Raw genomic sequence first — 139355 nt, 5'->3', positions numbered from 1 at the left:
TATACAGGCTCATTAGGTTAAACATACAGAGAGGTCTGCTGTAACGTGCCTCCTTGGATGGATTGTTTGCATTGCCACATTTCATGTTAAATATATCATAAAAACATAAACCGCTCAAAGAGATCCAAGGACAACAGCTCTCTCTTGTGAGGCCACAAAAACAGAACTCTTTCCCTACCCCCCATTTATTAAAATCATGATTCAAGTCAAACATATTTATGGTCAATTCTTCACTGCACGAACATGTCACAGATTTAATCCCATTCAAATACAATAATGTCACTTAAAACTATATATGAACTACATATGCTACTTTAAATCAACTAGAGAAATTATGAAGGCTAAAAAAGTGCAGAAACACTGTAACTATTTAAGTCCAGGTGTGAAAATGCACTCAAAAGAAAATTCAAAATAAGACACGAAAATGGATTATTGTTATATGATGGTGAAAAAAGAAAAAATTGGTAAGAATGTAGGAAACAAAATGTTACTTGCTAAAAACGGGAAAAAATTTCTGTGCTTAAAACATTTTTTTTATTGTTTAAAATTCAACATGGTGAAACACAAACATGCAGTTATGTTCATAATTATGGCAAGTTTAATTTTAAATGGTTAAAAAAATGTTGGCATATGAATAATTTGGCACAGAGAATACTGATATTTGTTCTTATTGTTAAAAAGAAGATTGTTTTTAATTCAAAGCAACAAATTGTAGGATTTCGGTTTGGTGCGCTTAGGCGCCGACCTATGGTCTTCTGAGTGCAACTGCACCGTCATAAGTCACATTGTGCTGTTGCCTCCCCACATAGACAATGTGCATCTGTCGACAAACAGAGGGCAACGATGTTGTGAGAAGCCAGAGAACCATGTCGACTGACAAGTTACAGTAATATTACCAGATTTTGAGCAAATATCACTCTGCAAGCATCTACAGCCTGTTGTTTGCAGACTGTTTAAATGTGGAGTAGGCTATGTGTATGTGTATCCAAATGTTAGCATGATGTCTATAGTAAGTGGCTGAATGCCTACATTGGAGAGGCTAACTTAAAACATGCTAGTTTGTAAGGCTTTAATACCTATATCTTACAGAGAGCTAATGTTTCCGACAAGGAAAGAGAACGTTTTTGGCGCAAATAGGATTAATTTATGTTTGAATGCAAGCCCGCAACCATGCATATTTAATATGATATGTTTAAGCATTCTATTTACACATTACTAACTGCTGATCCAAGAAGCTCTCTCCAACATGTACAGGCCTGTCCAATATTTCCTCTAGCCTGGCCGTTTAGCTTGGTCACTCTTTCTTTTTTTCTTCTTAGCTTCATTCATAACAGATCTATAAATCAGGCTTTAAGCATTCTGATAATCTTAGGGTGGCTAGAAACACCTCCTTAGCCCTTCCTGATGTTTCCATGTCACCCCTGCTTTTATGACATGGTTTGATATATACAGCAATGTGCACCATTGCAGAGGGGTGGAAGGCTCCCATCAATTGTAATTAATCCTTAATTAGTCAGGATTAGGCGCTCCGCTCTGAAACTCTCCCAACCCACTGCCACCAAACTAATGTAATCCATCTGAGACCACATTTACATATCTTTAATTAAGGAGATGCCGGCTTCCTTTAAAAGCCTAAAAGCAGTGCGAGAGGCATCAACATTATGAGAGGGAGGGCACATGAGATAAAGAGGCAGGAGTCTGCCCAGTGGGTGTTCCTCAACCAATACTGATGGGTCACTCAATATGTTCCGATTTCTTGTTGTTGGCCATAAACTAGTTGGACATATGTGGCTCCAAATAAACAGGTCAGTGTACAAATCATAGCAACTTGCCTATATTTTACAAGCAAATACAACTTAAGCTCTGCCTGACCCTATATGTGTGCCCACATTCTGAGTGTTATTTAGTCAAACTTGTCAAAACCAACCTCAGATAATATACCAATAATACATTTTCTATTAACTTCATATATTGCTCAGTTTTTTTGTGAAACTTCAGCTCCTACTAAGACAACCAACATGTGAGAGAGCATGTGATGCACGGATAACTATGAACTACATTCAAACCATCTTTGCTGTAAATGCATGTTAACAATTAGAAAATGATACCCAGTCTAACATATCAAACTACTCTTGTCCCACATTGATAGCAAAACACTACTCCATAAATCATGACCATCATTTTACAGCAAGTTGAACGACTCCGCTGAGCGTCACCCACTGAACTATATACTACAGAAAACAGTTTTCCTTGTCTACGTACAGAAGCCAAGTTCCTACAGGAATAATACCACATGGGGAAATCAGTTGGGCCACACACCATTAGGCCTAGGCTGAAGGTTGGGGTCCTCTGCCTCCCCAGTTTGAGTTGGGGGTGGGAGGCGTTGGTGTGTCTGTCAGGGCCAGGGGTCTGTGTGATATTAGCCGTCTGCCAATCTGGCTTGGGGAATGGACACCGAGTAATTACTCCTGCTCTTACTGCCTCATCAATCTCCCTGTATCACTCCTGCACCTCACACCCCACCCCCCTCACACACTATCTTTTTTTCCATTCTCCTCTGTAAAGGAGCATGGTAAAGAAAAAACAATTGAGTGGCAGGACACCACAAAACACCACTAGAAATTTCGTAAAAGCCAAAGAGAAAATCCAGCATGACCAGAAAGTGAGAGTATATAGAAAATATTTCAATGATAGAAAACCAAAGGATGTCAACACATGGCAAGCTGACTGATCTGACAAAGGTTCAAAGGTCAGTTCTTGTTTTAGACACAAGTTATGGTAAACCTGAAAATAGGTTTGGTAGCTTCACATAGATTACATTTCTGCAACAAACTATTTTTATCGTATTCACACTTTGGGCTTGAAAGGTATTATATGCCTTTCCTCATGTAAATATAATAGACCTCCAGAGGTACCTAACAACTCGTAACATTTTACAGCTCTCCTCTAAATTGGGCTCTTTGAAAACAAATAATAATTAAGTTTCTCAAATGGGCCATGTGAATCACTAGACTTAATGTTCTTTACCCTGTCCAATTTCTTGGTGTACACAAATCTAAATAGATCAATTGACACTAAAGGTGATATCCCTTTAAAAATAGAGGGGTCACAACTGACTTTGAATACGGACTGGAGTAAAACATTTTGTTGTCATCTCATATGTGACAACTGAAAAAATAAATGAGTTTCTAAAGGTGTTTATTGATATGTGAGGACTCACATCACATCTATGTGTGCCGTTTAAAAATATTATTTTTGTGTTTTTACATCAACACTTTAATTCAATTAACATGTTGCTAGAGCTGTTTGGTTGTTGAAATTGTGTTGTTTTGCATTTAGACAGCTTAAGTTCTGTGATTACTAAGGTTAAATTGTAATTTCATTGAAGAATTCACATGGTTTGCTTCTAAAGTTCTATTACACTGACTTTATGGAAAATAATACAAGGTTCTCTTTTCATAAAACTTGAACTACATAACAACAAAGGGCTGCACTTGTATGGGTGTGTTTGAACAGGTTACATTTCACAATATATATGAACCACCAAAGCATTATTACTTGGTCTTTAATATTCTTTTGAGGTTGGATTGTAAAACACAGTAGCAATATTTATATAATCATTTGTTTGGGCTAAGGAATTTGTTTATTCTGATTACATTCTTAATTGTTTGGATTTTGACAACATAAAAATCTTTGATTTTGTCTTCATTGTATCTATTGATAAGGTAAAAGCCAGGGATTCTTTATTTGTTAAATGTAGCCAGAAATTGTGATGGGAATGACAAACCAGAGAGTGAGTTCATTGAGTTTGCCATCTCACCAATCATCCACCTTTTCAAAACATTAATAAGATGTGATGATAGGTTGTCAGCAAACTGCTTCGCCAACAAACTAGTTAAGTGCTGTAAGCTCTGCTGACAGGCATTGAATCTAAGATGTTGGTGCTTGTAAAGGGAGTAAAACACTTTCATGCCACCTGATTGGATGATTACGGTCAAATTATTAAACAATATAGGCCTGCTATATACCAACACGGAATAAGCTATGTATCTGTTATGGCAAACTCTTAGGATGATGTGAATATATAAAAAGAGAAGAGAAGAGAATTAAAGAGCCAAAGACGAGTGCTCCAGACTCACTGCCACAATAGTTCATAATAAAATTGACAACCATAGACCTTTAATAGTAACAGACATCACAGGATAAGTCACCTCAGTCTCTGATGGGTAGGGTGCTGGCCAGCGTGCAACTATTTCTACATGTAATTCTAAAGCCGGGCGCACACTGCATGATTTCAGGCTGATTTAGAACCGATGTTTTAACCACACCACTGATTTTGAAGTCGGGGTCGTGCAGTGTACGTCATTGGTCGTGCAGTGTACATTAAGTCACAACAGCTGATCATGGCCCGGTCAGATGCTCCAAAACAGTTGGAAGATTTTCTAGCATGTTTGACATTTCAGTCATACAACTACACACGCTGGCACAGTGACGATTTCCTGGACTTTAGGTATTTATTTTACTGATCGTGCCTGCAAAAACAGACAGCATCCAAAATCACCATGGCAACAGCAGGCCGGCCTGTTTAATATGTTTTCGCCCTCCTATCATGATAGAAAAGCTGCCCCTTCTATTTTACTCGTAAAGTGTGAGCTCTCAGGTCGTGTGCGACAATCAGGTCGTACAGTGCGAGCACATATATCATGAGCTTTAGTCGTGTGTCCTAAACGTTTCAGTTGTACAGTGTGAGCTAACATTCCACGACAACTTTTATATAATGGTACAGTTTACGCTGTGATTATGCTGAAAATATTTTAACTCTAAAGCCAGTTGAAAATCTATTCTTATATTCATTTAAAACATGTCCAAAAATAAACAGGGAACATTCAGGCTGGAAAAAGAGGGACTCAAGAAGGGTGACAGAACAGAGTGAGTGACATATTCTTTGTTGTCAATGCATAAAAGTAAGGAGAACACCTCAAACATGTCCTAACTAAATAAAAAACTTCTGAGAGTAACTGCAGTGGCTTGTGAGAGATTTTGGCATAAGCTGTCCCATTGCACCAAGAGCTATTTTTACAGCAAATACCCATGAGAGTGAGGGAGAACAGAACTGAGTTGAAGCAAAGCCACTGGCTCTCAACTTTGATCATTTCCCGTCTCCCTCAACATGCTTAAATTTATTTTTTGGGTTGTATGTTGAGCATTAACAAGTTTCAAATTTCACATTGATGGAGGTCATGCTTAAAGTGAGAGCTCAGGACAGTGCAGGCAGTGTCTTACAAAGGGTTTGTTTTGGGGGTGGTGGTGGGAGAAGGGTACTGGTATTAGCGCAGAACATTTCCTTTACAATGAAAACAATCTAACGAACTGCAGCACTCAGAGGAATTCACCACCCATCCCCCATATCCCCACCTCCCCTCCTCCTCCTCCACCACCATTACATTACCATATCAAAGCCCTGAGTTCAGAGCAAGTCTTCTCTTTCAAGAATGGGAGCGAGGCACAGGGAGGGAGGGGGAGAGGACAAGACCGAAGGAGTAGGAGTAGACCCAAGACCGAGTTTGCTTTTATCCTTGTTCAGTGTGTGTATGTGTGCAAAGAAGACAGTGTGTGTATGTGGTTGTGCAGACACAAGTGCATGTTTGTTAGTTTAAAAAAAGACCACAGAAAATCCATGGAGATACAAGAGGACTACAGATTGGGTTTTCCAGAAGCTGCACTGTAGAGAAGTCAATTCAAATTCCAACGGCACATAATGGGGCCTGCAGGGGGTTGGAGGGAGAAGCAGAGAAAAATGCCAAAGCAGGTACACAGTGTAGTTAGGGGGCACTATGTGGCAGATGGCCAGCAGACTATAGGCAAAGATCTTTATATCACATGGTTAGCATGTTCACTTTAAGCATAAATGCATTGTGTAACTCAACGCCTCGTCTGTTTGTTTGTTTGCTCAGCCTACTGTCGGAGTACTTATAGACCCTCTCTCCAGTTTGCCAGAAGACTAAATGTGAAAATCAAAGTGAATGGCATTAGGGTAAATAAGACCACTGGTTGCCTGGGAAACAGTGTACCCTGCCCCACTCACTCAAGCCTAGCCTTTACTTTGGTCCAATCACTGGAGAGCAATAATACATTATTGACAGAGGGCCACAACAGGCAGCAGTGCAGCATTTTCAAATTGCATTTGAACAAGAGAGGTTTACTGTTAGAAGACACACACGGATAGTGAAAGAGAGAAAATCAAAGACGGACATGGGCACAGAAAGAACTGCAGAGGGAAAGGATTCAAAAATGCATCCCATTTCCAGCACCATAGCCATTAATCTACCATCCATCCCAGGCCTGCTCCTTTGAGTCGTGCTACAATATGTCAGATAGCTGATTCGAATAGCTATCAAGACGAGAAAACCAGCGTTTACTTAGTTATTCAATGTGTAACATCATTGAGATTTTTATATATATATATATATATATATATATTCAATCAGACCAATCATACAATTCATTTAGCTTCATTTGTTAAGTGGCAGAATAGTATATTTTCTTTGCATATTGTGTTTCGATGAAGATACTACTTGTAATATAACTCAATCACCCTACACTGTTTACTTGAATTTAAACAATGTGGGAGAAAAGAGCAGCTCACTGAACTGAAACAGCAAAGTAGTTTGGACTGTTAAGAGATTAAGCCCTATGAAGACAATGAATCTGCATGATGTCAGTTAGCTGTGCATGACATTTTTTTCAGGATCAGGTTATTTTTTTTTAGTTCCAATAACTTTCATACAATAAGTAGTCGATTTACGTTGTCATCAAAATACAAGCAATTGCCAACTACCCTTGTTTTTACAATAAATTAGCTGAGCTTAGCTTATTTACTTTGAGGACTTGCTTTCATCATCATTTTAGGTAGTATGTGGCAAGTTGCAACTTTTTTGTGGTTTTTACAGTTTGTTGGACAAAAACATCTTGAAGATATTAGTTTTTACTCTGGGAAATTGTAATTAAATGTTTCTTATTCATTGACTGATAGATTAATCCTTTATTAATGAAAAAACAACAGTTTATCATTTGTTAATGAATACATTTGTTCTGTTCAACATTCTGTTGAAGTGTTACTTGAAGCAATATGCTTTTATTCCCCTGCATTAGTTTGGTGATTGCACCAATAATGCCTCTTCTGTACATTTGTTCATCATTTTCAGGTGCAAAAGATTTAAACGTTTTCATTCAGGAACTTCAAGTCACACCAAAAAATTGGATGCAGAAGTAAATGAACTCAGAAGCTGTTGGCATGTTCTGCAGGAAGTTCTGCCATTAACCTCAAGTTCTAAAGCGATGCATCCAGTAAGATCGGTTTCTGCAGGTCAGTTTGAAGTCTGGACAGTGGCTAATATTTGTTTCATTTGCTGCAATGACTTTTCCAAGTCAAAAACATTGTAATGCCATTTTAGAAGAATCCCATACTGTAACATACACAATATTTTAGGCTAGATTAGTACTTTAATATAAACAATTCATATTCAATGCACAGATTTTTCTTTTGAGGCTGAAAAAATCCCCTTAGTGTCAGGGAAACTGGAGTAAAGGTGTACTACAACTTAACTCTTTGTGAGAACCTGTAAGAGCTAGGAGTACAAAGAACAAGTGAAGTAGAAACTCACCAGTTTTCTCTTTGATCTCACAGAGAACGCTGAAGAGGGCTGGCTTCATTCTGTGACAGTTCAGGGCATGTTTCCTGTAAAAGACGAGAGGGAATAAGAGAGGGAGAGAGCGAGGAGGATTACGATAAACAGACCTCCATTTCAAAATAAGATAGAAGAGCTGTATGTATTGTGCATACAGCATTTCAAAAGTTCAGTGCAACATAGCAGGTCAAAGCCATGTTGCTCAAAGGCATTGTCAATAGCTAACTGTCTTTGTTAGCGCAAAATATATCTGAAGTGTCAATCTAAACTAGCAAGAGTAATGCTGTCATTTGGTTGCTTTGCACTGTTGGAAAGGTAATGATGCCAAACCTCAAGGTCATTATTACGGAGGACCAGATTCCAAAGTTAATACGTTGTTATACTTTCCACAACTTACAGAGAGACTAGCTCTTTGAAAGCTGATTGGTTAAAATTATCAGAAAAATTATGATTAAATTGCAATTTGAATATGATCAGAGACGTTTATTTTATTGCCATGCAAATAGAAATTGATTGAGAAGAGTTCAAACTTCTACAGTTCACAATAAGAGACTAACATTTTAATTCAAATACACATCAATGTAATAATACAATTTAAGTGTGTATAAAACTGTACGAGAGGAATGCTGTAGCAAAGTTGGGACTATGAATTTACTCTCAAGTTGAGTACTGTACCAACACGAATATCGATTTCATCAAAGTGAGGGAATGGCTGAGAACAGATATTTTAAAATAATTTTGTCCACATTCAAACACATGCGTGAGGCTCACACAACAAAACATGTACCCAATCATGCAGTATTATATGCTTCACGCATAAAGCTCCTTTTGCTCCCTCATATTTCAGATAGTCAGGAAGGTCATACATGCTCCATAGTTCCTGCACCAGGCTTTGACGCAGAAGTTAAACACCGTAAATGCGTAGGATAAAAATGATAAGAAAACAAAAAGAAGGTATCAACATGGCGAGTACTAGAGCAAGAACCATGTGCTTTTGGACAGACGAGGAGACACACTATGATGTGTCGGCTGAAGGAGTTAAACAAATATAAGTACATCGATCTCAGGAAAAAACGCTTGCCACTTGCTAACTTGTTTTGTGGAATGCTTGGGAAGTGATGTAATAGGTCAACAGGAAGAAGGTCCAATAGTTATGGGCTAAAAGGGGGGAAATTTGTCACCTACTGAAGCATAATTGAACATACTAACGTAAAAAAAAAAAATCAGTCCTTCACTGGTACTTGTATACTGGGATAGGGACCGTAGTCCAATTAAATGGCCTAATCATGCTATAACTATATTTCGACTTAGCTGTATATGTAAACATACTGAGTGGCAACAACTTTAATATGGAAAAATCCTTTTGAAGTTTAGAGAAAAACTAAACTAAATTTGTATGAGGGCTCTGTTCTTTGATTTGCATTAATTGGAAGAATATGAAACAAGAATAACCTGAAGATCCTTCTGGAATAAGAAATGTTTTCCCAAAGACATTGCCAAATACACATTAAAAACAACCACAGATGAATATGATTTGGCTATACCTGACCTCAACACCAATTCCAGTTGTGAATGTCCACTGCAGAATTAAAAAAGGGAACTATCGAGACTAGCAAATAGTGCACAGACTTTCTCTATCCCAAAAGACTGCTTTTCTTTAAGAATATTTGGGAGAATTAAGTACAGATTAATGTGTAGAGCATTTAATTTGTAATTTTGTTCACCAATTCTGTCACTGCTGGATTTGAGTTGGGGAGGGCTGCCATCATGGAGGGTATGAGCAGGAGGGGGAGAGGGAGGTGCTCATGCGGTCCTGTACTGACCTGTGCTGGAAGTTGAGTGGCAGGCCACCCCCTGCCATGCCCCCCCCTGCTCTCCCTCCCTCTGTGGGGTCGTCTGATCCACCCCAATGCGCCGGCGATTCCTCTGGCCAGCATCTGAACATACGGCGACAGGGTGAGAGGATGAGGGAGGATGGTGCGCAGGAAGTGTACTCTGCAACACCGAGCTCTTGCGCTGCCCTGACCACTCCCCATCCCAACACACTGCCACCCTATACAACAGGGGTGTCATGCTTATGTGAAACACCTCACACATCAAGTTGTAGATAATAACCATCGATAGGGTTGATGTGTGGATGGCAAAGATGATCAGAGTTAGGAATGAAGTTGAGAAAGACTGTACATTTTAAGTCATACTAACTGCTCTCTGATTGCAAACCTATGTTATCAAGCCAACTGCATAGAAGTCCAGAAGTCTGGTCATTTTTTGGCTTTGACCTAAATTGAAACATTTGGCAATAAGCAAACAGTAACAATTCAAAACATAGAGAAAGTGAATCAGCTAATGCTATACACTTACTGTTCAAAAAACTAATATTTTATCAACAGAGTTGTTTTTATCTTTTATATGCAGACCATCAAGGATTCGATTAGCACATACCACATGATTTACATCCAGAACCAACCATGAGCTTGATTCCTTTCAGTATTTATATTTCACACGTAAACCTGGAAAGGACAGACCATACAGCTTGGACAACTCTGGCACTTCTGTTGTAGCCGCACCTTTATTAGTTTTTTTTTTTTTTTTAGAATAGCCTATTAACAGCAAGTATGAAGTATGCTACATTATTTATCATATCATTTGCCCTTTCAAATCAAATGATTTAGATTTATATTATTTAATTCATCAAAGTAAAACTGTTCCAGCACAAATCATGCAGGAAAAAATAGCCACGAAGAAGAAAGTATAAACAGCTACAGGGAATATTCCAAAGCAAAAATCTTTGCAATACTTTGTAAATGGAGACTGATTAAGTCTTCAAACTTGTAATGAACAAAAGGTAATATCCCAGTATTCATAGGCGGCTGGTATAGTATCATCCCTCCCCCTCACCACCATCTCATTAATAGAAACTCGATTTGCGGACAGCTGCACTCGCGTACACATTATAGGAGAATTGATTGCACCCAGCACACAATGAAAAGGATGAACACCAGGGAGGGAGGGAGTGAAAGAGGAGTGAATTAATTAAGAGAACCAGGTGGTCAAATGTTGGGTGGAAAATCACTAGCTAATGACACATCACACTGTGGCCACAGTCTTGCAGTGGACGGTTGTCTTTTGTTGAAATACTGACGCTTCTTCTGAAACTGACCTTATGCTCCTTAGCCACATGGCAAATGAGTGAGGGTCAGTTGCTCACTGCAGTGCGTGTTCCCTAAATAATTTTATGTAAAGATCCCTCTCACACGAATGATAATAGATAAGTCAAATAAATGAATGATTGCTGTCATCACAGACACACTTGGCTGATAAGTGGGACAATTGAGACATCCTTAGTCTTAGTTTAAATTAGGCCCTCATTTACATATCAATGGCTAATGTTACTGACACTCATTGAGGTGTAGCATCATATCGGATACATGTTACAATAGGACAAATCAAGTTGTGCATATGCTGTTAAGTAAAAGTGAAAAGCTTTTTAACGTGACTAGAGGACCTAATTTCTCCCAGATACCCCTGGCTAAAGAAAAGTAAAATGCAGTGTCTTTTTAAAGACAATTTTTAAGTCTTTGGGGCGCTTCTCCGTGGTTTTGGATAACAGCTTTATAGAAGTTTGCATTGCCTACTTTCTAAAGCACAAAGTGACATAGGGAGATGAGAAGAATTTGTTTATACGGCGGTCGAGGAAAGACCCAAACAAATAGCTCTAGCATCATGAAACTACTATTTATTTTTCAACAAAAATCAATGCTCCGCAAATACAGCTCTGGTTTCAGGCAAGTTGTCATATGCATATTAGAAAGGCTGGCGTCTCAGACTTAGTATGAAGTTTAACTTTGAAAATTAACCTTAAACAAAATTAACATAAACCGCGTATTTAAAAAGTGTACATGTTTTCCACCTAAAGTTTACGAAAAAAAAACAAAAAAAAAGGCTTTGTAGTAACAAAGAACCTCATTAGACACTAACATTACAACCCTTCATATGCGTTTGTTCAAGTTATTTTGTGAGAAAATGTATTGTTTTTAGAAGTGCATTATTATAGTTAGCTTACTGCATAAATGCTGCAGTTGCAGAGAATCACAAATGAGTTATTCTACGAAAGGCTTCAGTTCTTGAGAAGAAAATAAGACTAATACAACGCACTTTAGCTTAGCCTTCTTGTGTGGAAAATGGCTCTTCGCCTGTCTTACCTGGCCTGTGCTTCGTCCAGGCTTTCGTCGGTGATGGCCATTATTTGCTGTAGGATATCCCCTATGTCTTGTTGAGGTTGACCGAGGGACTGTTGTTTCCTAACCGAGTCTGGGTCGCCGACATCGCCTTGTGTTAGTCCACCGAGTCCGGTGAGACCAGTCATCATCCTGGTCTGGTCATCCATACTTTCAAAGAAAACTCGTCGTTTTCCTCAGTCGAAGAATACACACAAATAGCTAGCTTGTTAGCTAGCTGGCAAAGTATTTTCTGCGACAAATCATACAACACTTCTTTATGAACCCGACAACAATTATCCCAAATTAGTTTAGGACCACTGTCGTAAAACAGATCGGACACACACGCTTTTCATTCGTGTATGTTTTCCACTTCAAGTCAATAAACGCGGCCAGGCTAACGTTAGCTAACCAGCGAGTGAAAAGCAGCTAGGTTAGTAGCCCAGCAGAGAAGCAGCAGGGACACACATGCACAGACTGTGTGAGATGGCCAACAGCGCCTCGCACATTTTCAAAAAAAAAAAAATGTTGAATTGATACATATAACAATAGACGAACACTCTTGTCTATGTATAAAAGTCGGAAATTCACAAAAGAAATAAAACGACAATACAGCAACTAAGCTTTCGGTCCGTTTAGCTCCAGTCAGATCTCAGACTCCGGGTTACCATTGTTATTGATGTCGCCTGAGTGTGGGGGGACGAGCTGCGCGGAGAGGTGTGCGTCGAGCCTTAAACTCATACATAATGCTTTAGTGGAGTTCATCGACAGACTTCAGAAGAAGATACATGTGTCGATGTTCATATCAATTAGCTGACATTAAGGCTGATGATTAAGCACAGCAAAAATATGACTGTAACACAACTTCCCGGACTCCGTGAGTGCACTATTCCTCCAGGTGATATCTCCTTTTATTTGGCCTTTACAAAAAGAATGCCTCTGACGTCATCATCAGAATTTCTGTCACGATTGTAGTTGGTAAAATGCATTCCCCTTCATTAAAGGTTATATCCCATAATGCATTTCTAAAAACTTTGAATATATATATATATATATATATATATATATTCGTTTGAAAGGCCTATAAGGACTTGGATGGCGTGCTGTAGGTTATACGGTTATTTTAATACACAACTATTAACACCACAAAGTATTGTGTAATAATGCCCCTCATTATCTGATTTTTGATCTGCTAAAAATATGTTTGGACATATGCAGAGCTTAAAAAAACAACACAAAAAACCAACCCTAAACTCCATTCTCAAAAAGTAAGGACTGAAAATGATTTGGTCCCTTAAGTTATGTCTAGGCAATCCTCTAATATCCTTTAAGTCAATTTGAGTAAAATGTGGCAATTTCAACAGCAATATTCAATATCAAGGCAAAACGGATCAACCTAGAATATCATTCTGTCCTAAATCCCCAATGAATGAAACAGCCCATCAGTTTTCAGTATGAAAATGTTGACAGCACAGATTGAAAACAAGTGTCCTTGTTTTTTGCAAACTGGGCATTTCTGCTGTAGTTTATCACTCAGATCAGAGAGACAGCTTTCCAAGACGAATGGGTGACTGAATGGATGTGGAGGAGAGCTGCAGCCAGCCTTGCTGTACTGAGAAAAGATGATGGGTGTGCATGAGAGAGTAGGACCAAACTGGCAATGGTTTATGCTGACTCTCTACACATCCATCTACTGCAATCTGTAGCTAATCAATCTAAAGTTAGAGACAAAAAGTATAGAGAATACAATGAAGTTAAGCAGTAATGTTCTTTACATGTGCATGTAGTACAAGTCACAACTCGGCTTTCCTGTTGGTTATGTCAATCAGCGGATTTTACCCACAAGATAAGTCAACTCTCCCACAGCCAAGCTTATGCACAAAGACATATAACCCAACGTTTGAATTTATATAACAGACCATTACTATCTTTTTCTCCAATACTAGACTACTTCCAAAAAATCTAGTCACCTTTATTCAAATATGACCAGCTTTAAAATCAAACACACTATAACTTCTAACTTCGGTCACTAAGGTTTTTTTAAGCATCTGTGTATAATACAGTTTAAAGTGAGTAACTGCAGGGGTTACCATGTAACCCCAAAAAGCTTCCTCTTAAGTAAAAGACTGTCAGTGTCTTTGTTAACTTCTTTATATTTTTGTTGTTGGTGATTCAGTTGAGGATCATTGCTGTGAACCTTCTATTCATTTGGATGCAAAAGCTGCCCTCCTCTCACCTCACAAGCATCAAGCCTCATTTTCATCTAAATAAGAATCGATCTCTCCTGCTGTGCACCATCCTCCTTTACTCACAACTCTCACGGTCACAACCCCACTTGTCTTCTCTTTGCTTGATCCTGTGCTCTCTAGTGACTCCCTTGAATACAATAACAGGGAAAATTCTCCATACTCCATGTTCCAGATCCTAACAGTAAAGCACAGTAAGGTATTTTACTATTGTTGGCTATTTGTTAATATGTCTTTATGCTTTACTCATAACTGACAATTAACAAGTACCATTTATGAGTGGAGGGGTCTAACAGAGATATGAGTGATATGGAACAAAGCTTTGACTGACTGGTACAATGTCAAAGCTTCGTTCTGCATCAGTGACCCAGCCAAACGCAAGAGATGGGGGTGAGTCACTGTGGGGGAGGGGCCTGCTCCTGAATGGTCAGGGGACACTGATAAGTGAAATGGATGCAGCACCAAAAAGACTAACTGTGACTGAGGATGAGCATGTAAATTAGATTGTACATCTGGACTCTGAGCAAACTAGAGGATATTCCTTCTGTGCTTGAACAATTTATAATCCTAAAGCACTAATTATACTTTCCTTTTGTACACCTCAATCTCAACTGAACATTTTGAGATTTATTTACAGGTCTAATTGCAGAAGGTAAAAACACCATTCGTGTGATGATATGATTCTGATTTTTTTCAAAATAATTGTTGAAGAAATGAAAGAAAGAAACACTCAAAATGTAACTACATTAAATGACTTTAATATTATGTTTATTTTAAATGACCCTATGAATCAGACTTGGTTTGGGAAGTTATTACATTTGCTAGTTCTGACAGCTCCTCATACAGTTCAAGTTTAAGTCGAGCTTATTTTGTCAAAAGATTGATCTGTTCCTAGGATTGGAACAGCTACTAGTTTCAATCAGGGTTATACTGGCAAATATGTACTTAATGTTTTCTAGAAAAATCCTTGCTGGCCATTTATGGAGCTCTTAAACATTTATTTTTTTTACAGCTAGGCAGTGCCACCTTCTGGATCAAACATGAACTATCTGGCATTATTGCCATACCCGTTTATGATGTTGGTTTTATTTTTAGTAGACAAAGTATGAGACAAAAGACAAAGCAAAGAATAAAACATTATAATCACAAGAAAATACACTGAAGTGAGCTTTAAAAAGAGAGTCTTTAGATTGCTTGTGCTTGCCTCCTGTCAGGGTGACTACGTAGTTGTAGAGGAAAGAGGTGCTGTCATAAAGTTCTTTACAACGTCAGGTGAAAGATCCTGGAATCCTGCCTTTGCAGCTGTTAAAAAAAGTAACAAAATCAAATGTTAAATTGCTACTGTAAAGTTAATTCAATAGACCATTACATAAAAAGATAAATAAAATCTTTACCCAATCGTCCACTGGTCTCTTTCACCAACAACTGGGACTGCTCCTTGATGGACAGAAGCTGTCTAATCTTTTTACACTGAATGTCCATCTAAATAAAACACAAAACTGATTACCCGTATGTGGCATATAGCAGCATATTAGAAAGTCCTTTAATTCATACTATAATCCATCTCATAATGTAACAACATACTAGCAAAAATGTCAAAAACATGCAGTTACGATCAAGAGTAAACCTGTTACACAATTACTTCAATTTATCAGGGCAGTGTCTGTGATGTTGAATCTTAATTTGATTGACAGCGCTGCAACATAGGCAAGCAACCACAAAACATAAAACATTTTGTTTGTGGGCATACACTTTTTTTAACCAAGCTTTACCAAGGCTAAAACCTTTGAGTCCCAAAAAATAAATAAATAATTAAAATGACATTGGGAGAAATGTGTGTTCTTGGCTGCCTCGTATAATAAGGCTCAGCTTTCTTCTTTTGGAGGACAGCATTTAAGCAGTCAGTAAATCAGCAGCATCTGTTTTGTGTTTCATTACTCAAACAGCCAAGCAAAGCTTCCTTTCTTTTTCTGCCCTCAACCGCATTAGTGTTTTAACATACACAATCACACAAACTGTATGTAAGAGCCTGGAAAACCATACATAGCAGTGTTGGCAAAAAAATAACCATTTCTTCTATTGAGAGTTTTACTTTGCTTGTTAGTGATGTAAAAAAAAAAAAAGTATTTTCAACATACAATCATTGCCATAGTTTGAAACATGGGCTGTTGTCGACAGAGGAGGCCATGGTAGTCCGGTTTACTCTGTATGAATTGGTACTGTGAAGACCGGGCCACAGTTGAAGAGTCTAACAACAAGCCTTTCTCTTGACCCTGCTTCACTTTCCTGCAACGAATAAAGAACAGATTTTTGACCCAAAACTGAGAATAATGATAGACTAACACAGTATTCCTTGATGAACGTCCATGCGTTTACCTTTCCAACTCTTCTGCTTTCCTCTGGTGTTTGTTCAAGAGTGCCTCCCAAGATTCACTTTCTGTCTGGAGCCTAAAACACAACATAGGCTAGTAAAAAAAAAAAGAACCTAGGTGGCACACCAAATGATATATTCCTCTTTGTGTTATATGAATATTTAGAGTAACATGCCTACAGATGACTTTCTGGAATTTTTTCATAGCTGATTGCACAGCAGGATCACTGAAAGCAAATAACATATGAATACGGTATAAATCAAAGTTTTACGGGGGGGGGGGGGGGTAATTGGATACATTATTTAGTAATGTAAAACACAATATGCAGAGTACAACATAAACACAACAACTAAATGTATTACCTTGCTGCACTAGCTGGGAGTAAGTGATCCTGAGCCTCACTGCGTAGCTCTTCGGTGAGACAGCCAGACTCTTTCTTCATATGCTCAACTGCAACAAGTACAACATTTCTTTAATCATCATTACGTTCTTAAGGAGCAACATGAAAATATGAAACAAATGAAGCGCTGCGAAAAACTAACCTTGTTTTTGAAAATACTCCAGTGAGATGTTTGGTACTGACTGCAGGGAATTTTGAGTCCTTTCTATTGCCAGCTTAACACCAAGAAGAGGTGATTAGATAGAGCTCCATTAATAAAATGACCATTGTACCATGTAAAAGATCCTTAAAGTCTACACATAACGTAGGTGGCATAATGACTTTACACTTAGGACCACATTAAAATTAGTAAGAAGGTACCAATGAACAATCATAACATTTGATTCATCTCTATGATAGAGACTGTTACCAAGTCCTAGGTTTAATAAAAGTATTAAACACTGAAGTGTTTTCAGTACCCCTAAAAATGACAATTTGTTTGTTCATCAACTGATTTACTTAAAAAATATATATATTTTAAAATGGTAACAGTGTGTGAAAAGGTCTTCAACTTTTGAGATGGAAATACATGTAATATTATTTTTTTCCCATTTAGGCATCAATTAATTTACCAATACTTACAACTCTGCATCACTCACCTTCATTGAAGCCTCAATCAATTTCTCAAATCTCTCTTCCTGTGGTAAGGACGGATGTATGCTTCTGCACAACACTATGATAAACAAATAACAATAAACATTGTATCTATATGCATGTAAATAAAAAGATAACACAATGGCCAATATTCACTGATGGCAAGGTAAAAGAAAGTCAAACATGTCACCTTGATAGGGATTCTGAAGGGCAGGGAGAGAGCGTCGGGTTATATTGGCTCTCTTCCAGGACTTTCTCCGTGCAATGGGGCTGACGGTGGGGCTAGTGGGTCCCTCAATATTCTCTGAACTCTGAATTTCTTGTTGGTCCGTCTCTGAGGGTCCTTCCCCAGGAGCTGGCGTCTGAGAGGTGGGTGATGGGAAGTCGGTACGGGGAGATTTGTGTGGGGGAGCTGGAATACCGGGGCTTGTGGAGGAGCATCTTTTCGAGGTCTGCTCCACAGAGTTGGTCTAGGATTAAAGAAAATATAAAAATATAAAAAATCAGTGTGTAATGACATACATCGGTCACAAGATGAGGTGCTGTTAGTGAAGCTATTTAATAGGCAGCTGAGATTTATAAATGTTACCTCATTCTCGGTGTCAGCGACGGCGACACTTTTGCAACTGCAAGAGAAAGAGGAGGATTTTCAATGAAGTGCAAAATATTAGTAAAATAGCATAGTGGTACTTAGTGAAGCCATGACGAGTCATTACGTCCAACTTCTGTCAGCGCTGGTTTGATTTGGGGAAGACTCAGAGTAAGATAAATACTTAGCGATAATAAACACATTAAAAAAGCCAAACTACACAGTCACGATACACTGGCAACTTTCGATGCTAAATTGTTTCTTGCGACAATTGAAACAAATGGTACAAACCCGTCTTTATCTGCTTCCAAATGTTTTTCCGCCATTTTTGTTTGAAACGCCTTGCCCAGCGCGCGCCCAACACGCCAAACCCCTTGCACCGCATGAAGCACCATGGGAAATGTAGTGTTGTATTGTTGTAACGAGATTCCAAGCTTATAGATAAGAGTGATAGATAGGAGACCGATATATTGATATATAGAAGACCCTGCCTGAACTGTTTCAATATTTTTTTTTTTTATTATTTATTGTTTTTAATAAATTGCAATTTTGCACTGACAAAAATCTGCGTTTTGTTCCGAGTGTGCTCCCCAGTTGAACAAGTATAAAGAGTAGGCTACAAAACAGGGGTTTCACCCCTATTACATAGAGTACAAATACAAACGATAGAATCCATACATGGGATAAAACTGCACATCTGCAGGTTACACATAGGCCTACTGCCTAAGGGCCCAAAGACTTTTTTGAAGAGAAAGTGAACCTTGTTAAGAAGAAAAATCTTGGTCCTGATACTCTTTGTACACATTGGCTGGTACTGTGATATCCCAATGAGGTTTTATTACATTTTCGCTGACAAGGGTTCAAGTTGTTGTGGTTTTTATTTTTTCCAGTTTAGCAGTGTTATCTGCTTAGATTATAAATTCTGTCTTGACCCCTTAACCCTACACTATGTTCCCCTTACAATAGCTAACACTTTCCCCCAAAATGTCCCTGATTACTAGTTTTAAGTTAGCAGTTTGAACAGTTTCTGATGGGAAGCAACAATCAACTTTGCAGGAAATCAAATCACAACATCTTCACTAATATTTTTCTGAATAGCATATAACGATATACATTTGTATCTGTGTCCTTTGTCTGTTCGTCTTTACTTTATCTGTTTTTTGTATCACTGTAGATGTTACCAGGGGTTTCATTGTTCTATAAAGTATGTTTTTATTTTTGCACGATTATTTTACTTGACTGTGAAGCACTTTATGAAAAGTGTCTGTATAAACAAATGTTACTAGCTTGTTTGCACTGAGTATTCAGCCTCTATAGACCGGAATCACATTCTTCTTGTTTTGTACTTACCGCTTTGCATTTTATTTTACAAACAACCTACGTAATATTGATTGCATTTGTTATTGGTACTGTACTTAATTCAGAGTATAACCATTTTTTCTTATTTCCGGAAAGGTTCGAGTTCATTTCAAAGTAATAAAGCAAACTGCAATTTGCGACTGTCCTGACATCAGCATGTTTTTCTTCTAGATATACATAAACACAAAGTTAATCTCTGATCAATTGAGGCTCAATGACATGGCATGGTTGTTTTGCCAGTGTCACATGTATTCTTATACCCTGATCGTTATTTACTTACCTTTTTTAGGAACAGGATAGATCACGACCAGCTGGACATGAACATCCTTTCAAGTGCAGCTGTACTTGTAAAACACTTGACAGATTTCACAATTTGTTTCTGTAAGTCTTTATAAGTCTGTTAGAGTTTTTTTTTCCACTTTTTACAAAATCAAGGTGAGGAATCAAAAACATCAAAACACTTTTGCAATTCTCTTAGAGAATGTCCTCTTTGTGTGCCTCTATGTTTCAGTCTGGCTCGCACACAGTCTCGCACTCCAGTCAATACTGCTGTCTTCATGGCTGTGTGTATCAGGGGGGAGAGACGGATGAAGAAAGAGAGATTGGAAAGTAGAAAATAATGAGCTATAAAGAAAAAAAATCTGAAAACAGAGCAGAATCACAGATTGTTAAGGAGGGTTAGAGCAGGATGAAGGAAGGGATACACAGAGTGTAAAGTACTGCACGCCATGACTGTCTGAAGCTTTGAGTATGCCACAGCAGATTTAACCCTCTTCATCCGCCATAGTCTTCTCTCCCTTTAATGTTTGGTTGGTAAGGGCCGTGGTTCTTGTTGGCACTGAGTTCAAGAAGGCAGCCTGAGAGTTCCTTTTCCTAGCAAGAACTGAAGGACTCGGTCCACCAGCAGAGCGGAGACAAAGTCCACCACCAGAACTTGGGCAATGATCAGTTTGAACTGCAAGGAAGTAAACAGGACTCAGGTCACCATGTGGGGTACATCATTCTAATAAGGTTATTAAGACAAAAGAACACATGGCAAAAAAAATATATATCAGCTCACCTCTGTTGGAATATCTACGAGAGCAAACTGTTCGTTGAATTCTGGTGAGGAACCAGTAAGTAGTCCTACAATGGCTAAACCTGACAGAGCAATGCTCCATAGTAGAGGTCGATTCTCGCTGAGTGACTCCATGAAGGGATGACCCTATTGGACCCATAAAGAAATACTGTGAGTATATAATACTACAAGACAGAAACATCAACTACAAATGCTGTTAAAAATCATTACCTTGTAGTTAATTGCAAAGGTGGCCATCTGCATGGCCATGGACATAATATAGACCGTGCTGTTGATTAGACTGGGTTCAAAGTCTTTATATAGATCTGCAAACATTTCCTCTCTGAAAAATGATAGAAGAAGTGTAATGTTATAACTTATTGTGGATATTTGACTTATACAATATGCTGTTAACTCTCTTTTTCATCCTCTTTCCATCTTACTGGGATTTACCTTGGCGGACTTCTGCTTTGTGCTTCTTTGTAAAGGTAGACCAGACTGCAGAAGTGAACAGCAAACTGCAGCAGCACGGTCAAAACCGTATAAAGATTGAAGATGTTTGGTAAGGGCCGCTCTTGAGACAAAGTTTTCAGTGGCTGTGTAAAAATTAGGAAAAAGGTCAATCTGATTTCTTTTAAAAACTGTAGCCTAATGATATTAAGACAATTACTCATCAAAAATATAGAGCTTGTGTTTTCTAAAAGATTTTCACCTTTGATCTAGAGATGAAGAGGAAGCATCCTGCCAAGAGCAGTCCCTGCAAAGTCGCCTGGAAATCACTAAACTTTACCCCCTCGAGGTAGAGTACAGACTGGCTGTAGGCCAGCACCAGGGCATTGAGAGCGAGGATCTTAAACATCTGGAGTGTTGTCACCAGAGTGCAACGGCCTTGCTTTATTACATGGCAGACTGGAGAGAGAGAGACACACTTTTAGAATTTCGTCCATTTTTACGTTTAACAACTGTATAAAGAGTTGAAATGATAAACCATTTTTACTCACTGCACTGTATGGAGGAGAGTTTGGAGGTGAAAGGGGCAGCAATGGAGGCATCACCAAGTTTCACTACTTGTACCTGATCTTCTTCTAGTTCCCGTAATACTTGACTGATCCTCTCCTGTTACAGAATATAGTCCATCTCTCAGACCATTGTACTAAAACTCTATTTTATCAAGCATATTATTTCATTTTTTTAAGTTATACATTTATTTTTTCATGATTGTTGGTGACTGGGAAGTGGGCTTAATTTGGACTTGATACAGTCCTGTACAAATAAAAAAGTTTCAGGTACTGTAAAAGAAACACAAATGGGACAGAAGTTAAGTTTTAAGTAAACTATTAAGAGAAGACTTTACAGAGACACACACCTTTTGTGCTGCAAGCTGCTCCTCTCTCTGGGCCATAACCCTCTGCCTGGCTGCCCTTGAACTCAGTTTACCTCCAGAACTGACTGGTGGCAAGGGTCTGGGTTCTGGTATAGACACCTCTTTTTCCCTCCCACGTTTCTTTCTGTCAGGCATACGCTCAGGGGCGTTGGCTAACAAAGCAACACCTGAGGAAAAAAAGTTATCACTACTTTACGCGGCTGGGGTCATACACACAGAAACAGCTGATCTCAGTTTTACTGGTGTTGAATCTTACCTATGTGGGCATGTTTAAGAGCTCCAACATCATTTGTGCCATCACCACACATCAATGTCACATAACCAAGCCCTTTTAGACTTGTGATGACAGATTCCTGAAAGAGAATAGACAACGATCTTGTAGATATTTCTTCTCAAACACCTTTTAAAATCAAGTGTCATCAATCTGTCTAAACTCAAATAATGATTCCATAATCCATACATTTCCCGTAAAAGACTCCTAACAGCACCTTGTGTCCACTAGTTAAATCCATATATTTGCTGATTTATAGTAGACAAACTACTGTGACTAAAATCTATCTAAACTGTACCTCTGCAATGTACCTCTTTCTATTACTGCTAAATAAAGAAGTCCATGCCCTCCAACAAAAAGACACAACAACTGAAAGTGACTTGATGTTTGATATGAAATGTTTGAAGCTGTCCCTTAAAACCTCAAAATAATGTATTTTGTTTATGTTCAGCAAGTTACCCCTTTCTCTTGAAAAAAAAAAAACCATCATGATGCTAAATAGGACCAAACATTTTTTTTCTCTAATTGTTTATTGTTAGCAGCACTGTATGTTGAACAGTGGACATTACATTAGAAAGTTCTCAATAAATTGCATTAAGTGGCTGATTTGGAACCTACCTTCTGTTTAGGACTGACACGGGCAAACACTATTATGTGAGGTAAGAGGCTGCTGAGTAGCTGGGGATCGCAGCTCAGTCTGGCCAAACCCTCTCCTGTTACACACAGGTCAAACTGGTCCACAAATGAGGAAACACTCGGAGGGGGCAGTGGGACATGAACAGTGCCATCAATGGACTCCCATTGCCACTCAGCTGGGGGAAAAAATAACATCAAAGAGTATGGTAAAAAAAAAAACATACTCCCACTAGATTACCACAAGAATCTGTTGACATGAATCTCCATTGGCTTACTAGAGTGTTAAATGCTATCCTGTAAAGTGGTGACTTGTCTTACCCTGATTGGGACTTGGCTGTAAAATGAGAGTGTGCTCTTTCTGGATGAAGTGGAGCTCTCTTGCTACATGGCATGCTGTTAGAGGGTTATCCCCTGTGATCATCACCACCTGAAAACAGAGAGACAGGAATTATCCACCATGCTGTCTGTCTGTTTGTAAACAATTGTATGTCTGCAGTTTCTTTACATGATGAGACGCTTCCTGGATTTCTCTGATGACTGCCTTGCTGTCACTTTTGAGAGGACAGGACACAACCATGAACCCGGCAAAATGCAAATCACACTCCAGAGAATCTCGACTCATCTCCCGGACCTATGAAACCCAAAAAGATTCTAGCTGTAATTCTAATAATAATCTATCTAAATCAGACAAGATTACACAAACAGACCAGATAATCACACATAGTTCTGAGGGAAATGTAATAGGAACCTGTTGATGACTGAGGTGTCCAATCTCTTTGTAACCCAAGGCCAGCACTCTAGCCCCTTCCCGTGACATTTCTTTGTGGACTTCATCATAACTCGCCGGAAATTCTGAAAACTACATCACAGCCACATTAGAACATCAGTGAGTTTGTTTGATTAGGCTAGATAATTTACACATTAAGGGAGATGAACATATGTACCATTCCTCTGAGTGTCTCTGGAGCTCCCTTTACAGTTGAGATGTAGCAGAGTTCAGAGGAGCCGAGTTTCTCATAGGAAGCCAGGACAGACATCCTCTTCAGAGCACTGGCAAAATGGAAGCGCTGGTGGATCTTTAGTCCCGGGGTTTTGATGCCTCTTGGGAATACCTTTTCATCTTTAGAGACCAGAGACAAATATGCCCACACAAGAGCAAAGTTAAATACACTAATCATACCACACCACAGAGCTACAAAAGCTTGGTGCAACCTAAAAGACTGCTGCAAGTTGGGAACAAATGCATGTTGAAGCAAAAACAGAACACCAAGTATACATTATGTTCTCTTAAACACCTGCCTCTGTCCTACTGCATTTAGTAAAGGTTATTTGCCTCTACCTTTAGTAAGGGTCCAATCAGCAGCAGTCAGCATGGCCTTCTCCAAGGGATCTCCAACAAGCTGTCCATCATCCAGAGTGACCAGTGAGTGACAGGTGGCCACCACTCGATGTGTCTCAACCGGGATCTCAGTTACAGGCATCACCTCCTTTCCTTCTCTGTTATACACCCAAACATTAGTTGATATGTTCCACTTATTGCCTATGTATATAAATGATAACTTACTGAAAATACAAAATTCACTGGTTTAATGTAAAACAAATGGAATAGTTGGCAGGGTTTACCTGAGACCTGCCACTCCTCGTACCACCAAACTGTCACTGGTCAGTGTTCCTGTTTTGTCAAAACAGCAAACCTCAACTTTCCCTGCAAATGGTATCCTGAAGGGCTCTGTACAGAATACATCTGGGTAGGGGTAAAAAAAAAAGAAAAAAGGAGACCGAAATTTACAGCTGCATTACAAGTTTTGAATGATTAGCTGCTTTGTCAATGTATGTTCTTATTCATTTGACATGTGGGCAGGAAGGAAGAACAAAGCAACTTACATAGTTTAGCCAGGGCGATAAGAGATGTGTTAACTGCCAGAGAAAGCTCGATGGGGAGTTCTGGTGGAACCACCGAGGTGAGGATTAATGTGCACTCCAGAAACAACTTGTAGCGGTTCCTGCTAGCATCTTTGGTTCCTGAGTGAGTAATACAAAACACAAGTATTTAGCTTTTAATATTAGATATGACTTAAGCCTCTACAACCAGCTTTTAACTTGAGTTTAACTAAGAAATACATCTTAATGACTTGATTATGTGCTTCTCACCTTCAACCCAGACATAAACAGCTGCAGCAATGGCAAACACAAGGAGGAACAGGATGAAGATGAAAGTCTCCAGGTTGTTTGCCGTCACTCTCTTCACACCAAAGAGGATTGTCCGTAACAGCTTACCCTGAAGGTAAAGGCAGTCAGTCATTCAACACTTTGACAGCTCATCATGTTCTAAAATGAAAATGCATCACAAAAACAAGTGTATTGCATGTTTGTAAAACAGACAAAGAAAAATCATCACCTGAGAGGTGTAGAATCCTGTTCTCAGTACATAAGCCACACAGCCGTTGTCTACAGCTGCACATAAAGGAAAAGATTTATGAGCAGGCACCTTGTTTTTAATGATGAAGATGGGACATAGACTATTGAATACACTCATTAAGCAGTAACTACATTCCGTTAGAAACAAACAGGAATTGAGGAATTACGTTTGAGTCCAGCACTGGCCTTTAAAGGAGGACTATGTTGGACCACTTTTGTCCCCCCAGATATGATGTGGAGTCTAGAGTCTGTTTGAAGGTCCAGAATTCGATCTGAGTCCAAGTCCTCTACTGGCTCCTGCAGACCACACATTGACAGCAGTAAGTACATTACTGAAGTGTTATTCCATTCCATTTAAAGTAAGGGAGGACACCTCAAGTCTACACTCTCAGCTCTTCATTCCCTCATCATATTAGTATGCGACTTACCTTCATCTGGGGCACAGACTCTCCGGTGAGCATGGCCTCATCTACAATGCACCGGCCCCTGAGTAGCAGTACATCGCAAGGCACCAAATTGTCCTGGGGTGAACGTCCTGTGAAGCAGAAAACACAACACATTTTATACACAACACACATCCTACCAGAATCAATCGAAAGTCAGTAGTAAGTGGTCACAAAAATGTTGCCAGGGCATTTACCTATTGAGACGATGTCACCAGGGACAAGCTCATCACTTGAAATTGGTCTCCACTTCCTGTTGCGATATACCTTAAACAGAACACTTAAATTAAACTTGGGGTGCTTTTAATACATTGAAAACACAGCCTAGATGAAATGTTGAGAAGCAAGTCAATTGTTTGTTATAACTTAAAAATTAAAGATGCTGAAAGTAAAATTCGATTGAACCTACCTGGATCATGTAAGGCTTGTTTCCCATGCGTCGGATCTCAGACATATTCCTCATTTGCTGCTGGACGAGGGAAGCCTCGAATGCCACCAGCATGAAAAGTGTGAAAACGCTGTAGTACCAGTACTCGTCCAGACACCAAAGCCCCACACAGAACACCTAATGTATACATGGCAGACAATACACTTTTTCACTTGGATACAGATTCTATCATTTTTAAGCAATTCAATAATTAATAAAAAATTATACCAAATTTTAGACAGACAAAAATAACAAGTTAAACATGATCAAACATTCACATTAACACACAAATGGCACGCCTGAGCAAGTGTGAAGGCTGCATCACTTAGCCGCTCAGCTCAAACGGGCTGTGTGGCTGATTTATCCTTTTAACATTGTTCAAGACATAAATATGGTCGTGGACACTCAATACTCAGGCTCTACTTTTTTGACCAGGTAAACATACCTGGAAAACAAAAAAGGGAGCCGTGGCCCTCTCTCTGAAGAGCTCCAGGAAATCTGGCACCACCATCTCAGCACGATTGGTGCCGTAGCACTTTTCTGCAGCCCTGAGTTCAGCCTCCTCCTGATACCCACGGCAAGACTGAAAGTGGCCCATAGGGTGGTTTATGGGAAATGCTATTGGAAAGAAATGTTTCTTCTCTTTGTGGTCAAATATATAGCGTATCTTTTGAAACTCAAAAGATAGAATGCTTTCCCCGTTGTCATCCTGTTGATCAAAACAAGAGACAGTGAAAAATAAAATTACAGTATTCATTAAAAATAGGATGTTTGGTACATGATTATGTCTTACAACAGGTGCAATACAAAGTGTGAATAAAAATAACGTCAGTTATGGAGTTAAGTGGACAATACTACATTAAAACAAATGTGTATTTCAGTAAAGGAGTTAAATTATGGAATTCTGTCGATAATCATTTAAAATGCTGCTCAACTATCATTCAATTTAAAAGAATGTATAAAGAAAAGGTTCTGGGAAATGATGAATGTATTGAGTTAATCTAACTGATTGTATTTGATTGTTTCTATATTTTTGATCTATTTTTTGTTTTGTGAAAGAAAGAGAAAACAACAGGTTAGCCATCTTATTCTGTTAAACAGTATCTTATGTTATTAGGAAAGGGGGCAGGCATTATGACTTTTCTTCTTCCTGCTCCTGTTTGCTCATGAACAGTGTTTCAGCATTATGAGAAAATATTTTTTGTTGTGTAGTATGGTGTTGAAACCATACACTGAATTGAGCAAATAAATCAAATATGAAAATATGATATGAAATAAGTGGCAAAACCAAATGATGTGAGTCAAAATCGGAGCTTCAGTAAAGACAACATAAAGTGTAAACATGTGAACCCACCTGATCCCTCTGTAGTGCCACGAGCTCAGCAAAGCCATTGTTTGGGGTGGGTATGACCTTTGCCAACATAGCCTTTTTTGGGTCTGGTTCCTGAGATGTGAAATGATCAGATAACAAATTCAAACACTGTCATAGTTTATTTTTGGTATTTTAGTTCCTGGCGTGACCTTTCATCTCTGTGTACAACGAGTGGGAAAAGAGATGGTTGCCTACAGAAATCAGTAGATCATTGCACTATGTTATTATTTGTGTTTACCTTAGAACAAGTTAGCCAACAGTGCGCGTGTACCGACCAATATCCAGAAAGAGCTGTGAGGACGTGCGCGATCCCGATAGCAGCCAGCGCCAGGAGGCCTGCCTCCGGGTACTCCGAGGCACCGTACACCCCTAACCATACGTACAGCCAGCCTGGGTATAGGACAGTCAGGAACGGTAAGATAGTGCCGTGTAGCAGTCGGGGCCGTCGCCTGTACAGAGTCACCGAGCTCACCAGCTCGTCGCCGGTGCCGATGTCATGCTGGTCGTGGTTCACAGAGGGGGCCATTTGAAGCTCTCCCGGTTCTGTAGCCATTCTCCCCTCTTTCTCGGTGTCGTTCATTATACTTTCATCCCTCCTCCGTCCCCCTCTATCATCCATCACCACCCCGTCGTGCTGAAGACGGTAAAAAAATAATATTTTACACCCAGAGCTGTACTCAGTCCAGCCTTCAGATCCCCTTTACTGAATCGCTCGTTTTCCGACCGTAGCTTCCGCATACGTAAACACGTAAAGACACGTAATGTTCTCGTTGAACAGAACGGTTGAACCGTAAAAACTCCAATAATTGTAATCCTCCAAACTGTTAAATTGAGCTCTTTATGCTGGACGTCATCTTAGATTAGGACAAAGAGGTTTATATGACATATTTTGACTGTATTTGTCGTTTGATGTTACAAAAATATGGTTAGGTGCTTCCCCTTTAATAAATCCCTCGTCATCATAGAGGAGAGACCGGGTGGGAGATTGACGCTGATTTACACCAATGATATCAGAGAAAATGTTCACAATGTTTTTATCTCATCCAATCAGACAGTGATGGGCGTTTATGGTGTAGTTGCTGCTGCACAGACATGAAGCTACACATGGGGTAATAGTTCCTACTGCTGTAACCTTCATACATCAGCTTCTTCGTTGAGGCAAACGTAGAAGCGGACCATGTAAGACATTTAACGAAGGCTTTTTGCCTTTTTACCAACATTAAATGTTCAAGTTGATATAGAAGTATAGGCTACTCAGAGTGTAGATTAAGACATGCTACTTTAAAATCAAGTTATACCCAACTGCATTATTCCGTTTGCTTTAGGCTACAGTACACGTTTGACCCGGAGATGGTCATTTGACTTGTGTGTACCATCACTTAATGTTTGACAAAAATTACGTTACCTTTCAGGCAAGCTGCAATGGATATTACGGCAAAGTATTGCCATAAAGAAATGGAGGCGTACGGTTCTTGTGTGGCCTCCAATCCATCGACATGGCAAGAAAAGTGTTATGAGCTCAAGATGATGGTTGCACAGTGCACATCATCACAGTAAGGCAACACACCTGTACATTCACTTATTACTCTAACATCCTCATTTTATAGCCAAAAGTGATTGCTCCCATTATTTTCCCATAGCCCAGTGATACAGAAAATCAGACAGGACTGTTCCAAACAATTTGTGGAATTTGAGCGCTGTCTTAGAGAGAACCAGGACCAACCTACCTCCTGCTCACCACATGTGGCTCGCTTTCTGGGCTGTGCAGAGACAGTGGACCTCAGTGGAGTGGGTAAGTTCTTATTGGGGTTTGCGACAAACACAACACAGGGAGTTTTTCCTTTTTCATTTAACTGGAAAGTTAGTGCATTCACAGTGTTCAGACATACAAAGCTCATAGTAAAGCTCTGGCTGGAGCAAATCATACCAGCACTCATTGATCACTGGTCATGCTCTAGTTTGAACACATATATATATGCTCACAAAGATAGAGGAACAGACACTAATAGACAAAAATGAATACATATTCTTAACGATTATGTGCATATAACACACACACACACACACACACACACACACACACACACACACAGATTCACGCACAGATACATATTGCCATAAATAAGGGATAATACACACAAGTTCATTACACTGAAGGAATATATGAAATTATTTTGTTCCATTTTAGAATTAATATGCACAATTTTACTCGTGATGTGTTGGTAATAACTGTGTTACTATGAGCATTCATAGGAAAAAATGTCTGGGTTAAAAGTGTTATCCCTGACAAATGTAGTAATGAAATATTGAATGATTTTAAGAAAACCTTTGATTTATTACATTAAAAGAACAAGACTTACACTGGACTACGTCTTTGGGAGGTGTAATGGTCAACATACTAATGAACTCCTCTTCTTTTTTCCAGATACCAATCCGTTACCTCAGCCATCGTAGCGTTTAGACATCTTCCATCATCTGCGAGTTACTCCTGTAGCCCCAGCAGCACGGATGGGTGGTTTTTTAAATGAGCCCCTGCCTTCTTATGTACAATTACTGTTTGATTACTGCTGTGTAACTTAATGTGACCATTTGTCTTTCTTCAACAAAGATGTAGGAGATTAATGCAACAGCACTGTGAGTTAGGCTGGTAGTGAGCTAGGAATATTTAATAACTGCTCATAACAGTTTTATTGCCTGTATTCAAGGATCTCTTTTTTTACTGATGATTATTGAACAGTCTTATTAAAATTGGCATCAGGCTTGTACTACTTATCCAGTTTGGTCATCCTGTTGATTTTTCTATTGCATGTGTCTTTCCCTCCTGACCTTGCCTTCTCCAGGTCTGAGTCAGAGTCAGATATTAAATGTGAATGTATTGCTCCCACACAGACACTCCTGCCTAGTCAATGACCGATAAATAGGGGTTCTGGGAAGAAAAGTAGGAGGCACTCCACTTCTAATCAGCAAAACTAGTGAGAGAGACGGCGGGAGGATGTTGAGTTATGAGCCCTGTGACCACTAAGCAGAACAGACCTTTTCTGGTTCAGTTATTAAAGCTTTGATGGAGGTTACTGAAAGGAAAACCTTTCTTTCTTTCTTTCTTTCTTTCTTTCTAACCATGCGAGGAAATGAGAACTGTATCATAATAGGACAATAAGGAAAGTGCACTCCAAAGATGAAACTGCAAGTTGTATTGAAGATACATCAATATTACATTCAAAGCACATCACCTAGCAGTCACTGAACAAAAAACATAAGATAGGAACTTGCCTAATACCTCACAAATAAGTTACGTTCACAAAAATATCACTGTAAAAATACCATGAGTCAGGGAATAGAGTTCAACATAATGCCATGAAAGAATTTCACAAGCTGTAGCTGATCAATGGCACTTCATGAAACAAGTATCACCCTAATTCTAATTTATTCTGCACCGTATTATGAGTCAGTCTTCTCCTGATGCTTCTGCATCCAACGGCACTTGAGAGGCTGTTCCTTTAGATCTACCTTGTGACACATAAACATCATGCTACAGTTTAAATATTTGCAGATTATCACAGAAGAATGTACAAAATGTCTACCTAACATCTTACTTGAGATGCTTGATAAGGAAATTATTACAGAAAGTGACTACAATTAATTATACCACAGCCATACTCACATATACATTTTGAGTACATCATCATGTACCCAGTGTCCTAACTTTTGGGCATTTTATTTCTATTGGTCATCTTAACTGCAGTGCTCCTCTTTTATTTAGTTGTAAAAGAGAAAGAAGGCTTATGTTAGAATAACTTATACAACCCTGTGTCCACTTAAGGCTTTTCAAAAGACCCTGTATTGACTAAATGCTAAAAAAAGAAGACATTTTTGGTCCACATTATACATGTCATGCATTAACAAAAACTAAGCATGTAGTTCATCATTTTAAATAGAGAGATTTTCCCTTTTTGTGATCTATTATCATTGAGTCATTGGGTAAATTAAAGTATAATCCTATCCAGCACATTATCCTGAGAAAGCCCAGGTTACATTATACAAACTAACCTGAGAGCAAAAAAGTACTCCAATCCATATACATAATTGTATACGCTGCAGTCTTTCACACACAATAACTAATCACTAGTCCTGTCCCAAAAAAAAATGCAATTAACAGATTTAGGTTAGACCCTCAGCTTCTGTAAGACCTGCTGAGAAACCTAAATACACGTTACTTGATTTAGGAATTCACTTTCAACAATCAATTATCTTCTGTAATGCATGATATACATATAAGTGTTTGATAATTGTCTGTACTTGTTGGAAAGTGCTATGAAATTTGTTTAACATTACATAAATACAACAGGAGAAATCTAGGTCCTCTTACACATCTTTGACATTTACAGTGTCTGTATTTCCAGCACGTGATTCTCATCGAGGAATAGTAATGCAAACATTATGCTAATCTGCTTCAAAGTTTTATTGTGTCTATGCCTGACCTCGGATGATTTTGCCCTGTGATAAAAGCTCTGACGTGTGTTTGGGTGTAGGCATTCTCATGGAGAGTAGTCCCACAGACATGACGATGGACGGACTCCGTTAGCTGCATCTCTGAGGTGAAAGGTGGAACCGGAGGGGAAGGGTGGTAGTTTATAAGGGTCAGGAGGTGAAATAGGAGTTCTGCATGGAGTAGAGACGGTCAATGGGATTTCCCACCCGCCCTGCCAGGAGACTGCCATCTCCTGTTGCCAAAAGGCAGTCTCCAAGGTGACCAAGGCTGCCATCGCTGTCCAGGTCATGGAACACTGTCTCTGAGTCTGCGGCAAAACAAAACAATGTGAGAGTGGAAAAGTCTTTGATTAGTACAAAAAGCACAGAAGAGCATAAAAATCATGTTTTGACCGTAAACCCAGAAGCCATAGGACCTAACAAACCTCCCTCATTCTCTGTAGTATAATCCAAGCAATTTCCTTACAACTGGAAACTTCCTTCAAACATCTTCCTATGTGCTTAGCTACATGAAGCAACTCTTTTAAATCCAAGTATTACATTTCTCCCTTTCTACCCCCAACTGTACAATTCCGAAAGAAATAGGAAAGAATATAATGGACTGTGCAATAGTTTGACTATCGTGTAAAGGGCTTCAATCAACTCTACAGTTTGATTGACATTTACTGCTATTGTGAAGACTAACCTACCAAATATCTGCATCTTGAGAAGTGATACAATTATCATGAATATAGGGGAAGGTAATATCAAATTCTTAATTTTGAGGGGAGAGGTTTTAATTTTAAACTTGCAGCCTTGACCTCTTGTCTCACCATAGGAATGGAGCTGCTCGCCGTTCAGCTGTGGTGGTGTAAGTCCATGTCGAAAAGGCTCTCCACCATAGATGTTTGGGTCCAGAGCAAGTAGTTGCTGACGTGGCAGAGAGGGATACCCCAGTATCCCATCCATGCCATGGGTACTAGAGCCATCTTTGTAAAGATGAGAATCCCTTTAGTCATATTGTTTTTTTCTTCTAATCAGTACAATATTTTTATTCTGAACTTTAGTAAGCACTCTGTTATTACCCTCACTGTCATCGTTGCTCTGGCGGCCTCCTCGGCTGGGTCCTCTCCGGGTCCCTCCCAGCTGCTCTTGTTCCTGTTGCTGCTGCTGCTGTTGCTGCTGTCGGCGAGCTATCTTCTTCATCTGCAGCACAAAAACGCACACTGTCTGAATTAATTCTCTCTGGTAAAGTGTGAAACTGAACATTTCCCCAGAAAGTATGTAAGCTCTCACCTTGGCTCTTTGGTTTTGAAACCACACCTGCACAACTCGGACTGTCAGACCAGTCTCTGCAGCCAGTGTCTCCCTCACCTAGAGGTAAGAGTTTTTCATAATCAAAATAAAAAGTGTAAAGTTTATTTTATTTTATTTTATTTTATTTTATTTTATTTTTAAGCCCATTAACAATAATGTGTTTAAAGCAGGGATTTTTTGTTTGTTTTTGGATGACATCATAATTAGACAACAAATCCCACCCACCTTACGACAAGGCTTAGCGGACACTTCAAAGGAGGCCTTGAAAGCACGGCGCTGCTGCGTGGTCAAGATGGTACGTGGTCGTTTTGAACGCTTGTGCTCCTTGCCTTCATCACCAGCTTTCCCCCCACCGGAGCCTCCTCCACCGTCCTCATCCTCACTTTTTACTGAACAAGGTGAGCAGACAATAAAGCAGTCAGAGCAGCCTGCAGGAAAGGGTATGATTTTATTCCTCTTTAGCTAAAAAAGATGTGACAGTAAGTAAGTAAGAATCAGAATTGTTTTATTGTCATGTTTACACTTAATCAATTTGACTGGGTGTATTGGTGCAAAGAAAATTGCATAGAAGTAGAAAAAAGAAGTAAAGGGCTAGAGATAAACCTCTCAGAACCTCTGGATAACAGCTGTTTCAAGAGTTAAGATATCGTATTAGAAAATTGACTTATTATCACTGTTATCCAAAATGTAATTTTAATTTAATGTCAGCAATTTGCCTTTATGAAGCAGTTTTTTTGTATGTAATTGTCTCACTATTCAAGTATTTATTGAGCCAGCAAACTACTCGGCGTGCCTTATATTCAGTTAATCATAAATGAACTGAACTAAGGAGCAGCTTGAAAGGAAGTCCTTTCCTTAACCTACATTTGCCCTTCAGGATCTGCTCACTGGTCTGAAGTGGTGGAATGTCATTAAGAGTGGATTTGCTGAAAAATATGCTTAATGGATGAATGTAACAGAGTTTGCTTATAGAACTATGTCGAAGAACTTGACATTTTGAGTTCATTCATATGTTTCAGCCAAAGCAGCATTGTACCAACCTGCCTTACCTGATTCAGTCGGTGTGGGACTTATAGCGGCCAGCATCTCCCTCTCCTTCTCATAGTCCATACGGCAGAGCAGCTGGCCTTCTTTCAGCACAAACTCATCACCTCTTTGCAGCCGGCGTTCACACTCGCAGCAGGTAAAGCAGCCCAGGTGGTACACCTGGCCTTGCACACGCATTATCAGCTCCGAACGGCCAATCACTTGCAGGCAGGCACTGCACTTCCTTACAAACAGCCTGGAGGTGCACAGAAAGATTTATATGTGAGGGATACCTTGATAAAATGTGGAGCTATGGAGTCATGGAGTTCAGAGAAAGAATTGGGCATAGACGGTGAACGGTAATTAAAGATGAAGGCATAGACAAGGAGCTCTGATACATTAACCAGCTCAAATGATTCTACAGATTAGCATAGTCTCTTAATTAAAGGTCGTATAAACATCACCCAATTCACAGAGCAACAAGGTGAACATCTGCTGAGGGAAATAACAGTCGTCTGCATTTTTATAACATACTTTCTTTTCCCTTTCATTACAGTAGGTGGCAGTAGTAAGCTTATGAAAAAGGAGCTGCCTGGTATAAGTGTTTCACTTTTAAATCATTTTTTGCTTAATGGGATGAACTCCAGTATGCCCATATTACACCCACAATCTGTAAGTGCTTATTTAACACAATGAAATAATCTTAATATGGAGTCTTTGTTAGGTCCATTTCTTCCCCTTAACAACTTTCCTCCTTTTGTCCCTCAATCTCTCCTCCTGTGAGATGTTCTAACCCTTCAGCTTCTCTCCTGCCTTACCATCTCTTAACACCCCCATTTCCATTTGCAGGGCCTAAGACTCTGTCTTTAAATTCCTCTCAGATCCCTGCTCTTGCACTTGGTTTCCTCCCCCTCCCTCCCAAGTATTTTCTGCCAGCATTCCCAGTTCTCCCTCACGCCCTCCCAGCCTGCCTCCCCAGTTCACTGAAACTAATAAAGACAGGATTAATTAGATTGTTGTTTAAACAGTGCAATGGCCAGACAGACGCTGTAAACTCATAACCAGGGATTGGGGATAGCATGGGGTTAATCTCTCCTCTCACTTATGCACACTAAAACACACATACACACAAAAACACAGACTCTCCCACACACATGCATCCACACGCACAGGCATGTGCACAGACTCACCTAATATAAGTATATAGTCTGATATCAGTCAGTCAACCATCAAAAACATAGTGATGCAACCTATGATCAGCAGAAAGTTTTCCAGGAAGAGTTACCAAGTATTCATATACTAGGAGTAAGAAAGGGAAAGGTCAATGAATATTGAAATAAGGGAGAAAAAAACACAAACCTGGTTGAGAAGGAGGGGAGGATGAGAGGGGAGTGAGCAGGGGGAGGAAAGGACAAAGCAGAAGTGTTGGGTCCCTGACCGAGTGATAGGAAGGTGTTGTTGCCCAAATCTGGAGTGTAAAGAAGGAGCCAGGTCTGCACATTAGAGCTCCTAATCTGTGTTTCTGTCCCAAACGCAGCTGCTACAGCTAATCTTTCTCAATCCATCTGCCAAACACTTCCCAAATTCCCAAAATGACAGTGTCGCTAACTTGACACCATAAAGCAAACACAAACGTCCTCATTAACAGTCCTAAGCCGATCTATTGTGACAGGACCTTGTGTTTTACAAAAGGTTGCTCACCCTTTCTTTCCCGATTGAAACATTGTTAAATACCTTTTCAAAACTACACATCAACCACAGTACTTGCCATCTTACACATATTAAAACAGGAGAGAGCATCTCCTGCCTGCTCGGCTGGGCCTCACTCTCCATCAAAACACACACTTCAGCTTCTTCAATGCTTCCTTTCAATGTGAACAAAAAGGAAGAGAACAGAAATGTCACAGAATTGCTTGACATAAGACCGATGATGTTGGTGGTTAAGTCCCACACTCCCTAATCGGGGTGTACACAGCACGGTAGGAATTTACTCAACATGGCAAATGAAGGCAACTTGGGGCAACTGCCTCAGAGGGGGGTCTGTAAGTAGATCAATCTAATCCCTCTAATAGAAGCGTTATTCACACGGGCCCTGACCAGGGTGCAGCTTCCAATAAACCACAGAGACCTGATGGCTGTAGAGCAGGTAAACTAAGGTTCTACACCAATTTTAAAAATGGATTCAATCTTGACTGTATACACTCGTTTATTTTTGTGGATTGTGGGATTGATATGTGAATGCACACACACATACATTTGTATTCATTTTTCTCTCTACATGTAGGCACCCTTCTTGAAAAACTACACAAAACATTTATATGTATTTGCAATATTTTGCAGTATCTAATAGTAAATAAAGCAAGGATTATAGACACATGCAGTAACTATTAAAGCACATCAGTTGAAAAGTTGATGAAACCGATGTGCAAAACAGGTTATGTTTTTTTTAATTGCATTTTAATTCAGGTACAAACAAATAAAATGAAGTTTACATTAAACAGCTGAGGTATAGAATTTAGACAATTAATCAGAAAAGCTATTTTTGAAAGACATTTCTTGGATTCAGATGGCCTTCCTTTTATGAAGTGTGCAATATTCCTATGTACAGAATTACAAAGCCGACAGAAGAACCTCTGATTGTGAGCTTGTGTGCATGTTGTGCAAAATCTCGGGAACTTTGGCTGCAGGCACCTTTGAGTTTCCTGCTAAGGATTTCTGTGGGGTTACAGGGCAAAACTAATTACAAGCTCACCGATTATGAGATCAAATGTAAAGGCAGAAGAGCTGATGTTAAGTATTGGATGGATATAATCAACCCTTTCCCTTCTTGTTATATTGTACACGAACAGTAAAACTGAACTTCCTCATCTCCTTAAGCTATGTCATGTGGCATTGTTTAGCATCTGAGCTCTGACAAGAACAATATTGTGCAGACCAAAACACAATGGTTACATAAATAAAAAGTGTCTCAGAGCCAGTACAGTTGTTGTTTTTGCTTTGATAAATGATGAATATTTATATAGTTATAGATTTTCTAATACAGGGTTTCAGAGTGCCCCATTTCGCTGTATTAGTTAACAGTTGTGCTCCTGTTAACATTAAGTGAACGTGTGCAGCACTTGGAGTCGGAGACAAATGTTGCCAAGGCGACAGTAAAGTGTATAGTATCGTATTGTGAGTGTTAAGTTTGAGATGAATTCCTGTTTCGCAAACAACAAATCTGCAAGGAGGTGAAAACTTATGTTTCCAACAAATGTAACGTGTTCAAAATGACCATGAGTGTGCTTAAATGTTGCCTGAAAACAAAGGTGGATCCAAGGATTCATGTGATTGAAGCTAAAAGAACAAATGATATGTAACAATTTTACTTTTTAAGTTGTATTCTGTTCAGTATCCATTTCTTAGGTATGGATGTGTGTGGTGGTGTGAGTGCGTGTGCACGTTCAGCGGATATTGCTCTGTGAAGCAAAATGGCTCAGAGCCAGGGTTCAGTAATCACATCATCTCCTTTTATTAAATCTCCCTGCACTGCTTCTGTGTTATTAAAATCTCCCAGCATTCCCCACGATACTCACTACCCCTGCCACCACTCACTGACGCTCACTCACACAAATACACACATATACAAAATACTGTCACACACACACACACACACACACACACACACACACATGCACGGATATATGTAGCATCACATGCACACATAAACACAAATATGCACAGTTTGTGTAAATACAGATAAGGTGCCTGGGTACAAACATCAATAAAACACTGACAGATGCTCTCATTTGTGCACCATCCATGCATCAATACAGTAAAATCATAAACAGTCATATTGCTCAATGAAGCTGTGTAAAAGTTGTAATCGAATGGCTATGAGGGTCTGCAATGTGTAAAATACATCTTAAGAGGCATTGCTGCACAAACCCTCAGCCAATCTCACAGTTATACAGTTACATGTCATAACTCTGATTGTAAACTGTTCACACTGGTAATAAGATCGCAGCTCTACATGAGAGCAGCACTGATGTCTGTAATATTCAGGAACTACTGTAATGTACCTCTGAAAGTAACAACAAAAACCTGCATGGCGCACAAAGTCTGCATGATATGTGTCTCTGAGTGTGTGCGATTTACACCTGATGCTACCAAGAATGAATTCTATGTGTGAGGATATAGATGTGTGTTTGTGTGTGTGTGTTAGTTTAGATAAAACAGTTAATCCCCAGGCCACCAGAACGCAATATCCTGTCTGCCCGTTTCTCATTTCCTGTCTGTCTCTGGCGGAGTGGGAAGCAACGGGGAGGGGGGTGGCGGGGGACAGCGGGACCCGTTGCCCCAGAAACAGGAGATACAGCCGGTCGATTTGAGAAAAGTCTACGCCGATCTCCCTATCTCTCCCTCTCTGGTGCGACCCCCTATTCTCTCCCTCTTTTTCCTCCCTCTCTCTGCTTTTATTATCTCAGATTTAATAAAGCCAAGGCGAGCAGCTTGTTCTGCCATGAAACATTTATTAGCTGTCTGTTATAAAATTGTTGTGGGGGAGGAAAGATGATGGGGTCTCATCTCACATTATGCAAAAACAGTGGCAATATCACCCCCTCCTCACACACATACACTGAGACAAAAATCTGCCCTTCCCTGTGGCTCTTTTCTTTCCCAAAAACTCAGACACCTCATCTCTACCTTCCTTGTCCTATTTCAAACCAATCCTCCATCGATGAGATTTATCCCTAATGTGCTGTCATTTACACCATAAAATCTGAATATTTCTCAACGGCACAACCCAACATGAAAACTTCCAAATCCCCACTTTCCTTTCCTCTGGATCATTTCCAACCATCATCTGTTGAGTTCCATGTTGAGGTTACAAACTCTGGGCTAAGGAAGTAGTGTCTGACTGTTTCATCACCACATTCATGTGTAGCCTATCACTATGCAGCCATGTTTCACTTAAACACACATTGATCCACAAACGTTCTTATGGAAATGCACCATACTGACAGAAATGTTAAATTATTGAAGGAAAACTTCCTCAGTTCCAATTTAATTAAATATTTCTCGCAATGCAGGTGGATTGGTTTCATTTTGCAAGGTGATGGCATTTCCTGCTGCCTTCCAAATGACATTTTTCTTGAAAATAAAGTAAATCGTGAATGTAACATTTGATTTTTATGAGCACCACCAACAAAATTCCAAAATTAAGCACAAAAGTATTGATGTTTAAGTTCCAATAGAGTTATCACATATTGTGTCCTCTTTGTAGTTCACAAATCACTGATGAAGCAGTGAGAGTTTAAGCACTCAAAGTTATCACAGGAACTGAGTCATTCATCTTTAGGGACAGGGATAAGGGATTGCTGTCCTTCTGATATGTCATTGCATAATTCTCTCTAATAGTATGTCCCTGCAGCCCAGTGTCAGGCCTGTCATCACAGGACGGCCACAGAATGCTGGGTAATTAGCACCGTGCCCAATCAGCCTCCCCACCTCCTCCTCCCATTCCCATCCCGAGACACAAAGAGGCGCTGAGGGAAGGGAGGCGATTAAGAGAAAACAAGGGATAAACGGGGAGATAAACTGTTTGGTGTCATGGCTGTCATCAATCTCAACAAGAACGAAATGAGGTTTAGAATAGAGAAATATTATTACAAAGCAGACAGTGATGAACGAGGTAAAGAATAGAGAGACAGGGAGAGGAAGGGTGGGTGGGGTAGGGGTATGAAGGGGGGAAGAGGGGTAGAGGATGCAGTTTCCATTCTCAGTCTCAATATTTTAGTGCAGGAAGACTCTTACATAAATGCACTGTAACTTGAGAGTGTCAGTGTTAGTCTCACATATATCTACCTGGTCAGCAGAGGGAGATTCTAGAACTGTGGCGCCGGGGTCTGCCTCTCTCTGTCTGCAAAGACAGGGTTTGTAAACCTATGTAGACCTAGTGCCCTCCACCCCACAGAGGGAGGTATTAAACCTCAGGTTTAGTGAATATCCACCCTGGTGACCTGTTTTTCACAGGGGTGAAGCTGCCTTTATGTGGCTTACAAGGGAGCTTGCATGCAGGCTTCACACAGCCAGACTACCCTTCATTCTGTCCCAGTTCAGCACTATTGACCGGGGAACACTGGCCTTACACTGCTCAGATTTGCGAAAAAAACATTATCCATAACAAGTGTGAAGGTGTGAAAATGTGGCAGTAGGATGCTAAACATGGTAGGTAGTATTTACACATTTAAATAGGTAATGTCTTAAAATGAGCATGCAGGTATGATATTTACTTGTCCTAAAACTTTTATGCAGTACACTATTTATTTCTAATTCTAAAAATGCATTCACAGATTTCCTGTCCTTTTTTTTTTATTATTCTGCACCTTTAAAAAATATAAGTGATGGATTGCACCCGTGCAAAAAAACACCACGATGTAAACTTAGCATGGAAGGCGGTCTTGCCACAAATTTATTCTAAAGCTTCATTTTGAACATCTGGTCCATAACAAGACGGAGTTCCAGAGAATTTCTTGAGGTTTCAACACAGAAATAAATCCAAAAGAAAAAATCCACAAGATGCACTTCATTTAATTGTGTCTAAATCCCCTCATTACCATAACAGATTGAGACAGGGGAATCTCTAAACTGAAGGCATACCTCCTGTTTTATTACAAAGATAATGAGTGGCACAGAGTCCCTGCTTATTTATTTCACTAAGTTTCAACTACTTCCCTTAAATATGACTTACAACCCATATTCCATCAAATTCTAAAGTCCTTAAATAAAATGCCATTTGATAAGGATTATAAATTCAGAGCTACCATTATGATGCCTTTTGGATATTGTCTTTTTGAGCATCGGAGCGATCACCTCAGAATTATTTTGAGGAAAAATATCCTTTGACAACATTAAACATGCAAATGTTGAATAAACTTTTGCCTTAAAGGCAATTTATCCCAGAGGAATCAGATTGGGGGAGGGGTCACATTTCAAAATTAGATTTGTTCTCTCATTTGAATTGACAGACATTTACATTGGCTTATTTGTTTTCACCTCAACAGAATACAATAATTATGAAGAAGTTGAACATCTCCCAAAAACTATTCTTCATTTGTTTTTCAATTTCAACATTGTCTTTTAGGAATACCAAACACAAGAAATAAATACCAATCCTATACTGTGAGACCTTTATTGTATGCCAGGGACATGGAGGAGAGTTGTGCCTGTCTGATTGTGCTGGGTGATGAAATCAAAGCAAAGAATAAATTCAACATTTTTGGACAAGTCAGATATGCTGTATGGTGGTGATGTATATTTTATCCACATATTCTTCAAAACTCAAACAATAAGATGAATTACACCATCACCATAGAAATCATCAGTTAATCTTTCACTGTCTCTTAAATTCAACCAAGCTTCAAGTTAAAGATGGTTAAATCTTCCCCTTAAACTTTTTGCACGTTCCAGATTCTTGGACATGGTTATCTGTTACAATGCACACACCTGCTCTAGACGGGAGTGTGGGTGCGTGGTGTAAGGCACTGATGGACAGACTGCAGGGAAAACAAGGAGACATTGTTGCCGATCTGCTTGAAGGTCACAGTCAGTACTGCGTGCCAAGTCTGGCACAGACTCGCACTACAAGGCAACTATCCACATGCAATGTATAGGGGACTAAATCAACACCATAGTGAATGAACAGCTGACTGTTAATTTGGATCTACAATTACAGTCATTACACGAGGAGAGCAAATACGCGGGTTCATTCCATCACTAAAAATTCTCCCAGGGCTTCATTTCTGATAAACTATATCCTCTATGTTTCCCACTCATTTTTCAAGATAAACGTCACACAATGGGACTTTCTTTAGGCAGCTCCCCCCTCTCTCTCCCTGACTCTATCCTACTGTCTCTCTCTCTCTCTCCTCCAGATGTCAGGTACAGTGGGAGTGTCTGTGCTGCTGGATGCCGTCTGACACTTTTCAAAACAATGATAACAAGCTCGGAGCTCGTCCTTCAGATGTCTATGCCTGGAGCTCACACTGCAGGCATGCCCACTGACCGCACACCAAAACAACTACACAGGAGGAACAACACACACACACACGCACGCACGCACGCACACACACACACACACACACACACACACACACACACACACACACACACACACACACACAATTCTCATAAACTAATTATTTTTTTGCAGTAATTTGCAGAGTGGTCAAACTGAGACCATCCCATTACAAAGCAGCATGGAAGAGCAGGACAGCAGTGTTTAGAGCTTTTAATTCAAAGGTGGGAACATAAACTTGATGGATATGGCTCTTAATCACTCAATAATTTTATTTCTATATGCAGACAACACAATCTCCATCAGACAAATACAGATATTTGTCACTTGAGATGTATTAAGTTTAGAATAGGAATTTAAGAGGAAAGAAGCAACTAATAACGACTCTAAAGGTGGATGACGTGCTGACAACGTCTGATTTATCATTTGAAACCTCAATAATCTCTGCAATCCTCTTGATATGCCTCATGAATGTCTGAAAGACTTTTACACACAGTCTGTACCGTAGATTTTACATCAGTGTGTATAGCTATATATTCATACACAATTAGTCAAATATTTACCTGTAATATTTGTGTTGTGATGGTACAATGGAGCAGAAATGAAAGTAGAAATTATTAAACTATTTAAAAATGTTCAGTATCTTGATAAATTAAGTGTGCTATTAATTAAGTGTGAGGAATGCTCCTGTGCAAGCTCTTCTTGTTTACAATGATGAACTTATGGGATCTAATAGGCCTATTTACAATATACAATAATATATTAGAGAATAATTGTTAAAGCTAAGAAAAAATTTACTATTTCTATTTCTATCAGATTATTTTATTTTTGGAATTAATGTATTTGCTATTGTTAAATTAACTGTTGTAAGGCTCAGGTCTGACGCTGCATACTTTCTTGACCATTTGCTCTGTCATTGTCAAAACTGTGCCTGGTATTCGTTGGTGAGGCATTTAGTCCAAATAATGATGTTATTCATCATTCAATCTCATTTTAAGTGAGACAGACTTTCGCTCCCTTTTCCAGTATTTTTTCTGTTCTTTTCTTTTTTCTTTAGGCTACTTGACTAAGATAATTCAGTTGGACCTAATTGATGGGTATTCGTTTCTTTTACACAATCTAGCCAAAGTAGATCGCAAACTGCTAAACAGTGATAGCTTGTAAAATTACCTTAGGGGTCTAAGAAAAATATAATATAGCCTACATCTTGGAAATTCAAAAACTCTGAAAAACGAGGAGGACATGCATTTCATAAGAACTGTTTTCATCTTTGGGCCTGTGTGTGTGTGTGTGTGTGTGTGTGTGTGTGTGTGTGTTCTTACTTTTCATAGTCGTGCTTGCAGTACAGGAGTCGGTCCCTGCAGTAACAGGTCCCGGTGAGCGCACTCAAACACACGGCGCACTTGACGCAGGTCTCGTGCCAGGAGCGCTCGTTCACGCGCAGCAGGAAGCGGTCGGCGATGGGAGCCTCGCAGCCGGCACACAGCTCTCCCCCTCCCCTGAACTCCGGACCTGGGGGGCAGCATATCATCAGTGCGTGATATAGAGTCTAACAGAGGCAGGGACAGGATGTTTAAAATGGCTTTATGCGTCCAAGTCACTTAAATGTAACCCCTTCCCCAAAAGGAAGTAATGCCTCCCTCCAAGTTTACATCACGGCCATCTGTAAAACACTGGAGCAATATGTAGCATGCTGTTAACCTAATACTTTATTATTATTATTATTTTACAATAGATGACACATTTTAGTGTAAACAACATTTTGGCACAGTACACCTGCTGTCACCTCCAACACCACCCATATCAGGTGAAGGCCTACCCAAGAGGCCGTACCACACTAAATTAGTTACTGTTTTTAAATCTCTCTCGTACGTAGCTGTATTAAGTCCACAATAGGCTACATGTATTGAGTCTTATTTGATATTTTATACTGTAAATAAATTGTATTTTTCTAGACAGCGTAACAAACGCTTGTGGATTAGGCCGTTTTCTTTTCTGCATTATGATGTCCCTGGAATACTTCCGTAGCCTATGATGATGCTGAATTCATATGGATACGTAGTAAAGACTTAATATGATGCAGATGTTCTCCTAATATCCTACACATTTATACTTAAAGGGGTTTCTATTGCGTCAATATTCTGGAGTTATGCTATTTTGTGGATGATTATTGAAGTCTGACCTTTTCGTCTGATAAAAGTTTTTCAAATGTATCCTGATTACATTTTTCTATGTTGATTATTTTGGACGTTTTATTAGGATTTTTTTTTCCATTTAGGTCTAATTGTCCGCTGTTTAACACTCACCGAAAGGCGTTGAGGATGGAGGCTGCTGCAGACAGGACTGCTGGCTTTCCTCTGTTTTCATCCCTTCTCTCCTTCCCTCAGTGTGATCGCTTCAGGAACACACAAAACATGAATAAAGCACAATGCTTATCAAACATTTGTGCTGTACCATTGCAGTAAATCTACCAGGAAAAAAAGGAGTCAATGAGGCCAAATATAGGCTATAATCCGTCGGACATAAATTTCACAGAAAATGCAACAATACACAGGCGATGTTTTCATTTTGATCCAGTTAGACACTTCAACACATGAACAGCTTCTATTAAATTCAACATTTTAAAGGCAGAAATACTGATCATATGCCTTAAAAAAATATAAAATAATAATAATGTAAAAGAAATGACAAAGCTTTGCAGATTAATCTGTGCTACTTTGATATTTGGTTAATTGGTCTACAATTAACAGCCCTTAATTTGTCATTAACACATTGACACATTTTCAATTTGCATTTCTACCTTTGAAGCTTCCAGCTGCATTATCTCAGTATAGCATTTCATTTGAGTTACTTGGAATTATCTTGATTTATGTTTATAACATTCTCTAAAAAAAATACAACCAGTATCCTAGTGTATTTGTGCTCATTTCAGGTTATTATTTTAGTTTGTACAATTGTTTTATTAATGCGACCAAATTACCCTAAAAATCAAGAAGAAACTTCAAAACACGCAGACGTTTTTTGTTTGTAGTTCCAAAAATACACGTTTTGAGAAATATAGCCAAAATTGGATGAGAAAAAAACAAAACAAAAAACAAAAACAGAGACTTTATTTTTCTACCGGCATGTTTTCCTTGTGGTGGCCTTACATGACTCGTTTTACTAAATAGGCTGGCTAAATTATTACGTGTTTTATGATATTTACAGCATGGGGATGAATTAAAAGTTTTTGGAGTGGTATTTTTGGAAGAATATTAGGCTAACTATTACCATACGATTATTTGGAGACTGATTCTTTCAAATTTAATAAAATAAAAAAAATAAAGTCTTAACTGTACGGGAATGGCCGCTTTCAGTTGAAAATTAAAAAATAAATAAATAAATTATGTAAATGTGCCCTGATTGGATGATTTGCCTAATTGCGGGTTGAATGGATTACTGACGTATTCGTGTAATAACATGACGAGAGTAACAGCCTGACAGCCTGAAAATGATTACTGGAATAAAACTGTTTAAGTAGAAGTCATAAACTTTGGTTGAGGTCTCATTGACTAATAAAGGAAATATAATAGTAATATGAGGATGAATAAATTCTATTGATCAGTGAGAATCTCCGTATTGTAGGTGTCGGAGCTTTTCATAGTTTGAAGCCTCTCATGTTTAGGCATTTGTGTCATTTCTAATAATCATGCGTGTTATTTTAAATGAAGTTTAAAGGCTTGCCATCCTCTCCACCAAAACAAAGTAAAACGTATAAAGTTGAGCAGTGTGTTTTGGACTCAACTCAGAAAATACATAAATAATGTCCACGAGGACGATTTCCAAAGCAACGTGTTTGATAGGCTACTGAAGCACCGACTGAAACCTTACCTGTAATAAAATTAGTCATCCTCTTTATTATCTAAGATCATAACTTATCAAGTAGCAAGGTCACCGTGACTTCATCTTTTTTATTTATTTTTCCTGAGCATCTTCTGAAACCTGACAAATATTCTTAGACGTTTTCCAAGTCATGAGCAGGAAACACAAAGGCTTTTCGAGCAAAAAAATAAAATACTTTTTTAATAACATGTTTGCCTCCTCTGACAACCTGTTTTTGGGTCGCAGAGTCCTACCTTGAGGTGAAACACACTCCTCCAGAAATCTCAGTTGGCAACATGAAAACGTGCGGGAACTTTCGTCCAGTAGAAGAACAGCGGCGTTTTCAGATAGTTCACCTGTATCTCACAGTCCGGAGCGCATGCTGCTTACGGTAATAATCCAAATACCATGATGACCCAAACTATTCTCTATTGTCTCTCCTGTGTTTCTGTGCCAGCCGTGTGTGCGCCTTGACTGTTCTGTGCGTGAAGAGGGAGGAGATGGACAGACAGAGAGAGAGAGAGAGAGAGAGAGAGAGAGAGAGAGGGAGGGAGAAGGTGCGGAAGATGATGGGGGAAGATGAGCGATGATGCAGCCTATTGATAACTCACATGAAGATGAGCTTCTTCATTTGTGTTCGGAGACGGAGACTTCCAAGGGCGCACTTGATTGGGAAAAGACTTGAGGTGAGACGTAAATCCCGTCGTGTTGCTATCTGTGCTCAACTAGGCTACTATACTACTTAGCAAATGTAATAGAATCTATGAACACTCAAACTGTCTTATCCTGGTAACACATTATGAACGGGACAAAGATAAATGCAGATGAGAGCAGTTACTGTGAACCATAATTAGGCTTCATCAAAACATCTGAAAATTTTGGTTCACTTTATAAGCTGTCATAATCTTAGAAACACATGTCTCTGAATGAAAATAATTATTTCGAAGTAGGAAAAGTCAAATCTCAAAAACTACCCAATTAGAAATTAGAGGTTTATTTAGCCTACCTTTTACTATTGTGTGTGCAATGTTTACCCACATTGGGAAAAGACCGCCCCCTTGTGTCCAAACAGGAAAGGTGCATACAACAAAACAGTCAAGGTAACGACACTATGACAGCAATAAAGGCATAGTTTGTTTTATGTACTTTAAAATAATTTCTGCGCGACAAATAGATGACAGCGAGCATTTTCTGATATACATTTACAACATGTCATGGTATTTTTTTTATTGTGCAGCATGTCTGAAAAAGGGATATTCTGAACATAACTTCTGACACCTACTTTATGTGCTTGTAGCATTTTTTTACCTGATCTCGAAGAACCTGTTGATGCACTTCACTATACAAGAAATATTTAAAGGGATAAGTGAACCACTCTAGTCTGGTTTGGGTATAAGACAACCGGATGGTCAACAAACTCCTACAGAGGATTAGTTGTAATACAGCCTTGACTTTTTAACTGTGTCTCCTCAAACAGTGACTTGATTGTTAATGTGAATTATCTAACTTTTGGTACTTTCATATGATTCTTTTGCGTTACATTCTGTGTTGTGAGATATTTGTGTGAGCATTTATTCATGAGAACTGGATTAATATCGATAGCAGTAGAAGTTTATCCACATAATAAAGGTTATATCAGTGATTTTACATGATTCAGTGTATGTGCAGGTGTGTAAATGTAAATCCGTTTTTCCTCAGACAAAGAGCTGCTCTTCCTTCCCTGAGTGGCAGCGTCTCAGCTTCAGGCCCAACAGGATCTTGTGAGCTGGTGAGGTCAGTTTGTGCTCAGGAGGAAGTGTTTTTGATGTCTGACACAGAGTCTGACTCTGTCTAACACACTGCCTATTATTGGACTGATTAATGTTTAGATCAGCTTGACACCCAGTTGAAACCACCTGGGAAGAGTCCTGTGTTGAACTGGACGAGGTCACAGTTGAAGCTGATGTCAGAGTTGATTCCAGCCCCAGCATGTACTGCACAACTTGGCGGGGGTTCAGTGGCACGTCCACTTTACTCTCTGAGGCTCTGCTGGTCTGGTGAAGCTGGTGGATGCTCTCACTGTGGGCATCTAAACTTGGGGAAGGTCTCTGTGTCCCCGGTTCTGGAGAGGAGCTGCGGCTGCTGTCTGCGCTCCCCGGATGGTCGCTCGCTGGGGCCTCCTGCTGGCTGGTTGTGCGACATGGGTTAGGGAATCGGGTTCCTGGGTTATGATGCCGGTGATATTTCACTGGCTGTCTGGTGAAGCGATAGTATGGCTGGGTCCCCAAAACAGGGTCTGGCTCCCCCACTGGCTCACCCTGATGATGGCCTCTCATAGCCAGGACTGAGGCAGAGGAGGGAGAACAAGATGATAAATATAGACATCTAGGGATGAATATAACAAGCTTTGACTGCTTTTTGTTAAAGCAAATACAGAACCTTAGCTCTGGATGTTCTACAGTACAGGCTGGATCTATATGCTCATTTATTATTAATCTGTTTTATAGTGCATAGAAGCCTTGATGCTGCTTGCTGCTGTAGCCACAGAGAGAAAAGCACCACAGACCTTAAGCAAGAGCGAAGCAAGCTAAGAAGAAAAAAAGCATACAACTGACAAGGCAGGAAAAAAACAAAGGACTTGGCAGGATCTCCAACTAAAGTAAAATGATCACAATCAAAACATTGTTCTAATAATTCTTGTAAAATAATCCATCTCAATCGCTCAGTTTTTACAATAATCTACAGGAAAATAGAAAAGGAAGTCTTATTTCCAAAAATAGCTGGAGGAAACGTGTAGAGCTCGAAAGAAAAAGGAACTACAACAGACTCTTGATGTACTTTGCATCTACTTTATCTTCTTAGAAAGCTACTGAGTATAGCTGTTAACTGGAGCATTCAACTTTCTGCATGAGGGAAATTAAATAAATAAAAACTTAGGCCAGTTTGTTACCTTGTATCTGTAGCAACAACTCCAACAAATGTAATTTAAAACATTTCCTCATGCAAGTTGACAATTATCTTACTTAAAATATCAACAACTTCAAGACTCAACATCTATACACTACAGAGGAAATAAAAACATATGAATTCAATTCTATCATAATCTGGTTTGCCTATTCTTTCTACTCAGGAGGAACTGCTCTGTCACTAAGTCCCGCCTACCTGCTCTTTCATTGGCTTCGGGGCTGAGCTGGTCCACTGCCTCATTGGATGAAGACTTGTCAGATATATAACCCTCGCTTGACTCTCTCTTGATTGTTCGATTCTGTTGGAATGACACAAATTGAGTTGTGGGGTTTTCTACAAGTTTTAATAATCTGACATACTGTATTACTAAAGTATATGAGTGATTCATAAAGCAATGGTGATGAATTACTGTTGAATTTAGAATTTATCAAGGACTTTTTAACTTAACAGTAAACCCTTTTTATATCCCTCTGAAATAAATCTTATCTTACTTTTGTGGCTGGAGTTCATGTGGAACAGCTACTGTAAATGTTAACTAATTGTTTTTTATTTATCAGTGGAATGTCAACATAATAGAGATTGACAGGAGGCCATGCAGGTCATAGAGCGGTTGAGAAGCAGCAGCTGTCCAGCGTAAGCGTGAGGTGACAGGCGCTAAGAATCTTAAAACAGGTAAATAAATCAGCAGAAGTTTAGGTGAACTCACATGACCTATGTGTATGTCAATCAACTGCTCCAACTGAACTCATGAAGCACTAACATGCTACATACACCTTCAATGCTAGTCTGTGTTTGGACCGAGCGTTTCCTCACTGATGAACTTACTTCTACTGAGAGTGGCCGCTCTCTGGAGGAGCTTTCATGCTCTGAGTCAGCGTTAACGTCCCCATCCAGGTGACAGGAAGCTCTGGGAGGGGTGTCAGGAAGAGGTGCAGTGGGGGCTGGAGGAGTAGGCGTACGGCTTCTCGGCTGAAGGCCAAAAATTTCGTCATGGTGTGTGATGAGGAACTCAACTAGCACAGCCTGGTAACTGGTCTCCAGCAGTGCGATCATTGACATGTCCGTAGACACAAGAGGGCGCAGCAGTGTCGGCCCAAACACAATACCCAAATTGCTCGGGGACATCTTGTTTTCTTGGTTCTCTGAAACCCTGTGAAGGCAGAGAGCAAAATAAAGACAAGAAATCTAAAGGCAAATCTACTGGACGGTTTTAGTTAACTGTAACTACAGGGATTCTTAACACAGCTGCACGCTCACCTTTGCAGGTGACTCAACAGGTGCTGTAAGGTGCTGTGGCAATAAGAAGGAAGTCTCTGTAGTAGCTTTTGCAGGCTGTTAATGATGTCCATTATCTCATTAGTGTCTGGTGTAGGCTCTCTTTCACTCAGGTGCTGAATGTTTTTACCCACCGCGATGAAGTTATTGTACAGGTCAAAGGTTAGTAAGGGCTCTGGGAGCTGGGAGACAGTGAGGAATGGAGAGATTAATTGTTGGAGAACAGAGAGACAAGTCATGATATATCTTGAGTCTCAAACTTAAATCTGGTTTTATAAGCCTAAGGCATTCATTGAAGTTTTTAAAGGTTACTTTTATGCCTTTATTAAGATAAGGACAGGGGACCAGTTAGGTACTGGTGCCCCCAATTCAATGAAGCTTTTAAATGAAGTACCTCCTTGAAGAAGTGTTTAAGGATTGAAGTGATGTCATGTGGTGAGAGGTCGGAGAGGTCCACCTGGTCCTTTTGAATCTCAAAGGCCTGACAGAGCTTCTGGATTCGGGGCTTGGACCCACTCACACGATACACCCCCTTAGAGAAAAAACGAGTGATCAGACCAAGGATAAACTCAATATCTTGTTTTTCTGAACTTCAAGCACCGTGCTGGTAGATAATACCTGGACAGAGAGGGCGCGACTTTCAATCTCAGAAGTGCAGCGCAGCACCACAAAGGGCACCTCGTCCGGCCTGTCATGTGACATCAGAGACAGGTCCACTCCAAACACGGTCCCCTTCCTGTGTTCACACTCTGACTGACACACTTCCATACACTTCCTGTGCAAAGCCAGGCCGCACTGAAGGTTAAACAAGAACAAGTCAGAGGGTATTAGCACTCTCACTTAGCACCATGTGACTGTATTTCTCTTCAACTGGCCTCATACCTCCTCACATTCCACCCCGCTGACAACAATGTAGTTCTCACAATGTTTGCATTTCACCATCTTGCTCTTCATCTTTCTGAGTTGGTGTGTCAGTGCAGCTCGTGAAGGTTTACGCATCTTCACTGGCTGACCGTCAATGCACTCTTGAAGGAGACCATAGGGATAGAATAATACACTTTAAGTTCCAGTGGGGTTAGTTGAATCACTCTTTAGAAGTATTCTATAATAGAAGTATATACATTCAGTAACAAACCTGATTCTGAGACAATGTCCCTTTCGTCCAGGTCATCAGATGACACTGTCAGGGTGGATGCGTTTTTAGGCAGTCTCTTTGTGTGAGCTTCGGTTATACATTAGAGTAGTCCAGAGAAAGAGAAGAGGGGAAACTGATGGTGTCACTCTTTATAAGGTTAAAAGTGAAAGAATAATCACAGAAACAAATTCAGACTTGCGCGTACCGGGACTGGACAGAGATTCTAAACTGCCTCCCATACTCTCCCCGTCACTGTACCCTGCTTTCCCTGAAGTGCACAAAAAATACATGAGAAATAAGGAGATAAGTTAAAGAGGATCATTTGTCAGTTTATATAACCATGGTTTAATCATGGTGGAGTCCTTACTGCCATCGCTGTATCTTCTGTAAGGGCTTTCATCTGTCACCGGTGAACAGTGATCCTGCTGGGAGCTGGGAGGGTTGCTGGTTTTTCGTTTGTTCCTTTCAGATAAAAAGGATTATGAACGTAAGTTACTGAATAAAAAGTAAACATATGTGGGAAAAAAATGTCATAAATCAAACTCTATGAATTGAATGACCTAAACATCTATATAAATAAGGACAGAGTGAGATTGTTTTCATGAAGATGATCACACACTCATCCTGTTTTCTTTGCAAAATGTATCCATAACTACCAAATTTTTGTTTTCAAGTAATATTAATCTAACTGCTGGCATTAAACAAATACATTTCAATATTTTGATACTCGCAGCAAACACTCCAACTAAAGTAAAAGCAGAGGCAGTCATTGGTCAGTGTACCATACCCTTTGCCCTGAGGAAAATACTCCTGGAAGGTAAATGTTTCAAGAGGCTGTTCTGTGCGACGGTTGCTGAGGATGTAGAGCAGGTAAGGCTCGCCAGGCTCCAGAGACCTGCATGTCAACTCCAGGTTGTGGTAGCCCAGGGGAACCGGCTCTGTCTGCTGCCGCTGGTAGTAGAACATGTTGACTGTGGCCTTCAAGAAGGAGACAAAGTGATTTTACTCCGCTAATAAAACAAACAAATACATCTGCATTAGCCTCATATATAATGTCAGAAAACATATAGGTGCTTGTTGATTTTTTTTTTCAAATAAAAAAAACCATAACAATAAATATATATATTTTTAAAAAATGGATTTAAACATGAATGATGTGAAGAAATCCAAAGGAATCATTTCATTGTTTTTTCTTCCATCATGGAGATAAAACTCCAAAGCATTAAGTGCTGAGATGCTTCAGAAGTAATTACTTTGCTTCCTATAAACAATGACTTACTGCATCCTAATATATATAAAAAAATGGACCAGGTCATTTAGATTTAACATTTGATTAAAATAAGTTAATATGAAAACTACTACTACATGCTATTAATATTTTTTTAAACCAAGTTTAACCATGTAAGCTTCAACATTGCTTCACTGTTCAACCTTTTTGAAAGCATGCAGACTGGGAGACAGATGTTTAGGTTGGTGATTACAAACCTCTTTGAGCACAGTGTCTCCCTGACAGATGAGCTTGCGATTGTGGGAAATAATTCTCTCTTTGACCTTCACTAACTCATCTTGGTGGGTCTTGGCGTCATTCACACACTGCTTGTACAGAAGCTCCGCCTCCGTCACCTGGTGGATTTACAGAGAAGAGTAGAGAGCTAGCTGCTTAAAGGTGCACTCTGGAGTTTTGGTAGAGAAATGTGAACATTGGAGAAGTGTACAGTTTCTGTGGTATATGTTCATAACTCTATACACAAACTGTCTTCAGAGGAACATTTGGTCCCTGGAAATTTTTTGGAATGTAATATGCTACGGCAGAAGTTTTGGTGGTGGGCCCGCTTCAGTGACACTGTAACTCTCCTGGTAGCTTTGTAGCTCCAAACAGTGTTCTAGGAACCCATTTTTCCTTGAAATAAAGTTTATGTTTCAGTTCAGAATATATAGAACATAGAATTGTTTCACTTCTCCAACTTTCAAATTTCACAACTAAATCTGCATAGTGCACCTTTAAGTATCACAAATGTTAATCTTTCAAACACCATAATACCATAATCATTATATACAGTATTTATTGGGTACCAAACTGTACTAGCAGTTCATGTAGCACATAAAGGGGGACACTCACCTTAGTCTGGGCCTCATCCTTGGACTTCCTCCTCTTATCCAGTGTTTTGATTCCAGCAGTATCATCCACAGCTTTAGCAGATATAGCTTTGGCCTTTTCAAGCTCCTCACAGCGCTGGAAGTATTGCTGTCGAGCCTTTTTTAAAGCTGTCACTGAGTCATTCTAAAAACATGCAAGGAACACACACATGCACACGGGAAAATACAGACTGAGCCATATGCAGTTTGATAACTTGGGGAATTTTAGTTTTTTCTTCAGGCATCTACTTGTCTGAAGTTTCTCAAATTGGAATAAATTAGTTTTGACAGTGCAATAAAAACATGCTCAACTTCAACAAATAAACAAGATTCCTCATTCTTTACCATCCTCTTTTGTTCTCTTGCCCACTGATCCTTAAACTCTCTGCGCCATCTTTCAATCTCATTCCTCTTGGCAGCCAAAGCCTTTGGGACAAAAGTATTTGATTAAACACAAAGACGTGTAGCTGCCTGTAAAAGAAAATAATATTTAACACACTTCACTCTTTATATGTGCTGATTCTGTACCTGGTAACAGCGGTTTTGTAGAAGCTCTGAAATCTTTCTAGAGGTCAAACTGTTCTTGATGTCTTGCTCTAGTGCCATTGTGTAGATGTACTGCAGGGGCATTATTTCCTACCAAGACAAGAACAGCTTTAAACAGCTTTTTAATAGTAAATAAGGTGCAAACTATATTGTTCAGACAACACAACTCCATTGCAGGAATTAATTTCAATATGACTCAAGAGTCAAATTAAAAGGTAAACATTTAATAAACATCCAATGAATAAAGCCGTACCTGCTGTGCAACAATGACTTTTGCTCCTTCAGCTGTCTTTAACACATTTTTTGCAAATTCTTGTTCTGTCAACAAAAATGACAGTGTTACACGGAAGATACTGTACATAAATTAAAAAAAAACAAATGTTGCTATAATGCTTAGAGCCTCATTTTAGACCAACTCTGTTATATCCCCAAGTGTCTATGTCCCTTTAGGAAATGGACACTACGCTGTTGTTATTAGTAAACAGTGTTGCTCTGCTATGTGTAATCCATGGTGGTATGGAGCTAAGCTTCACCAAGCATTACTCATCTGTTGCCTTATATGTTCCTCACACAGCTGAGCAGGGTTACTCTTCTGTTGTTTTACATTCTCATTTCAGTCAACAGACATGTAAACCTTGGCAACCCCAGACTGGACACCTGTGCTTGATGATATCAGGATAATCAGTGTCTATGTACTCCAAATGGACCCATCTCCTTTATTACCCTCCTCTGCCCTGCTAATCTGCCTGCTAATCCTTCCCCTATGTGTGCTGTCAGTGAATAGCTCACATGGAGACTGACCCGAACGCTGAGTGCAACAAAACAACCGGTTAAATAACTGTGTTTTTCTTGTTCAACATGTGAAGCAAGGCTCTGATTTACTGTAGTCTGCAGACTACAATACTGTTTGTGACTTTTTTTTTAGGCAGTTACCCCCCAATCTGAACTCTAATCTACTTTTACAAAATGATTAATAGTCTCAACTTTTGACAAATACATGGAACTGCCTTTATAAAACAACCACTTCCACTTGGATAAGAGTATTTTCATGCACTGGGTTCTCAGTTATGAAGACAATACCTTTGCATTTTCTGATCTCCACATCTGCCAGTGTGTTTAGTTTATACCGTAATAGAGGCACGCAGCACAGGTATGTTTTGACAATATTTTGTATGCTACACTACTGTATGCATGTTCACTTACCCAAGCTGATTCTCTTCTCCATCCAGGCCAGGAGGTCTTTGGCATAACGGCACCACATCTTGGCATACTGCAGCGCCGTCTCCACTCCACCCTCGCAGCGACAGAGAGCCAGGTCTGCTTCCTGGGCTGAGAGGGAGTACATCAGCATCACTGCAGGCTACTCACACTTTCAGCTGAACCATCTAACGATTAGGCAGCGTGGGGTTACACCCAACTGCTATAGTCTCTCCTCAAACTCCAACTCAAAGAAACAGCAACTTGGGAAGATCAGGACTGAAAACCCCACCGACTACTGAAAATATTCAGCCAAGATAAATATGTTTAAAAAATCAGTCACTTTAAAAAAAGAGGTGTACACGAACCCAAAACAGGAAACAATGATTGCAAATTGCAGGCCATATCTGCTCCTCAGAACAAAGATCCGGTGGTTTCTAGATGAACTGATACTGTTCTCTTTAACAATCTGTAATCCCAAGTCCCCCCCACTTGGCACAAATGAGGAAGGGACCTTTAAGATGAGGTCTCCAATTGTCAAATCCAAACGGCTTTTAGCTGAATAACTTCCCTCCTCTCCCCTCTTCCTCTCTCTGCCTGGCCCCTCCCTCTAACACCTGTTCACCTCCAGTCAGCTACAGAGAGACAAACTGTGGTTAATGCAGTCACAAACACCACTTAGTGCCAGCGTGCATCAGACACCACCATGTCAGAGCTCTACTGTGCTTCTATGACAACCCTTCCGGCTCTTCCTCTTTGAATCATACCAAAGCAGAACAGATGATGTATGAGTTACAGTTGCTTGGCCTCTCAAACGCTCCCCACTTTATTTACTCTACTCGTCTTTTTCTCTGAGCTCCTTTTCAAGCAAATTGATCACAAAGAAATGTTTTAAAACACGTTTTAGTTTTCCTGGAGCACAGAAACACCTCTCAAACTTTCACTTCTTCTAACAGTCCTAAACACAGTTACAAGTATTCGGTTATATTTTTGACTGAGCAAGCACGCAGAGCCGAGAAGAGTGCAACAACTTCTCTTTTAAGTTCCTCACTGTGACATGCAGATTTAGTTCTGCTCTGTTCCTTTTCACAGACAACCAGTCCAGTTCAAGTTCAATAAAAATCCAAGCAGGATGAGGTTTACTTCTCTGTCATCACAATCCTCAAGAACCAAAGGCAATTCCACAACAATGACAGATTTGTGGCCAAATGATGTGCTAAGGTTAAACTTTATTAGCCTTTCCTTTCTGTGCTTTGTTTTAGAAAGCAGGCTCCACGCAGATTCCTTGCTGCCTCATGGCTATGGTCTTCTCTTCTTGGATTGGGGATTATCCTGGTCAGGTCCAGATTGTGGAGTGACAAGCTTTAAAGAAGCACCCAGTGAGCTTTACCTCCTGGTGTGTCACAGACTGGGGGGTGGGGGGGTTAGGGGATTGATGGGTATCGGATCTGAACTAATGGCAGGACATGATACCAGATTACCAAAGAGCATGTTAATGTGCTTGGCGTATATTTAATTGATTTTCTATGATGTGAAATGTATACCCAAATAAAAAATTTCTCTGTGAAGAGTGCATCAGAGATCATTGTAAGTCTTGGTCCTATGGCCAAAAGAAGACCCTCAAAAACCCACTCACAGACAGAGCTGTGTTTTTAATGTATACTCAGTTAACCCTGGCTAGCTTTCTCTGCATTTCTATTTCTAGTTCTCTAAACACTGTCTGTTCCTGTAATTGCTAATCTCTTACTCCTGTGCTGTGACCTGTGGTGTATGTCTGAGCGTTTGGCAAAGACTTCCTTTATAGACTGTAAGTAAGACTAGACTAATTTGTCTCCTTTATATTAGCAGTAAAAGCCAATTTAATACTAACGTCGCCTCTTTCTGCAGGACCCTTCTGTCACTTCTTGTATCTGAGGTAAAAACTGGGAGCAGCTGGCAGCTGCTTTTATCCATTCCCTTTATCCTAATCTTATTACCACAGGACAATTACAACTTGCAGCTAAATAGAGGAAAAATAGTGAAAAGCGAGTCCATTTAGGGTCACATGCAAGCAACAGCTCCTGAACGCCATTACTAATGATCTGTGGAGATGTCAGATGTCAGTCACAGGGTGGATTAGGGAAAATGAATCTAACAGTGATCTAATCATACCAAGATAGTGGAGACACACAGCACATATGAGCTTCACAGTTTACATAGACTAGACATGCACACAATTCACACATTCACACACAAGATCATACACACACCGCCATACTTCATTTGTTCTTTCTTCATCTCTTTGTCGCACTAATAATACCTGATTGTTTTCCATCGGCTTCACTGGGCTCACCACGTTTCAGTGTACAAAATGTATCGTCACCCTGTTGGAAAAAAAAAAAATCATACTATTACTTAAAAAAAAAGGCCTTATATCATCCTCTGAAGTCAAGTTTCTGTTGGTGGTTTTCTAAATTCAAACAAACAGACACACCTAGAAACAGAGATCTTTCATATTAATTGCATGAACTAGGTTTGAATTCCTTACAGTCACAGCTTGTTCCTCTTTGACCTCTCCACTTTCTGCAGAGTTGGATTCTGAGTTGGACTGTGACTCAGTGTCTGACAGCACATCCTCCCCTGCACTAAACACAGAAATACTTTATTGAGAGAGAATCACATAGTCAAATAGCAATGCCCAAGGCTCAAGGTTTATTACAAGTACGTCAGCATTCTTTTCCAAGAATGAACCTTCTGTCATGTTTCCAAGTGCACATCTGCCAGATAGATAAAGGCGACACACCAACATCACACGCTGTAGCATGAGCTGATCATTAAAACAAAAAAGACAAGAATATGAGACAATAAGTATGAATTATTCAGTCAAAGTGATTGGAATATGGCTCTAAAATGACAAATATATGTGAAAAGTATCATCCTGTGTGGTTTCCGACAATCAGCCGGGTAAACAGCATCAGTAAATGACGCCTCACTAACCACTGTCGTTCAGAATTCAGGTCAAACTGGAAAAAAAACATCAAAGTGATGCAGGAGACGAAATAGAAGGTTACATAGTTTGTAAATGTGTCGTACTTACGAAGATAATAAAGATAGATCGAGATTATCAAACTCTCTGAAGATCTCGCTGTATCGTTTGGTTTCAGATCTATGATGCACCTTCTTCACCTCTGCAATTAAAGGAAATGGAAAAGCTAATACTGATATCTCAATTGTCTGTTAGTTGTACCGTACATTAAACATAACTCAACATTGTATGGTTTGAGCACACAGACAAACTGACACTATCTCAAAATAACACAAATGTTCAAATAACTAACTGGAGTATGGACATGTATTGTGAAATTAAAAAAGTATGAAAACATTGCAGATTACTTCAAGAAATCACCAAATAATAAGATTTGTCGTTGTTGAGGTAATCGAATCTTGCAGTAAAATGCTTGTGCATGACTTAATAGATGTTTACTTAAGGAATCTGCTATATGCACAATGTACAACATGATATTAGAACATTAAAAACAAACACTGAGATGAATGATTCTGCTAATAAGACAAAATATAGAGTATAACTTATTTCTTCACTGAAGACACATGAACAGAATTTCTTTGAAATTTCTGAGAAAGAAAAGTGTTTGGCTGAACACAACTTACAGACAAATCTGTTGCATTTTGAAACAAAAGTTTAACCTTTAGAACTTATTCTACAATTCTTATTTAATAAGGATATAAACTAAAAGGGAAAAAAAGACCATTTGCAACAGTTGTGACATGTGAGAGAAAGCAATCTCTCTCTCTCTCCATTCTGGTCAACCACATCCTGGTTGCAGTTGGTGTCATTTCTCATAACGAACATAGACTCCTTGTTTTTCACGTCAGCAGTCTTTCAGTGTGTTCACTTTAAGAATAAGAAGCAATAAGACGTTTCAACAAAACTTGTTTCAATTCAAATTCTTATTCAGTCTTATTTTTTTAGTGTTTTTATTCTTTGCATCTTATACTTTTGAATCAGAGTCATTCTGAGAAGAGTTCCTGAACAGAGACTTAACAAACATTCTCCATGGATGTGAAGTTTTGACACAACAATCTGAAAGCATTTCCCTTCATTTTCTCTTTAGGCTACTGAAGAGACAAATGTAATGAGTTGAAGTACATTTAACGTGATGCCAAGCATTGCCTCTAAATGGTGATACTTCCTCGCTGTGGCCTCACATCACATTCTTTGTGCTCACCTGTAGCTTGAGAGGACTCCTCGTGTGGCACTTGATCTTCCATCTCTGCCATTTTCCCACAGGAGCAAGACCCTAGTTATGTCACTCATACATCATCTGCCCTAAAGGTTTACACTACAATACACCTATGTTTGTCAAACGTTAGGTCAACAGGAACTATGCAGTGATGTGTTGACACACATTGAAATCTAAATTATTAGAGTGCAGCTCTGACCTTGCTGCTGTTTGTGCTTTCAAAAGGAGCTTCTTCTGGCACAGTGGATGTTGGCCAAAGTTTTCACAGCCATGGGAAGAGGAAGTGAAGCTAGCTGTCACTGTAGGCCCCACCTACATTCTCACATCACCCATAGAGGAGGTGCCAGCATGTTTGAATTGTATTGCCGTCACAAAAACGATTTCAGAGCTCATTGAAGTAATCAGGGTAGTTTTTCAATTGCAAACCATTTTAAAGCATATCATTCAACTTATAAACAGATGTTTGACCTCAGAATGGGATGTTTGACCTCAGAATGGGCAGTATATTGGACTGACAACACAGTTAAAATTTCACAAGTAATGCATTATATGAATAGATACAATTCAATTCTTTACCTCACTTATAATAAGAGCACATTCCAAAAAAATATTGTATTTTGAATTAAGTTATTCTGAATGTTCTACATAAGGGTGACTTCAAAAATATCTACTTTTAGATCTGAATAAACCCATTGAACCTTATTTCAGTGAAACAACGGCCAACAAGATAAAAGAAGTAAAAGTCAGCTCAGTGCTACTTACCTGCAAGGCTTCTTGCCCAATGATTCAAAGTGAAAGTTAGAGATAGGTTTATATGCAGTCAGTGGTTCACTGACTTTTTAGAGGTCTATATGCAGTTCTCACATTACATGAAATCTAGATAACAGACTTAAAAAAATAACTGATAGGGGTAAGTGTTTCTTTGTAAATACAGGCTTTATATCTAGCCTTCTCTTTGCAGATGATTTCACTTTATTTAGATTGAACTGCTGAGGTTGATAAGTGATTGTAAGAAACTACATGTTTTTGAATGGACCAGGACATTCCATGGCAGCTATTACGGTGCATAATTTGAACATGATCATCATTTAATTCAAGCAATATCACATAAGAGGGAGTGATGTTCAAAAAATCAGAACTGCTGTATATTCACTGAACATGAGGCTGTAGGTGTGTTGAGGATAAACAAAGCAAATATCAGTTTCCAAATGAACAAATATGAGCGTCTAGTTTCATTAGATTCCATGAAGTTCCATAAACATAAAAATGTTGTCAACTTTTGTCAGCCATTTGATTTTCTATGACATGACTTGTAAATGTGTTTTTCAAAACAACAATTCATTTTTGGATGTTTCAAATCTGTTTACCTGGTATCTGGTGTTTTTTCCATCCCCCACTTTGTCCTCCATTTATCATTTAATCCAAGAAGAGGAGAGGAAAGGAGAAGAGGCGGCGGGTGGAAAACTCTTGCCGGCTCAAATACTAATTACTGTAACAGGCATCCCACACAAATAACAAAACTTTGTTCCACAGAAAAGAAATCTGTCATAAAGTACAGAATTGTTCTAAATAGAATTAATTAACAGTGTTGTTTATCTGTTCATCATCGTGTTACAGCTACAGCATTCAACTATTTTAATACAATTTTAACTACCAGAAGAAATGGTTCCACCAGAAACATTACAGCGACTACGAATTCAGCTTTTTCAAAAATAAAAACTTTTATTTCTTGTGACATTTCTAACATGTTTGTGTACAAGGCTGAATGTTCTCATTATTACCCTATAAACATCCACTTCCTGGGAGCTCAGCTTGAATTCAGATCCAAACAATTGGACTAAGAGGTGGAGAAACTCATGTAGGTTTAGATGTGGCTGGGTCGGTTCTTCCCCCCCCCACCCCCCGGGCCCCATACCACCAAGCTAGAGGCGTGTACAGCGGTTTGTCTCATCTATAACTCTGTCAACAGCTGGTTCACAGCATTAGTCTGGAAACAATCCTAAAGCTGTGACATGACAAGGAACCCAGAAGTGCATTAGTAAATACTCTACAGAAGAACTTTAAAACGATCAATTCTGAGACGACTGCAAGTGGTGCTTCTGTAATTTAATGCTTTGGTACCCAAAGCCATTCATTTTGTTTGATGCTCGGAGCATCTTTAGTGATGGCTAATGATTCATTAAAGCACAGAAATGAGACGTTTTAAAAGAAAAAAATACTGAAGATCAAAGAAAAGAGCATGCAGATGTTTCTCCTCACATATTTTTCAGAAGCTAATGATTTGACACATTTACACATCGGTTTAAGAAACGTTTTATGGAAGTGTACAACCCGGTGGTTATTGCATACTTCTTTTGCATACCTCAAAAGAGTTTCTTAAAAGGCCTTTCACAGTGTAATATCAAATAAAGACAAAGTTACTGCATGATAACTGAAAAGTTACAGTCTGAATGCATTTGTTTGCTTTGTGTAGATAATTTCTGTATGACAGACAGAAAGTAGGTACTGCAAATGCCATTTCAAACAGCAAGTCTAGCGCCTTTTATAAAATAAAAAACTACTAAATGAAAACATGAAAAATATAGGACAAAACGGATCCCTTTATAACTTGTAACACCTGGATAAATTAAAAATGTCTCCAAACTCTGATGCCACATCACTGCTACGCTGCAAAATCAAAAGAATCAAAGACATGGTTAAAGAACTGAGGGTGTTTGTCCTTTGGGATACTACATTTGGCTCTCCCTTTCAGTTCCTCTCATAGCTCGTCTCGTGCTGTACTGTCCAAAGGTGACTGGAGCACGTCTGAGTTCTGCGCCTCAGAGCTGATCTCTGCCTGCTCGTGAGTCTTTCCTGAGCGTGCTCTGTCCCAGTCTGTACGGACCTTGTCATTGTCCCACACGGTGGAGGTCTCAGTGTCGCTGATGTAGCCTTTGTCGCCTGTATAGTGTGTCGGATAAACCAGAAGAGGCTCGGCTGAGAAAGCCTTTAGGTCTCTGGTTTCAAACTGTTCCATATAATCAGACCTGTGGAGGAGACGAGAGAGTTCAGAAAAACAGAAAAAAAGCAGAACAGCTCAGCACAAGTACTTCTGTCAGTGTGTTTTGTACTAGAGAGGGTTTGAACACTTACACAGGGTGTTTATCAAACATTATAGGAAGAAACTCGTCCACTGGCAAAATCTTTTTTAGTGGTTCTACTTTTAAGAGCTTCTCTGCACCTTGTAATGACATCATATAGCCTAGTGTCCAATATGAATAGTCTGCTTCCACTAAGCTGTGTATATGAGGCACAGCTTTTTCTGGGTGATCCACTTGCATTCTCTTACGGCCAATGTAACTGAAAGAAAGAAATCAGGCAATGATTAAAAGAAATGTCACAGTACAAACGATTGAGGTTGAACTCATAACTGAGAAGGGAGCACAAACTCACATGAGATCCCAGTCTAGTCCTTCATCTTCCACCTCGCTCATCAAATTCATCAAGCGACGTTTGAAGAAGATCTCAAAGCGCAGGTCGTCTTCAATCACCAAGGAGGTTTCCAGACGTCGCTCCACAATCTAAGGCAATGCACAGATTAAAAAAATTTGCCACCAATCTGTCGGCTCCCCAGATGTTTAAACACTTGGCTCCTGAGGTTCACCTCTTTCCAGATATTATAGTGGGAAAGGAAGCATCCCAGTTCCCCCTTTGTCAGGGGGCGACCATGGTATGGATCACTGTATCCAGGGAGCATGTGGATGCCCAAAGCCTGAATTTCACTGGTATTCATGGCTCTGAAACAGAGAAAAAAAAATACATGTTAGTGAAGACAAGTGTGATTTCCAAGCTCAAAAATAGAGTGATGGATTTGTTGAACAGAGGGAACTTACTTTCCATCTACAGCTGCAATGACCTTACATTCTATCCCCTGCTCGTTTAATGCTCTTAGCATGCGCTCTCGTCGGTCTGTCCGCCTCTGCAGGTTTATCATGAACACCTGCACAAGTGCAACAGGAGCCAGGCTATGTAATTACAGGTTTCTAACAGCAGGGGGAGATATTGAGCATAGAAGCAGATAGAGGGCCATTTTTGCAGTCTCCATCTTCACATCACTCATACTCACCTCATCAAAGCCAAGTTTATCAGGTTGTTTTCTAGGAACAGGAATGTAATTGGAGGGCATCACTGGGGGATAACGCACTACACAATGAGAGGGAAGATGGATGCAGAAATGGTATAAATGATATATAGAAACCCATGCTGGGTGTTATCATTAGATAAAGCTGCAGTCAGTAGAATAAAGACTTCAAGCCAGAGGGAAGAAGGATTTGGAAGCAAAAGTGAAGGAATCCAAGTTACTCACCATTCACCTCTAGCAAGGTGTGAATGAAGCTGTCAGCTTCGTCTTGCAAAGTATTGTGGGATCGCAGTGGCACGGGGAAGTAACCATAGGTCTCTTTATTGCTTACAAACATTTGGACATCTGTAGAGAGCAGAGGATACAAACATTTTCTGAGTTTCACAACAGGTTGAGGCTGCACATTCAAGGTAAATGTGTTTATTCTTTGGATTTAAGCACCAAAATGTGAAATACCTGCCATCCGAGCCGAGTAGGCAAAAACAATAATGTCGTCAAAGGCCCAGCTGTATTCTGGATGTGGCGGGTGAAAGGCCAGCTGCCTGGATGCCTCTTTCCGGAGGTCAATGAGGAAGGTTGAGTGGACCATGGAGACCGCAAAGCAGCCCTTCCGTACCTGCTTCCTCATGGGTATGTAAGCAGGGGTGCGCTTATAGTAGCCCTGTGATTAAGAGATGAGTTCAGAGTTCAGAGATTCTTTGATTCAAACAAACATTATAAAAACACTTCACTTGTCTTTAAGCCAATCATCAGCACAGTACCTGTGAGGTCATTCCACACCAGAAGTTTGAATAGGCTGCACGGGATTCAAGCATTGGAGCAATGATGGTCTTATTCTCTTGCATCAGCTTCCAGACCACATCGGGATTGGTGAGGAGGTTATCACAGTCGGCCAACTACACAGGGGAGAGAAAACAAACAGTAAAGATAGTTTGCCAATATCAATTGATCAACTAATCTTTGTTTGCACAGCGGCAATTCATAACAAATGTGGTCTCAATACACTTTACAAAGGAGCAGGTAAAAGACCTTACTCTTTGTTATATCATCTTCAAAGACCCAACATTAATCCATCATGGAGCACTAAGCGACATTTAGCAAAGTAACAGTGGCAAAGAAAAATGTCCTTTCAGAGGCAAAAACCAGACTCATGCTGAACAGCCATCTGCTGTAACTGTGTTGGACTTGGAAAGTGGGATAGAGAGAGATGTAGGAGGAAAGAGAAGAGTATCAAAGAAGAGTAGCCTATGTGTGGTACAACGACGAAACAAACTTAGAAATCTACAGAATAAATGCTAACCAGTAAAGTTAAGGAGGGCTGACCTTTGGGTCAGTATAAACTGAGAAGGAAAAATACCCAAAGCCATTCATTTTGTTTCTGTTCTTTTTAATTGGAGAAAGCTGGGACAGTTTTCAAAAATTTTAGCACTAAATTATTGCATTTCTGGATGTACTGAGCTGCAAAATTATACCCCACTGAAACGAGACAATGTGGGCTGGGCTGGAGAATACAAATAGAAATGTGCTGAAATATGGTTCATGGGAAGTCAAGCTTTGTGTCAGGGAAAGAGCACAGCAGATAAGCTTTGACCATAAGACCAAGAAAAACAGAACTGTGTCCTTTTTGACACCCTTCCTGGTGCCTAAATTACAATCGTGCTTTGCACTAAACTTTGCACATACCCTCCTGCTGCTATAATTGAACAATAAAGATAGGGGAACAAATAGTGGCTCAGTGCTTAAAATGGAAAAAAAATATGTGTTATTATGCTTTCTTTCGTGTCTGTCAAGGTTTTTTGTTGTTGACCTACCATAAAGTAGTCTGCCCACATCTCCCGAGCTGAGTCCAGGGCTACCTGCCGGAGCTTCATGACATGCTCATAACGCTGGTCCGTCCACTGCTTTGGACCCTCTTCTTGCTCGTACCGGCTACAAGACACAGTTGGATACTTATAAGACTGAGTTTATTGTCCCTGTTAGCACTTTAAAACAAAACATTTCACTACAAACATTATTAAATCACCAACCTGGGCTGCTCTTTTGGCCTCCACTCCACATAATGGTAAAGGCTCTGCACCTTGACGAGCCAGTCACGCAAAATGACTGTAGTGTTGTCCTTGTTATGGTCAGTTGCTACCCTGTCAATGAGCCACAAATGTAGATGATTAGATGGGACAATGTTCACATTAACAACAGCTGAGGCCGATAAAAACCGGACAGCATTAATGGTTAAATGGAGCACCAGTAACCAAACTGGATTCAAGCTGAGACAAGAGGTGAAAGAAGACACCTCGACTCAAATAACAATGGCCTTGTGTTCACTTTTTGTTAGCTCAGTGTCTGCAGCTGTGAGAACACACACACAGGTGTTAATGATACCAGCCTCACAAAACAAATACACTGAACATCTACTTCATGTCTGTAATGGTATTGTATCAGATTTAAGTTTTGTTTTATTGAGGTGACCTAATACAGCACATCAAAAAACAGCATTACAGAAGTGAAATGTAGCCTGAAGAATCTCAGAACAGAAGGAAATGATTCAAACTGACGGATGCCACGTGTGGCACCTGGTTAGACAGCTTTGCTCTATTTCTGTGAAGGAATGTAATCTTAGCCTCAGTGCATCTGCCTGAATAGCTTTATGAAGACAGTGAGAAAGCAATCCACGGGCTTCCTTTTTTTTTTCAGCCATGTAGCGTATTGTAGGTCAACAGTCTTTGTTGTTTTTGCAGGAACAGCTGCACATAAATCAGCTGAGATTGTATTTTGTTCAGGACTGCAGCCAAGCTGGGTCGTCTTGACAGTTTTCACATGGATCTGTGAGAACACTGCAGCTCCTTGCTAAACCTTTCCTTCCCTCACTCCTGCTGTCCGTCCTCCTCTCATACTTTGAATAACACTGATGTGACTGCCTCTTCATGTTTAGCTCAAATAAATATTTGTTGAAAGCGTAGATTTGAAACCCTGGAATTCTGGTGCTCTAAACATACTGTACATCTGCAGTGGGTGTTTGACTAAACATCTGGTCTACTGTTGCTAGTGAAGCAGCAACACAGTGCTAATTGCTTATACCAAAAGGATTCAAATGACTGTTTGGTGGCCTTTTCAGAATTTGAGGCTTTGGCAGACGGACAAGAAGCAACAGAAAGCTTACAGCACGCAGAGTTTAAAGCATGAAACAGCAGTTTGCATTTTCCAGATGCAGCTTAATGTTCTTGCAAAACATGTCAAAACAAAACTGCACTTTCCTCAAACACATAAACAGAAGACTTATAAGACCACCGGCTGAAAAAGGAGAAATGAACCCATCTCATTCCCATAAAGCCACTCAATAAAGTGAAACTTGTTTATGGAGGTGGTGAGCGAAGAGCATACCTTTTAAACCCTCCGGGCAGTCACTCAAACTGCTCAGAGCCCCGAGGCCGACTGCAAGAGGGGCTGTTGGAGCATGTCGTTAAGTTATTATGTTAGAAACACCTCCCTTTCACTTCCCTCAACATATGCCTGGGCATGGCAGACAGATCTTTAAATGGTCTATAACATCCATTTGCACTTCCCACTAGATAACTGCCTTCAGAATTTAAGTTGGTCTCAATGACAGACAGGGTGTGAGTCTATAGGTTAGGTATGTGGCTGACAGAAACACATGTGGAGTGAGCTCTACTTTACAATACAAGGCTTTAGATTCCTGAATAATTAAGCATGCAAATCAACATGTTCAACTTGTCACCACAAAAAAATCAGCAGGCAAAATGTGCTGTTTTGCCTGCCTTCAAACATTTGCTTAAAGGACTAAAACTGGATTTTAAGTAAAGCAGCATTAGGGACATCAGGGCAAGATAAAACTTTCTTTATGTTCAAAATGCGTCTCTTCTCTGAGAGGATTATCAAGAGTCAATCACTGCACTAGTTGAACATATTCAGGTATGCCTGCTGATATTGACTCAATATTGACGCAATGGGTGTTAATGGCCAATGCGGAGATCACAAAGTCTTTCTTTGTTACAGCTAATTCATACAGCTCCCCTCGTGGACACTTGAGTCGTGTCCCCTCCCCTCTCCTCCACGTATACAGATCAATGCATGATGAGCACAGTGACCAGATGTGCAAACCTCTGGTCACACTTAAAATCAACGCCGAAAGTCACGTTAAGTTGTCACTCGATTAGCGCTCTCAATTCGGAGTAAGTTGGAGATGCTTGTATTTAAAAGACATTTTCAACCCTCGCCTCAACTATGGCTTCAATGTTCGACTATTCGAGTATTAGCCCGTCATCCTTTGCGGGTCCGCCCCATTTTTACTTTTCTCAAACCTCAGCCGACAGTAAAGCATGCACCGTCTGTATGGAATTAAAAATGAAGACACTGTAGCAAAAAACAACAAAAAAAACCAACAACAACTTTTGACCCCCGACAAGCAACGGAGAGGTTAACTCCATTTCTTAGTAAGACCTAAAACGTAGGCTATTCAGAGAATAACTCACCACAGAGCCATTCGTTCCTTGGGATAGTTGAGACGCTCAATAGTTCCGAGGAAATAGGGCAGCGAGTGTTCGGAGTTTCTGCAGATGAGAGCGAGTAGCAGCCGGGGAGCGAGCAGCGGAGACTCGGGGCTCCAGCGCTCCTCCGCAAAATATCCCCGGACAGCACCGCAGCAGGACAGGAGCCAGATGAGCAGGGTGGCGGGGAGGCACGCAAGCCCGAGCATTGCGACTATCAATTAGGAAACAACTAACGGAAGAAGTTCCGAGGTAGTGGCTCACGAAGAGACACTGCTATGTTAGAGTTGAATCTTCACTTTCTGTGCATCACAGAAAAGAAAATCTGTGCAGCAGCAGAAGCAGCTCCTGATGTGACAACACTGCGAAGTACAGCTTTAAAGGGGTGGGATGTGTGTCATGGATCTTAAAGGGGATGGACCACTTACCATTAATGGACAGGCGACAGAGAAGTAGATGTTATCAACATTTTTTTTTTTTAATTTCTATTGAAAACATGAGAAATTACCAAAGAAACATGATTTTCAGAGGTGAGGAGCAAAAACAACACATTTACAGTCTATTGATGTAACTTTGGTCTTGTTAAGGGTAAGAATGCTTAAAAATATGTTGGTTTTTTTTACATTTTATCTGTCTGATTTTCTCAATTTTGCTAAAAATATTTGAAAGCATTTTCTTCAACTTGCTCTTGTATGAAGGCAGACCTCTGACATACTCACAAACTTAATACAATAAGTGCTAAATGTAATGCTGGAAATTACACAGATGTCCCTTGTGATTTTTGTTTGTCATGGAACCTATCTATTTATCTCAACTAAAAAAAACAACAACAGCACTTTCAAGTGAAAGTAGGAATGCAGTCTACTATTTCCAGTCCCCTTATTTAAGTTTGTAGACTCTCTGTCTTTATTCAACAGATAGAGAGGCCTACAGTTTGGCTCCTGAGCCCGGCCTCTCTAACTGTATAGTCAAGGAGGCAGCTGCAGGGTCATCAACAAGCCAGAACAGCTCGCCGTTGGTTGGCACAACACGGGCTGCAGGGAAAGCTGGTCCTTCTCTACCCTCCAGGACTTCCTGCAAGAAAATGTAATTTGTTAGAATATGACAGCAATGCTCCATGAAACTCAGTTCAGCTGGGCCTGTGGGCCTTTAAAAGGGCTGATCTAGACATTTTCAGGTAAGATATTTGTCCTCATTTTATTCATGTTAGTTTTAGTCCCAGCACAGTTTCAACTGTTCAATCCGTCAAGTTTGACTACTGAATTCTCCAATTTAACCTACTTCAATCATCTTTTGCATTGTTCTGATTTGTGTCCTTCAACTGTCTGGGTTTGTGTCTGCCCTAAGTAAAAGTTGATTTAGCATGTCAAGACACAAAAACGATTCAAATGTTACCTTCAAAACTGGTGCTTTGCTTCCTCCTGTAGATACAAAAGCCACACAGCGTGCAGAGTTCACCATTGGGAAGGTCATAGTAACGCGCTGTGGCGGCGGTTTGGGAGAGTCACTGATGGGGGCCACAATCTTCTCTGTTTCCTGAGTGTGGGGTAAACCAAAAGTCATCTTTTCTATGTTGTGAAAAAAGTCACCAAAAGTGTGGCAATGTGAGAGCCACAACCCTATAAATGGATAAATGGACTTGAGCTTATATAACGCTTTTCTAGTCTTCCGGCTACTCAAAGTGCTTTTACACCACATGTCACACCTACACATTCACACCCTTTCACACACTGATGGTAGTGATCACTATGTAGTATCATCCATCAGAAGTAAATAATGTCATTCATACACCGCCACCGAAGCAGCGGGAGCAATTCAGGGTTAAGTGTCTTGTCCAAGGACACATCGGACATGTTGCCCAGCTGGGGATCGAACCCTCGACCTTCCGGTTGAGGGCGGCGACTCTAACAACTGAGCCACAGCCGCCCAGTTACTATAGAGTATAGTAACTGTCAAAACATATGATGTAACATGAGCCAGATTGCTTCAAGGTAGCAAGGACTAAGAGTCAAGACCACAAAATCTTAGTAGCACTTAAATCAAAACTTGTCATTGAGCCATACATACAGCTAAGGGTGTGTCCTGACATGTAAAACACATATTGCTCTTTTAGAGTTGTAAATCAGGAATCCCATCAAAGAGTAAATACTGACATGCCTCGTGACCTTAATTAGTAGGCCAGGTGGAATTTGTTTAAATAAAGGGTTAGCAAAAAAGTGGTACAGTAATGTGACTTAAAAAAAAAAAAAATGAAATAAAGTACAATAGTCAAAGATTTTTCTAAATAATAGTTTGCAGTGGTGTTTTACTATTATAACAATGTGTATTTATTATATAGGAACCTAGTTTAAACAAATCCCTTAGCAGGTTAATCAACTGATCAATTTCTAAAGTCTGAGATGTGTTTGGAGGAAACTGCATCAGGAACACATCTGCAATTAATCATCATAATGATTGTGTAACATATATAGGTTAACATAATGTCTATATTGTCCAGTTCACTAAAGCACAACCCTAACCTCCAGTAGAGGGTGGTCTGGGAAGAGGGAACAGGTGTGTCCATCAGGGCCCATACCCAGCAGTAACAGATCAAATACTGGGAGCTTCTCACCTGGGAAGGCCTGAGGGTTTGAAATAAGAAAAAACAATCCTGTAAATATTCAGCCCAACATTAACATAGAAAAGAAAAGTGAGCGGTCACAGATATTGCACCTCCTTTAATTTCCGGGTATAGTCCTCAGCACACTGGTCCACGGGCAGAGAGGGGTCTATGGTTAAGATCCCACTTTCAGGGATGTTGATCTTGGAAAATAACTCGCCCTGAGACAGAAACAGAGGTTATATTTGACTGCATGTCCTAATGTATCCACAACACATGCACACTCCTGACAAAATACCTCGTACAGCCCATAGGTGCTCTCTGGATCATCAAATGGAACCAGTCGCTCATCACAGAAACCAACCAACCACTTGCTGCAGTCCAAATCTGGCAGGGCGAGCAGCTCTTTGCCAAGCATGGACACCAGGCTTCCTCCAGAAAGCCCCAGGGTGAACCTGCCACGGGAGGTGATTGCCTTCTCAGCCCGGGATGTCACCAGACTGACCAGCACTGGACCAAGCTCCGCTGAGGAGGGGAAGACCAAGATTCTTCTAGCAGCCATGAGACAGTCGTTTGAATGAAGGAGGTAACTGGGTAGAAGAAAAGAAAGGAGGAAAGGCTGGGTTTGAGAAATGTATAAGGAAGTTAAAAAAAAGACTACAGTTTGCAAGTCATCATGATTTGCCCGTTTTAGTCTAACCCACATAGTTCATAGTGGTAGAGCTATTGTTTTTCTATTAATATTTTGTTTTACCTTAGCACTAGCAACTTTAGTACTGCAGTGTTATCAGTTGTTGGCTATGCAAAACTGATAACAAATAGAGGATTTAATGCAAAAGCTACAAATCCCAGCTCTTTCTTGATTGCATTGTAAGCAGCCTGTCGTCTATCGATGTGCTTTTCTTGACAACTTCCGAGGAGCTAGAACACCGTGGATTAAAAATCATACTTTACCTGCTAATCTCAAGAGTACAGTATCATGAGGAGGATTTTCAGTCGGCAAAGTAATTTTTCTCAATACTTCCTGAAACGCGTTTTCACCGGCCAATGATTGTCTTCCTTTGGACCGCATTGCATGCTGGCCAATGCAGTCATTGACGAAGTAGTTAAACTGACAAAAACAAAAAAAGTCAACAGATGAAGAAACAGATTAGAAACAAGCATTAACAATACACCTCAGTTAAAGTGCATATATTTCAGACGACAAAGGATTACGTTTGAGCCGTGTTATTATGAATTTTGTAGTTTTTTAAGATGTGGCGATACTTCCTCCTAGCCGGTATGTGGTGACACCCTTTCCTTTTCCCCCACTTGAGTTTTGCAGAGACTCACGCGTATCTTGTGAACATGCACAGTGCGCTTTTGTCGCATTATATGCTGTAACTTAATTTAGGCTAAGATTACATTCAATTAATTCGACTGCAACAAGTCGTCCGCATAAATTTAGACTCTGACAGAAACCTCAGAACCATGTCGACGGTCTTCTCTTTCCAGACACAGCTCGTCTCCATCATGGATGCTTTATCCAAAACAGCTGTAATTGAAATAAGCAAACTGGTCGAGATTGAGTCTAAGATGCTGAAAATAGAGATAACCCGAGGGCGGAATGAAATAGCGTCGCTCACTGAGAAACTACAGCTGGTGGAGAAATTGCTGTACATGGCACAGGGGGGCAGACAGGACGCAGCCAGCTCAGCATGCATGGTGAGGGACGGGATGTTTGAGCCTGACAGGACAGGACCTGCAATGAAAAGGTAGGCCAGTTTAGTCCCGTAGACTACTGTGTCTGAGTTGCACTATAACTTCAAATCCATCATGACCTTTGCTGTAAACTAAACCCTGCCAGGGGTGTTCATTTTTTTTGTGTGGCATCCTAGTGAGAGCAGATGGTTAAACATAACTTCCTCCAACGAAATGAGCACTTTACATCAAGATGAAGAGCCTGCTGCAGCTGAAGTAAGTCCAGCATAGATCACACGACTTTAAGGTAGTGTGTTAACTTTTTAACAAGTTCAGTTCCCATTGTTTTCTTATTAGCCCCCAAGTCCACCCAATCAACATCCTGATTTGATAATGGTTAAGCAAGAGCCACCAGAGTTGGACAAAGGAGACACAGAACAAGAAAGAACAGGTGAAAACAGTGAGTATAAAATTAAGGTTAATATCAAACATGTATGTACAAATCTTTGTAATGTAAAATTGGATTCTATAAAACCTTACATTGACTTTGAGGTACTGTTATAAACATAACACTATGTGGTTTTGAAATAGTATTGGGTTCAAACTCATGAAACGTGTGTAGTATGAAGCTTATTGTGTATGTTTTGGTTTGTAGCCAACATGTAATCAAGCTCAATAATTTTTACAATTTTAACTCTCATATGCTGCCAATAGGACAGGATTTGCTCACAGACACCCAGAAGAGTCCAGAGGAGATGTATCATCCAAAAGCTGTTGCAGAAAATCAACAGCCTTTGTTTTCTTGCTCTGTGAACCTGGGTACCCAATCACCTCCCACTGGACAAGGAAGAAGAGAGACACAGTGGAATCAACAGCTTAGATCTGCAACCACAAACAATGAGGCTGGAAAATACACTGTTCAAAATGTTGCCTCCCAAAGCTCAAACATGCTCAGGAATATGAAGCTTCACAACCTGAGGAACTCAGCTGCTAAGAGGTTTGGCTGTTTGCATTGTGGCAAAGGTTTCAGATGCTTTAGCCAGCTTGAAATACATCAGAGAAGTCACACTGGAGAGAAACCGTTTAGGTGCACCCTGTGCGGAAAGAGATATGCACAAAAAGGGCATCTGTACACACACCAGCGCACACACACTGGAGAGAAGCCATATCGCTGTCCTATTTGTGGAAAAGGCTTTATTCAGAAATGCACTCTGGATATGCATCAGCGCACACACACCGGAGAAAAACCTTTTGTTTGTATCAAATGTGGTAAGGGGTTTACAAAAAACTGTAATCTGAAAAAACACTTTGCTGTACATCTGGATCCTAGTTTGAACATGTTTGGTAATGAATCTGTACCTTCATTTAGTGCCACATTCATAAGTGGACCGACTTAAAACTCTACACATGTCTTTTCTCCAGTGTGGTTAAAATATTTGTCAACAATAAAGTTATTTTCAATAGATGTGTGTGCATCATCTTCATCAGTTATAATGGGAAAATATATATGTTTGAAATGAAAGCATTTCTTTTGAAAGCCTCTGCAGTGTCTCCCTGTAGTCACAGTGATGGAAAAGAACGACACTGCTGCATCTTTGAATGTCTCATTTCACTTTAACAACCTCCTGGACAGCTCAGCTGACAAGTCGAAGTAAAGTCCACCTTATGACATAAACCTTTTCACTTTTTTTTACTGTTTCTTTTAGCTGTTTTCATTTAGTTTATCCTTCGGTGTACCAGAAAGTCCTTAGTTCATTATTTTATTAATTTGTTATAATTCAAACGGCAACTACAGTATTTGATCTTAAGACAGGCTACAAAATTCAAAACAAAAGCCTAACAATTTTTATTTTGAATGCGAAACTGGAATTGCAAATAAATATGTAATTATTGTAAACACAAGTAGGCCTATATATATATATATATATATATATATATATATATATAATATATGTAAATGTATAGAATATAGAGGCCTGTATGTATATATATGTAAATGTATAGAATATAGAGGCCTATATGTATATATATATATATAATATATGTAAATGTATAGAATATAGAGGCCTATATGTATATCTATAGGTCGTAATATTGCTCTTAGCTTTCCGTAGGCAAGCACACCATTTTCCCACAATCCCTTGCGGCACAGCTCTTTACCATACAGTAGGCTATAGGAAGAAAGAGTAGCGTCGCTACGCCGTGATTCTTGCCAAATATTCGTTAAACTAACCTCCTTACCGAAAAGATGTGCGACGTTACTAGCCGAAATTTTCAGACGCACTTAGCTGCTATTCTGGATAAGCTAACGAAAGCAGCTTTGGTTGAAATAGGCAACCTTGCAGATGAATGCTCCTCCGTCCTTCACACCGAGATATCTCTGCATAAGACGGAAAATGAGGCGTTAAAAAAGAGGTGTTATTCTCTGGAGGTCCAGCTGAGAGCCGCGAGGGAGGCACAGACCTATCCTGTTCATGCCAACAATGTCAGCCGCCGACACCCCACAGGTCAGGATCATACAGTCTGCTCAGAAATACTAACATACGGTCATTTTTATGATTTTCAACCGTGAGCTGGCGACGTCTGTCAGTATCAATTTGCGTGTAGTGCTCGTATCTCTTCATATGTCCATTTTAACTATCTATATAGAGGGTCACAATTTCAAACTTGATCTTCCAGGACAGCAGCAGCATGCTCCAGCTATTGATGGAGTGTTCGGTAAGGATTGGTGCATGGATCTGTGGAGAGAAGAACCAAAACTGCCCTCTCAAAGGAAAGAGACAGTGGTGCCCGCTGCTATGACTAGTATAGGACCACAGGTCTGTAAATCAATTACCTATTGGTTGAATACGTTCTAATTGTTAATTGTCAGGTGCACAACAATGAGGAAGGCAATCAGAGACAGTCACTGACAATACAATTCAGAAATGTCTTGCCTGAAACTCTAACGATGTGTCTAAAAAAAAATCTAAAGTAGAAAAGTTCTGAGGATTAATTATCAGTAGTTCAAAGTTGCTTTGCATATTTCTCTATTGGCAGGCCTTAGACTTAATGGAGAGAGATCCTGATCTCATCTTTGTCAAGGAGGAATTGTATGATGATCACCCCATTGGTCAGCAGATGATGCTCACAGATAATAGAAAAGGTAAGTATAGACTAAAAAGAAGAAAAGTAAATCATAAACCTGACTGTTTCTGTGATTTAACTGCATTTCCCCCTCTCATTTTACAGTTGTTGGACTTTTTGAGGAGGACAGCATGATTCATAGAGCTGTTGACGAGCTGCAGCTTCACTCAGTAGAATTAAATAACTTCCCTGTTACAGTGGACAGTCAAACACATCGCATGCAGCCAACAATTATGGACAAGTTAATAGATGATGCCACGATGAACAGCCTGGTGGACAACCCAAATCTTCCTGCATCTACGGGCGAATACTCCGACTATGCAAACAATATCCACTTCAATGCAACCAAAGAACTCATCATTCAACCAAAACCTATGAAGCCAACCAAACGGTTTGAGTGCTTATTCTGTGGGAAAATATTCAACTATTTGAGCAGTTTAAAAGTCCACATCAGACGACACTCTGGTGAGAAGCCGTTCAGCTGCTCAGTTTGTGGGAGGCGCTTTGCACAGAAAACATACCTGAAACTTCACCAACGCGTCCACTCTGGGGAGAAGCCTTACAGCTGTCCGGACTGTGGCAAAAGTTTCTCCCAGAAAAGCTCTTTGAACATACATCTCCGAACACACACCGGTGAAAAGCCTTATAGCTGTGTGGATTGTGGAAAATGTTATGCATACAAGTATGGCTTAAATCATCATCAGTGTTTCAATTAAATCATGAAGCCAAAGGTTTTTTTTTTTTTTTAAATCTGAATGCCCCTAGTTCTAAAGTATTTCTCAGAGTGGCTCAACACGTGCCAAAATGCTAATATGAAAATCAAATGAGGATGAAAAGGTTAGAATGAAGATACTCTAATCTCAAAGAAAGCTAATGTTACAAGCCAATAATCTGATAGAGTTTGGTGTGCTTCAAGCTGTAACGCTTCGTAAAGTAGCCAAACAATGCCAAAGGAAGTATATTTTCCTTCTAGTGTACCACTCCAATGCATAGGATGAGTTATCACATTGGTTAGACAGTTCATTACCAAACTTTTGATGACCTCACCAAGCCTTTAAGTTATTTCTACCATGTGAAAAATATTTGTGATGTTTGATGACATATGCAGTAAGCATTTTTTAAACTTACTTTCATTTATAGCATGTTTTTCATATGGTTGGTTTAACATCTACATACCTCAGTGTCATATTTTAGACCACACGTCTTCTGTCAAATAATGGTAAAAGGATTACTTTGACAAAGCGCTCTTTTGATTGCACACAAGTAGCATAAACCTTTGAAACTACCTCTTCACAACAGTATGGAAGTAAAACAAATCACTGTTTTCTTCATTTCTAAAATGTTTCTCTTGCTGCTCTATATATCTCATGTAATACCTCAGTACAGAAAGTAAGAAGGCCTCTCTTCAATAAACTGTGGAGGATGGATGTAGACGGATTGTGATCTGTGGTGTTCACATGTAAGTCAAGTGAGTGTCAGATATGGTTCAGGTTTAAATTAAGTTCTTATATGTATTGTTGTTGGACACATTGTGTTGTTGGCGTGCAGCCAGAGCAAACTCTTGCATCATTTAAATGTTAACCATTTCCCTTTAAGCTTTCACCCTTTTTTATTATGTACTGAACTGTTCTGCCAACTAAAAAGAGCAATCACCTGTACAAAGAACATCTTCTGACCTGTAAATATATTTTCCTGAATCAACCATCCCGATTAAGTAAATTATGCCTGGTTGAGAAAGAAATCTGGTGCTGTGGATATTTTCCCCCTTTTTTAATAACACATGCATGTTCCTTGCAAAGCAACATTAGATATTTCACAGAGTCAACGTTTAATTCATTAACAGTCAACTGAGTATGATAATTAAATTCAGGGCAATTTGAGTTTATAGTGAAAAGTACTGCATATATAATATGTCCTATTGAATAAAGTTTTACAACCCAACATGAACATTTTTAATGTTTTATTGTAAAAACTGAAAAAAAACTACTGCGAAGTCATTTTTTTCATAAATAAACACTGACAAAAGGACACATACATATAGGCAACACTACTCATTTTCCTAAAACACAACAGACTACAAATACGCAAACATAACTGTCTTAACATCAATGCGAGGACAAGGATACAGGAAACATTGCAACTGCTCATCCATCAGAGTCAACCGCTATGAGGCTCCAGTGATTCATTCATTATCTGTGTGAATTCATGTGATATTTGAGGTTGACCTTTTGCGTGAAGGCCTTTCCACATTTCACACACCAGAAAGGTCTCTCTCCAGTATGGATCCGTAGGTGACAGTTCAGATTGCCTTTCTGGCTGAACCCTTTCCCACAGTATCTGCATGTGTAGGGTTTCTCTCCTGTGTGGACCAAATAATGAAGCCGTAGAGATGATGGGTTTGCAAAAACCTTTCCGCACAGCTCGCACGACGAGTTCTTAGAAGGATATGGATGCACACAGGTGTGCGTAATTAACTTGTGCCTGTAAATGAAAAACTGCCCACAAATGCTGCAGTAGTTCTCCTTGTGTGTCTTCATGTGAAATGTGAAAGTGGAACTATGGATGAAGTTCAGGTTACATATATCACATGTGTATATGTCCCTGTATGTACAAGTGTTTTTTTCAAAGTCAACCATATTTAAGTCTACATTTAGGTCTGTATCAAGAGCCATGCCGTTTTTAAAGTTTTGCTGCCTGTTGTAGATGAGCCCATCTGCAGAATTCATCATTAGCTCCTGCTGACTGTCATCAATGAATTGCACATCTTCATCATCATCATCATCATTTTTGTCATCAATTGGAATGATAGTGGTGCTGAGGGCCTCCCCTGTGTCATCAATAGATATCAGCTTCATAGCCGGTTCTCCAATACCACCTGAAGACACAACCTTCTCTCCATCTTGATCTAATGGCAGGTTGAAAGAGCTGCTTCCTCCCGACAGTTGCTCTGGTTCCTCAGCCATGCCCTCTCTGTGGTCTGTTGTAATCAGCATCATTATACAAAGTCAAACACTTAAAAAAGGTATTTAAAGGGCATTATTCTGCTGTATATATTCCTGCATTGTGCCAGACATTGCCCATTCACTCTCTTACCTTCTGTACTAAGTGTTTCCTGCTGGCAACTGCTCAAAGCATCCTCCACACAATCCTCCTCTTTGAGGGCAGTCACAGTAATTTGTTCGGATTGTGCTTCCATGGACTGAAAAGTGGGACAAGTCCAGATGTTTATGTGTAGTTCAAATCAGAAATATAATCAAATCAAATGAATACTTAGCAGTGCTGGAGCAGAAATGATGAAGTGTCTCAATCTTTAGAAAACAATGTATTGGCCTTTATTTGATTCTTTAAAAAAGCAAATGGTTATTTATAACTTTTGTTTCTGTTTGAGATGCTTTTTTTAAAAAATGTACTGTTGAGCTGTGAGGAATGAGATCTTTCATGACTACTGACTTTTTGGATTACTTCAATGATTTATTCACAAGTTCAAAAACTCATAATGAGTAGAAGGGTTATATGCAAGCCATGTTTGTGTTAACACATATTCCAATCATATTAATGCATGTAGCATACTGTTTAAAAGTTGGCAGCAACATGAACAGAGCTTCACTACATGGATAGAGCTTCAGTACATTACTTGTCAATGCGCATGCGCAAATGATTAAGATTCCTTATTGTGGATTACGTAACATCTTGTTGTATTTTATGGTTGTTGTTAATTTGCACATAACCGACTCTCCATCGACACAAACAAAGCTGTTAATCATCATGAAGGGTAAAAAAAACATTCTGACCTTATCAAAGAGCTTTGGTGGGTCATTCATGACTCTTTCAGACCTGGATGGGTCTCTGGATGGGTCTCTGTCTTTCCACAGATTCATACACCAATCTTTTCCAAAGACTGCCGCTATAGCAGGAGATTCCGACACTGGAGGGCAGTGAAAACATCAGTTCAGACACAATCAGCGTTCATGAGTTTGATCAAATATCTGAATTATTGTTACTGTAAAACTTTCGCACCGTTTGTCTCGCCGTCTGTGTCGCTGACAGTTTGCACACCTACACTGCGAGAACTTAAATTACACACTTTGTGGCCATCACTTCTCACAACTGTAAGCTCACACTGGAGACTGCTCACTTTCCCTTCCAGGGCTGAATTAGCAGCTAGAAGACGAGTCAACTGTGACCGCAGCTCACAAGAATCTTCATCCACAAGTTTGCAGACCTGACTCAGGGCAGACCTTGCCATTGTCTCCATGATGGAGGAGAGCTGTGAGTTCAAAGAAAGACGGCTGGACATCGCTAACAATTCTTTCACCAGCTGAAGAAAATATACGACTTTAATTTAAGAAGCGACGCGACAATAAAGTGAAACAATGAAAACAGACATTCGCTATGTACAAAGCTAATGAAGCTACATTGTATCCGAAAAGTGGGACACAAATAACTGTAGCAACCATGAGGTGTTTCCGGCGGATGTAACCGGTCAGCTGCTATGTATTAAGAGACTTCCTGGTTTGTGTTTTCACGAATAAATGGTCATTCATGCAGACTGTTTTTTTTTTCCGCTATTCAAACTAAAAAAAACATAGCAAAGAGGACACGCTACAACCACAGGCACGAACATGAATACGGAGAAGGACTTTTCCCCGCTGACGCCCAACATTGTCCGGGCTCTGAATGACAAACTGTACGAGAAGAGGAAAGTCGCGGCTCTCGAAATTGAGAAGCTGGTGCGGGAGTTTGTGGCTCAGAACAACTCCACTCAGATCAGACATGTTATCCAGATCCTTGCCTCGGAGTTTGCGCTTTCTCAGCATCCCCACAGTCGGAAAGGGGGCCTCATTGGACTGGCAGCCTGCTCCATTGCCCTGGGTAAAGACTCCGGTCTGTATCTGAAGGAGCTTATTGAGCCCGTACTCACATGTTTTAATGATTCAGACAGCCGTTTGCGATACTATGCCTGTGAGGCCCTCTATAACATAGTTAAGGTGGCCAGGGGAGCAGTGCTTCCCCACTTCAACTTGCTTTTTGACGGTCTCAGCAAGCTTGCAGCAGACCCAGACCCCAATGTGAAGAGCGGATCTGAACTTTTGGACAGACTGCTGAAAGACATTGTGACTGAAAGTAACAAGTTTGACTTAGTGGCATTTGTCCCTCTGCTCAGGGAGAGAATCTACTCAAATAATCAATATGCTCGCCAGTTCATCATTTCTTGGATCCATGTTCTGGAGTCTGTGCCAGACATCAACTTGCTGGATTACCTCCCCGAGATCCTGGATGGGCTCTTTCAGATCCTGGGAGACAACAGCAAGGAGATCCGTAAGATGTGTGAGGTGGTGCTGGGAGAGTTTTTGAAAGAGATTAAGAAGACACCCTCCAGTGTGAAATTTGCTGAGATGGCCAACATCCTTGTCATTCACTGCCAAGTTGCAGATGAAACCAAACTAACAAACGACCTGATCCAGTTAACAGCTATGACCTGGATGAGAGAGTTTATCCAGCTTGCAGGTAGAGCAGTGCTCCCCTACTCCTCTGGAATCCTCACTGCTGTGCTGCCTTGCCTTTCCTACGATGACAGAAAGAAGAATACTAAAGAGGCAGCCAGTGCCTGTAATCACAGTCTTATGAAGCTGGTGACCTCTGAGGATGATGAGGAGGAGGATGAGGAGAAGAGTGGTGGTGCCGGGTCCCCGTCTAAGGAAGATGGTCAGCCTAAGATGGAGTCGGACAGTAATGATATGCTGAATGCATCACAAGAATCTGTTGGTTTTAGTAATATCAGCTTCTTCACTCCAGCCAGCGCTGACAGGCCTCAGGTGACTCTGGACCTGGATGGTATTGTTCAGGTGCTGGACCGGCACCTGCATGACTCCTCCACTGGCATGATGACCCGTATAGCTGTTCTGAAATGGCTCTACCACCTCTACATCAAGACACCTCGCAAAATGTTCCGCCACACAGACAGCCTGTTTCCTATGCTGCTGAAAACGCTGTCTGATGAGTCTGATGAAGTGATTCTTAAAGACCTGGAGGTGTTAGCTGAGATAGCATCATCCCCTGCCGGACAAACTGACCAAGTCGGCTCCTGTGACAGCACTGACAACAAACTGGAGCTCAAGGTCCCAGAGAGTGTGAAGCCAGGTCAGCAGCCAAGCACAGGCTCCAAACCAGCCGACTCATCCCCCTCCACTCCAAGTATGAACTCCTATTTTTACAAGTTCATGATCAACCTGCTGAAACGTTTCAGTCTGGAGAGGAAGCTCCTGGAGAACAGAGGAGCGTTCATCATAAGGCAGCTCTGCCTGTTGCTTCATGCAGAGAACATCTTCCACTCCATGGCCGACATCTTGCTGAAGGAGGAGGACCTCAAATTTGCTTCAACAATGGTTCAGACGCTCAACACCATCCTGCTCACCTCTGCTGAGCTTTTCCAGCTACGCAACCAGCTGAAAGATCTGCACACTCAGGAGAGCTGTGTTTTGTTTTGCTGCCTGTATCGTTCTTGGTGTCACAACCCCGTGGCCACTGTGTCGCTTTGTTTCCTCACCCAGAAGTACAAACATGCCTATGATCTCATTCAGAAGTTTGGAGATCTTGAGGTGACCGTGGATTTCCTGATGGAGGTTGACAAGCTGGTACAGCTCATTGAAAGCCCCATTTTCACCTATCTGCGCCTGCAGCTCCTAGATGTGGAGAACAACCCATACCTGATAAAAGCTCTGTATGGCCTGCTAATGCTGCTGCCGCAGAGCCAGGCCTTCCAACTGCTTTCCCATCGCTTGCGGTGTGTCCCAAACCCAGAGCTCATGAGGACTGTGGATGAGTCCAAATACATGGACTCTAAACATGAAGTGGTCTCCAAGCGCGCCTCACACATTCAGATAGATTACAGTGAGCTGCTCCAGCATTTTGACCTCGTTCAGAGCAAACACCTAGAGGTGAGACACCAACGCTCTGGACGTGCCTCTGATCACCCAGACAGGAAGCTGATGTGAGGGCATTTTGCATGGAGTGAGGGTAAAGGAAAAATGCTAAAAAAAATAATTAAATTGAACAATTAAGAAGTAGTAGTGGAAGGATTATGACAATGCCAAAAAGTATTAATCAAGTATGATTCAAACCTCTTAGAAAAGCACTGGGTAGTCATTGTCTAAAAAGCATATCTTTGTTTATTTCTCAGCTTTCATTTCAAACAGAAAATGTATTTAATTCAATCCAGACTATATACAGAATGGCTTTATATACTGGTTACTGTGAATATTTCAGTCAAGAATGTATTTAAAATCTCATACATCATAAATTGTGATAATATGTCCATATCCTCAGTTTCCATCATGCCCTGTCAGTGGTTCAGATTATTTCCAGCTAAATGAAATGTTCACGGTGTTTGAAGTGAATCTAACAAGCATGTCACTGTTAATAACACACTTCTGTCACTTCATGTCCATGTGAACCACTGTATTTTCACGTCGTATCCTGATGAGTAATATGAGAAGAGCATGCGTTCTGGATTGCCTTAATCTCTTGTCAGCCAGAAAAGACATTTCACGTGTAGAGCATTGACCCAGGTCAGCAGAGATTTGAAACATTGGTTGACTGAACTCTGGCATACATTCTTGGTAGGCCTATATTGTTCCACCTCTTGTCATGTCTTTGTTTGTGCAGCTGATCAGTAACTTAAACGTTAACATTTCCATCTTTAAATTCCTTTTCTTTGTTTTTTATATATATTCCTTTAACAAATATGTATTTCTCTTACATATATTCTGTTTTTAAAATATATACACATTTGTCATTACTGTGTGAAAATCAATAAAGTGGACCATGTGATCAAAAAGGCTTTTTCTTTCCATATAATCCATAGTCTGAACAAAATCTAAGAAAAACCTGGAGGAGAAGAAAGAAGCGGACACATTAGTGCTAAAACTAAATAACATCTCCTTTGCTGTGTGCATCACCAGTAACTTGCAGCTTTTTAACAACTATCTTTTCCATATTTTTGATTTATGATAGTCATCAGGCTCATTATGCATCAAGTTACAAATGTGCATTGTAACACTTGACTCAACTTTTCAGATTATGTAAATACATTCTGTTAAATTTGCATAGAGGTTTCTATTGTGAAGATGGATTTATATAACAGCCAAGTGTTCTTTAGGGGATGGACTTTGATTTCTTATTCACTGATGAAATAAAAGTTTAAATGTTTTCAAAAAGTTCAAAACTTCAGTATAAATCATGTCAAACTGGAAAAGTAACAAAATGTATGTAGGACTTTTTCACCCTCTAAGAAATAACTGAGAACAGCCCCCTCTCTAGGACAAGAAATCTTAATCATTTGTGACTACATTTAAAAGCTATACAAATTGAACACGGTCACCGTAATGAAGCTCTTTGCTCAAAAACATGGTAGGTCATTGTATAGGCCCAATGCCGCTTTCCAAAAAATATTTCAACACATTTTTAAGAGTCCAGTTTTATTAGCCTGGAACTGAAAAACTTCCTTTAATGTGCATGTTTATTTTTGGAGAAACTGGAGGAGCTGGATCTCTCTCCACTGCTGCATGATGTATTCACATGCAGTTATTCATGCATGATACATACTGTACACACATGCTGAGGTAATATATGTCTTGGTGTCTGGTAGACACCCATCAGTGCTGCATTGAGTTTCACAGATGGAGGTTGACATCTCATGTCTGGGTGCGGACGAGTCCTGCTGCGTTGTGTGTAGTGAATACTTTCTGGCTCCAGTGGTTCTCTGCTGCATCTCATGTGACTTAAGCTTTTGTAATTATTGTTTGGAGCAGTTCTGGTTCAAACATGGCACTAAAGAGTGTCCTCTCTGCTTTAAAGAGAACCTTGGACTTCCACAAAGATTTTGTGGAGCACATGGAGAGAGATTGTTTCTCCTCTGTGCAACTGATCTGGAGCCTGTGTGTTCTTTATGCCTGGGATCAGGCCTGCACAACCATCACAGAGTGTATCCCTTAAAGAAGGCTTTCAAGGATCATAAGGTAAGCTGAGTAGGGATAAATCATTTATTTTAAAGGTGTTGAGAATATATTTAGAATACTGTGTAGATGTTTACAGCTATGGGAAAATCCCAGAAGTACCAGAAAAAATGTCTGTAACTTTGAGTCAAGTGTTAAGAAAATTCTCTAACATGAAGATTGAACTTTACACCCTGATAATTTGATAACCTTTGATGAAGGAATAATGGATAATTACACTTTACTAACCGATTGAGGCGTAAATAAAACTCACTGCTCCTTCTTGTGGACACAGTCGTCTCTGCATTGTAGTGACTGTAAAGCTCTCTGTGTTTGCATTGTGATGATTCCTGCATGCAAACATAGACAGAAATGTGTTAACACAGCATGCAAACAACCCATCTCTCCCAGTCCCAGTAAACTTCACCTTCATCATTTAGAGAGTATTTTATGTTTAATAAATATTCAGTTCAACAAATCCTTCATCTGAAGATTGAAACAGTTGAAACATTCAATTTGAAATAACAATTCCAGAGGCTACATTTGGTTTAATTAAACCTGATTTTAAAACTTTAATTTATGACATTTCCAAACATACATGTTGTGAAATACAGAAAACACAGGCAAATATATTAACATGTAAAACAAAATGCATCATAAAATAAATCTCTGCTTAATGTCTAACAGCATGCAGCAGTCACCTAAAATCTGGCATGGCTTTAGTGTGTGGCAGCGTGTGTTGACTGTTATTTTGAATGACTTTGAACTACTGCACTGGCACAGCCACAAATCAAATTCTCAATTTGGCATCTCAACAACAACCTCACTTATTTGGTTAAGGATCTCTCAGTGTGAGAGTGAAAGTAAGCTTTCAATCACTACAAACATCTGCAACAATGTCATAGTTAGCACTTACACTGAGCTGTTATAAGGCGTTAAGTAGACTGTTGACATGCGGATACATATTTACCCAACTTTAGATTCTCTAAGACTACGCTTCATAATACTGGTGGTAATGTCATTATGAAGTATAAAGACCGGAGTAGCTAATAAACTGACCGCTTGCTTTAAAATAACGTGTTGCAAGTAGAGCACTCACTGACAACTGGCCTGCCTGCATAGTTTATAGCCTACTGCTAACCCAGATCGCATGTATGAAATGTAAGGGCAAATAATGTAGTATACATACAAGTTGAAGCAGCACTAGTTTACATTAGGGTTTCTAATTGCAGGATCATATTCAATGTTTGTCTCTATGCTCACACTCTTGTTCTATTTTTGGTGCAGCACTGATTCAAGAAAACTAACCCTGACAACAAAGTACTGGATTACAGTACAAACAAGGTCAGCGTGCTGTGAAATACTTTCAAAATTAACCTGTTAACCTTAAAGACATACATAAATCTGTGTGTGTGTTGCTTTTAAATACCATCTAATGGCCATAGAAAATTCACAGTTTTGGGTTATACTCCAGAAGGGGAAGTGGCTTTATGATACTTTAAAACAACAATCTGTCAATACAATTCAATTCAAAGCTGTTGCCAAAAACTAAAACTGAACATGACTTAAAAAAAAAGCTTTTGCTAGTGATCAGCAAGAGGGTGATTCATTTCCCACATAACTTCAGTCTAAACTGGTTACTCCTGTCTATTAATATCTCCACCCTGTGACTTATTTGGACATTGTTCCTCCATAAGCTCTTTCATTACTCTGTGACAGGTTGTTTCAACAGACTACTCAAATAGTCTACACAGTATGGTCCCAGTGTAAATGCAATCAAAAGACCATCTTGAGACCAACATATTTCATCATCACTGATGATGAAAGCTCCTTTTAGTAACCATTGGGTCCTTCAGGCTAACTCTGCTCTGCACAGATACAGACTCTTAAGTCTAAATTAATTTAGTTTATTCTGAGGTGTGGTGTTTATTTGAGAATCAGCGATGTGCATGCTCAACACAAGACAAAGTTACACGGGATATGCCTTTGGGAGCTGAGGTATTAACACTTATTTCTGAGGTCAAGATGAGGTAGCCTTCCAGAAACATGGGAGGGGCCTAGGATCCTGCCTTGTCATCAAAGCCCTGTGAAGAATAATGGCCACCAGACGTGTTCATCTTGAGGATGACCTTTCCTGTCCAATTTGTGGACATATTCTTAGTCAGCCTGTGGTGCTCACGTGCAGGCATAGATTTTGTAAATCCTGTCTGAATGACAGCTGGGGAGTACAAGGCAGTGGGGATTCACACTACTGTCCTCTGTGCTGGCGCCGTTCCTCCATGGATCAAATAGTGGTAAACACCGTGCTGGAAAAGTCCTGTGAATCTTTCAAGAAGGACAGGAGCAAGAACGACCCAGAGGCTTGTAAGGAGCATGGAGAGAGGCTTACTCTGTTCTGTTTGGAGGATTTGGAGCCAATCTGTGGGGTGTGTGGGAAAGCAGCCACACACAAAGGACACAAGCTCTATCCCATTGGGGAAGGTGCCCTAGACTGTAAGGTAGGCCAGTTAAAGTTGCAGGTTTGATCACAGCAGTATTCAGAAGGGTAGCACATTTTCAGAGATTGTTGTTGAAATATCTTTCACTATTTGAAGCTTATTTCATTTCTTTCTTATTTCAAAAAAGTGTCAATGAAGATCCATGATGTGATTCAAGATCATTCACATGCCTGGTTATTTGCAAATAACACTGTATCATTTCAGGGAGAGAAGGAGGGGTCCCTCATCAAAAATGTACAGCTTGGTAACATTTTGAGCATTTTTGTTTGTTTTTCACCTGTTTTCACTTTTTCTTCCATCCACCTTTATGCTACTCTAAGTCTGATATTACGATATGTGTGAAGGTGTTTGGCAGAGTTCATAAACGTTCTATTAATAGATTTATATTTTTGGTTTGCTGTTGCCATTGGGGTCCCGAGAGGAATGAAACTCGACACCCACCATGTTTCTGTGATGATCCTTCTACTTTCCACTTTCTCAATCTTCAGTAGTAATATGACATGACTCTGTTGGTTGCCATACTGTGTCTCTGTCTTAATTCAAAGTTGTTTATATGACCAGGGAACTTGATCTTTCTATTGATTTTTCCCTTTAATTTGAAGCTGTGGGAATACTGCTATGTATGAGTGCTAGCAGCTGAAAGCCCCACATTGTGCTGAGAGCCTGGCCACCTGCCAGACTGACCTTGTTTTCAAGTGTTGATAGCCTGTTACCGACTTTATAGGAGGAACTGAGGAGTGCGCTACTGCCTTTTAAAGAGAAGCTGCAGCTGTACAAGAAGGTGAAAATGGCCTGTGAGGAAATGGCAGAACATGTCAAGGTAGGCTTAGTTCTATCAGCACATGTGACTTTAACCACAAGGTGTGGTAGCATTGAGTACCCACCAATAATGTGTCTTTCCAGAACCAGGCTGAGCACACTGAAACACAGATCAAAGAAGAATTTGAAGCCCTGCACCATTTCCTGAAAGAGCAGGAGGCTGCCAGACTTTCTGTTTTAAAGGCTGAGGAGGAGCAGAAGAATCTGATGATTAACCAGAGGATTGAGGAGATGAGCAATGACATGACATCTATCTCCAACATCATCAGATTGGTGGAGAAGGAGATGAACTCTCAAGATGTCCCGTTTCTCAAGGTAGATGAGACTGTGGCCTCAGACAATTCCAATAGCAAAGTCTTAACTATATGTCATTGCATTGAAAGTTGTTGTCTTCTTTTTTCTTCTTCAGAACTACAAGGAAACGATAAGGAGGTACGTTTTATGGCCATTTCTAGACTTATCATTTAAGCTTATTTTTAACACAAGATAACCAAACACAACTCTTAACAACTCTGTTTTAAGAACCTGGCAAACTTCCCCTGATCCACATGCCATTTCTGATGCTCTGATTGATGTGGCCAAACACTTGGGCTCTCTGAAACATAAAGTGTGGGAGAAGATGAAGGGTATTATTAAATACAGTGAGTAAGCCTACCTGAAAAAACATCCTGTCACATGTATATGATTCGCTCCTTTCCTTTAGACATGAATAACCTCTATGTTTTTCTGTTTAGATCCTGTGGTTCTAGACCCAAACACAGCAGCTAGCTGCTTCATCATCTCAGAGGATCTCACAGTTGTGCAGAACAGCACTCAGATTTTCAAGCTGCCGGACAACCCGGAGCGCTTCGACATCAGTGCCGAGTTGCTGGCTGCAGAGGGATATACTTCTGGACGCCACTGCTGGGATGTGGAGGTGAAGCACAACACTTACTGGGTGGTGGGAGTGGCAAGTGATTCCATCAACAGGAAGGGGAAGCATGTGCTGACACCAGCCGAGGGATTCTGGTCTATAAGGTTTCGCAACGGAGAGCATAAGGCCTGCACTGCACCATGGGAGCCGCTGGACATGACTAAAAAGCCTGATGTCATAAGAATAATTTTGGACATGGACCGAGGCAAGGTGACCTTCTATGACCCTGATGAGCGAAAACCTCTTTACACCTTCACAGGCGTCGTCACACCCAAAGCCTTTCCTTACTTCTGCACTGCCTGCAAAGAGCATCCACTGAAAATCCTCCCCACAAGGACCTTCTTGTCAACAGACAACTGATTCAGAATGTAGACATGTTGTCTACAATGTAGAATCCACTGATAATGAAGGGCTGCTCATGCTTGCAAAGGTTATATCGTTTTTTGTTTTTTTAAAAGAGACTACTGAGGAAAATCACAGCACTACATTTCCAAGGATTTTTTCTATGAAGGACGTCAAACACATACAGTGTGTTTTAAAATATTTAATTTGAGTTACAACCAAAAAATTTAATCTGGGGGATCAGAGATTGTGAATAGCTTCACACTCCTTAACATCTATATATTACAACTCAGACAATATTTAAATGTATTACAGAAAATGGCAGTCACTATATGTGACTCAGCTTTGCATGAGACAAAATCCCTACTTCCACAATTGTTTGAGCATCTCTCTAAAATTAAACACAGATTTTTAGCTTTATGTAAGGCACATACAGTAACAGTTTTCATGTTTCTGAACACCTGGGACACAGTTAGTCAGAGGCTCAGATATGACAAGTTAGATTAGTTTTCAATTGTATAAAAAGAAGACTCTATGGTTAGTGTTTGACCTAGTAGACACATTTACTGCATGTTCAAATTGGGTCTTTTAGCCACATCCAAAAAAACGCAGTAACTCCATAGCTTCACACTAAAGTATTGCTTCAACCTTTGTGGATATTCCTGCAGCATAAGTCATACATGGGTTATCCCCTGTAACAGTTTTACTTGATACTGTCCTTTACTGTCCTTACCAACTTATTGTAATATTTTTGCTGTTTCAAATGGGTTGTGAGAGAAACCCACTTTATGTGCGGTGATGCTCAAAGGCTTTTTGAGGTGTTCGTATATCAGTTAAAAAAAGAAGTTATTACAAAGAATAAATGTCTTCACATTACGTCCCTGTGTGTTACTCATACAGTGTTAAAACTTCATCTTTAACAATGCTCTGCCTAGGTAAGTAGTCGTCTCAACCCTGGTCCCTGAACTGTTCAAAAGCAGGCAGCTGGTGCACCGTGACAGACTGATCCAAACATCAGCTTATTCATGTGTTATCCTCTCTTAACTGGAATGCAATGCGCTAGCCTCCATGTCATAGAGACATTCTCCCCTCTGCTAAAGCACTGTATAGCTCCTCATCTACAACCTCATAACGAGCAGCTCGATTGTTCAAAAAGTAGATCTGGTCCGTGGTGAGACGTGGGTCGTATCCCTCCCTCTGCAGCCTGGTTTTCTGGATTTTGAATGTACCTACACAGGAATGTGGAAGAACATTAAATTCATATGAAATCAAGGGGGAAAGTTAACATTTTCATGAGTTCAAAGGGGGATTTTATGAAATTTTACCTGTGGTGTCTACATGTGGCGAGATTCGCAGGAACACAGGGCGAGCATAGGGAGGAAGAGCTCGTTGGACACTCTGCAGGAAACCATCAAAGTCAAAATTCCCTGTGGTGTCTGCGATGGAAGCCATGCCTGCCTTACCTTCCACACCTGAGTTGACATATGAAGATACATGCTTGTCAAGTAATGATACACCCCCCCCAAAAAAAACAAAACAGGTGTGGTCTACAAATGTGATGCTTAAATCAGAAAACAATTAATCACCTGGCACGGCCACACCATACACAGCAACATCAGTCTGATCCAGGAGCCCGCTGAGTACTCCCTCTACCTCAGTGGTTGAGACATTTTCTCCTCTCCAGCGGAATGTATCCCCGCCACGGTCACGGAAGTACATGTAGCCCAGGTCATCCATCACCAACACATCACCTAAGGTTAAAGACATAGCAAGCAAATACTTGACAAGCTTGTGTGAAAAAAAATAAACTCTGAATGCCATCCAGCCAGTATGGCACATACCACAAACATATCTCTCAATGAGCACAGAGATAACTTCATACATTTTAAGGTTTCAATTTTCAAGTTTGGGAGTGATAAATATATTTATCTTCAACACTTTAAAGATTTACTTGGCTCACCTGATATATATGCAGAATCATTTTTCTTAAAGACGTTGTTAGCGATCTTCTTCCTGGTAGCATCCTGGTTAGCATAGCCATCAAAACGCCTTAACGGGTCCTCCTGGTTAATACGACCAACCAGAAGCCCTGGCTCCCCTGCAAAAAAAAAAAAAAAAAAAAAAAAAAAAAAAGGTAGTCAAAAGGGGTGCTTTCTGAAAAACAAAACAATCATTCACTCAAATCTAGCAAAAGTCCTTATTGTAGCATCGGTGTTAGTTACCAGGGCGACAAGGCATACAGAGGCCCCGGCTGTCGCGAACCAGCTCCATGCTGTCCTCGTCCACCCTCACCAGACGGATTGGGTACACGTTGGGGAGAATGCGACTGTTGAATCCACATGCTCCCACCTGGCAGGACAGATTTTCTCAACTGAGATCCAATTTGCATTTACAGATTGAAGACATCAGAAAGGCAGTGACTGCTAACCTTTCCATCCATGTTGGCAATGCTACAGTTGCACTCAGTTGCTCCGTAGAACTCGCCAATCTGTTTCACCCCGAATCTTTCTGTGAACGCCTCCCACACACTGGGGCGCAACCCGTTTCCGACTGCCAGTCGAACTTTGTGGCCTTTTTCAGACGGCCGTACAGGCTGAGACAAAAGGTAGCGGCAGATTTCCCCGATGTACTGAACGACCTATGATGGGAAAGCAGGCTTGTTTTTCAAACAGTGCATTTTCAAAATGAATCTTTCATAGTTATTGATTTTGTAAAATACGCCACTTCAAAATATTTTCCAAGCATTAGCTCTTACAGTGCAATTGTGCTTAATGCAATCTTCCCAGAAGCGGCTGGCAGAGAATTTCTTCTTCACCACTACAGTGAGGCCGTGGATCAGACACTGACCCACTCCCATGATACCACCTGGCAAGAAGAGAAGCTTACACTTCACATAATGCAAACTTTAAACTGTATTGGTCAAGAGCTGGAGGCTTGATCACATACCTGCTGAGTGATAGAGAGGCAGACAGTCATAGATGATGTCATTCTTGCGCATGCCAAAGGCAAAAAACCCAAAAGCAGCGATTCTGTAGTAACTGTGGTGGGAACACAGGAGAGATTGTCAGACATCCACCATGAACTGTTCAGCAACTGGAACTCCACAACCGTAAGTAACTTACCGACTGTGAACCACAATGGCAGCCTTGGGCAGCCCTGTGGTGCCAGAGGTGTAAATATAAAACAGACGATCTGCAGAAGAGAATAAAGAACTCCAATCACACACTCGCCATTTGACATCTTTACAGATTTCTTCAAAGCGTTGAAGTCACAGATAAATGATAACTTTTCTAGAACAGATTTGTTTAGATAAAATTGTTTGGTAATCAGACTTTGCACACCTAAAAAAAGATATCATAGATCATACATCAAACAACTGTTCAGAGAAAATGACATTTACATTTCTCAAATTTTAAAGTGATAAATTATTCTTAAAGTTTTGCACAGACAAGAGAGCTGACCGAGAAAAAATTAAAGTTTTACACACACACCGTGGGAATTTGGATTAGACTTTTAAAAAAAAAGGTTGTCAGCCTTACAGGAGGAAATTGTTCATTTATTAACAAATTATATGTTTTAATAGGATCAAAGTTAGGTTCAGTGACAGAAAACTTCGTACCATTCATCCCTTTTGAGGGAACACAAGGTGAGGGAGGATGTCTGGATGAAGAGGCCAAAACTGGATCCAGAGGTCGAGCGTCCAGACGGGCCAGATGCTCGGCACTGAGGTCTCCTGTACAGAACCGTACCATGGACGGGCTGAAGGACGAACTGACCTCCAACATGGCTAACATGTAATAAGAGAGAGGAAAGGGAAATGGGAAGAGGGTATAAAAGTTATAAAACAATAAGAACATACTGCAAATATATAACTTAGAATTTTATGACTATAAATAAATGCTGTAACAAAGGGTGTTCAAACTAGTTTGTTGCTAAAGATATAAAGCCTTTGAAAGTGACCATTTCAAACCTCTCAGACTCTGGAGAGAAATGCAACAGTAAATGGTTAATAGATTTTCTAGTCTACTCAAAGCGCTTTTACACCGCAGGTCACACTTACACATTCACACACTGATGATAGAGGTTGTAAATGTAAAGTGACCATCATAACTAATCCCATTCATAAACATTCATACGCTTCCGACTAAACAGCCGGAGCAACTTGGGGTTAAGTGTCTTGCCCAATGACACATTGGACATGTAGCTGCAGGATCTGGGGATCAAACCCCCGACCTGCCGGTTGAGAGACGACCGACTCTACCAACTGAGCCACAGCCGCCGCAAATTAACACAAAGACAGAGGGAATTGAAAAGTTCCAGCCGATGTGAATACTGAACAAATAATAAAAACTTTCAGTAAACAAAGTTTACAAACACACTTAAGACCTTTCTAAACACAGAGAGAAAAAGAGGTCCAACACATATATTGTACTGATAAAGAGGAAGAGCAGAATCAATGATGACGATAACAGCTTGTTAAAGAGACTTTTACTGTCAATGTGATCACATGATCACAATGTAATTGTGACCACATGGCACATTGGAACACACACTTACTATCACAGTTGGTGTTGAAACAAAACAGAAGTTACAACACAAAACATAAGAATGGTATGGTTTGCTTAATAGTTTGCTGAATAACTGCCCTCTAAAAATTCCCCTTTCATTACCACAGAATTGAATCCTAAATGTGTCTTTGTCGATCAGCTTTTCCTACCTTGCTTTCCACATTCTTACCATCAGCAAGCTCAGCTCCAAACACGATGGCCCTCGACCCTGACACTCCGACGCAGTGCAGGAGGGAATCATGGCGGAGGTTGAAGTTGATGAGAGCAGCTTCCACCCCAACCTTTGATAAGCCAAGCCATAGCGCCACCTGTAATGGCCTGCTTTCCATGAAGAGGGCCACCACATCCCCAGAGACCCATCCCTGACTTCTTGCCCAATGGGCGACTGCATTGGACTGCTCGTCCAGCTGGGTGAAGGTCCACATCTCTCCGGTGGCTTCATAGATCAGTGCTGGTTTATTTGGGTGTAGTTTGACTGTCTGGGCGAATATGGAAGGAATGTTACTTCCATTGCGCACATATCGCCAAAGAGCCATCTTCACCCTCAACAGTACATACAGGCCACTGGTGAAGGTCAGCAGAGGAAGACAGGGAGAAATGAGATAACATACACACCCACATCATGCATGAGCAGAACTACATTTTTACTTCTTTTTTTAACTTACTTTAGGTCTCTTTTGGCAGTGCGTGCTGCAATGTAGAAGTATTTCCAGCTTTTTGTGCCCAGATATACCCCAAGGCCAGCTGCCAGGCTCCAGGACCAGGACACCCCGATGAGACGCAGCAGTCCCATGGAGCCCAGAGAGGCTGAGACACTCGCCGCATTGTGCATTCTTGTCATGAAGAAAATGGAGAGAGACGGGCCTTTATGTTACAAACTTGCATCACTGACGACCTCAAGTTGTTTTTTTTCCCCCCTAAGGGAGTTGGATCACTACAGCAGGCTGGTACACACAGAAACACGTTTATGGTACTGCATAAAATAAGTTTAAAAAGTTATCCGCAGGGATAAAGATAGAGAAGTCAACTCAAATTTAAGCAGTCCAAAATAAACATGGATCACTCCGTGTCAATTAATGCATCATCGACAAAATGGGCGGACAAATCGACATCCATTAAGAGCAAACAAGTTACCTTTAAGTCAACAGCCTGAAGCGATGTCACCTTTCACCCGATAACCTCCACGGTCAGCACAACTTGTTGGTAACTTTCAGGGAGATTCTCCAGTGTTTGAATCTAACCCTCCGGGTGATCGGGAGCGTCACGAAGATGTACAAAGTACTATTAAAAAGAGCACTATTAGCTTATAGGTGTTACAACACTTTTACAGTAAACTGCTGGTCAGCACGACTGTTGTTTAGTCGGCTGCTAAACTGTCAACATTTAAACCACAATGGGAAATACGTCAATCGTACGTTAGCGAGTCCTCCAGTTCAGCATAGTCTAAGAAGACGTATTCATTAATGCGCACTATAAAACACCGAAATCTGAACGTGAAGTGCTGAGCGGGTCAGGCTATTTTCTGTACTCCATATTGAATAGAGTCATTGCTGAGGAAGCACCGCCTACCCATGGTATGAGCTTCTGCCAGCAGCTCGCTTATTTGTTGAACTCGCTGCTTGTCAGGCTTTTCTCGACTCTGATTGGCTTATACAAACCACTCCCACATTTCCCAACCACTAGATTTGCAGGTGGCTGCTATTGATAATAGCATCGGCTTTGACTACTAACTAAATGTCGTGAAATGTATAGTGAAAGTTTGTCCATCCCACATTCATGCTGCTTTCTTACAAACTATTGTCTACCAAGTGCTGATGAAAGTAACAAAACAAAGTTAAGAAACGCTTTTTTTTTATGACATACATAAAACAAGTAATTTATTTCAGTCAAAAAAAGTTCAAAAGCAATATTGTCATTGCAGACTGAAGGCCTGCCTGTGTGTCTCTGCATAGGAGCTGTTTTCTGTCACTATGGCTCTCTGGGAGTAGAAAGCACAGCACACTCTAAAAAGCACTGCCCTCCGCAGAAGGATGTACACCCAGGGGTCCAAGATCTGGTTCCAGGAGGCCATGCGTAAGCCCAGAAGAATGAACCCATCCCTTGAGACTGCAGGGTTTTGTTTGAACTGTATTACAAGAATGTGGATCTATAATGAGAGACACAAAATTACTCATTAGGTGTAGCTATTATTTATTATCACAGATATTCTTAGAAATAGCTATAGCTTACAAATAATATCCGGTTCTGTATCTAAAAAAAGAAGTACTCACAAGAAAAGGGCTCCAGCACACACAGGAAACCACAGTGATCACCGCCAGCTGCACCATCATCTCCAGATCCAACGAACAAAACATGGAGGAAGACGATGCAGATGATGGGTGGCGAGTCCGTTGAGCTGTTGCTTTTGTGTTAACTGTGTGGGACTTGATTCTGGCTTTCAGCAATACCAGGCCACTCAGTATGTTGCAGAGAAGAGAAAGAGTGAGAGCAGAGAGACCGAGGCATGAGAAGATCAGGGCCAGATTGGTGTCGGCTGCAGTCTTTGACCCATGGAGAGGCAAAAAACACCATGTTCCCGGGTACTGGGCGGTGTAAGTCCCCACAGCAAAGAAAGGCAGAACTGCTAGAAAAAGTGCAAGAGAAGACAGAAAAAACACAACTCGCACCATGTGAGTCAATTTGATCATAGCAGCATGAAAAAATGGCTGGGTGATGGCTACACAGCGCTCTACTGCCATAGCACAACCCAACAGCAAAGGGCACAAGCCAAAAAACACCATACTTGCCCCGAAGATCTGACAGAATTCCTTGGTGGGCTTCTCTGCCTGCATTTTATTCCTCTGATTCATGTGCAAATACAAAGCAAAGGCACCTGGGATCACATGACCTCCCAGGTCAGCCAAAAGCAAAGCCACAGTCAACAACAGAAAAGGTGCTTTGGATTGACGGCGGAATCGGACCCGAGACTTAACAAGGATGCCCAGAGCTGTGAGGTTAGATATGGCTCCAAGTATCATGGTGAAACAGGACATGCCTAAACCTGAAGACCTGACTGCTGGCACAGTGCTGCTGTTCAGCCAGGAGCTTGACTGTGTGGATATGTTGACCTTCATGTTTTGGTGAAAGATGGACGGCGTAGAAGAGGTAGAAAATACAGTCATGAGTATCGATGATGTCCTCATTTTCAGCGTCATCTACAGAGAATTACAGGCAAGTTAAAATGCTTCATTACTTCATATACATTGATGATCTTTTATATTTAGGTCTTCCTGTTCTGCTGTCCATAAGATGCCTCAAGTACCTAATTTAGACCTTATTTAGAAGAGTAACTACTGACTGGGCAATAACAAAGAGGAGACGGTGGCACTCTTCCAAAGCCTTTATCCAGTGTCTTTAACTTTCATGCACAGAGCATGCAAAGGGTGCTTGCTTCGAAAATATAAAAATGAAACAATAACAATATGCTACATCACAATTACAAATTTGTTTAAGGAACATGCAGGATATTTTTTAGTCTGTCTTTACAACAAATACTGTGGTTGCACATCAGCCTTAAAGAGCTTTACTGCCGTCGTGGTGAGGAAATGTGGAAACTTGTGACATTTTTGCTGCACATGTCTTTCCAGAGTGCCTCCTTTCATAAAAAAAAGATACTCTTTTCAACATTTGTTTTTACCATCCTGGTTCTGGCTGAACAGTCAAAATGTAATTAGTATGCTTCAAGTTTTGTGTCTGTGATGGGAACAGAGAGCGTGGGGTTAAAAATTTTAATATGTAATAGTCATTACTTTTTGAACTTCTTATAGAAGCTTTAATGCACCTTAAAGGATTCAAAACTTATAGAATAATATCGGGTTTTTTAACAGCAAATTTTGGCACCAACAATCTTGTATTTGCTTTGCTTCCATGTCATCTAGATATTCCAATTTGCATGATCAGCTTTATACATTATGCACTTTGTTTGATATTTGCAGCAGGTTTGTGGAATCCCACTCTATGTATGATGAATCATGAAAGAAGACAAGTGAGAGTCATGAACGGCACCTTAATTAAATCTGCTCATTTTACATCTTGTTGTAACTGTACCTGTAACCTTTGGATCACAACATACCTGCATTGTTCTCATCATTTACATTTTTTATCTTTTTTCTGTAGTTTTCTGATACAATGTTTTTTTTGTAATGACCCTAATATTACTTTATTAGTGGCTTGCGCCAGTGGTCACAGAGAAGTGTGTGTGGAAACTTGTTAGGAACTGCATGCTTAATCAGAATCCAGGTGTTACATTAAAAAATAAAGTTTTGACAAATATGTCATTGTTTACTAAGTTTAGGCTATTCATGTGACACATACTGAATACAATAGCTTCTCTCAAACATCAGTTGTAGGAGCCATTTTGTGTTGGAAATGTTATATAATTAGATTTATTCTCATATCCCCATCAATTAACTACAATAAACCTCCAACTCAACTATAATAACGACTGGAAAATCATTGTTTGCATCTGCGTAAGAATTCACCCCTACCTGTGTATTAATGGCAATAATTGTCACATAGGAAAAAATTGGAAAATTGCCATTACATCAGTTGTTACTTTTACTCTTAAGTTCTTCCTAAATTCCTCATTTATTGAATACTATTACGAGTCATCACCTTCAGTACATCTTAAATACCCTTTAACTACTTAGGATTGTTACTGATTATAAATGTAATAAATATTAGAAATCATCAAGGAGCCTGAACTTTCCTTATCCAATGCACCAGTCTTATCTTTATTTTCTTCTTCTTTAAATCAAGCGTTACTTTCCCTGTTTTGCCACCAGAAAGAAAGTATGCCCAGTATGAAGTAACCCACCATTGAATAATAATGAATTATAAATGAACTTTACCTCGAGTTGACTCCAGAAGAACGCAGGACTGTTTGGAATATTTCAGGAAAAAGGAGAGAAGGCAGATGTGCATCTTGTCTGCAGTGTCATAGAGTTATCAACGTTCACAATCACTTGTTCTTGTTCTCCTCCCTTGCTCTTCCGCCGCCTCTCTGACATTATCTCTTTCTCCCAAGTCCGGCTGTCTCTCTCTAGAGGCTCTGCCGCTATTTTATCTGTACGTGCTGGACCTGCACTTTCCATCCTCTCTCCCCATCTGGATGTATCATTCATCCTCTTCGTCTCCTCTGCTCATCCTTTAAACCAGAGGGGAGTTCAGCCATCACTCTCACTCTGTAATATTGATCCAGTGCTGGCTGAATAGTTAAGCAGTGCGAAAAAGTCAGCTTCATTGCCAACATTAATCCAAATACTTTTCAAGAGTATTTCTTATTCCATGATAAAAAAAGGGATTTGGTTTTATGAAACTGTCATGATTGGGCGGCAGCAGGTCAGTCTGTACGGACTTGGGTTGGGAACCAGACGGTCGCAGGTTCAAGTCCCAATGCAGACCATAAAATGGAAGTTAGTCTTGTAGCTGGAGAGGTGCCAGGGCACTTACTGAGTACAGCTGAGACGCCCTTGAGCAAGGCACCAAACCCCCCACCACTCTGGTGCAGCCCCACTCTAAGATCTCTCCACTAATGCATGTCCACAGGTCCTGTTTGTACACCTCTGGATTTCAGGCCTATGTGAGAAGCATGTCTCTTAAAAACAGAGTGTAAAAAACAGAATTTACCTCAGGGATTAATAAAGTATATACATTAAATATATACAATAACTGATTACCTGTTAGAGTGACATAAACATCAGCACAAAGTCAGACTACTCATTAACATTTGTGCAAATGATGTGCCAAGTTTGAGTCTTCAAAGTTGTTTTCATGGGATGATCACTTCGGTTTTTCACATAAACAGGATGAAAGACATGATGATCTTGTATTTCCTCTTTATGTGTTGCTTTTATCTTTAAAGTGAAGCAGCCAGATAAGTCTTCCAGCAGTGAGCAAAGAGTTATGTAACTCAGAGCATTAGACAGGAAGGAAGACATCGTTGTTGCAAAGGTTTTGTAAACACATTCTGTCTCTTTAATAAAACTTGTAACTCCAGAAGATGTCTTTGTTCTCTGCCGTTCAGATCAGATTAATTATATTTCTTTATATTAAGATATAAGTCCAAGAACATTGGTGCGACTACCTTCACACAGAGACTTCAAGTTTTTAAAAACATACCAATATTTATTTGATTTAAAGCTTACAGGAAAAGCAAGATATGAAAACAGTAAACAACAACAACAACAACAACAACAACAACAACAACAACAACAACAACATTAATTTACATCATGAGGACACAAAATCTAATAAAATAACTCTGGTATAAACTCTACACTTGTGCTTAAAACAATACTAATAATCTAACCTACAATAACAAGAAAGGTTTTGCTGAAAATTCAAGTTTTGACACATTTATTCCCTAAACTATGTACATAAAGAACTCTTGTCAATTAGATATGCTACATTAAATATGTTACATCATGCTCAGGGAAAAGGAATGCAGTAAATAACTGAAATATAAACTAAATTGCCCCTCTATATAAAAATACTCCTACTTTCATTTAAAGTCTATTTCTCTACTAGTGCTCTACTTGGTAGGGAAAGTCTGTTTCTTTCTGATTGTCTCTGCTGGTGGGATAAACAAGTCCCTTGAACATTATTTTCTACATGTGAAAACTGTGAAACTTGTGGAGACTTTTGAAAAAAAAAAATGCATAAATGTCCATTCAGATAATACTTCCAAGTGTTGGAATCCAAGGAAAGCAAATGGACTTTAATCATGAAAAATCTATACAGCTTTGCTTAAATATCACATAATTCAGTTTAAAAAAATATTCTCCATGATGACTTTCCCCGCTGATCAATGTTAGCTCTCATTTTTAAGAGAATCGTCCATTTATAATAAATTATAATACACATTCCAGTTCCATTGTAATACATTAAAATGTAAAGAATATTCTATATACAACATTTTGCAATGAAGCAATCTGGTGCATTGGCTACATATTGCAGGGCAGTAGTTGGCTGTATGTCTGAGATTGCAGTCTTTAGGAGATGAGTGGACCTTGCTCCCCTGTGACTGTCGTCACCTCAGATGTGAGACTCTCCGGTGTCATGGCTGCTCTTGGATGCCTGAGGACAGAGACAGAGACTGATCAGTCCTGACAGACACTCTCAGACCTTTAAATATGAGGCATGGATGATTACTTTCTGAACGTGACTTGGACATTTTTTTGATTTATGTTAACACTTTTATTGGGTACAGGATTAATTAAAATGTAACTTATTATCAGTATTGATAACATGTGAAGCCTACAAATTGAGCCAAATAGATTTTACATTGTTTGACCTAAAGAGACACTGCAAATAGAAATAAATATTTACCGGAGCTTTGCTGGAGTTGGAGGAGCTGAACTCTGAGTACGTCTTCTTCCTGGGTGCACAGCATTTTGACAGGATGTTTCCATACTCCTCCCTCACCTAAGCACAGAATAAAACATGAGTATTGCCCTCAGAAAAAGTAGCCGTTTGTGATTCAGATTTAGAGGATTGTCACCGACCTGTTTAGAAAAGAGACAGTGCATGACGAAGAGCATGACCCCCTGAAAGCTGCCAAAGATGGTAAACAGGTAGGACATTACAATAGTGCCCTCCTCAAACTGGAAACATCCAAAGATCCACATGGTGCCCAACACACACAGCTGAGCCACTGCAGTAATGGTGAAAACCCTGCAGGGGGCAACAAAGACACTCAGGGGTCAATTCTCATGCACTCATACTGGAATAGAAATTGTAGTGTTCCAGACATCAACTATATGATCACAAATACACAGGCTGCATGGTGGTGCAGTGGTTAGTGCTGTTGCCTCAAAGCAATAAAGTTCCTGATTCAAATCCCTTGTCTTACAGTGAATGTGTGCATGTTCTCCTTGTGTATGTCTTCCTTCTGGCTCCTTTGGCTTCCACCCACAGTCCAAAGATATGCTTTTTAGGATAATTGGTGACTCTAAATTGCCAGTAGGTGAATGTTAGAATGAATGTTTGTTTGTCTCTGTGTAAGCCCTGTGATTGACTGGCAATCAGTCAAGAGAGTACCCTGCCTCTTGCCCAGTAACAGCTGGATGAATGTCAATATACACAGTTTGTATAGGCCTGCAATAACTCACTTTATTTTCTGCAGATTGTCCAGGTCAGGGTTTAAACTTGAGAACTTCTGTGCCAATTTCCACACAGTCATGAGAAAGAAGAAAATGTTTATCTGAAAGGCAAAGGAGAGGCTTTAAAAAAGCACTGATCACAGTTTAGAGCATTTTCTCATCAATAATTATGTTCATACTCACAATGATGATGACACAGGCGGGGCCAAAGAAACTCCAAATGAAATCCAGCTTCAACCAGCAACTGCAATAACAATTTAGATGTAATTAAACAGACTGACAATGTAAGCTTGGGTTCAGGTAACATTTTTAAATGGAAATAACATTAGCATCAATAGAGGGAACTCACTGTCTATCAGTGCCATATCCCTTGGCGTTAACTAAGGCAGAGATGGCGACGATTACAGCTGGGACTCCATAGCCACCTGCCATCATGTAGAGGGTTTTGAAGTTGGTGTTAAAGACCAGGATTACCATCCTGAAGAGTTGTATGCCCTCCAGGCACATCCAGCAAAATGCAGCCAGGAAGAAGAAATGCAGCAACCCTGCAACCACTGCACAGCCAACCTTGGACAGGGACAAGAAAGAGGAGAATGATTATGACTAGTAAGAAAAGTGCAGAGATTACAGAGAAATATGGTGTATAGAATAGATATAACTACTTATTCAATCAACTATATAAGTTTTAAACCCCCAGATATGTCACTTAGCAGCTTACTGTTGCTCCATAAACTTCACTGTTGATTCAAATGTTTCAGAAATGTTCTGTGTTGATCTTGGCAATGCAGACATTTTAAATGTTACGTCAGTAATTACCGGGTTTTCTGTACGAGAGATGCCTGCGAGGAAAATGAGGTTGGCAATGAAGAGACTGATGCATAGGTGAAGGTGGATGGTTGTTCTGGGATTGTGGATGGAGCGTATAAACCAGAACGTCAGGATGCAGATGAAGAGGCAGATAAGTGACAGGGAAAGACCCACCCATGAGATCAGCTCTAACTCAAACCTGTCCTGTTCAAAGACACACAGAGAGAGAAGGGTTACATTACAAAAAAGAGAAAATTACTTTACACGCTGAACTATGTGCCTCAAGGTTGTTGTTTTTTTTAAGATTATGAACCTTCAAGTCATAAAGTGCCATGAGCACAGCAAAGCTGCTCAGATGGTTGCAGGAGCACACAGTGTATTCAGGATTGGACTCCACCACTCTGCAACCACGATCAGACCACGTCCCCCCTTCCTCTGAGGAGTTCCAGAACACACACACGTGGGTTTGGTTTGTCTGTGAAACAACATCGAGTTAGTAAACATGATAAAAGTCTTATCTTCAGGCATGAATATATTATTATCCTTGATAGAAAATGATGTAATGCTACCTTTTCCAGGTGGTTAAAGGTTAACTTGATAGGCTCTTGGAGATGGCTTGTGTTTGTGTTGCTGACAGAAACAGTCACTACTTTAGAGTTGATCTGAAAACGTTCCTTTCCTTTTGGTTTCATTCCACTGTAGAAACCCTCTGCAGAGCCTTCCAGGTTTGCATAGCTTAGCAGGGACACTGCTGTAAAGCCTTTCACAAAGCACAGAAAGGGGAAAAACATTTAATGTACATTCATTAAAGTGTTAAAACTTTAATTAATGAATTACAGTCAAGATAATTACCAGGGTAAGAGGAAGGATCTCCTGCAGCTGTCGCCATCTGCATGTCCAGCTGAGTTTGCATTGATGATAAAACCACAGCTCCTTGGGGTAAGTCAGCTCCCTTATGCAGCAGCAGCTGCAGCTCTGGACCCAGATACAAAGATCAACATGCACTGCTTGTCTGCTTATATCAAATACATGACTTCAGTCCAAAGTAAAATCTATGATAACATCTGAAGAAGTAAAAACCTCTTCAAGTAACACATTGTATTTATATACAAACACAGAGCAATGACAGAATTGCATACAGATATCTTTGTGAGTGTAGACTTTAATTAACCTGTGTGATTCGATGAGATTTTGGTTCCTGGGGGCTTCATGAAAGGTCCTATGAGCTTCAGTATGTTTTCCACCAAGTCAAGAAAGATGGAAACTTTCCTGTTATCACTGAAGGTTTCACCGGACAAGAGATTGTCGATGACAGACAACAGTGTCTGTGTCCACAGGAGGGGAGAGGGAGCAGCATGAGCATGTGTAGAGAGAAACAGGAGACAGAGTTGGTCTGAGGCAGACTTTCAGGCTGCATACCGCCTCAGGTCAACATAAACAGTCTACAAAGTCGCTGACAGACATCTGAGAATAACATGACAGAGCCTGGAGGAAGCAAAACTTCCCGTTTCTTTGTTTCTTGTGAGGAACTGAAGACATCTTTGCATAATCACACTGTATTTCTATTACTTTAAGTGACCATGTACCTTTAGTAATTCCTCTCCATCCAGCTCTGTTGAATCCTCACTTTCTGTCAGCTTTAGACAGATTTTATTCAACTGCACCACCAGGTCGTGTGCAACAGGAAATGTCTAGAAAAGCAGATTTAGAAATGACATAGAAGTGTGAGGCAGTAGACATTAGGAACATATGATGAACTTTACTAAGAAACATGATAAGAGTTAGTGTTCCATTACCTCTCTCAGATAGCTTGTATCTTTGTAAACATCACAGTTTAACGCTGAGGAAACAGGAAGTAATGTTTGATTAAATGTTCTTACTGATGCCTGATAGCATTAATATAAGAAGGATGCTTGTGGTAATGATTGTGTTTGTTTTATATATTTTCAGAGTAAACACAAGCTCAGTAATAAATGTAGGAAAATAAAAAGGTGCTACTGTGTTCTTACCAGTGCAGCGAGACCCATTGTTGCCATAGTTGGTAAATCCAGCATGGCAAGCACAGTGATGACCATCGGCTCCACGGTGGCAGGTTCCATTTCCACAGATTGTCTTATCAACCTTACATATGTCTAATGGAAACAAATCAGTGGGAGGAAAAGTGGTTCAAATGTGTGGTCCAAGTGGGAGAACAAATATCCTGTTCCATCCATAGGTTTACAAAGATAAGACAGAAATAACATAAAGTGGGCTGGACACAAACAAAACACGGGGCCACGCTCTCAAAACCAACCAGTCGCAAACTAGTCATTTACACTGACAGCTGTCAGCTCCTTAAAAATCTCTCATTGAATTATAGGAAAACTGAATGGCCAACAATTTAATTCTTATCGTCTTTAAACTAACTTAACTTCAACTAACATAAAAGTTAGAACTGTAGGTTAACCTACATCATAATCAAGCCTTTATCATTCTAAGAACCAATTTAAGAAACTTTATGAAATCAGTTGTACAAAAAACTGAATTTAAGCATTTTACAAAATGGTAACATAACTCTCACCTTCACATTGACCCTGTGTCCCAGTATAGTACGGTTGGCCAGATGTCAGTCCAAAACCAGGGTTGCAGAAACAGCGATAACTGCCCAGTGTGTTGTTGCATGTTGCATTCTGATCACACACCTTGTCAACTTTACATTCGTCAACATCTGTATGAAGAGGGAGAAGATTTAAAGGCATCGTTTGGAAGGGAAAGCAACACTCCAAAAACAGAAAGAGACTAGATAACTCATGTCTGCAGCACATAGAGAACGATTAAAGCTGCCTTTAAAATGACATGGTACAGTTTGTACTAATAGTGAGGGAACTGATACACATCTTACCTGTACATATAGCTTTGTCAGTGTGGCCAAAAGTCTTTCTTCCTGCTGTGGAATTGAATCCATCCTTACAGGTGCAGGAATAATGTGGAATTGTATTCTTACATTCAGCGTTCGGTCCACAGATGTCTTTTTGGGTCGAACACTCATTGATATCTTCAATGAAAGGATTAAAGTGCAGGATGTTTATAGCATGATGATGACTGCTGATGTTAAAGTTGACTCTTTACTGTCACTAAGATAAATTATATAAACGATAACTTACCTTCACATGTTATACTTGATTTTGACTTGAAACCATCAAAACATTTGCAAGAGAAGCTTCCTTCTGTGTTCAAACAAGTGGAATTCATTCCACATGGTCCAGAACCAGGATTACCATCCATGTCAACACATTCATCTACGTCTAAATTATGGAAAGAAAAGAGGGATAAAGATGAACATCACATCCAAAAAAGTGCTGGGAAAAATATCATTAATCAAACAGATTATTTATAACACACACACACACACACACACACACACACACACACACACAAAGAACACACACACACACACACACACACACACACACACACACACACACACACACACACACACACACACACACACATACACACACACACACACAACGTATGAAAAAGACTCAGTTGCCACATTATGTCTTATTATTTTCTTTGGAAGGTTATGTTATATGTAAGGTTAGCATTTCATACCAATACATTTGTCCTTAGGCATAATAAATCCATCTTGGCAGGACAGGACTACAGGGAGGGAAAGGTGCAGAGCTGAAAAAAAGGCAACTGTCAGTCTACAGTTCATCATTTTGAACATTAATGCATTAACATGCATCCCATACTTTTCTCTCTTAAAATGAACTCAAAGGTTTGGGCGCTGGTGGCGCAGTGGTTAGTGCGTGCGCCCCATGGAAGCTGTAGCCTTCCAAGCGGGCGTCCCAGGTTCAAATCCAACCTGTGGCTCCTTTCCTGCATGTCATTCCCCACTCTCTGTCTCCCTGATTTCTGACTCTATCTACTGTCCTATCTCTCAAATAAAGGCACAAAAAGCCCCAAAATAAAAATCTATCTACTGTCCTATCACAGTCATTAAAAAACTAACTGAAATGTTTCCCTGCAGGAGAGTGAAGGTTCAGTTTCACAACATTAAAAACAACAATGCAGAGTCAGTCCTCTGTGGCTGCCTAAATGGCACCAAATGGAGGTAATGTACAGTATGTGGAAAGCGGAAGAATTCCTTTTGCAATATATTTTTTTTAGATGATGTCATTTTAGGACCTTTGCTTCTGTTGAATTTGTTCCAAGTTAAAAAAAAAAAAAAAAACATTGATAAACAGAACATTTGACATGATGGCTTACCTTAAGATTGCCTTCTTATCTTTAGATAGGATCATGTTAAAAAAAATAAGCGTCCTGTGCTGATCAACAACCAAGTTATTTTAGAAAGTGGAACAAGTCTCTACATATTGTAACCCATGGCAACACATGGATTTCCTGCCTCTGAAGGCAGATGTGTAAGACTTTGGTCACTATCAGGCGACCAGTAATGTGAACACTGTGCAATGAGCTCATAGTGTAAAAATATCTCTTTAAAGCAGAAGAACAGAAGTCCTCTGTGCAGCGGGGCCCAGATAGAGGGCCGATAGAAGAACAGCTGCTGCGTTAAGCATCACCTTCCTTCCTCTATTCTGAAAATATTTGGGGTCTTTCCCACACCTTTGCATTTCTTACATTACTCATTTCTCTTGAACTTTGATGAAAATACTGTCTGATTGTAACTTAGTGGAAAAATGACAGAACCTAAAACATTAACCTATTGTACTATTGTATTTCTATGTAAGGCGCTTTTGTCAACATATGTTAACTTTATTTGAATCAACCTAGTTACTTACTTCACTTAAAAGGTAAAAGCTGACAGAAGTTTAAGAAAGTTAAACACTCAAAGTATGTACAGAATCTTCTTTGTGATCTTAAATGTCTAAAGTGAATTAAGCTCCCACAGAAAAACAAACACAGATACAAATACCCGTTCTTAAAATGTGTCCTGCTTCTGTTGCCGGATAGTTTCCCTCTCTGGAGCACAAAAAATGTCCCTCAGCAAGCTGCAACTGGATGACATATGTGACTCACCCAGAATCAGGAGGTTCCACCTGACTGCCATGCTGTAGAGGGAAACACTGTCCAAAGGAAAGGCTTCTCTTCTCTTCTCTTCTCTCAATAAAGTGTAAATAAATGCTGATATCAGTGGTGTCTCAACAACTATCTGTCCTTACTGCTACTTTCTGGGTCTGTCTTCCCCCCTATGACTCTGCTCTCATTACTGAGGTGACATGCTGAGATGACGGGTTTTGATAATGAGGGGGTTCGCTCTCTCTCTTTCTCTCTCTCTCTCTCTCTCTCTCTCTCTCAGTCCCGCCTGTGAAACAAAAGTTCTGGAGTTACTTCAGGCACTTCTGCTCTTGTTGGGGCGGGGTTATACTGAAAGGAAATGATTGTGCCAACTCTCTCAACTTTTGCTTCCATGACAGAAGTGTGTTACTTAACTATGTTTTTTTTTCCACAGGTAGGTTTCAGTCTCTCTTTCAGTCTATCTGTTTAGTGTCTTTCCACTCTGTTGGTTGGGGTCACTCAGAGGGTCAAGGGGGGAGTTTAGACTATAGACAAAGTCCAGCTGGTGGGTCAGCCCTCCTATAAGCAAAGTTTTAGCTCAGAGTCTACTTATTATGGTGTTAACATATATATAGGTTTTGCCTCTGAGTGGGTCCAACTGAGACAATGTAACAATGGTAACAATGTTGAGCTTCATTTAGTAAGAAGTGGACAATAAACAGGCAAGTATATCAATACACACAAAGAGTACACTCAATACACTCTGAAGAGGAACAGGGTTCTGTACTTTTCTGTCAATGAGAGGGCAAAGGAAACAAGTCATGGAAAAGTAAGTTCTTCAACATTTCAAACAAGTGTGTAAAGCACTAAACCTTGATCTTTATCATTACTTGAAGTGTGTGTTGATGATGCATTAAGAAACGTAATGTCATTCTTTTCATCATACATTTCTGAAGTTCACTTCCTCTGCGTCACAAGGCGCAGATGCTGCTGAACATAACGTTACTTAAGATAGATTGCTCTGTAGACATTTTGAGGACTGCACTTGCCTGAGCCAAGAAAATCAGAGGAAATGCACACATACTGTCAGCATTTACAAGAGCAACCAAATAGAACAAAACAGGTTGTTAAATTTTCAGCAACTCTTCTGGTTTCCAGCACACAGTGGCAAGGTCATTTTGGGGCCTGAACACACTGTACCAAGGCTCACAGACGGGCAGTATGGGCGTAACATAGTTTCACACTTCTAAACAATAAGGTGGGCTTTGGGCTGTGTGGGCATGGGGGACATGGTGGCAACAGACAACAGGTCTTCAGGGACTGGCTGTGTGCAGCTGTGATACAAAGCATGTTCACAGATGGACTCTGAAATGTTCTAACATTACCCACATGAGAAAAAAAAGCCTGCTTGTTTATAGACCCTTTAAGTGTTAACATTGATTCTATATCCACAAGAAATGACTCATTTATTTCACCCATAGTTTCAAAAGGTTTCTCACACTCCTGGGTTCACCTCCCATTCAGACAATACATTTACAGTATTAAGTATATGGCACTGTATTTGAGTAATAAAACAAGTTGTACGATATGAATGGAAACTTGCAATTTAACTTTTCAAATACTTATACCTCAATAAGTTCTTTCAAAAAAGTTACCATCAAAAACCAAGGTGACCACCTGATTAAACAGTATTTGACCGTTTTTCTGCTTGGTTTCAACTGTTGTGTGTTGTTGACTTTACTTGTTACTTGCTGTCCGTAACCTGGGATTCATCTTTGATCCTTCATTATCACTCGACAGCCATGTAAAGCAGCTAACCAGATCATGCTTTTATCAAATATCAGTAAGCTGTGAACATTAGTGTCATCTACAGAACTTGACATGATGTGCCTTTGTCTCATCCCGTACTGACTACTGTAATGCTCTTTTCACCTCACTAAGCATTTCCTCCCTAAATCATCTCCAGCCAATCAGACTGCTGCCACTTGAACGATCACCATGTCAAGTTTAAATTTCTCACCCTCACTTTCAGAACTCATTCACCTGTATGAGCCCAGCCGCTAAGGTCGAACACACTTCACCTGCTGTCTGTCCCACAGACATATTCTAAGACTTATGGTGATGGTGCGTTTGAGTCCATAGCACCAATTCTAAAGAATTCCCTTCCCATCTCATTACCTTCTTCTGACCTTGTTGCGTCTTTTGAAAAGCAGCTAAAACATTGATGTTTAGACATGCCTATGGGTAATCATGTCCAACCAGTCAACTTATTGAGCTATGTTCTACTGTGCAAATGATTGTTCCTGGTCATAGCAGGATTGTATAATGTCGCTCCATGATGTACTCGTTTGTTCCTGTTTTTAATATGTGTATGTTTTTTTTGCTGATGTATAGCACTTTGTGACCTTTGTCTGAGAAAAGTGCTATATAGATAAACTTTACTTTCTTTATGAGCCCTTGCTTGGACATAAAAAAAACTAAATTAAAGAAAACACATTCTTGGTTAAAACAAGGAAGAACAAAAATCAGGTTTTGGAATTGGCTGTTAATGAAACTTATGGTTATCATGAAATTGGAACCAGAGTTGATGTCAAACAGGGACTTTTTCAGTATCTAGAAAAAGTACTTACAGAAAATCTGATATAAGGTACTTATTTTCAGCTTCAACACACAGCCCATGCTGCACAATGCACCTTAGTATGAACTTCCCCAGGAGGGGAAAACCGATAAAACACATTACTACTCTTTTTTCTACTCAGTCCATAATTAAACAAGTGCAAGGTTTACTATAAAGTGTGACTATTTAATATAAAGATCAAATAACTTATTGTTTAAAAAAAGAGCTGTGGAATAGTCCAAAAAGGACTGATACCACATATCACCTCTGTTCACTCTATTTCTCATGAATCAAACTGTCCCACTTTAGTTTGCTAACTTATCTATCCTGCTACCCTTGCTTTACACGTTTTTTTTTTTTCGTTTAGAAATAGTGCTTTCCTGCCAATATGATCATGGCACACATCCAGTGCTTATCCACTTATCTCACAGCCTTTTCCTGCCTGCAGCAAGATAGAGTACGTACAGAGTTTTGTATGTTTTGTGTTGGTCGTGTTTTTTCTCTTTCTGTTTTTTTTTCTTCTGAATTCTCAAACAATAAGGAGGAACCTGAATGTGACCCAGCTGTCTCAACAACTTCCTGACAAAGCCTGGACATAGAGGTCAGAGTGGAGACTGAGCCGTCTGCTCAAAGTTTACAGCATTTTCCAGTGATGACTAAGACTTAGTCCAAACGGTCTAATTTAAAACAAAGTGCAGCCTTAAGTATTTCCATGACGTTGCAAATGTGCTTGGTCAGTAAAAGGGGCTGAGATAAATGCAGCATAGTCTTCCCACCGTTAAGATGTATTTAGAAAAGCTTGTTGAAATAATCTTTCAGAAAAAGCTGTATGGCACAAACTGGATATTTCTCTCCCCCCACAGCATGTGGGAAACTTGGATTCTGCTGTAGGTGGCTGGTGGTGAAGCAAAACGCTGGCCCCTCGGTTTATGAACCACATGTGGGATTTTCTGGCAGTGCTTTTAGGTCTTGTTAGCCCACTGCAAAATATCTTGTTTGGATTTAGAAACGGAGGGATAAAAATGGCCTCAATCGTGAAATAAAGTCAGAATGTCAGACAATGGTTTCTACTTTTCTTCTTGTACACACCAGTCATCTGCTGGTGACCATAAAGCCAGAAAAAAACTGTAAAAAAGTGTTACTGTCAATTTGCTGCAACTTTTTGACCTGTCTTAGGGAATGGTGATCTTTTGTACATGCATGCCTCTGCTCAGTGTCTCCATAAGGCTGATACAACATGCATCCTTGAGGTTCATTACAAACTGTAAAGCTCTGACTGTGAGTTGTACTCTCAGGTTGGATGGCCTGCTCTGGCAACCTGTAGGCTTCTACACTTCTTGGTCTGCTTCCTCACTATCTATGTGTTTTTATCACGCAGAAAAGTACCGGACAGTATTCTTTTTGTTCTGAGGACCTCTTTATGCTCTCTGTCCCAAACGCTCAGACAGAAATTGGGAAAAGGGCTTTTAGGTATTCTGCACCCTCAGCCTGGAATCTGTTGCAGAGTGACTTGAAACTTGCGGAGCTTGTGTCCTGGAATGTTTTTAAATAAAAAATGAAAGACATGGAAGCAGATTCTATTGGATACTGATGTTTTTAGCTCGACTGCTTTAACTACTGACTCCCAGATTTGACTGGTTCTAGATGATATAATAGATGGTTCTATTTAAATGCAAAATGTAGTGTCTTTGTAAATTGTACTGCGTCTTTCTTTGTGTCTCTGTCTGTAGCTCTGCGTTTTTGCTGCTGCCTGTCTTGGCCAGGTCTCCCTTGAAAAAGAGGTTCTTAAATAAAAACTTTTAAGGAGAAGCAAAGGAGTCATTAATTGTGTAGTTGACTTGAAGATACTGTGAGGAGTTTTAGCTGAAGAGACTGAAATCAATAGTGATGCCTTTTTATGAACTACAAAAAAAAAACAGCGACAAAATGTTTAACATCTACTGTCATTTTAGTCCCCTGTTGTCTCCCTCCCTGGTTCTCCCTTGTGAGGAGGAACAGGTAAGAGATGGGGGTACTCACAATCTCTGGGCATTGTTTCCCAATTTGACTTTGTTCTCTTTTTTCCCCTACTCAGGTATTTATTTATTTCTCCACGCATGTTGTGATTGCAGGGTTTTGCTGTTTTAGTTTGGGCTGGAGATCACCAGTAGTCCTGTGTTCAGTCTTTTGTTTTTCTCACAGGTTAGTTTATTTGTTTGGTAGTTATAGGGGAAGGTTCTGAGAGCAATGACCTGTTGCGTGCTCAGCACCTTCACATCTTTTGTTGTTCTTTCTGCACCTTTTAACGGTCTGCATGGTGGGTCTGGTTCAAGTCTAAATGTCTGAGTCAACAGTTCCCTTTTTTGTCTTTTTGCTGTCTAAAACACATAAAGATGTTAATAAGTGATTGTTTATACTCAATCAATTCATATTCATTATGTTATCAGATATTCCATTTGTTTTTCTTACGTTTTATGATTCTTCTTTTTTGGTAGAATATTTGACATCCCTAAAAACGTTGTAGCCTTTTTAAAATCACATAAATCACCTCTGTTACTCCGTCATGAAAATATGACAGCACAATATGACGTAGTGTTTTTTTAATTGGTAAAGAAAATATGATTGATTCATCATGTTTCTTTGGTCTTGCTATGGTATTTCAGATTAAAAAACATTAATCTGTTTAAAGACATATATATTACATGACTTTTGATCAATGCTTTGTAACGCACAGAACATTTAGACATTTGACAAAGGTCGGTCTACTGTGCTGTGTTATTAAAATGTTTCCATGTGAACAAATGTTGAGCGTTGACACCTCTAGCCTTACACTTTTGAATGCAGCACCCTGCCCCTCTGTGCTGAATGCCACAATATGTGCAAAATGTCATTTCCTTATAGCTGTGAAAAAATAGCTCTCATGCATTCTGCAGCAACCACAGCCATGTTGTCCTCACACCTTCAGTTCGCTGAACTTGTATTCTTAGAAGAGGAAGTGATGAGAAAGCTGAGCCACTTAGTGTTGTGACAACAGTTTGTAACTTTTAACCACAAACTGTTTGTGATGACATTTGATCAAAGTGTAATAGATCCTGCTCTGTCATCTTAAAAACGAAAACTAGAATAAGACATGATAAGTCATTAAGTCGTAACTTTTTTTTACTAAATAAAGTATTTCACATTATATCCTTACTCCCTTTTCATTTGATGACTACTGCTGTGAAAAAAGGTTTTTCATTTTATCATCAAGACCTGTACTGACACTACATTATGTACTCAAATGGAAGCTATAAGATTTTGACATTACACATATACAGTAATACCAGATATCACAGGTGTGTTTGTGTAGGTCTGTAGACATAATGAGAGATGATCTTTCTTTCTTTTTTTTTACTGGTAGAAAATAATAAAATAAATTCATTTTGCACATTGTACAAATCATTGTCCTGCTAATTAAAACAAATCAGTAAAATAAATAATATTTCAAAAGAAATGAGAGAAAACATATAGACACCATGTTATAGATAAGGAGTGATTTCAATTTCCACTGATTAGCTTTTTGTGTTTGCTGCAGTTTTGATTTTTTAATTGTCTTTTTATCCTCTATTTCTTAAAAAAAAAAAAAATCATATCTCAAAACGACATAAACACAAGTTATGAGCTACTCTTAGTAAATCATAGTAAAACGGCACAGTCTAGTGGACAAAACTGTGAATTACATCAACAACAAACGAGCGCTTCCTGCAAATTGAACTGCAGGTAAGAGAAACATTGACTGTCAAGTGGAAATAATTACTTCAACTGTCTTTGTTCCTTCACACAACTTTGATCCCTCACAAACTATCCTGGAAGATGCAATAGTGCATCTCTGTACTTAAAGGCACTGATCATATCTGTTTACCTTTAACACATATAAGTTGTTATAATGACCCTACCTGGTGAAGGTTCTGGAAGATATTTAAACTCATGATGACTCAACAGCCGTCTGCCGTAATTGGCCAGGCTTGAAAATGGGACATGGGGAGATGGGATAAGATGATAAGATGTTTCATAATGTAAAATGTGTTTTCAGGACCATGTCTGCTCATAAACATTTGTGCAAATGATGTGCCAAGTTTGAGTCTTCAAAGTTGTTTTCATGAGATGATCACTTCGGTTTCTAACGTGAACAGGATGAAAGACGTGATGATCTTGTATTTCCTCTTTATGTGTTGCTTTTAGCCCGATAAGTCTTCCAGTAATGAGTTAAGAGTTATGTAACTCAGAGCATTAGACAGGAAGGAAGACACTGTTGTTGCAAAGGTTTTGTAAACACGTTCTGTCTCTTTAATAAAACTTGTTATTTTGAATTTTCTATATTTCTGGGCTCCCACATCAGGTTATTTAAAGTAAAAGATAAGTTTTTTCTTCAGCCCTTTAAGACTGGTTAATTATATATCTTAAATATGGAATTAGAATATTGGTGGGACTACCTTCACACTAGAGTGAAAAACCACTGCTGTCCCATCCCACTCCCACAAAAAAATACCATCCAATCCCAGAATTGAAAAGAAAATCCCATGGCATCTTAATTCTTAAAGAAATTAAGGAATTAAGATGGCATCCTGTCCCATCCAGCTCCCGTTTAGTATTTTTACATTTTTAATTACTTCAAGCGTGTGTCTTGGGGCCAATCTTCCCAGAGTCACTGCCTTTAACAATGAAGTTACATATTTTACAGACAGATACTGTGTTGCACTACAGACACTCTCGACGCTCATGAACTGTTTTAGTATGTCCGACTTGCTCCAGAGAGCTCTATCTGTTAAAGAGAGGGATCATTGTTTTTACCTATTTTACCTAACTATTCTCTGCCTTTCTCACATCAGGTATACCTGCTCTCTGAGTCCAGTGATGTTTAATTTATGCCACGACTGCAGTGTGTGCATAACCGTGCACAGTCACACTTATGATTCCCACTCCTGTCTCTGCTCCCGCTGACTTGTTTTCCCTGTCCTGTCCCAATCCAGTAATTACTATAGTGAAATCCATTCCCAGGAATCCCCAAAAATGTCAGCCTCTACTTCACACTGAGAATTCAGGCATGAGAAAAATATTTATTTAATAAAAGCGTCCAGAAAGTATAAAAACAGTGGAAAGAAAACATAAAAAAACACAATTTTTAAGAATTTACCGGCTGAAAAAAATAAATAAGAAATGCTGATAGTTAACAAGACATTGCTTTTGATCAATGATCAATGATCAATCTTAAACCAGTCTTTAAAACATTGCTAATAGTCTAACAGACAATAATAAGGAAATATATTCCTGAAATATGTACATAAACTACCTTTTCAATGAGAAATGATACATTAACCATAATGTTTCATCATGCTAAATGGAGAAGGAATGCAGTCACTTATGTTATACAAATCAAATTGACAAGAAATATTTACATACTTTCTTTAACTTACATTTGAAGTCCATATGAGTTGCATAAATTGCTATTTAGATTAATTCTTTATTTATGTTTTTCAAATTGTATATACTTTATTAATCCCTGCAGGCCAATTCAGGTTTACACTCTGTATTGACAGATATGCTAATCACACACATAGGCCCTAAATACAAACATGCATTATATTAGAGAGATTTCAGAGTGAGGGGACTATGCACAGGGGGCACCTGAGCAGCAGGGGTTCCGATTCATAAGCAGAGTCCCTGCAGACATCATGAAATATCTGTACAGCTCTGCTAAAATATCAAAAAGACACAATGGTTATTCCCACTGATATCATCCCTTATTAAAAAGGAAAATACTTACTCTATAAAGAATTAAATAAGTTGATTAACTGGGGATCAAATTCCACATTCCAATTGAGAGATGACCAACTCTACCACTGAGCCACAGCCCCTAATCAAATAATTCACTTTTTTATCCTTCCTTGTAGCTGTTTCATTTCCTTTTAATCCGAAACAAGTTCATTTTTCCATTGTTAAATTAATATCACCTATATACCAGAAATGCCTTATTTGATTTCAGAATAAAAGCACGTTTGTATTCAAACAGGAAATAAAGCACCCTTAGCTTAAGAGAATGTTTTGTAATGCAAAATACAGGAATTCAAAAAATGCGATTAAAATGCGATTAATTGTGACTTAACCCAAAAACTATATTTTTGCAGCAATGTTCCATTTTAATACTTTTAAAATACAATGACCAAGATAAACCACATAAAAGCTTTTTTTTTTAAATATTCGATGCGCAACGTTTTGCAGTGAAGCAATCTGGTGCATTGGCTTCTAATGGCAGGGCAGTAGTTGACTTTATGTTTGTGATTGCAGTCCTCAGGAAATGAGTGGACCCTGTGACTGCACAACACCCCAGACTTGAGACTCTCTGTTTTCATGGCTGCTCTTGGATCCCTGTAGACAAAAACACATTTCAGTCAGTTTCCATTTTTTAAATAATTGAACTCCTTTTTTTCTCTTAAGCAAACTGATCCCATATCAAATGTTAAAGCTTTTATTTTGTACCAGGAAATACTCATTTGATTTATGTTAACTCTTATTTGGCCTCCTTTTGATACAATATGAGATGTAAAAATGGAGCCAAATAGATTTGACATTGTATGACTTCAAAGGCAGCACACTGCTACATTGAACTCTGATGTAATAAGCCAATGTGAAATGAAAAATTATTGGAGAGCAAAGTTTAACTTCACTTCATTCCACCTGATTCAGAGACACTGCAAATAGATATAAATATTTACTCGAGCTTTGCTGGAGTTGGAATGAGCTTGACTCTGTGTATGTCTTCTTCCTGGGTGCACAGCATTTTGACAGGATGTTTCCATACTCCTCCCTCACCTAAGCACAGAATAAAACATGAGTATTGACCTCAGACAAAGCAGCGGGTTAAAAAATATATAACGGCTGTAGCTCAGTTGGATAGGGTCGTCTCAACCGGAAGGTCGAGGGTTCGATCCCCAGCTGAGCAACAAGTCCGATGTGTCCTAGGGCAAGACACTTAACCCTGCATTGCTCCTGCTGCTTCGGTGGCGATGTATGAATGGATTATTGTTGTACTTACTCTCTGATGTACGTCGCTTTGGATAAAAGCATCTGCTAAATGAATTGTAACATTGTAACACTGTATTAGAGGATTGTGACCGACCTGTTTAGACGAATGACGAATGACGAAGAGCATGACCCCCTGAAAGCTGCCAAAGATGGTAAACAGGTAGGACATTACAATACTGCCCTCCTCAAACTGGAAACATCCAAAGATCCACATGGTGCCCAACACACACAGCTGAGCCACTGCAGTAATGGTGAATGCCCTGCAGGGGGCAACAAAGACACTCAGAGGTCAAATCTCATGCACTCATACTGGAATAGAAATTGTCTCATTCAACACAATAAATACATTATCACATATTTAAACACATACACAGTCTGTAGTCCTGCAATAACTCACTTTATTTTCTGCAGATTGTCCAGGTCAGGGTGTAATCTTGAGAACTTCTGTGCCAATTTCCACACAGTCATGAGAAAGAAGAAAATGTTTATCTGAAAGGCAAAGGAGAGGCTTTAAAAAAGCACTGATCACAGTTTAGAGCATTTTCTCATCAATAATTATGTTCATACTCACAATGATGATGACACAGGCGGGGCCAAAGAAACTCCAAATGAAATCCAGCTTCAACCAGCAACTGCAATAACAATTTAGATGTAATTAAACAGACTGACAATGTAAGCTTGGGTTCAGGTAACATTTTTAAATGGAAATAACATTAGCATCAGTAGAGGGAACTCACTGTCTATCAGTGCCATATCCCTTGGCGTTAACTAAGGCAGAGATGGCGACGATTACAGCTGGGACTCCATAGCCACCTGCCATCATGTAGAGGGTTTTGAAGTTGGTGTTAAAGACCAGGATTACCATCCTGAAGAGTTGTATGCCCTCCAGGCACATCCAGCAAAATGCAGCCAGGAAGAAGAAATGCAGCAACCCTGCAACCACTGCACAGCCAACCTTGGACAGGGACAAGAAAGAGGAGAATGATTATGACTAGTAAGAAAAGTGCAGAGATTACAGAGAAATATGGTGTATAGAATAGATATAACTACTTATTCAATCAACTATATAAGTTTTAAACCCCCAGATGTGTCACTTAGCAGCTTACTGTTGCTCCATAAACTTCACTGTTGATTCAAATGTTTCAGAAATGTTCTGTGTTGATCTTGGCAATGCAGACATTTTAAATGTTACGTCAGTAATTACCGGGTTTTCTGTACGAGAGATGCCTGCAAGGAAAATGAGGTTGGCAATGAAGAGACTGATGCATAGGTGAAGGTGGATGGTTGTTCTGGGATTGTGGATGGAGCGTACAAACCAGAACGTCAGGATGCAGATGAAGAGGCAGATAAGTGACAGGGAAAGACCCACCCATGAGATCAGCTCTAACTCAAACCTGTCCTGTTCAAAGACACACAGAGAGAGAAGGGTTACATTACAAAAAAGAGAAAATTACTTTACACGCTGAACTATGTGCCTCAAGGTTGTTGTTTTTTTTTAAGATTTTGAACCTTCAAGTCATAAAGTGCCATGAGCACAGCAAAGCTGCTCAGATGGTTGCAGGAGCACACAGTGTATTCAGGATTGGACTCCACCACTCTGCAACCACGATCAGACCACGTCCCCCCTTCCTCTGAGGAGTTCCAGAACACACACACGTGGGTTTGGTTTGTCTGTGAAACAACATCGAGTTAGTAAACATGATAAAAGTCTTATCTTCAGGCATGAATATATTATTATCCTTGATAGAAAATGATGTAATGCTACCTTTTCCAGGTGGTTAAAGGTTAACTTGATAGGCTCTTGGAGATGGCTTGTGTTTGTGTTGCTGACAGAAACAGTCACTACTTTAGAGTTGATCTGAAAACGTTCCTTTCCTTTTGGTTTCATTCCACTGTAGAAACCCTCTGCAGAGCCTTCCAGGTTTGCATAGCTTAGCAGGGACACTGCTGTAAAGCCTTTCACAAAGCACAGAAAGGGGAAAAACATTTAATGTACATTCATTAAAGTGTTAAAACTTTAATTAATGAATTACAGTCAAGATAATTACCAGGGTAAGAGGAAGGATCTCCTGCAGCTGTCGCCATCTGCATGTCCAGCTGAGTTTGCATTGATGATAAAACCACAGCTCCTTGGGGTAAGTCAGCTCCCTTATGCAGCAGCAGCTGCAGCTCTGGACCCAGATACAAAGATCAACATGCACTGCTTGTCTGCTTATATCAAATACATGACTTCAGTCCAAAGTGAAATCTATGATAACATCTGAAGAAGTAAAAACCTCTTCAAGTAACACATTGTATTTATATACAAACACAGAGCAATGACAGAATTGCATACAGATATCTTTGTGAGTGTAGACTTTAATTAACCTGTGTGATTCGATGAGATTTTGGTTCCCGGGGGCTTCATGAAAGGTCCTATGAGCTTCAGTGTGTTTTCCACCAAGTCAAGAAAGATGGAAACTTTCCTGTTATCACTGAAGGTTTCACCGGACAAAAGATTGTCGATGACAGACAACAGTGTCTGTGTCCACAGGAGGGGAGAGGGAGCAGCATGAGCATGTGTAGAGAGAAACAGGAGACAGAGTTGGTCTGAGGCAGACTTTCAGGCTGCATACCGCCTCAGGTCAACATAAACAGTCTACAAAGTCGCTGACAGACATCTGAGAATAACATGACAGAGCCTGGAGGAAGCAAAACTTCCCGTTTCTTTGTTTCTTGTGAGGAACTGAAGACATCTTTGCATAATCACACTGTATTTCTATTACTTTAAGTGACCATATACCTTTAGTAATTCCTCTCCATCCAGCTCTGATGAATCCTTACTTTCTGTCAGCTTTAGACAGATTTTATTCAACTGCACCACCAGGTCGTGTGCAACAGGAAATGTCTAGAAAAGCAGATTTAGAAATGACATAGAAGTGTGAGGCAGTAGACATTAGGAACATATAATGAACTTTACTAAGAAACATGATAAGAGTTAGTGTTCCATTACCTCTCTCAGATAGCTTGTATCTTTGTAAACATCACAGTTTAACGCTGAGGAAACAGGAAGTAATGTTTGATTAAATGTTCTTACTGATGCCTGATAGCATTAATATAAGAAGGATGCTTGTGGTAATGATTGTGTTTGTTTTATATATTTTCAGAGTAAACACAAGCTCAGTAATAAATGTAGGAAAATAAAAAGGTGCTACTGTGTTCTTACCAGTGCAGCGAGACCCATTGTTGCCATAGTTGGTAAATCCAGCATGGCAAGCACAGTGATGACCATCGGCTCCACGGTGGCAGGTTCCATTTCCACAGATTGTCTTATCAACCTTACATATGTCTAATGGAAACAAATCAGTGGGAGGAAAAGTGGTTCAAATGTGTGGTCCAAGTGGGAGAACAAATATCCTGTTCCATCCATAGGTTTACAAACATAAGACAGAAATAACATAAAGTGGGCTGGACACAAACAAAACACGGGGCCACGCTCTCAAAACCAACCAGTCGCAAACTAGTCATTTACACTGACAGCTGTCAGCTCCTTAAAAATCTCTCATTGAATTATAGGAAAACTGAATGGCCAACAATTTAATTCTTATCGTCTTTAAACTAACTTAACTTCAACTAACGTAAAAGTTAGAACTGTAGGTTAACCTACATCATAATCAAGCCTTTATCATTCTAAGAACCAATTTAAGAAACTTTATGAAATCAGTTGTACAAAAAACTGAATTTAAGCATTTTACAAAATGGTAACATAACTCTCACCTTCACATTGACCCTGTGTCCCAGTATAGTACGGTTGGCCAGATGTCAGTCCAAAACCAGGGTTGCAGAAACAGCGATAACTGCCCAGTGTGTTGATGCATGTTGCATTCTGATCACACACCTTGTCAACTTTACATTCGTCAACATCTGTATGAAGAGGGAGAAGATTTAAAGGCATCGTTTGGAAGGGAAAGCAACACTCCAAAAACAGAAAGAGACTAGATAACTCATGTCTGCAGCACATAGAGAACGATTAAAGCTGCCTTTAAAATGACATGGTACAGTTTGTACTAATAGTGAGGGAACTGATACACATCTTACCTGTACATATAGCTTTGTCAGTGTGGCCAAAAGTCTTTCTTCCTGCTGTGGAATTGAATCCATCCTTACAGGTGCAGGAATAATGTGGAATTGTATTCTTACATTCAGCGTTCGGTCCACAGATGTCTTTTTGGGTCAAACACTCTTCAATATCTTCAATGAAAGGATTAAAGTGCAGGATGTTTATAGCATGATGATGACTGCTGATGTTAAAGTTGACTCTTTACTGTCACTAAGATAAATTATATAAACAATAACTTACCTTCACATGTTATACTTGATACTGACCTGAAACCATCAAAACATTTGCAAAAGTAGCTTCCTTCTGTGTTCAAACAAGTGGAATTCATTCCACATAGTCCAGAACCAGGATTACCATCCATGTCAACACATTCATCTACGTCTAAATTATGGAAAGAAAAGAGGGATAAAGATGAACATCACATACAAAAAAGTGCTGGGAAAAATATCATTAATCAAACAGATTATTTATAACACACACACACACACACACACACACACACACACACACACACACACACACACACACACACACACACACACACACACACACACACACACACACACACACACACACACACACACAGAGAAAGAAGTGAAAGTGATTCTCTTGGATGAGACATGAGTGGTGCTCTTTGTGAAAGCCCACCCACACTACTCTAAAACAAATCTCATTGAGCACACTGCTTTTTTTTTTACTCAGTGATTACAGATTTAAGTGAATTATTGAATGGCCTGAAGGATAATGAGATCTGTTATGATGACAGCCAAGAGAAAAATACAGTAACAGTACACCTATATTAAATTAAGATCTGCTATAAAAAGCTGTTTCATCAATGAACTGTAAACCTTTAAATGAATGATGACTTCTTTTTCTTGATTTATTTCAGAGCCCTGCTGGCAAACAAATGTAGTTTCATGAGCAGAAAATCAACCTTTTCATCGTAGATTATTCATTGATAAGTCAATGCAAAAGGCAGCTTTACCTAACAATTGACTTTATCACAGAATATCTGACATAATAAAATATTTTCAACCGATTCCAGTGAAGATCAAGGTCCGAAAATCTACCAGCTAGCCCCTTTGAAGCTCAAAGTTTGGAGCACATGGACTTTTGCTGGATTTAGGTTAACGCATTTGACCTTTTCTTTGCTTTTTCTTTTTGTTACAATAAATGGTTTTTTAAAATCCATTCAAAGAAATGAAGGGGGAAAGACCACGTGTGATGTCACAGGGTTTAGGGGCCCCTATCCTGTGGTTGTTTAAAAGGTTTAAAACGGATAAGAGTGATCCGGACTTGGTAATCCACCTATTTTAAAAACTAAGTATATTAAAATCCAGCTTACTTTTAGCGGAGGACAAACTGAATTGAGAAAATGCAGAGTATAACACATAAAGTTGGCCAACCTATTAAAATAAACTCATTATCTTATAGCTGTGGACACATAAGACATTTGAGGACATCATCTCGGGCTCAGGGAAAGACTTGTAATCATTTTCTGATACTTAAACCAAAACAACAAAGAAATAACTGACACACACACACACACACACACACACACACACACACACACACACACACACACACACACACACACACACACACACACACACACAACACACACAACACACACTTACAACACACACACACAACGTATGAAAAAGACTCAGTTGCCACATTATGTCTTATTATTTTCTTTGGAAGGTTATGTTATATGTAAGGTTAGCATTTCATACCAATACATTTGCCCTGAAGCATAATAAATCCATCTTGGCAGGACAGGACTACAGGGAGGGAAAGGTGCAGAGCTGAAAAAAAGGCAACTGTCAGTCTACAGTTCATCATTTTGAACATTAATGCATTAACATGCATCCCATACTTTTCTCTCTTAAAATGAACTCAAAAGTTTGGGCGCTGGTGGCGCAGTGGTTAGTGCGTGCGCCCCATGGAAGCTGTAGCCTTCCAAGCGGGCGTCCCAGGTTCAAATCCAACCTGTGGCTCCTTTCCTGCATGTCATTCCCCACTCTCTGTCTCCCTGATTTCTGACTCTATCTACTGTCCTATCTCTCAAATAAAGGCACAAAAAGCCCCAAAATAAAAATCTATCTACTGTCCTATCACAGTCATTAAAAAACTAACTGAAATGTTTCCCTGCAGGAGAGTGAAGGTTCAGTTTCACAACATTAAAAACAACAATGCAGAGTCAGTCCTCTGTGGCTGCCTAAATGGCACCAAATGGAGGTAATGTACAGTATGTGGAAAGCGGAAGAATTCCTTTTGCAATATATTTTTTTTAGATGATGTCATTTTAGGACCTTTGCTTCTGTTGAATTTGTTCCAAGTTAAAAAAAAAAAAAAAAACATTGATAAACAGAACATTTGACATGATGGCTTACCTTAAGATTGCCTTCTTATCTTTAGATAGGATCATGTTAAAAAAAATAAGCATCCTGTGCTGATCAACGACCAAGTTATTTTAGAAAGTGGAACAAGTCTCTACATATTGTAACCCATGGCAACACATGGATTTCCTGCCTCTGAAGGCAGATGTGTAAGACTTTGGTCACTATCAGGCAACCAGTAATGTGAACACTGTGCGATGAGCTCATAGTGTAAAAATATCTCTCTAAAGCAGAAGAACAGAAGTCCTCTGTGCAGCGGGGCCCAGATAGAGGGCCGATAGAAGAACAGGTGCTGCGTTAAGCATCACCTTCCTTCCTCTATTCTGAAAATATTTGGGGTCTTTCCCACACCTTTGCATTTCTTACATTAATCATTTCTCTTGAACTTTGATGAAAATAATGTCTGATTGTAACTTAGTGGAAAAATGACAGAACCTAAAACATTAACCTATTGTACTATTGTATTTCTATGTAAGGCGCTTTTGTCAACATATGTTAACTTTATTTGAATCAACCTAGTTACTTACTTCACTTAAAAGGTAAAAGCTGACAGAAGTTTAATAAAGTTAAACACTCAAAGTATGTACAGAATCTTTTTTGTGATCTTAAATGTCTAAAGTGAATTAAGCTCCCACAGAAAAACAAACACAGATACAAATACCCGTTCTTAAAATGTGTCCTGCTTCTGTTGCCGGATAGTTTCCCTCTCTGGAGCACAAAAAATGTCCCTCAGCAAGCTGCAACTGGATGACATATGTGACTCACCCAGAATCAGGAGGTTCCACCTGACTGCCATGCTGTAGAGGGAAACACTGTCCAAAGGAAAGGCTTCTCTTCTCTTCTCTTCTCTCAATAAAGTGTAAATAAATGCTGATATCAGTGGTGTCTCAACAACTATCTGTCCTTACTGCTACTTTCTGGGTCTGTCTTCCCCCCTATGACTCTGCTCTCATTACTGAGGTGACATGCTGAGATGACGGGTTTTGATAATGAGGGGGTTCGCTCTCTCTCTTTCTCTCTCTCTCTCTCTCTCTCTCTCTCTCAGTCCCGCCTGTGAAACAAAAGTTCTGGAGTTACTTCAGGCACTTCTGCTCTTGTTGGGGCGGGGTTATACTGAAAGGAAATGATTGTGCCAACTCTCTCAACTTTTGCTTCCATGACAGAAGTGTGTTACTTAACTATGTTTTTTTTTCCACAGGTAGGTTTCAGTCTCTCTTTCAGTCTATCTGTTTAGTGTCTTTCCACTCTGTTGGTTGGGGTCACTCAGAGGGTCAAGGGGGGAGTTTAGACTATAGACAAAGTCCAGCTGGTGGGTCAGCCCTCCTTTAAGCAAAGTTTTAGCTCAGAGTCTACTTATTATGGTGTTAACATATATATAGGTTTTGCCTCTGAGTGGGTCCAACTGAGACAATGTAACAATGGTAACAATGTTGAGCTTCATTTAGTAAGAAGTGGACAATAAACAGGCAAGTATATCAATACACACAAAGAGTACACTCAATACACTCTGAAGAGGAACAGGGTTCTGTACTTTTCTGTCAATGAGAGGGCAAAGGAAACAAGTCATGGAAAAGTAAGTTCTTCAACATTTCAAACAAGTGTGTAAAGCACTAAACCTTGATCTTTATCATTACTTGAAGTGTGTGTTGATGATGCATTAAGAAACGTAATGTCATTATTTTCATTATACATTTCTGAAGTTCACTTCCTCTGCGTCACAAGGCGCAGATGCTGCTGAACATAACGTTACTTAAGATAGATCGCTCTATAGATGTAACAGGTGTGTTAAAATACTTTGTGAAAATTATTTATAATTCACCAAAAGTCCATCCTTTAAGTCATATTTACATTTTGTCATCTTTTTCAAAGACGAATATTTTTATATGCACTTTTGTATTTTATTTTGGAATTTTTTTTTTTTTTTTTGGTCTGCTGTGATGATCTAAATAGTGGTTCAACTATACTTCGTTAGGCTCACAGACGTTTTAAAAACATTTTAACTGTTGGTTAATGTATTTGAAGAGTTTTATTTGTCGTACAGCACTTAGTTTTTATATGCTAATTAGGCGAACTTTAAGCTAGAGCATCCGTGTGATTTCTCATGTGGTCCGCTGTATTTTCTCCTTCCCTTTAAAGGTGTGCATGTTGAAGGCCAGTCGTATGAAGTTGTTGTAGTGAATGTATTTTATTTTACACAGGTATGTGAGCTCTTTCTTTGTTCTTGTTATTTACAGATATATTTGATCACAAATTATTTTGTTATTTTAATATAACGTGAAGTGTACAGTATAAGAAGATTAGTTTAGCTGTTTAAGTACATTTCGATTTTGACAAAAACACAAAATTGCCACTGTTGAGTAAGAAATAAGCTGAAATACAATTTATACTTTTTATTTAGTTTTTGTTCTCGTTTTTAAAAGAATGTCACAGCACACCCGTATGCATTGTGTGAGACGGCCTGAGACCCCGCTGAGGAGAGGTGTGCATGTTGAAGCCCAGTCGTATGAAGTTGCTGTACTGAATGTATTTTATTTTACACAGATGATATGAAAATAAATCTGCTCCAGTTGGCAAGGAAGTTTTTGGTCTTCGTCTCATCGTACACAACACAACGCAGAGACATACGATAGCACACTGAGTGTCAGGACAGACCGGCTACATAGACATTTTGTGGGCTGCACTAGCCTGAGCTGAGAAAATCAGAGGAAATGCACACATGCTGTCAGCATTTATAAGAGCAACCAAATAGAACAAAACAAGTTGTTAAATTTTCTTCTGGTTTCCAGCTCACAGTCAACAGGGGCCCTTTCTGAATAGCCACAGTTCAGTAGGCAGTACATACTTTTCAGTAGGGACTTTTGTGGTCATTCAGTATGCATTTTTTGGGTCCATCTCAGTATACTGAACATTTCAGTATAGATACTAACTTCCGAGTTTCATGCAGTATGGATCGGATGCGTGCTTTCAGGAAATGAATTGTATTTTACCACCCACAATGCTGTGCTAAATTAAACGTAAATCATCAGGTCACGTCCGCCTCCAAATCAAAACAAACGAGCGTGGATTAATTGAATACATTTTTAATCTAGGGTTAAAGTCCCGACTGAAATCACTACTTTTAATCAACAACAGAAAATATAACAAATGTATACATTATTAGAAAACCTTTTCCCTCTATTTAAGTAATGATTTCACTATTTAAATGCGTCTTTATTGGTTTATTTTACTTTATATTTTGTATATCACTGTCTTTAATTTGTACTTTTCTTTATGTAGGCTACTGAACGACCTCAACAGCTTCTTTGCCAGGTTTGAAGCACACAACAGCACGCCCCCACAGAAGACCACCCCCCCTCCCCACAACCAGACCCTGTGCCTGACTGCAGCCAGCGTGAAGAGAACCTTCTCCAAGATCAACACCCGCAAGGCTGCAGGTCCAGACAACATTCCTGGCCGTGTGCTGAAGGACTGTGCAGAGGAGCTCAAAGATGTCTTCACAGACATTTTCAACGCTTCTCTGAGTCAGGCTGTTGTTCCGTCGTGCTTCAAAGCCACCACCATCATACCCGTTCCAAAGAAGCCCTCACCATCCACTTTCAATGACTATCAACCAAGGGGCAACCTCCGGTCTCGAAAAATGAAGCCTATGCGGAAGTACAAAAAACTGCAGTTCCTCGAGGTTCCGCTTGAGGCTGGCTGCAGAAGCGCCGGAAGTGCCATAAGCCCACAGCCAAAAAAGCCTGTTTTTACCACAGGAATCAACATATTTACAGCCTGGTTAAATTTTTTTATAACTCATCGGATTTTATTCTATTAAGGAAAACGGCTATGCCCATATTTGGTTGTGTCAGATTTGATTGACAGCTCTGCGCGCTGCATCTGTCTGCGCGGTCAGCAGGTCAGGAGGCTAACAGCTTGATCCGTCTGATTTCTCCTCTTTTTTACTTTGTTTGGAGAGTTTGTTTAACACATATCTGACAACATACATGGCTTGCTGTGCAGTTAACAGACCATCCAACAAGTTGATGCTTCAGTTTTTTTCGGTAAGTGATATAGTAGTGTTATATTTACTGCATACTCATGTGTTTATATTTACGGACCTAGCTTGTTTAGCGTTAGCTTGTAAACCAGTCGGCTAACTGTGTAGCTCATTATTTACGGTCAATGGTTTAGAAATGTTTGTTAAGATGTTGTTGTTTAAAATAATGAGTTTGTGTGATGTTAGAAGCTAAAGGTTCATCTCGGTGTTTATCTGACATTATGATGAATGTTATACTCTACGTAAATGTGGACATTAAAAACAAACTTTGTGTAGTAATTATCCGTCAGTAACATAAACTGAACTGAACCTAATGTGCTGTGTAGGTTATAGAGGATGACATTAACGTTACATGGTTGATGTAGTGTCTTAAGGTTTGTGCAAACTGTTAACAAATTTGGTGTCTCTTGCACTTTGTAAGAGCATCTGTAACCATTAAGAACTATATTAATAACCATATTAATTTTCACTGAACTCATACACAGAATATAGCTGTAGAAATATAAAATATAAATAACATATGGAATGAAAATAAGATATAAAGCACATAGATATAAAGTATAAGAAATAGTTTGAAGAATACAGCCATGTACTGAGCTCATGTTAATAATAAATGAGTTACTGTATGTTCTGTACTAAAGCACAGAGAGTTGGGACCTGTTAATGATTTAAATAATTCAGATTATATTTGTTTCATGTTAAGATGAAGTACTATCCACAATAAACTGCTTAATTTTTCCTCACACAATCTGAGACAATTTGATGTGGAATATCATTGTGTGAGTGAGTGAAGTGAGAGAGCTGAAAATAGCATGATTACAATAAGGTTTATCTTCTTAACTTTGAATAGATGTTGATTACCTGAATACTGTACCTTTGTTGTCTGGGTAGTAAACTGTTGAATTTATAAATGTACTCTTACACACAGATGAATACAGAAAAATAGATGAGAACAAAAAAAATGATTTAATGAATAACTGATATTTTCTCTCTTTCTTTGCCATCCTGAAGACCCCTCACTAAAAGTCCATGTTCTCCTGGATCCATGTCACATGCTCGAGCTTCTTCTGAATGACTTTTCAACAGTCGAAGTTCTGGTGAGAGAAGATGGCCAGCAGATAAGACAGCAGTACATCAAGGAGCTCCACAAGCTTCAGGAGAAGGAGGAGGGTTTGCACCTTGGAAGACTGTATTCATGCTTCAGCTGTTCAAATAAAACTAGATCTCCTCCAAACAACTTGCAATCAAACTATTTTCTTCCCATTTTAAACCCCTTTGTCCAGTTTAGATGGGAGAAGTTGATATTATGTGATATTGATCTGGGAAGACTACATTTCTAAATCATTTTTAACTGTGTTTTTATTCACAAGTTATTGATCTTATTTACTCTCCATGTATCTTGATTTAAGAATGGGGCTGTGTTTAAGGGCATATTTTTGCAATGACTCTGTTCCATCCCACTTTCAGAAATTAACTACATTAGTATTTGGTAAAAAAAAATGTCGAAAGAATAAGAAGTTGTGTAAAAGTAGACTTCCTTCCCTTAGCTATTGAGTTGAGCATTAATGCACATTTTAGTCTTGTCATTTCAAATCTGAAATGTATACTCATAAGTAGAGACAAAGGAGTGCATTTATATAGAAATATTTATTTAATCTGGAAAACAACATTAAAAAAAGTCTGTTTTTACAGCAGAGATGAACATGTTTACAGCTTGGTACAAAACAAACAAATAGGTGTGATTAGCTCATGTCTCGATGGACACACACTGTACGGGGGGGTGAATGTTTTGATGACTCATCAGTTTTGATTTGATGAAGAATAAGAGTTATTCACAATAAGGTGTGTAGCTGACCAGCTTGACAGGCGGGTGCGGTGTAACGGTTTGTCAAGAGGCTTAAAACCCGTCTCAGCTCTAGCTCTCAGCCTGTGGGTGACATCACTCAGGCCATCCGGGGGAGACCTCCCTCACAGCGAGCTGTTGAAGAGAAGCAACCGAAGTCCACCCCAGAAGAACCAACACATACAGATGTTGTTGAGGCTCAGGTTTCTTCCTCTGTCTCTGCAGCTCTCTGGGCACCTCGACGGACCAGTCACCAATAATCCACACTGTGTCTATAGGAGAAATACAAAGGTGTTCAATTAATGCCTCAGACAAGACAAAATGTACAGTTAACTACATGTGACAGCTCAGGCTGTTTTTTTGTTATTAGCCACATCTGCAGGAATAATATTGAACAAGGTAGCTGCAACTCATCATAATAGATGCCAGTCTTAAACACTATTTTTTCTAATACTTAGTTTTTGGTGTGAAGCTGACACTGTCCACAGACTCCATGACTTCAGGGGGTTCAATAGAAAACAAATGTCTTATAATAAATACTAAATAATTATTTTTCAATTGTCATGTTCACCTCATCGCTGTTGACATCAGTAAATATAAGACACAGACATTCCTCTTTTTGTCAGAACAGTAACATGAACTGTATGCTTTGTAATATTGATTTCTTCTGGATGTCTCATTTATTTACAGTTTATGGATAAAACTTTGTTAATGTATTGCTCTGCTAACACTGACAAAGTCTAACTGCTCTGACAAATAACTAATAACCATGATTCTATATTTAACAAAGTGTAGTTTTAAGACTTTAATTAAATATTTGGGTTCAATATAATTCGTTTTAACTGTGTTGTAGAAAAGTTAAATGTTAACTTACTGTTTGTAGAGTTTTCTCAGGACGAGCAGGAATAGTTGATGATAGCAGCCTAGCCGTTAGCTATGCTGTCAAGTGGACTGCTGACGTTGAGCTGAATGGGCGGAGTTAAGTCCCGCCGGTCCCGCCTTACTGCTGTCGTTAGGTTGATCCGAAGTTAGGTTGAAACTGCAAATCCAATATGGATGCGGCCGTCGATTGGACTCATTTTCTGCCTATGTCACAGACGGGTCAGGGTTCGTCCAGTAATATTTACAGTCTATGCTATCGACCCGTTGCACTGACCCCCATCGCCATGAAGTGCTTTGAAAGGTTAGTCATGGCCCACATCAAATCCACCCTCCCGCCACCTTGGACCCCTACCAGTTTGCATACCGAGGTAACAGATCCACCGAGGACGCCATCTGTTCTGCTCTTCATCCAGCCCTCACCCACCTGGACACCAAAAACTCATACTCAGAATGCTGTTCATAGACTTAGTTCAGCATTCAACACCATCATCCCTCAGCAGCTGATCAGCAAACTGGACCAGCTGGGGCTCAGCACTTCCCTGTGCAACTGGCTCAGCAAGAGGCCTCAGACAGTGCGGGTCGACGGCAGCACATCAGGCACATCTGAGCACACAACCCCCCAGGGTTGTGTGCTCAGCCCCCTGCTCTTCACGCTGCTGACCCACGACTGCGCTCCATCCTTCAGCAGCAACCACATTGTGAAGGTCGCGGACGACACAACAGTGGTTGGTCTCATCTCCAACAACGATAAGACGCACTACAGGATGGAGGTCAGCCAACTGGCCACGTGGTGCAGAGACAACAACCTCTTCCTGAACGTCGACAAGACCAAGGAGGTTGTTGTCGACTTCTGGAGAGTCCCCACTCCTAAACCCCCACTGACCATCGACAGTGCTGCTGTGGAGAGAGTGAGCAGCACCAAGTTCCTGGGGGTTCACATCAGTGACGATCTCTCCTGGACAACCAACACCACATCACTGGCCAAGAAGTCCCAGCAGCGCCTCTACTTCCTCCGCAAGCTGAAGAGAGCACGAGCCCCCCCCATCCAAGCATGTGCTCCTTCTACAGAGGCACCATCGAGAGCATCCTGACCAGCTGCATCACTGTGGCTTGGGAGCTGCACTGCTGCCAACCGCAAGACCCTGCAGCGCACAGTGAAGGCTGCTGAACGGATTATAGGTGTCCCACTCCCCTCTCTTCTGGACCTCTACGGTACCCGCCTCAACCGCAAAGCAACCAGCATTGTGCATGACCCCACCCACCCCTCACACAGCCTCTTCAGCCTCCTGCCATCGGGGAGACGGTACCGCAGCCTGCGTGGCCGGCTCCACCAGACTGGGAAACAGCTTCTTCCACCAAGCTGTCAGGAAGCTTAACTCTCTCCCCTCTCTTCCTTCCCTCCGCCCTCACGAACCCCCACAAAACCCCCTCCCGTTTTCCACCAATAACTCTGGACTAAAAACTCTGAAGCTAACATCTCAAAAGTACACTCAGTTTACTGCACATTGCACAAGTTCACCTTTTCTTTAAATTTTATTTTATTGTATTTTATTTACTACCTTTTGCACAATTTAGAATTTATACCTCTTGCACAATTTAGAATTTATTACTGTAAATATTATTTATCTTATTTTTACCTCATTTTATTTATCTATTTTTACCTTATCTTATTTTACCGTATTTTGGTTGTATTGCACCGCGGGACGGAGACAAACGAAATTTCGATTCCACTGTATGTCTGGCATATTTTGAAATTGACAATAAAGTTGACTTTGACTTTGACTGTATGTTATTTATCCTCTCCGCAATAAAGCACACAAATATAAAGGAATCAAGCCTAAAAGAGCCTTATAAATTAGGGTCAGTCAATGTGCGTATCTGCGTGCACTCAAAGAAGGCAAGTTCGATTTCAAATACAATTCACAATGGTGGGTAAATCCAGCATGGCAAGCACAGTGATGACCATCGGCTCCACGGTGGCAGGTTCCATTTCCACAGATTGTCTTATCAACCTTACATATGTCTAATGGAAACAAATCAGTGGGAGGAAAAGTGGTTCAAATGTGTGGTCCAAGTGGGAGAACAAATATCCTGTTCCATCCATAGGTTTACAAAGATAAGACAGAAATAACATAAAGTGGGCTGGACACAAACAAAACACGGGGCCACGCTCTCAAAACCAAGTCTACATCTTCTTAACATTAATGTATCAATATTAAAGTGTTGCGAATGACAAAATGACACCATAAGGAGGTAATGTACAGTACGTGGAAATCGGAAGAATAAGTCCAGTTAAATTACATTTTTTGCACAAAAAAGTTTCAAACTTCCTAAGCAGATCATTTTCCATCCCAGTTCACCCAGAATCAGGAGGTTCCACCTGCCTGTGTTGTGCCCTGAAAAAGGGTAAAATGAATAAATGGACTCAAGACAGGATGCTTCCTCTGTCAGCGTCATGCAGAATGATTTCATTTATCTTTTTCAAAATGATCCACATAGTCACAATGGTGCTTTCTTTTAACATTTCTTTTCACAGGCAAATATGAAACATAACAGGTAAGTACAATGAAATAAAATGATCAACTGTGTTGAAAATACAAACAAAAATATCCTGTTTATCACTTTGCTTCATATTTCTTTCTTTAATTTCTCATTCTTCTGTTGAACAATTTCTTCCTAACAAAAAAAATATGCTCACTGACACGATTAAACATGAATATTCTCAACCATGACTATTCTTATAAACACTTTCAGATTCTTAATAATCTTAATATGCACATACATCCAGACCTACACACACGCTCATGCCAACACTGACCTCGTGTGGTGACGTGTGCACGACATAGAACACGGAGCTAACCTAGCTTAGTGTCTCACTGAACTTTCATCAAATGTAAATACAACGTTTTAAACATTCTGTAAGTTCCTAACAATAAACACGAAAACATCCCTAGAAACATCCTTTGTAGATAAACACAGATATATATTATCTTTTTACCTGAAAAAGGGTAAAATGAATAAATGGACTCAAGACACGATGCTTCCTCTGTCAGCGTCATGCAGAATGAGGCATCGCGGCTGAGAGCTCCCCCTTCCGGCCTCGGCAGGCATAACTAATCAATCACATGCATTATCTCTTGATAGACATTACAGGTAGATGACAGATTCATAAATTTTGGCAGACATATCTGTCTATTTCAAAGGTTATTAACAAAAAAATCATCTTTAAAGTGTTTTAAATCCTTCAGACTGACTTCTACAATTGTTTTATGACATTTTTTACAAGAATTCGCTGTTTTATGTCACTAAAATCATATTTATTTCTCCATGAATTTATTTATAACTTATAACTCAAATAAATTACACCTATCACACCTGCCATGCTGAAAATGGAAAAACTGTCCAAAGGAAAGTCTTCTCTTCTCTTTGCTGACACAATGTGTTAATAAATGCTGGTATCAGTGGTATCTCAACAACTATAACATTGCGACTTTCTCAGTTACCCAACCCCGCCCCCCCTTCCTCTCATGAACCTGCTCTCCTTACTGAGGTGACATGCTGAGATGAGTTTTGCTAATGAGTGGTTCTCTCTCTCTCTCTCTCTCTCATATTTTATTTTAAATAAAAAGTATATTTACAGCTCTATTGTCTGTGTGTATGCACATTTATATACAGGGATTGGTAGTGTGCCTGTATGTGTACAGTACAAAAACCAGTAGTGTGTGTGGACAGTTATACAGAGATACTAAGTAATGTGTGTATATTCAATTGCATAGTACAGATAGGTAGTGTTTGTGTTCAGTTGTATACAGCGATAATCAATCAATCAATCAATCAATCTTTATTTTAATCGCATCTAATTTTAACAAATTCTATCTCGGAGACACACAAAAAGCAGGTATACAACCTTACCCTGTCATAGCAGCAGACCGTTCAACTAACTGTCCCAAGGAACCTGCAAGACATGCCGGGTAGCCTGCTCTTCTTCATAGAGGTCATCCAGGTCTCAGCTTGAATGAACATCTCCTTCACACTCTGCTTGTCATTGTGGTCCACCCTATACCACTTCCCCAAGCTCTTCAAGGGTCTTAAGGTCTATATGGTTAAAGTCACCAGCCAGGACGATAAATCCTTCTGGATGGGCTGTCTGCTCCTCACTGATGGCCTGATACAGTTCACAAAGTGCATCACTTCTGTCTGTGTTGTTGGGAGTGGGGGGATATAAAACAGCAACCAACAGAAATGCTGTAAATTCCCCTTGGCAGATAGAAAGGTCGGCACTTGATATGATCATAAACTCCACCTGAGGTATGCAGTATTTAGGTACTACCACAGAATCCCGACACCAAGCGTCACTGATGTAAACACAGACTGTGCCACCCCTGGTCTTTCCTCCTTTCCTCCTGGCTCGTTAGCCGCTCAAGCTGGACAGCAGAGTCCGGTATGTTGTCATTTAGCCATGTTTCAGTGAAAACAAAAACACAGCAATCAGTAACATCCCACTGGGCAGCTTGTAACAGTGGTATAAGTTCAATTTTATTGTCCAGGGATCTTACATTAGAAAGGAGAATGGTTGGAATAGCCTGCCAATTTGGGCTAGCTGCTAGCCTAGCCCAGATACCTCCCCGCTTGCCTCTCTTCTGTCTCCTCTCCGGAGTGATTGGCAGCAGTCGAGTCCAGTGTTATGGTAGGTGTCTACGTTATAATGTGCAGATTTGCCAAATGAAGACAGGACAAAGGCGACAAACTGTTACACTAACTTTCATGCAAAACTTTCACTCTTAAAACACAAAAACACCATTCTCAGAAAGGGGCCGCTGCATCCACACGCGCCGCCATCTCAGCAAATTCTTGCTGAGACTGCAATATCACCTGGCCATAATGGCAGAAAGAACTTGGTATCATCAGCATTGCAATGGTATTAGAAACCATGGGAGGGGATGATTGCAGTAAGGTGAGGTGGTGTATATGGAGAAGAGAAGGGGACTGAGCACTGACACTTGAAGCCCCACCTGTAGATAAACTGCACACTATCGACACTTCTCCTTTTCAAGACTCTCTAAAAGATCTCCCTGAGAGGTAGGACATGAACCAGCAGAGGGCAGAGCTTGAGAGGCCAATTTCAGGGAGCATGGATAGGAGGATTTGATGGTTAACTGTGTCAAAGCCAGCTAACATGTCTACAGTAGCTGCAATAGAACTGAACCAACCGTTCTTGGTCAAACTTAACGATGCGGCTACTGACAGTAGTGCACTCTTGTGGCCCTGCTTAAAGCTAGACTGTTAGACAATCAAACTGATTGTTTCTGGACAGGAATTTGAAGACCTAATTGAAAACTGGGCTCAAGTATTTGGAATGGAATTAATGAACTGGTCTGTAGTATTCAAACTGGGCTTACTTGAATGACGTTGGGATGTGCATAATGTGCATAACTGCAGTATTAAATGTAGAGTAGGCAGCAAAATTGAAGAAAATGAGAAATCTGCCATCTAGTGTCAACATGAAGAACAGTACATTAGTTTAACAGACTGTGTCCAGTGTTTGATATAATCTTGCTTTGTCCCTTTGGAATTTGTCCCTTGAGAGTTACCATAGGGTGCCTTTCAAACTGTTCCGAAAGCAGGCTGAAGAAGTTACACCTCTCTTTACCGTTTATTTTCTTATCCAGCATAACCAGTTAGGCAAAGCTTGGTTACATAAGGTACATAAATGTACGCCAATAAACAGGTAAATATAATTGTTAATTAGGCCTAATATATTAATATATTAACCACAGTTAGACTGGATCCATCTGCTCCAAAGAAGAAAGGAGTAACGCCCCTTTGTCTTGTAGAGTGTAAAGTGGATTTCATGGCTGGTGATTTTAGAGGGACTCTAGACCTGGACTGTGTTACTAGTTAAAAACGAAAAAAAACATTTATTGTTTTTAATAAATTGTAACTTTGCACAGACTAAAATCTCTGTTGTTCTGAACAGAGTGCTACCCGGGTGAACAAGTATAAAGAGTACAGAACAGGGGTTTCACCTGCGTTACACTGTGCCTGCAGTATTGGTGTAGCATCATTTGACACTTTTAAAAAATAAGGTGGGCTTTGACCTTGTGGGCCCGAGGACATGAAGGTAACAGACAGCAGGTCTTCAGGGACTAGCTGTGTGCAGCTGTGATCCAGAACATGTTCACAGGGACAATAGAATATTCTAAAATGACTTCACATGAGTGTTCACATTGGTTCTAGATTCTGATTCTAGATCATCCATGATGATGTTTTCAAAAGGTTTCTCCTGGGTTCACCTCCCATTCAGATAATACATTTCTTAAGCATTAGAAACATGGTATTGAATTTTCTTTGAGTATTAAAACACGTTGTACGATATGAATAGAAAATTATGAATTTGACTTTTTAAAAACCTGAATAAATTATTAAAATAAAGTTACCATCAAACAACACAAGTTAGTCCAGAAACAAGCTGCTCGTAAGTAGTAAAATAGCACAACCTAGTGGACAAAATGGTGAATTACACCAATAACAGCTCCCTGCAAATTTAACTACAGATGAAAGAAACATTGAATGTCAAGTGGATATAATTATTTCAGCTTTGTCCCTTTTTCCCCACCCTAATTTTTTGATTCAATAGTGCATATCTGTGCATAAAGGTACTTATCATGTCTGTTTACCTTTAAAAATACAAGCCGTTAAAATCACTCTAGTTGGTAAAGATTTTTGCAACGAGAAATTCACTCTTAAATATTAGGGTGACTCTGCTCCCTCAGCAAATTCAGGATGTTTCAGAAGAACTCAAGATGCTGATTTGAGCATCCTGAACAGGAAGCTGGTTTACATGTACAGTACCAGAGCCAAAGGGCCGCTCAAGGGCAAAGCATCAAACCATGTTTTAAGTTAACAGAGAAATACTTGGATTGAAATACATCCTCTGACATCTCGGCTTCAAAACGGAATCTTACAGAATTTGTAAGCTTTAATAATACTGGTTTGGATTATTAGATGTAGGCTAATAGGCTACAGGATTTTAAAGTCTTGCAGAAAAATGGTCCATGAAAACACTATTTACATTTACACTCTTACCAACATAACCATTTTTTAAATATTGATTACATTTAGGCCTACATAATTGAAACTCAGCATTATTTGAGTAGCCTACTTACTCATTTTAATCATAAAGGCCTATGATTAAGGCCTAGGCCATGTAAAGGAGGTCAATGCTGTGTGAAAAGATTAGAGGGTAGTTGGCAACCTGGAAAGGTGAAAAAGGTGAAAAGGTTGCGGCTCCTGATTTAGTGCGCCACCCGAAGAGCACGCCAAGTGACCCAAATCAAACACACCTACGTTGTCGCGTGACCAACATGCATGCCGGGTGTCTCCGTAGGCCCATGGAAGATCCTCTAAACCAGTAGCACTAAGCCTTGTTTACCTAGAAAGCCAGGTGTACACAAAACTCCCACCGCCACTCAGACAGGTGAGTACAACAACAAAGTCTTAATACAAAGTCAAACATGGCTTCACACAGCGACGACGCAACATGTGTGTATGTGCATTTGGTGCGTGTGTGTGCACCGTGATGTGCACTAGTGTGTCGAACATTTTGGCTGGAGCTGCTGTGGGGTTAATATTGTTAGGCTAATAGGACTACATCTGCTACATGTATGCGTTGGTGCCTTGGCATGGTTGCTTACTGTATCTTACCTTTAAGTGAAGGATATAAGGTGTTTTTGAAAATCTCTTTATAATGACTTTTGGACGTGATTTCTGGTTGATTCCTAAAGTTAACAAGGTTGACCAGACTCGAAGGAGACCACCTCTTTATAGTGTTTGTTCCATTCATGCATAATGCAAATTTTTTTATGACATATTAATGTACGTTTAAAAAAAAAACAGTGATTTATTATTATTTGAAGTCTTAACTCAGATATACAATTTATCTCACATGCTTTGTCAAACTTGACTTAAAAAGCTCCTTTTAGGAGTTTTTAGCTGAAATTAAAACAGGCTTATGTTACTACTGATGCTTCTTTAAGGTGTCAGACACGATTATCTGCATGCTGCAGAAACTGTTTTTTTATTTTTACTTTACCACAGCAAAGATGTTTGTGACTGACAACGTTTGACTGTTAAAAAGCAGAAAAAAAAGAAAATATATTTCCCAGCTCTTATTAGATGTGCTTTGTCCACAGGGGGCGCCAAAATCGACACAAACCAAAAGTTCCTCTTAGGAGCTTTACCTTTTCACAAGTAACTGCACACGTTTGACAAAAAATAATTATATATACTATATAATATCATTAGCATGTTTACATTTTTAGCTGAAGGATGGAGGCCTGGGCATAATAACCATACTTTACACCATTGATTCAGTCGCAAGAAGCCCATGCTAGCTGGTGCCGTGGGGAAAGATTATTTTTTGGAATTATCTTTGATTCTGGAAAAAACATGTTGTAAACACAGGTATTGTGTAAAACATAATCACAGCAGGTAGACATTCAAACTGTGAGTTATATCAAATATCATGAATTGTTAATTTAATGCATTTAATATTGTTATTGCAATGTTGAACATTTTTCTCATATTGTGCAGGTGTAGTGCA

General features: G+C 39.8%; 16 protein-coding genes and 1 long non-coding RNA gene across 23 annotated transcripts in view; 4 read left to right on the top strand and 13 right to left on the bottom strand.

Annotated features, from left to right (window-relative positions):
- The window catches only part of pbx4 (pre-B-cell leukemia transcription factor 4), a 29913-nt gene extending 17125 nt beyond the window's left edge, over positions 1 to 12788 (bottom strand). The window contains exons 1-3 of one of the 4 annotated variants that reach the window (XM_065964567.1): positions 11891 to 12788; positions 9512 to 9625; positions 7665 to 7738 (exon numbers count right to left, since the gene is read on the bottom strand). In XM_065964567.1, coding sequence (XP_065820639.1) covers positions 7665 to 7738; positions 9512 to 9625; positions 11891 to 12075 — 373 coding nt within the window. In that variant the 5' untranslated portion in view covers positions 12076 to 12788. The remainder of the gene's footprint in view (positions 1 to 7664; positions 7739 to 9511; positions 9626 to 11890) is intronic. The other 3 variants (XM_020640874.3, XM_065964568.1, XM_020640875.3) reach the window with 3 other exon arrangements.
- A 2114-nt stretch (positions 12789 to 14902) lies between these two features.
- On the bottom strand, positions 14903 to 18543 carry LOC109989248 (kinetochore-associated protein DSN1 homolog). The gene is made up of 11 exons (XM_020640928.3): positions 18437 to 18543; positions 18146 to 18182; positions 17747 to 18026; positions 17562 to 17635; positions 17066 to 17138; positions 16886 to 16973; positions 16699 to 16749; positions 16528 to 16599; positions 16290 to 16437; positions 15546 to 15633; positions 14903 to 15453 (listed from the first exon to the last, which is right to left on the bottom strand). The coding sequence occupies exons 1-11, from the start codon at positions 18538 to 18540 to the stop codon at positions 15371 to 15373; spliced, it is 1098 nt and encodes a 365-aa protein (XP_020496584.2). The 5' UTR covers positions 18541 to 18543; the 3' UTR covers positions 14903 to 15370.
- Positions 18544 to 19876: 1333 nt separating this feature from the next.
- Positions 19877 to 28353, bottom strand: atp13a1 (ATPase 13A1). Its single transcript, XM_020640908.3, has 25 exons — positions 27751 to 28353; positions 27495 to 27584; positions 26586 to 26849; positions 26123 to 26278; positions 25911 to 25980; positions 25699 to 25805; positions 25438 to 25567; positions 25251 to 25306; positions 25004 to 25130; positions 24737 to 24874; positions 24476 to 24596; positions 24192 to 24349; positions 23797 to 23972; positions 23601 to 23711; positions 23358 to 23483; positions 23171 to 23279; positions 22835 to 23028; positions 22202 to 22298; positions 21928 to 22112; positions 21563 to 21677; positions 21274 to 21470; positions 21015 to 21157; positions 20793 to 20904; positions 20565 to 20708; positions 19877 to 20459 (listed from the first exon to the last, which is right to left on the bottom strand). Exons 1-25 carry the CDS (start codon positions 28129 to 28131, stop codon positions 20349 to 20351), a joined length of 3618 nt encoding a protein of 1205 aa, XP_020496564.3. The 5' UTR covers positions 28132 to 28353; the 3' UTR covers positions 19877 to 20348.
- A 2327-nt stretch (positions 28354 to 30680) lies between these two features.
- lmx1al (LIM homeobox transcription factor 1, alpha-like) lies at positions 30681 to 46873 on the bottom strand. 2 transcript variants are annotated; one of them, XM_065964373.1, is made up of 9 exons: positions 46497 to 46873; positions 44688 to 44776; positions 43704 to 43893; positions 34337 to 34578; positions 33522 to 33685; positions 33276 to 33353; positions 33065 to 33185; positions 32813 to 32968; positions 30681 to 32308 (listed from the first exon to the last, which is right to left on the bottom strand). In XM_065964373.1, the coding sequence occupies exons 1-9, from the start codon at positions 46538 to 46540 to the stop codon at positions 32151 to 32153; spliced, it is 1242 nt and encodes a 413-aa protein (XP_065820445.1). In that variant the 5' UTR covers positions 46541 to 46873; the 3' UTR covers positions 30681 to 32150. The 2 variants fall into 2 exon arrangements, with proteins under 2 accessions (XP_065820445.1, XP_020496560.1); XM_020640904.3 differs by having other exon boundaries at positions 34346 to 34578; positions 46497 to 46865.
- A 490-nt stretch (positions 46874 to 47363) lies between these two features.
- Positions 47364 to 60509, bottom strand: gmip (GEM interacting protein). Its single transcript, XM_020640935.3, has 21 exons — positions 59704 to 60509; positions 58554 to 58644; positions 58005 to 58101; positions 57777 to 57840; positions 55484 to 55609; positions 54534 to 54598; positions 54263 to 54370; positions 54080 to 54160; positions 53718 to 53879; positions 53084 to 53221; positions 52386 to 52576; positions 51966 to 52060; positions 51804 to 51866; positions 51599 to 51685; positions 51346 to 51488; positions 51082 to 51258; positions 50858 to 50995; positions 50446 to 50645; positions 50014 to 50338; positions 49384 to 49486; positions 47364 to 48565 (listed from the first exon to the last, which is right to left on the bottom strand). Exons 1-21 carry the CDS (start codon positions 59753 to 59755, stop codon positions 47937 to 47939), a joined length of 3135 nt encoding a protein of 1044 aa, XP_020496591.2. The 5' UTR covers positions 59756 to 60509; the 3' UTR covers positions 47364 to 47936.
- Positions 60510 to 61414: 905 nt separating this feature from the next.
- colgalt1a (collagen beta(1-O)galactosyltransferase 1a) lies at positions 61415 to 68701 on the bottom strand. The gene is made up of 12 exons (XM_020640852.3): positions 68326 to 68701; positions 65866 to 65976; positions 65650 to 65767; positions 64600 to 64734; positions 64295 to 64499; positions 64064 to 64183; positions 63824 to 63900; positions 63591 to 63697; positions 63362 to 63494; positions 63151 to 63278; positions 62851 to 63057; positions 61415 to 62744 (listed from the first exon to the last, which is right to left on the bottom strand). The coding sequence occupies exons 1-12, from the start codon at positions 68547 to 68549 to the stop codon at positions 62477 to 62479; spliced, it is 1833 nt and encodes a 610-aa protein (XP_020496508.1). The 5' UTR covers positions 68550 to 68701; the 3' UTR covers positions 61415 to 62476.
- Positions 68702 to 68793: 92 nt separating this feature from the next.
- Positions 68794 to 72050, bottom strand: pgls (6-phosphogluconolactonase). 2 transcript variants are annotated; one of them, XM_020640857.3, is made up of 6 exons: positions 71894 to 72050; positions 71238 to 71529; positions 71053 to 71160; positions 70860 to 70961; positions 69736 to 69876; positions 68794 to 69414 (listed from the first exon to the last, which is right to left on the bottom strand). In XM_020640857.3, the coding sequence occupies exons 2-6, from the start codon at positions 71499 to 71501 to the stop codon at positions 69268 to 69270; spliced, it is 762 nt and encodes a 253-aa protein (XP_020496513.2). In that variant the 5' UTR covers positions 71502 to 71529; positions 71894 to 72050; the 3' UTR covers positions 68794 to 69267. The 2 variants fall into 2 exon arrangements, with proteins under 2 accessions (XP_020496513.2, XP_065820446.1); XM_065964374.1 differs by lacking the exon at positions 71894 to 72050 and adding an exon at positions 71694 to 71823.
- Positions 72051 to 72237: 187 nt separating this feature from the next.
- LOC109989197 (zinc finger protein 502-like) lies at positions 72238 to 74084 on the top strand. The gene is made up of 4 exons (XM_020640855.3): positions 72238 to 72693; positions 72817 to 72895; positions 72977 to 73079; positions 73334 to 74084. Exons 1-4 carry the CDS (start codon positions 72410 to 72412, stop codon positions 74014 to 74016), a joined length of 1149 nt encoding a protein of 382 aa, XP_020496511.1. The 5' UTR covers positions 72238 to 72409; the 3' UTR covers positions 74017 to 74084.
- A 634-nt stretch (positions 74085 to 74718) lies between these two features.
- On the top strand, positions 74719 to 77692 carry si:dkey-210j14.3 (uncharacterized). Its single transcript, XM_020640856.3, has 4 exons — positions 74719 to 75126; positions 75299 to 75438; positions 75659 to 75764; positions 75851 to 77692. Exons 1-4 carry the CDS (start codon positions 74868 to 74870, stop codon positions 76459 to 76461), a joined length of 1116 nt encoding a protein of 371 aa, XP_020496512.1. The 5' UTR covers positions 74719 to 74867; the 3' UTR covers positions 76462 to 77692.
- On the bottom strand, positions 77691 to 80190 carry LOC109989196 (zinc finger protein 239). The gene is made up of 4 exons (XM_020640854.3): positions 79763 to 80190; positions 79537 to 79670; positions 78839 to 78944; positions 77691 to 78722 (listed from the first exon to the last, which is right to left on the bottom strand). Exons 1-4 carry the CDS (start codon positions 80040 to 80042, stop codon positions 77935 to 77937), a joined length of 1308 nt encoding a protein of 435 aa, XP_020496510.1. The 5' UTR covers positions 80043 to 80190; the 3' UTR covers positions 77691 to 77934.
- Positions 80191 to 80218: 28 nt separating this feature from the next.
- Positions 80219 to 83582, top strand: vac14 (vac14 homolog (S. cerevisiae)). Its single transcript, XM_020640858.3, has one exon. The coding sequence runs from the start codon at positions 80368 to 80370 to the stop codon at positions 82738 to 82740; it is 2373 nt and encodes a 790-aa protein (XP_020496514.1). The 5' UTR covers positions 80219 to 80367; the 3' UTR covers positions 82741 to 83582.
- Positions 83583 to 86834: 3252 nt separating this feature from the next.
- On the top strand, positions 86835 to 89464 carry trim35-13 (tripartite motif containing 35-13). Its single transcript, XM_020640860.3, has 6 exons — positions 86835 to 87236; positions 87961 to 88056; positions 88140 to 88370; positions 88465 to 88487; positions 88578 to 88696; positions 88790 to 89464. The coding sequence occupies exons 1-6, from the start codon at positions 86835 to 86837 to the stop codon at positions 89326 to 89328; spliced, it is 1410 nt and encodes a 469-aa protein (XP_020496516.1). The 3' UTR covers positions 89329 to 89464.
- A 33-nt stretch (positions 89465 to 89497) lies between these two features.
- Positions 89498 to 95400, bottom strand: slc27a1a (solute carrier family 27 member 1a). The gene is made up of 13 exons (XM_020640859.3): positions 95013 to 95400; positions 94544 to 94711; positions 94048 to 94442; positions 92930 to 93097; positions 92433 to 92502; positions 92257 to 92348; positions 92066 to 92175; positions 91739 to 91948; positions 91533 to 91659; positions 91271 to 91408; positions 90897 to 91061; positions 90636 to 90782; positions 89498 to 90539 (listed from the first exon to the last, which is right to left on the bottom strand). Exons 2-13 carry the CDS (start codon positions 94708 to 94710, stop codon positions 90382 to 90384), a joined length of 1947 nt encoding a protein of 648 aa, XP_020496515.1. The 5' UTR covers position 94711; positions 95013 to 95400; the 3' UTR covers positions 89498 to 90381.
- Positions 95401 to 95543: 143 nt separating this feature from the next.
- ptger1c (prostaglandin E receptor 1c (subtype EP1)) lies at positions 95544 to 99080 on the bottom strand. Its single transcript, XM_020640872.3, has 3 exons — positions 98768 to 99080; positions 96149 to 97072; positions 95544 to 96024 (listed from the first exon to the last, which is right to left on the bottom strand). Exons 2-3 carry the CDS (start codon positions 97070 to 97072, stop codon positions 95791 to 95793), a joined length of 1158 nt encoding a protein of 385 aa, XP_020496528.2. The 5' UTR covers positions 98768 to 99080; the 3' UTR covers positions 95544 to 95790.
- Positions 99081 to 100016: 936 nt separating this feature from the next.
- LOC109989191 (adhesion G protein-coupled receptor E5-like) lies at positions 100017 to 108122 on the bottom strand. Of its 2 annotated transcripts, none has more exons than XM_020640849.3 (19): positions 107852 to 108122; positions 106421 to 106492; positions 105970 to 106110; positions 105708 to 105860; positions 105387 to 105533; positions 104836 to 104958; positions 104623 to 104666; positions 104413 to 104517; positions 103998 to 104151; positions 103679 to 103801; positions 103396 to 103586; positions 103140 to 103301; positions 102836 to 103030; positions 102369 to 102586; positions 102203 to 102263; positions 102029 to 102120; positions 101423 to 101591; positions 101247 to 101342; positions 100017 to 100994 (listed from the first exon to the last, which is right to left on the bottom strand). In XM_020640849.3, the coding sequence occupies exons 1-19, from the start codon at positions 107880 to 107882 to the stop codon at positions 100953 to 100955; spliced, it is 2319 nt and encodes a 772-aa protein (XP_020496505.3). In that variant the 5' UTR covers positions 107883 to 108122; the 3' UTR covers positions 100017 to 100952. The 2 variants fall into 2 exon arrangements, with proteins under 2 accessions (XP_020496505.3, XP_065821078.1); XM_065965006.1 differs by lacking the exon at positions 107852 to 108122 and adding an exon at positions 107081 to 107793.
- A 7380-nt stretch (positions 108123 to 115502) lies between these two features.
- Positions 115503 to 125037, bottom strand: LOC109989218 (adhesion G protein-coupled receptor E5-like). The gene is made up of 19 exons (XM_020640873.3): positions 124755 to 125037; positions 123324 to 123395; positions 121828 to 121968; positions 121566 to 121718; positions 121245 to 121391; positions 120694 to 120816; positions 120481 to 120524; positions 120271 to 120375; positions 119856 to 120009; positions 119537 to 119659; positions 119254 to 119444; positions 118998 to 119159; positions 118693 to 118887; positions 118226 to 118443; positions 118060 to 118120; positions 117886 to 117977; positions 117583 to 117748; positions 117179 to 117275; positions 115503 to 116831 (listed from the first exon to the last, which is right to left on the bottom strand). The coding sequence occupies exons 1-19, from the start codon at positions 124783 to 124785 to the stop codon at positions 116812 to 116814; spliced, it is 2295 nt and encodes a 764-aa protein (XP_020496529.3). The 5' UTR covers positions 124786 to 125037; the 3' UTR covers positions 115503 to 116811.
- A 4619-nt stretch (positions 125038 to 129656) lies between these two features.
- LOC136182971 (uncharacterized) lies at positions 129657 to 132180 on the bottom strand. Its single transcript, XR_010668813.1, has 2 exons — positions 130746 to 132180; positions 129657 to 130143 (listed from the first exon to the last, which is right to left on the bottom strand). It is a non-coding gene; the product is annotated as an uncharacterized lncRNA (long non-coding RNA).
- Positions 132181 to 139355: the final 7175 nt, after the last annotated feature.

The sequence above is a fragment of the Labrus bergylta genome, chromosome 16, assembly GCF_963930695.1.
Source record: "Labrus bergylta chromosome 16, fLabBer1.1, whole genome shotgun sequence".
NCBI classification, from domain to species: Eukaryota; Metazoa; Chordata; class Actinopteri; order Labriformes; family Labridae; genus Labrus; species Labrus bergylta.
The sequence above is the reverse complement of the archived record's forward strand: the minus strand, read 5'-3'. Positions and strand labels throughout refer to the sequence as shown.

Bases quoted from the DNA above. Each gene is read 5' to 3' on its own strand.
- LOC109989248 (XM_020640928.3), bottom strand. From the start codon at position 18,540: ATGGTGCTTCATGCGGTGCAAGGGGTTTGGCGTGTTGGGCGCGCGCTG. The intron at 16,974-17,065 runs GTTAGTTTTTCG...TACTTGTTGCAG, and splicing joins GGAGTATTTTCAAAAACAAG to TTGAGCATATGAAGAAAGAG. The intron at 15,634-16,289 runs GTATGTTGAAAA...TGTTTTATTTAG, and splicing joins TTCAAACTATGGCAATGATT to ATGGACATTCAGTGTAAAAA.
- atp13a1 (XM_020640908.3), bottom strand. From the start codon at position 28,131: ATGGATGATAGAGGGGGACGGAGGAGGGATGAAAGTATAATGAACGAC. The intron at 26,850-27,494 runs GTGGGTTCACAT...TTTGATCAACAG, and splicing joins TGGCACTACAGAGGGATCAG to GATGACAACGGGGAAAGCAT. The intron at 22,113-22,201 runs GTAAGATTCAAC...TTTTTTCCTCAG, and splicing joins TCTTAAACATGCCCACATAG to GTGTTGCTTTGTTAGCCAAC.
- lmx1al (XM_065964373.1), bottom strand. From the start codon at position 46,540: ATGTTGCCAACTGAGATTTCTGGAGGAGTGTGTTTCACCTCAAG. The intron at 33,686-34,336 runs GTTGGTACAATG...CACCTTGTTCAG, and splicing joins GACTGAATCAGGTAAGGCAG to TAAAAAGTGAGGATGAGGAC. The intron at 33,186-33,275 runs GTGAGAGCTTAC...TTTGTGCTGCAG, and splicing joins TTCAAAACCAAAGAGCCAAG to ATGAAGAAGATAGCTCGCCG.
- gmip (XM_020640935.3), bottom strand. From the start codon at position 59,755: ATGGCAGAGATGGAAGATCAAGTGCCACACGAGGAGTCCTCTCAAGCT. The intron at 50,646-50,857 runs GTACTTCATTTA...ACTGTCTCCCAG, and splicing joins TTAAACACTTCTTCAAGGAG to CTCCCAGAGCCCTTACTAAC. The intron at 50,339-50,445 runs GTGAGCGTGCAG...CTGCCTTCACAG, and splicing joins CTGTTGAGTCACCTGCAAAG to GGTTTCAGAGAACCAAGAAA.
- colgalt1a (XM_020640852.3), bottom strand. From the start codon at position 68,549: ATGCTCGGGCTTGCGTGCCTCCCCGCCACCCTGCTCATCTGGCTCCTG. The intron at 65,977-68,325 runs GTGAGTTATTCT...GCTCATTGACAG, and splicing joins AAGGAACGAATGGCTCTGTG to GGTAGCAACTGACCATAACA. The intron at 64,184-64,294 runs GTATTTCACATT...TGCTCTCTACAG, and splicing joins CTACTCGGCTCGGATGGCAG to ATGTCCAAATGTTTGTAAGC.
- pgls (XM_020640857.3), bottom strand. From the start codon at position 71,501: ATGGCTGCTAGAAGAATCTTGGTCTTCCCCTCCTCAGCGGAGCTTGGT. The intron at 71,161-71,237 runs GTATTTTGTCAG...TTTCTGTCTCAG, and splicing joins GCACCTATGGGCTGTACGAG to GGCGAGTTATTTTCCAAGAT. The intron at 69,415-69,735 runs GTAACATTTGAA...ATTTTCTTGCAG, and splicing joins GCAAAGCACCAGTTTTGAAG to GAAGTCCTGGAGGGTAGAGA.
- LOC109989197 (XM_020640855.3), top strand. From the start codon at position 72,410: ATGTCGACGGTCTTCTCTTTCCAGACACAGCTCGTCTCCATCATGGAT. The intron at 72,694-72,816 runs GTAGGCCAGTTT...GTGGCATCCTAG, and splicing joins ACAGGACCTGCAATGAAAAG to TGAGAGCAGATGGTTAAACA. The intron at 72,896-72,976 runs GTAAGTCCAGCA...TTTTCTTATTAG, and splicing joins AAGAGCCTGCTGCAGCTGAA to CCCCCAAGTCCACCCAATCA.
- si:dkey-210j14.3 (XM_020640856.3), top strand. From the start codon at position 74,868: ATGTGCGACGTTACTAGCCGAAATTTTCAGACGCACTTAGCTGCTATT. The intron at 75,127-75,298 runs GTCAGGATCATA...TTGATCTTCCAG, and splicing joins CAGCCGCCGACACCCCACAG to GACAGCAGCAGCATGCTCCA. The intron at 75,765-75,850 runs GTAAGTATAGAC...CTCATTTTACAG, and splicing joins GCTCACAGATAATAGAAAAG to TTGTTGGACTTTTTGAGGAG.
- LOC109989196 (XM_020640854.3), bottom strand. From the start codon at position 80,042: ATGTCCAGCCGTCTTTCTTTGAACTCACAGCTCTCCTCCATCATGGAG. The intron at 79,671-79,762 runs GTGCGAAAGTTT...ACTGCCCTCCAG, and splicing joins CACAGACGGCGAGACAAACG to TGTCGGAATCTCCTGCTATA. The intron at 78,945-79,536 runs GTCAGAATGTTT...CCCACTTTTCAG, and splicing joins CACCAAAGCTCTTTGATAAG to TCCATGGAAGCACAATCCGA.
- vac14 (XM_020640858.3), top strand. From the start codon at position 80,368: ATGAATACGGAGAAGGACTTTTCCCCGCTGACGCCCAACATTGTCCGG.
- trim35-13 (XM_020640860.3), top strand. From the start codon at position 86,835: ATGGCCACCAGACGTGTTCATCTTGAGGATGACCTTTCCTGTCCAATT. The intron at 88,488-88,577 runs GTACGTTTTATG...CTCTGTTTTAAG, and splicing joins TACAAGGAAACGATAAGGAG to AACCTGGCAAACTTCCCCTG. The intron at 88,697-88,789 runs GTGAGTAAGCCT...TTTTCTGTTTAG, and splicing joins GAAGGGTATTATTAAATACA to ATCCTGTGGTTCTAGACCCA.
- slc27a1a (XM_020640859.3), bottom strand. From the start codon at position 94,710: ATGCACAATGCGGCGAGTGTCTCAGCCTCTCTGGGCTCCATGGGACTG. The intron at 92,176-92,256 runs GTATGTGATCAA...TCTTCTTGCCAG, and splicing joins GCCTCTCTATCACTCAGCAG to GTGGTATCATGGGAGTGGGT. The intron at 91,660-91,738 runs GTTAGCAGTCAC...CTGTCCTGCCAG, and splicing joins TTGCCAACATGGATGGAAAG to GTGGGAGCATGTGGATTCAA.
- ptger1c (XM_020640872.3), bottom strand. From the start codon at position 97,072: ATGACGCTGAAAATGAGGACATCATCGATACTCATGACTGTATTTTCT. The intron at 96,025-96,148 runs GTGAGTACTTCT...CTCTCATTATAG, and splicing joins TGTGCTGGAGCCCTTTTCTT to ATCCACATTCTTGTAATACA.
- LOC109989191 (XM_020640849.3), bottom strand. From the start codon at position 107,882: ATGGCAGTCAGGTGGAACCTCCTGATTCTGG. The intron at 104,959-105,386 runs GTGAGAGTTATG...TGTTTCCATTAG, and splicing joins GACACAGGGTCAATGTGAAG to ACATATGTAAGGTTGATAAG. The intron at 103,031-103,139 runs GTTCATAATCTT...GTCTTTGAACAG, and splicing joins TGGCACTTTATGACTTGAAG to GACAGGTTTGAGTTAGAGCT.
- LOC109989218 (XM_020640873.3), bottom strand. From the start codon at position 124,785: ATGGCAGTCAGGTGGAACCTCCTGATTCTGG. The intron at 120,817-121,244 runs GTGAGAGTTATG...TGTTTCCATTAG, and splicing joins GACACAGGGTCAATGTGAAG to ACATATGTAAGGTTGATAAG. The intron at 120,010-120,270 runs GTATATGGTCAC...CTGTGGACACAG, and splicing joins ATGGAGAGGAATTACTAAAG to ACACTGTTGTCTGTCATCGA.